Below are 144,179 nucleotides of genomic sequence, written 5' to 3'. Positions count from 1 at the left end.
TTCGGAACTGAGGCCGTTCTGCCTGTCGAGGTAACTCAACCCACCGCTCGGGTCGAGTGCTACCACCCAGAGACCAACGGCGATGGCATCAACCTGGACTTGGACCTCCTAGAGGAAAAACGACACAAGGCCCATTTGCAAAACCTGCAAAACAAGCAACGAGTATCGCGTTTCTACAACGCCAGAGTCAAGGCCCGGAACCTCCAACTGGGGGACTGGGTAATGAAGGAAGTCATTCCAGCACCAACAAAACTCCGCCCAACTTGGGAAGGTCCATACAAAATAGTAGAAGTCGTTAGCCCAGGCACCTTCTACTTAATGGACAAGGACGGCGTCACTACGACCCACCCTTGGAATACCGAACACCTTCGGTATTACTACAAATAGTCATGTCGCTACCCAGGAGCATCTTGACTTAGCTAAATTTTTGTTCAATATTTAGCTAAGGGAAGCTACCCAACGGGTACATCCCCACTTTTGTTAACACTGACCAGTCAGTTATCAATGAAACGAGGAATTATTCAAACCATTGTTACCAAGTCTAGCACTGAGGGCAGCTGGCAACGCCAACAATCGTCAGCGGACCACGTCCGCTACGTTGTGCACTTGGACCAATCTTAATTCCTTTAATATTTCATTGATTGCAAAAGAAAATCTTAAGTCAAAACTCTAGCAGTATAGACATGTCATCACACAACGTCAAAAATTCCATACTTCATATATTCAGGGCTGGGACTCCCCACCCAAAAATGTTCCTTACATTCAAAAAAAAAAAAAGAGAGAGTACATATATTTTCAGCCTCAGCGGCTACACAATCAAAACAGGGCACGTCCGGCATCTCAGGGGTTGGCCCCGGCGTCGCCTACTTCGGACTGCGGCGGTTGTACGCAGCTTGTTTGGTCAGTCCCTCGAGCGGTGGGACTTGGCGTCTCTATGGTCCCATCTGCCGGAGTATGATACCCACTGCCTGAGCTGCCACCTCCTGCTGGGGGACTGGGTACTGGCGGGGGTTTCTTCGTCGGCGCTACATTTTTTGCTTGCGGCGCCTTGGGCAGGGACGCCTTGGCCCAGTCAATGGCACCCTTCGCTTGCAGCATCTCGACGTTCGCTAGGGCGCCTGCCTTCGCCGATTCATTCATCGCGTTTTTATATTCCGCCGACTGCTTGAAATTCTCCACAGCGGCGGCGGCGGCTCGGCTTCCATCGTCCCTCAGCCGGGTCACCTCACCCTCCAGTCTCTTCACTTCCCCTTGCCTGGCGGCAGACTCCCGCTGCAGGATATCAATTTTCTTCTCCTTGGCGGCCACACGCTCTTGCAGCAAGGCCATGTCTTGCTCCAGCTTGGAGACATGATCATTTCATTCTATGTCCCGCTGGATGGCCACGTCTAGCTTGCCTCGAGCGTCCGCAGCATCACAGTCCGCTTTCATCAAGCGTCGCTCCACATCCGCCAGCCTGTCCTTGGCATCCACCAGCTCCCTCTCAAGCCTCTTAACCTCCTCCCGGAGCTGTCCCTCAATTCGGGGTTGCTTGGAGGCCGCCAAGAACATTTCGTTCAGCCCAACCGCCAGGTGCCCAAAGGCTGAGCTAAAGGGCGACTGCTCGATCGCCGTTGGCCGCGTCATCCCTGCCAGACCTCCGAACCCCAACCGCTCGCACAGGTGATAGAGAAACTCCCGCTCGCTGTCGGTCATGAACTCGGTGAAGGCGGCGAAAGAGTCCAGATCGCTCACGGGCATCTCTCTCTCGGCCGTCACAAGGGCCTTCGACGGGTCTTGTCGGCCCTTCTTCTGCCTGTGGACCTCGAGGGTCTCATCATCATCCTCCTCCCCGGCCGAGTCACACTGGCGCCGCTTCCGCAGGATCCCCCGTGTATCTCCAGCGGGCGCAGCCTTGGACCCCTTCGGCGGTTGCCTCCCCACCGCAGTAGCGGCAGCCCCCACTGGCGCCACGACTTTTTCTCTCTGTGGCCCACGTCGAGTGGCAACCACTCTTTCCTTCTGCGGCATGGTAGAGGACCCCTTTTTTCCCCCGCCCGCATTCCCATCCGCTTGCACGCTGGGCAGACCGTCGGCCCCTAGGTGGGAGTGGTGCGGCATGGGCAGCACCACCGGAACCTCGGATGCACTCACCTCCAGAGTCTCCGGGTTCACAACTGTCCTTTGGGCCTCCTCCCCTGACGTATACATCGCCTCCAAGAAGTTGTCGATCTCCGCACGATCCATGGCTTTGTCAAAGGCGTCGCGGCTCGCTTTGTTTCCTGGCGGAGTATCTGAGAACATGCAAACACCCGTCAGCCTTAACCAAGTTATCAAGAGATACAATGTGGCGGAGATCTCTTACCAATAGCGCGCGTTAGCTGCTGATCGACCAACAGCTCCCAGCCGGTGAGGAGACGGAAGTCTAGCAAATTGCGATTCTTCCAACAGCCTTTGATGCGCGCAACACGGCACTCTTCCTAACGCGTCAGGTTATAACGCAGTCCCGCTACAAAACAAGAAACAAGGCGTCAGTACAACAGTTGAAATACGTATACAGTAAACCGCCAATTATGTTCAGCGGAGATCGACGGACAACCTCGGATTGGCTGAAACTCCGACTTAATCCTAAACGTCGGTTCCCCCTCGTTCGACCCCGACTGGTACTCCCACCCTGTCATGGCCACGCAAAACGTCCCCCGCCAGTAGGACATCGAATCTCTCAAATTCTCTATCAGCTTGGGCGCTCCCTGCCGGCGGCTCAAATTTACTTGCCCCCTGCAACCTTGGCGATTAACGTACACCAGTTCGTAGAAGTGCAAAACCTCCGCCACCGTCGGCCCCTCGCACCTGGATAGCCGCCACAAGGAGTTCATCGCCAGCATCAACCGCCACATGTTGGGATAGATCTGCCCAAAGGCGACGCCGAACTCGCACACCAAGATCTGAAGGTTGGGTACAAGCGGCAATGTCACTCCTTGGCGGAATATTGCCTCGTGAACAGCGGCGAACCCCGCTGGAAGAATTGAGGCCTTCTCGTCCGCCGTCGGTTGACGAAGTCTCACCACTCCCGGCAGCCGATATATCCGTTTCATCCAGTTGACAGCAGCGGCAGTCATCCGCCCTCCCGCCTCGTCAACGGGGGTCCCATCCTGGAGAACCCACGCCGACTCTGTTTCCTCCCCCGTCACGTTTCCCCCGTCAGCGGAACCACTGGCGGCACTGTTACTTGCTAGCCGCTCCTCATCCCTATCCCGCGCAGCAGCATTCTCACCCGCCCTAGAACTCTCCGGACGCGACGTACGGCCCATGACAACTTCCCAGGGTATGGTTTGTAGCGGCTCGATGTCTAGCGGCTCTGGCAGTGAGGTTCCTGCACGGGCAGACGTACGCAACGAGTCAATAAAAACCCTATCCGCCGCACTGATTGACACATCAGACCCGGAGTTTTCACTGCTCGAGATCTCTACGACGTTGGCCATCCCAAACCCAAAAACCCAAATCAGTTAGCCCACAGAAGGATCTAACCTATCCTTACATCAGGTATAGCAAAGAACACCACGAACAGCTACCCAGAAAATACCAAAATATGAACAAACCCCCCTCAACCCAGATTCAACCATCTAGCAAAACCCTAACTGACAACTCTCTGTCAAACATCGTAACCTACCCCCAAAATCTCACCTTACACCCCCGACGAACATCAAGAAATCCGGTTCACACACCAATCCCAGAAACAACCACCAAACCCATAAATCGACAAAAACACGAAACCAAAAAAGGATAACCAGAACACTAACCTCAGTCGTGAACTCTCCGGCGTACTGATGCTCGCTATGCCCCGACGACGGAAGTTTTCGTCTCTCCGACCACGAGAACTCCACCAACGCGCGGCACTCTCTCTCTGCAATCTGGGATGGGCAGAGCTTGAAGACGACTAAGGTTCGAATGGATTTTGTGATGTCCCTTCTCGATGCGTTCCCCCCCTTTTATGTCAACATCAGAGGCTTCTGGGCCGTCCGCTAGAAAACGACATCACACCCCAGCCGTACACGTGTCCCCTGTTCGCACTAACCCTCCGGGTTAACCGAGGCGTCGCCTCGGTTACGAAATCCATCATTACTCGCATTAATGACGAGAAGACGGCCGGACTGAGGAGACGCGTCTCCGCACGCTAACCCTCTAGTTATTTGCCACGTGTCAAGGCGTATCACGGAAGCAATCACAAGTACGCCCTTCTCCAAGTGACGGTCTCCGCTGAGCGAAACCCCGCCAGCGGAACTTCTCACTTGTCCTCTCCAAGTGACGGTCTCCGCTGAGCGAAACCCCGCCAGCGGAACTTCTCACTTGTCCTCTCCAAGTGACGGTCTCCGCTGAGCGAAACCCCGCCAGCGGAACTTCTCACTTGTCCTCTCCAAGTGGCGGTCTCCGCTGAGCGAAACCCCGCCAACGGAACTTCTCACTTATCCTCTCCACGTGACTGTCTCCGCTGAGCGAAGCCCCGCCAGCGGAACTCCTCACCCATCTTCTGCAAGTGACCGTCTCTGCTGGGCGGAACCCCGCCAGCGGAACTTTTCACTAGCTGTTATTCACGGTCTCCCAACAGCGGCACTTCTCCCTTGTCATCAAACAAACGGGGCGCCTTCCGCTACACACCTCTAGCGGAAACCCCTTTTATCTGGCAAGTCGCGTACTTTATTCATCGCGGTACCGCTCAATAAAGTAACGCCAAGCACGTCCACTGGACGCTGTTTACTGTTATAAACCAGCGGGGCGACACCCGCCAGCGGCGGATCCCGAGGCCACGCCTCATTCTGACAAATGACCGCCACGCGGCGTTACAGTCAGATTGTCCCTACGGGACACGGGGACTAGTCAACAGTCTACGACGGCCCTGATCAGGTACGTTGACCCCCGTCACTCGGGTACTAAAGATTGGGTTCGCTACCCAACACCCTCTGCTCCGTGCAGCTCCCCCTCACCAAACAAATTTTGCGACCATCCGGAGGTCCATCTTAGCCGGGGAGTGGGGGACTCCCTGGGGGGCCTAGCAGGGGCCCACCCGAAAGGGTATAAAGCGTTTGCTCAGTAATATCCATGGTTGACAACGCACTGACGCTAATTATGCTTTTGCAAAGTCTAGCGGAAGAAAACGCTTCAAACCGCCGATCAACTCCCCAACCAAGATTGCCCTCCTTGACTGGGGACTTGGGGGACTTGTACCTACATGTACGTTTGCAAAACATAATTAGCTATAATCAGCCACGCTCATCGTACCGCCAGAGGTACCAACTACCGTCAAGGGAGTGACCCACGGATAGGCAGCCAGGCGGGCCACGGCCTGAGCACAAGAGTTCCCCGGGATCACCGCTGACGCGCCGCCACGCACTCTGCCAAGACGGCATCAGAAGCTACTGGAACTGGGAAACTGAAGCATATCAGTCCCACATCGAAAACAAAGAGAAGATCAGACCTCTCCTCACCTATAAAAGGTCCTATCTTCTCTCTTCATTATTACGCATTAACTACTCATTTATTATTGTGCTGCCTATATATATCAACTGACTTAGGCATCGGAGAAGTGAAGACCGCCCAACGCGGTCTCCCTCTGACGCCCTGTCTTTCATTTGGCAGCCAGCAAGAATCACCAAGTATACAGAGTAGCGGTCCGCCCACCGGACCCGCGTTAAACGAAGGTTTGGCTACCGCCAGACTTTGAGCATTAACACGCTATCTACCAATATTCTCCCCACTGAGAACCTGCCAAGAATGGCGTCGACCAAGAAGGGGTCATCATGGGGTAGGTGCACCCCGCGCTCCTCCTCCTCTGAGAATGTAATAGGTTCCCAACCCACCTTTGGGACTTTGGCGGATCTCTCGTAACGGATATGGCAGACTTCTTTTGGGTTATTAATGCGTGCATAACGCTTCCTTGCTCTGTGAGACATGCCCGTGATTGGAGCACCACCGTCGATTGTGTTAATGCGGCCCAACGTCTCTACGTTGGCGATCACGGGTGGTGGTTGGCGCACCTTGAACTGTTCCATCTTGCCTTCACGGTACAAGGTCTCAATGGCCGTTTTCAGTGCGTTGCAGCTGTTGGTATTGTGGCCGCTGTCTTCATGGTACTTGCACCATCTGCCGGTGTTTCTAGGTTTGCCCGTCTTTGGGTATTTTGCTGGGGGGGTGGCGGGATTTGATCCTTGCACTGATTGTATATTTCCTCGTATGAGGTCGTGAGGACCGTGAACACTGCATACCGTTGAGAAGACTCCGTTTGTCTGTTGCGGTTATCCTCCTGGGTTGGGCGGTTGCCCTTGTGGTATTGGTCCTTCTGCCGCTTGCTCTGGTAGTGGCCCTGTGGCCATTCCCTTTTCTTGTCAGTTGGCGGTGCGGTGGGTGCTTTATTAACGGTCTCATGATGACTGGAGATGGGCTGTGTTGTCTTTGCTGGCGTTGCCGGTGGCGGTGGGGCTTCTCCATATGTAATGAATTCCGCCTGGGCGTTTGGATGGTTGTAGTTGAGGTGATAGAGGAACGGCCCCTTGAGGAGTCCTTGCTTGAAGGCCGCCGATGCCATCGATTTGTCTAGATCGCGGCACTGAGATGCTGCCGCTCGCCACCTTGTGACGAATGCCTTTAGTGATTCATTTTCTCCCTGCTTGACGCTGAACAGCTGACTTGTGTTATGATGTCCGGCGGACAATAAGATGAATCGGGAGAGGAAGGTATGTGATAGTGCGTTGAATGAGTCAATGGATCCTGGCGGACATTCGAAGAACCAATTCATTGCCTCTCCGTCCAGTGTTTCGCTGAACAAGTGGCACAGAGTGGGGTCGTCAAATCCCTTGTTGTTGGTGGCCTTCTTGAAGGTGTCCATGTGGACGAAAGGGTTGGACGTACCGCTGTAATGCGACATCTTTGGAGTTTTTGCGTACGCAGGCCTGATAGCTTGCAGAATTGCAGCGGTGAAGGGCCCTGGTCTGGACGTGAAAAGTGGGCTTTGAGTTGGCGCCGGGGCGCCCGACTCCGCCCGTACCAACCTCTGTTCCAACTGTTGCATCCTCTCCAGAATTTGGGCTGTTGCGTCGCCGGCGGATCCGGCATATGTACTCCGCTGGGTCTGCCTACGCCTTGGTGCAGACGGATCGCCCTCAGTTCTTGCCCTAGCTTCCGAGCGGTTGGTGCGCGGTACCGACTCTGCCTCCTGCTCCAACATGAGCTGGGGGATGGGCGGTGGTCCCATCCCCAATAGTTCAGGTGGGTCCAGCGGAACCTGCATCTGTATGACTGGTCCTGGTGCCGATGTGCCAGTGTTGGGCTGACTACGCATGGTGCTGTGTGAATGCCCGCTTTGCGCTGGATTGGCGGTTCTTTCCAACGTCCTTTTCAGGTCATCACAACGTGACATCAGCGTAGCCACCTGTTTTTGGGCCTCAGTCTTCTCTCTGCGCTCCTCTTCACGCTCTCTGTTTGCCTTGTGAAGGTCTGCCAGTGCCAGCTCGTACATGGCGGCGAGGTCCTGGCCTGGTGGGCGGCTACTGCTTGGATTTGCCTCACCGCCGGGGTTGGCCGGGGTCGTGAATAGTGCGCGGTTAACACCTACCGCTGGATTGGAGGGTTGGGGGATGGCGGATTGGTCTGCCTGCTCCTCAGCGTTTCCCCCGCTACCGCTAGTCATGGTAGTTGTGATGGGATGACCTTTTGTTCAAGGGTTCCCACAGACGGCGCCAATGTTAATGCTCAAAGTCTGGCGGTAGCCAAACCTCCGTTTAACGCAGGTCCGGTGGGCGGACCGCTACTCTGTATACTTGATGATCTTCGCTGGCTGCCAAATGAAAGACAGGGCGTCAGAGGGAGACCGCGTTGGGCGGTCTTCATTTCTCCGATGCCTAAGTCAGTGGATACATATAGGCAGCACAATAATAAATGAGTAGTTAATGCGTAATTTAATGAAGAGAGAAGAGGACCTTTTATAGGTGAGGAGAGGTCCGATCTTCTCCTTGTTTTCGATGTGGGACTGAAGTACTTCAGTTCCCAGTTTCAGTAGCTTCTGATGCCGTCTTGGCATAGCACGTGGCGGCGCGTCAGCGGTGATCCCGGGGTATTCTTGTGCTCAGGCCGTAGCCCGCCTGGCTGCCTATCCGTGGGTCACTCCTTTGACGGTAGTTGGTACCTCTGGCGGTACAATGAGCGTGGCTTATTATAGCTAATTATGCCTTGCAAACGTACATGTAGGTACAACGTTCATGACAGGTTCTTGAATCTAGAAGTGCGTGCAAATGGGCCTAAACCACTATGTGGGAGTAGCTCATGCCAAAATGGATTCTGCCTCTCTTGTTCGCCCTCCCCCACCTGGCCATTTCAGTAAGGTTGCCCAAAGGATTTGAAAGAAAATTTGTGTCTAGACGACTATACTTGGGCCGCATGTCTAAACCTTGATTTACATTGTCTTATTGAATTCAGCTACTTATATATATAAAGAAAAAAAAATATATATATACAACTCTTAGGGGGCAATTTTAAGTGTTCCTACACTCGCGAAGCTTCTAAGCCGAGTCAGCGGCTCCGGAAACTTTTTCCAGCTTTGCCCTCGCAGGAAAGGCTGAGCTCAAGGGAAATGTGAGAGCCACCACCGTGACCGCCACCTTCATCGGAAGTAGTCTTCATATTGTCAAAGATGTCCTCACCATGCACGGGAAACAGTGAAAGGGTTTCAATCTCCTGGTGATCTTCTCCTCTTTGTTCCATGAAAGTTTGTTCTACATTCATGTCAAAGAAAGTAGAACTAGTTCCCCCTCCAGCTGAGATTGAACAATCCCTAACACTCTTCTCCATGTTCATAGATCCATAACCACCATAGTTCCCCATCTGTCCGTTAACAGCAATCATCACACCAGCGGAAGAAGCAGAAGCAGGTGCAGAAGATCCAAAGTTAATATACTGATCCTCATGTTTCCAATTGGTAACATTGTCATCACCAACAAGCCCTGATCTTTGCATGGGCACATGAACATCCGAAGTGGACTTCTTCTTCTGCTTCTCCCGAGCCCTTTGGTTCACGAACCAAAAATAGACGTTCTTGAACTCGATCTTGCCGTACCATTTCAGCTGGAGATAGATCCTCTCAACCTGCTCTACAGTTGGGGACCTAACTCCCTTATTGTAGAAAAGCTCCTTGAGGATTCTTATCTGATCTATAGTGGGATTCCACCTGCTCCGCTTACAAAGCATGTTAGCACTACTCCCGGCTGCTTTGTTGCTTCCTCCATCTTCAGTTGGTTGCTGGGTTTGTGTTTCCATTGGTGATGGATTGAGAGAATGCGAGAATTGAAGAGTGATGATGATGAGTAATTAAGAAAGATTGCTGTTAGAAATATTCGAATTGATGAAATGATTTTGGGATTGGAAATTTGGGTTTATAATGTGGAGGAAGATATAGGCATGCAAATATCCACCCTTGGATGGACGGTCAAAGAGGAGTCAAATCGATGTCAGTAAATCGAGATTAGTGATTCCAAATCTCGGGAAAAAAGGGACTAGCAGCATGTGAGGAGCGGTTTTTGAGGAGTTAGCTATTATTAAAGGATTAATAACATGTGGGGAAACCGAACGGTTTTCGAGGAGGTAACTGTTCTTTTCACGAGATTATTTTTCACGACTGTTGTTTTTCAACGAGTGATTAGTGCCTTAAATCTCGGAAAAGAAGGAGTTATTGACGCTAAGAGTTTTGAGTTGGGAGCCAGCAAGTGGATCCAAAAGATACATATTTTCTCAAAACCCTCGCCGCGAGGCTCTTTTTGACGCGGAGCATATTTTAAAAGTTCATATTATTTTCAATATACAACTATAGGGGCCTATATTTGGGGCCTTGCGAGACACAATTATTGGCTTCTCACGGATATTTGGATATCAGGATAAGAAAATATTATTGTATTCATAAAGTGGCTTTGCGGCCAAAAGCAGTACATTCATTACAAAGCCAAAAGTGGCTACAATACAAAACAGGAATCTTCGGATATCTTCTGAATCTTTTCTCAAGTGGAAGCAGCTATGGAATCCAATGTCGGGTTGAGCCGCGCCATTATCTCAAGGAGGAGCAGACTTCAGGGAAGGAAAAAGAGGAGTAACGGAGCCCCCGCGCCCATTTACATGGAAGCGGTAGAGGAATACAACATAGGCTTGGCCAACGCCATTATCCATGAGAAGGGGAGACTCCAGTGAAAGAAAATTGAGCCCCCAAGCCCCCTCAATTGGAAGCAGCTATGGAATCCAACGCCGGGTTGAGCCGCGCCATTATCTCCTGGAGGGGCAGAGAGTGAAGGAACCGAATATCAGCTTGAGTCTCTGCACCCCCTCTAGCCATGGTAACCACCATTAGTTGGACGTGAAGTATAGGAACAGCCATTCTGTTGTTTGAACCCATTCCTTCAAAGAGTCCATCCCTTCTCATCCCTCCAAGATTCTATCAAGAAGAGAAAGGGGGAGAAGGAGGTAAGAACCAAAGCCCCTTCCATCTGGAGGGCACAACACGGGCCGGGTCCAGAAGGAAGGAAACAGAGGAGGAAAGACGAACCTCAGAGTGGCCGTCCTCCCTTTCTCCGTTTCGCTCCGCGTGTAGGATTATGACAAAGATGATCTCGCATGATCGTGGATCCCACACTCGGAGCCCCCTCGCGTTTATAAACCAATCTGAAGCCTGGCATTGTTGTTGCAGGATTCCAGAAGGAGAAACAAGGGGTTGCCTAAGATTACGCCATAAGGCCTAACCCAGGCTTAAGATTACGCCATAAAGCCTAAAATTTAGAGGCTAAAGGTCATTTCATGAGGGGAAGATTTGTGAAGAAGGAGAAAAAGAAGCAAGGACTGAAAGGCCATTTCTTGAATATTCCAGAAAAGTTGTTGTGAGTATTCCCTTCCCTAAATACAACTATTTATAGGGACTTCAGGCAAATCCCTACCCTTGGATGAAGCTCAATTTCAAAACCGATGTCAGTAAATCGAGATTAGTGATTCCAAGAAGGTAACTGTTCTATTCACGAGATTATTTTTTCACGACCGTTGTTTTTCAACGAGTGATTAATGCCTTAAATCTCGGAAAAGAGAGCATTAATAGCATGTGAGGAGACCGAACGGTTTTCGAGGGGGCCTACAGAGATTGGCCCGCAAAGCTCAATTTCAAGCAAAGTTCCTCCACGCGGAGGTTCGCCGCAATAGCACTAGCACTAGCTTCGCGCCTGAGTGGCCCGTTCTCTGAGATGGGCCAGGTTGCGGCCCATTTCTTCAGAAGCTGCCAGAGGTTCATCGAGTTGGGCTTCTTCTGTAGCAATCGCATTTTCAACAAAGGCTAAACCGGTATGGAGGTCCTCGATCCGAAGTTTGAAGTCGGACCTTTGGATTTGTAGTTCCCGCAAGCGGTTGGTTCGCTCATTTAAAATACCGCGAGAGATGTCCATTTCTCGAGAGAGGCTATTCAAAGCTTCTCGAGTGTCGTGAGCCTGGGCGTTCGCGGCCGGCTGACGTTGGCGGGCCTCACCAAGTTCATTCAGCAGATCGTCAATGGCACTAAATTGTTGCAGGGTCAATGCCTTCTCCTGGAAAAGATACCTTAGGGCTTCCAAGACTCGCGGGAGGATGTCAATCTCCAATACCCGAGGACCCAGATGTTCGTGAAGCACCACCTTAGCCTCATCCACAGTAGAAAGAGGAGTTACCTCCAACACCCTCATCAATCTCTCGAATCTGGTAGGAGGAGGAGGCGGCGGAGGCGCCACAGGATCACGAACCACCAATGCAAAAGGGTGGACGGCTTCCTCAGTTTCTTCATCTTCAATAGGTTGGTTTGTCCCTTCAGCCGCGGGAGAATCTGGAAACTCAACTTGTGGCTCACCATGGGCAAGTGGAGCAGATTCAAGCACAGGGCCCTCGACTTCGACGATTGTCTCATTTATTCGCGAGACTTGGGGGGCACCACCACCGTCAGTATCATTTTCCATCTCTGGGGTGACTGTCCGGCCGATAGGACCCTCAGCGTTTGTAGCCACCTCCTCGGTACAAACAGAATTCTGGTTAGATTCAGAAATGTCAGAAAGCGGGGTTGGATCTAAAGGGAAATGGAAAGTATTGGCCAAACAGTGGCTTACTTCTCGAGCTGTCGGGTCAATATCTGGTACGTGGTCACCAAGAGGAAGAGGCCCCACCTCATTCACCTCTTGAACCTCTAGTGCCGCGAGAATCTCTGTCGTCATTAGTTCCTCATAAGCGGCAGAAGTCTCAGAGTGGCTTTCCAAGCTTTCATCCTCCGAGGAGTCGTCATCAGAGATCGTTATTAGAATAGTAGGACCTTGCAGATGCTCTGTAGATGTAGGAGATGGAAGAGGTGCCACGGGGTTAGTTGATGCTTGAACTAGCGAGAGAATTGGCTCTTCTGCAGCGGCTGAGGATCCAGCCTCGCTCAAGCGAGAGGGATCAGTGGTCCTCTGACGGACCTGTCAAAAGATACATAATGAAGATCCTGCCCAGATTCTAAAATTTAAATAAAATAAAACAGGGCCAGAGCTTACCAGCCGCATTGACAGAGGCTTGTCATCCTCAAAGTCTTCTTCAGCGATTTGGATGCGACCGCGTTTGCAAGTATGAGCAACAATTACCTGCACAGAAGAGGAATCACAACTCAGAAAATAGAAGGGGTCTGGAAAGCCAAATGTGCAAAGTCAGAATTAGTCTGGGGCAGTTTACCTCAACAAGGCTCACATCGTCATCATCAGAGGACTCCCCCTCAGGAGGCTCCTCGGCTACTGCCTTCTGTTTCCCGGCCTGAGTAGAGGCTGCCCTACTCCAGGTGGTACGCTAAAAATAAAACAAATGCACTTAGCAATAAGGATTGATACTCAAGCCAAGGAAAAGGAATGGTGAAGAAAGACAAAAACATATTGTTGCCCTAGGCTCGTGGATTTGTATCCCTGGACGCGATGAGCGAGAAGGGTCGCGGGGGTTGTGCTGCAGGGTTGGAGAAGCGCTCAAGAATCTTGCGGTCCTCCGGACCAGGACTACTCATGCCACGAAAGATCAGGACGAAGAGTTCGTCATGTGGCGGGTCCCAACAGTTCACGGACACTTCTTTCCACCAATCAGCATAATCATCGTCTACATCGTTGAGGGGGTACAGCGCTCTGACCCAAGGGGGAATCACTATCAAAGTAAACCGATTTTGAAAGGGGGCAGACCCAGGTGGGGCTAATCTCCGCCAAGAGGTGTAGTAATTGGCAGAATCAACCAGAGGCCAGGGTACCAACTGGGCCAACCCAAATTGGCGAGCAAAGTGGTTAGGGGCATAGAGCTCATAACGTACGCGGTCAGTGGCAAGACGAATATCCAAGCAGGAGATGGCGTGACGAAAGGCCAGGAGGGCTCTTTCGCTATGATCCCGTCCACTGGGCAGAAAGCCATCATCAAGGGGAGGAGGGAATCGCCTAGAAAGGACTATTTTTGGGTCTGGCATCTCTCCCAGCAAGTACAAGTAAATAAAACACTCGAAGTAGGGTGGAGCTCGATACCTTACGTTGCGGCAAAGCCAGTTCCCCAAAAGGGAATCAACTGGAGGTTCCTTTGGAATATCACCGCGACGGAAGAGAGAGAAATAAATCTGCAGCCAAAAGGCAAGGATCCAGAAGGGGCCACTAATGTCGATATCAAATGGGCGCATTACGGCTCTATAAAGGGAGCGATATAACGCACCCAATACAGGTTGCCCAAGGCCAACGCAAATTCCATTGTAGAGAGCAGTGGCCAGAGAATTCCAAGGCCCAGTAGGTTTGTTGGAAGAAGTGCAAAAGATAAATTTGCAAAGCCAGAATTCCAGGAATGCGATACCTCCTGTATGGTCACGCCGGGTGCAGTAATAGTCGCGCCAGGATGGGTAGGATCTGCTGTGATGCCCTCGACCAGCCATATCCATTCTCAAAGAAAATTGAATGCCATCAAACTGACCCTGCACATAGGGGTCAAAGTCAATGGGCAACCCCGCGATGGTAAGAACATCCAGCAGAGTTATGCTCATCTGCCCAAACCGGAAATCGAATGTATTGCTGGAGGTGTTCTAGAAGCAAAGAGCGGCGGCTAGCGGTGCAGGGCTAGTATTATTGGGAAGACAGAAGCATAGATCGATGGTTTGGGTGATACCCACCGAATCCCATCGGGCCAAATCTCTCGCTCGGACCTCCTGATACCAAACATTTTCCTCGGGAGCGACGGTAGGCCAGTAGCCCACTTTCCTCCTTCGTCCCCAACTGCTAAAATCACCAGGCACCTGCCGAAGAGCCGCTATGGGACGACGGATGGGAAACCCATAATAGGCCATAGCATCATCTGGCAAACGATCGCGAGGTGTGGGACCCAGACTCGCTTGACTATCACCGCCACCAAAGCCCATCAGTCGACTTCTCTCCTCTCTGGTCTGACTTCTACATCGAACACTCATGTTAGTCCGCCAGGCGAATGCGGCTTTCTCAGTGATTTCATCTGCCTGATCGATAACGAATGGTTTCTTGGATGCCATTTCTAGGTCGCAAGGAATACTTCTCCATTACACCTTGATTTATAGCTCAAATATGTTTGGAGATTAATTTATTAGCTGGGCCAGTGAGTGGCCCTAGTTGATAATTAATGAGTCATTATTCCATCTTGAGAATCGCATCTAAGGCGACAGTGAAGATACTTCTCCAATACACCTTGATTTATAGCTCAAATATGTTTGGAGATTAATTTATTAGCTGGGCCAGTGAGTGGCCCTAGTTGATAATTAATGAGTCATTATTCCATCTTGAGAATCGCATCTAAGGCGACAGTGAAGATATTCCACCTTTTCCTACCACCGCAGGGCCAGCATAGTGGCCTGATGTTTTTTAAATAAAACATGATTAAAACCGATGCGGTTTTAGATGCTAAAGTTGCAGCAAAATATGATGGTTTCACTTGGTCACACGTCATGATGACGATAGCCATGATCCAATCATCCTCTTTGGCATAAGACTCGCGAAGGATTAAATGAAAGCAAACAGTTTTCTATTTTGCATCTTATTTCGCCAAGTACTATAGGCCTTGATCTAGCCAGGAAAGCGGCTCCAACACCTACATTTGAGAAAATCAACAGAGAGCCAGCAAACAAGGCAGATACTTGTTGCTATACACATGGCGAAGCTACCACCAAGGAAGAGAAGGATCCTCATTCGCGATCAAAAGCAGTCTCCTTCGCATGGGGGGCACGCTAAAGTTTTGATTGCCTACAACCTGCCCAAGTTTCGCTAGATCCATGGGGGGCAATAAAGTTGGCAAAGGAATCGTCAGTTCATGACAAAGGCAATCCAGATTGTGGCATTCAAGTACAAGTGGCTTTGGAGCAACAACATTATAAGAGTAGTGTTGATTCAAGACCTCTTCAGTCAAGACAAAGACCTTTGACTTCGAGGTCTGGGGGGCAATGTTTGTACCCAAAATGAGCATTTTGGCCTGACAAGGCACGTCTTGGAGAAATTGAGCCAATGTCAGTGGCTCAAGCTATATATTGTCGACAAGTTAGAAATATATATTTAGAGGCTAAATAAAGCCTACTATGGAAGCATGAAAAGTCAACTATAGCACATTTTCCTACTTCGGCTAGGAGAAACCGAGCTAAACAGAAGGAGCGGCCGCCTGACCAAATGAACTCTAAATGAGCTGAAACTCTGCAGATCCATTTTAGACAGCCCAAGGATCATTTCTTATGAAGAGTGCCAGAGCTAGTTTTGAGTACAAAGCCTTCAAACAATCAATCCAATTTTCTGCAGAAGCAAAACTGGAAAACTGGACCTGTAAGAGGTCCAGCAGCATTTTCGGCCCAACCACATGTTTATAAATTCTGAAATTTTACCACAATAATCTAAATTCATGGTGGATCATTTCATATGAAGAAATCGAAGGTTTAATCTGAGTTCTTAGTGGAGATAAAAATTGAAGGATAAGGGAGCAGAAAATGACTTAAACCTAACAAATTTCATTAAGTGTTTAAGTATTCAAACCTAACATTCCATTAATGTTTAAGTGCTAAAACCTAACCCATTATGAGTTGTTTAAGGTCAAATAGTGTTGCTTGGTAGCCTATATATAGAGGCTACAACAACGACAACAACACACACCAATTCATTCATCAAAACATCTCTAAGATGATCTAAGTTCTGTCTAGAGCAACCTCTCTAAGAGCAACTCCTTTCCTTCTCTTTCTCTTATAGGTGATCACACTTTAAGTCCTAGTCTCCTCAAGAGCCGACTTTCAGTGCCACCAAACCCTCTGTCAACGTGCTTCGGTCCTAGTCTCCTCGGGAGCCGACGGTAGTGCCGCGACCACAACGGTTACAGAACCAGCCAAGCAAGGGTAACGCCCTAGCAACCCAGCCAAGGTAAAGTCACGCTTTAGCAAGTTCTCTCTACTTCCCAGTGGTTCTCGCTCTGCTCGATCTACAACATCGAGTATCGATTGTGATTTTGAAGAAGCTCAGTAAAAGTCCTCACCACGAGGCATAAAGAATCCCACGACAAGGTTGGTGCTCTCCTCGTCTACAATCGCTTGATAGAAGTCAGGTCAAGGGACACCCCCGACGACCGTACCCGAACGGTGCTGGCACGCCCGCGCAGAAAAGAGACTGTTGACCAGCTGCAACAAAATTGGAGCCAAACAAGTCCATTTCAGAAATACGGGCCCGGTTGAATCATTCATCGACAAGAAAAATAAGTGATACAAAAGCCCGCCACAAAGCTCAGCACATCTACCCGATTCAAATCAGTGGACACTCTACTAAAAATTGGGTGTTCACCAAAATATGTTTCTCGACGAGTTCAAAATACATACCCGTTGAGTAAAAATTGGTACAAAACCGAAAATCCCAAATGTTGAACCACAGTGGTTTGATCCCTTCACGGGGTATGTAGGCAGTATTGATTTAAAATCTGGATGCAACCGCGACCTTAACCGAATCCCTGATTTTCTCCAGACCAAATTCACCAAATCCTTGTGACCACAAAAGTCATCCAAGTTTCCTTATTCAAATGACCTTAAAGTCACCAAACACTTAACCAAAATTCTTTGGTGGGTCATTTACCCATCGAAGCATCCATACCTTCCCAAAAATCTGAACTACGAGTGGCTTGATCCCTTCTGGGGTACGCAGGCAGCCTAATAAACACTCTGGGTGCAGCAATAAAATCAAACAAACACACTCCTCTCCTTGGGATTTTTGTCTTCGTATTTGGAATCAAAGGGTCTTCCCTTGAACCAAGGGATTGTAATTAAGGGATGTTCTTTATCTTGAATGGGTCCGAACTTAACATAATAAAAACTCTATTTTCGTTAATGAAATAGAGTGAGATTGTGTTGAGTACATTTTATTTACTATTTTTGCTCAACATATGTCTTGTGATGGCTAATAAATTGTTGTATGGTTCTTGTATTCTGATCTGTTTTGTTTTTGAATTCTCTGAAGTCCTGTTGCTACCATAGTGGTTCTTGAAATTTGCATGTTAATGTACTAAAATGAATACAGAAGAGTACTAATGCTTATTGTAAATATGTATCCTAAATCAAAACACGTACATGATCCCATTCAGATCAATGAATCAAGCTGGAGCTATCATGAGCTTGATTATTTGTACTGCAACATCCAGACCTTACTTCAGTTGTGTTGTGATTTAGCATGTATTTTTACCAGTTGAGCATGAAATTGATATTGAGCATGTCTTTTGTGCTGTGTGTGATTTCAGTGTTTCTGGCTTTCTGCAACAGTTGCTGGGAAATAATTAAAAACGAACTGTACTATTGGCTAAATTAATGTGTCTCGATCAATCCAGTGTAAATCAGTTTTGTCTAATTAGATGAAAGTCTACCCCAAAGTCCATATGTGATGCACCTTCTTATCAATCATAAAATATCATGCTTGGATTTAGAAAGAGTGACTCTGCATCTGATAATGACATGTCGTGACAATGTCTTTTTCTTTAGTAATAAACGTATTGGAAGAGAAATTGCAGATGCCCTGTACCAACGAAACTCAGGGAGGAAATAACCGTGGCCTTGTACACTCTTTTCTGGAAAATAAAGGTGCACCAGGCCAATTTTATGAACTTGCCTTGTTATGTAATCATTGCACTTTCCTATGTCCCTTTGGAAAACCGACAGCTATAATTAATAAGAAGCGAAGAGTGAAGTAATTTTGTCATGTGTATAAATTGATTTGTCATATACATCGCTTGGAACTTACCAATTTCAGAACCATATACCACTTTCACTTAGAACTGGAAAGAAGATGCAAGAGACCCACCAAAGAATTTAGGTCTTATTCAAAGGCTCGATATTGCCATTGATATTGCTCATGCACTGGATTATCTCCACAATCGTGGTGAACAATTGTTCACCGGGATCTCAAGCCAAGCAATGCTCTCCCAAAACTAACCACAGTACTGCTTCTGCAAATCAATCAAGTTCTGTTGGGATCAGAGGATCAATTGGTTATGCTGCTCCAGGTATTTGTCCTAACGTACTATGATTCACAGTTTCCTCTCTTTCTTGTCTTACACAAGTACAAACGTACAATTGTGGTGACTAGTTTTAGTATTCATTGTAGAGTATGGTATGAGAAATGAGGTATCCACAGATGGAGATGTCTACAGTTTCGGCACTCTCTTGTTACTTGTTAGAAATGTTTACGGGGAAGAAACCAACTGATCACATGTTCCAGTGACGGGTCAAATCTTCATAATTTTGTGAAGACAGCTCTAGCACAACGTGTTACAGAGATAATAGATTCAAGATTACTTCAAGGAGATACCAAGAGACCAGATAGATGTCAGTGATGTTGCATCTGAATTGCTTTCCATTAGAGACCGTCTTCTTGCATAAGAAACATCTAAAAGTTTTCTGCTGTGTTATGGGTTGCAGTAGCTTAATGCTTCATCATCTCTTTTTTTTCTTTCTACAATTTTACTGCTTTGGAGTCATGATGTCTATATAGGCAATTTAATTTTGAAAACTGTCTTAAGGCTAGTGCTGACGGGTTTCGGTATATGTTAATCCCTGATAGATTTTGCGTGTGCCTTAATCTTTCATCTCTCTCATCCCTACATCCAAGCTAATAGGGATCTCAACTTTCCATCAGACCATTTCTTGGTCTTTCACTCTTTCAAAACATGAACTTTGTGATGATGCGGACTTCAAACATAGTCAACACTGTTAAAAGATAAACAGTATGCTTTTGCGTACAATCTGGAAAGGGATCAAGTGGCGAAAGTTGAAACAAATCTTTCTGAGATATTGCCTTTATATGATGTTTATGGAGCTAAACTTGGGCATATGCATGTTGGACGTTGTAAATGTGCCGTTTTTATATCAACTGATTTATAAAAATCATCTTAGTAACAACTTTCTAATCGTATTATGGTCTCCTACAGCTTTGACATGTAAAGAGTATCTGAGTTACTAACTAGTATACTAACCAACTATCACACAATTACTTTATCCAGATTCTTCTATTGAGAGTGAGAGGATTGGAGTCGTACGTGCGGGCAAGGCCTCTCTGGTTCTCCTCTTGTCCACAGAACTTTGAGGTCACCTCTCATCTGTCCCAAGGTTAAAAAGGTACCTGCAGAACGTAACTAGCTTATATTACTGCTGCTCATGTTATGAATAATTTAGCGCAGAAAGGTCGGAGGCACACTATGCATGTTACTGCCAGATTATCCAAGCTTAGAATCTTACCAAGTGTGAATGGAACTATGTATAACAAAGCAGGTTGGCCATGTCCATCCATGGCCATGTCCATCCATCAAGTTCAAAGCCACATAGGTGACCAGGAGACCTGCAGTGCGAATTGCCAAGCAATTATTAAAGACGAAATCAATGATGTAAATATCTGGTGGCTTGCTAACCAATTGCATATATTCGCTAGAATAGAGCACTAGACTTTCTACATAAACATAACAACTATTATATAGAGAAAAACAGGGTCACTTTGACAGTGGACAAATTGCTTTGCTCCTTAGTGGCTTTCCCCAAACTTCTATCTCTATCTTTTGTTTTCCCTCTGGTGATATACTGCACTCTACGGATGTAATGCATTTTTCCATGAAAACTTAATGTCATTATGTCCTAAAATATCTTAATTTTTCAAATAGCTCATATATGCTCCATACATTTATCTCCATTGGGCTCTGTTTACCATAAACACACAGAAATTTATAAACAAGAGTTATTAAGTCGCCCAAAATTTATTAGATGGCTCAATTAGTGCATTTTATGAATGCCAGGTGCAACATCGGCTTAGCAAAGAGAAAAAAAGTGCAACGTGTCCCAAAATTTAGCACAGTACATACCTGCACCATAAGCTGTCATTGCCCACACAAAGTAACCCGTTCGAAGAGTCTTATTTGTCAACCAATCATACCTGTAAAAGTTACTGTCACGATTTAGTATCTGTATGGACGATGTGATAACTAGTGAAGTGTAACTGTCATGATTTAGTTTCAAGTCCCATGTTTTAATCATTAATTGATCAAAGTTTTGTGAATAACACAGTAACTCCCAAAATATCTAATCAATGTTAACATGTTGTTTCATGTTCATTTTATAAATCCCAAAACATATATACAAATATCTAATCAATGGACATATTGACCAATAAAAATAACATAACAAAAAAACAAGTCTCTGAAACATTTATGAGTAAAGTTTCAGTTGTAGGGTACTTAAAAGGGATTCTCAAAGACGTGTAGTTTACAAATACAAACCTTAGTGAAAAGGCTACAACCAATCCAGGTAAGATAATATCACCAAACCCGATGATGCTGTAGCCACCCCAAGGATCAAACATCCGTGGGATTTTTAGTAGCATTGGGATACCATCCTCTCCACTTTTATCACCACGAGCCACCTATATAGGAAAGATAAATATTTCAATGTCTTCAACTTGTAAAAAAGGTATCAATACCCAAAACCAATCTTTAGGAGTGGCAGAGAAGTTCTGATTTACTCACCACTATCATGACACTCTCATGGAACCACCATTTAGAAACAAATACCCAGAAGATGTCATAAAAAAAGGCACAACCGAGAAGAACTGTTCCAACCTGATTATAGAGAGAGAGAGAGAGATTAGGGAGGTTATCTTTGTGCATTCTCAATAAGGTGTTCAGTATGAATTGCTCCACTGTCTTAATTGCTAATAATCCAACAGAATATGTAACGAATAAGAGATATCCTTCGGTCCCCAGTTCACCAAAAAAAAAACAAAAAAAAAAAACTAAATAAGTAAATAAGGAATATCTACAAATCAAAGTATAATTGACAAGATAAAAAAAAAAATAGAAAAAGTCATCATGTGTTTTTACAAAATAAGTGCACAGTAGGACTTGAGAGTATGTTGAGTTTACAGAATTACAGATTAAACCCAGGAAAAGAATATTAATAGATATGACCTTGCATTTTCTTATATAATCATCAATAGTAAGCAGCACAATAATAGATGAAAAGAAAAATGTTCACATTTTGCTCGACAAAAATCAGAAAAGGGAAAATGATTGTGAATCATCACCTTGAGATTCGGTACGCGAACAATCTGAAGAACGGTGATTATCAGTGCAATACCCTGATTATTTTTCAGCGCAAGTTAGCGTCTACCAAACATAATACAAGTTACAAATATCACTTGAATGTGAAAGATAACGTGCGGCCATCAGTATTATACATAATAGTATGAAATAAGTGCAGTCCATATAAAACAAAAGGACGAGCGTGATCTGTTTACCAGTTCCTTCTCGTCAAAAAACAGAACTCTGAAGTGCATAAGGGCAAAGTCAATCTTCAGGTACCAAATAGCAATCAGTCATAACATAGGTATTTAAACTATGACTGTTCTACCTTTGGTAATATGATAGCAATACATACATCCAAATGAATCGGAAAAAACTAAATACAGCTGAATTTTTATTATTTTTCTATTTTGCTGAGAAGATGAGAATACCAGATTATCTGCCAACCTATATTTGCACGGAAAAGCTGCGAACAAATGGTTTATGGGTGATTAGTTAAATTTTCCTACATATGATTATGGTCTTCTCTGCTTATCTTTTTTAATGCTATATCAATTAAGTGATGAAGTTTCCACCCTTCTTCTAAAACAAAGGTTTTCCAATCTCCTTATTACTCAGTAAAATCCAATAAGAATGTACAATATACCATCCACGGTAGTTGATTGCTAACTCCTGGATCCCCTGATGTATAAATACTTCTCAAAATTCTCTCGTGATACACTGACATTGTCTAATTATGAATTTAGACCTTGCATGACTTAAAAATATTATTCTCGCGAAATATTTGTAATGAAAACATTACTAGCTTGGAGTGTAAAAACAAAAAAAACAAAAAAAATATATATATATATATATATAAAAATCAGCAGAATGTAAAACAGGGAGATACAGAGGCAAAATTCACTGCATTAGGTATGGATTTAGAACATTCCAGTGAAAATTTAACCAGATCAATATCAAAATAAAAGACGAGAATTTATTTTCTTACAAGGATATCTTGGCCAATCCAAGCAAATGATACACGGCGATACACTGCCCAAACAACAGCAAATGCTATGCAGAAGGGAGCGACAGCTAGTGTCAAATATGAAACAGCTCCAAAGAAGGGCACCTTAACATATGATTCTCCAGCACGTTTAAACCGTCTGAAACTATATTTGCTTAGTTGTCAGCTTCATATTCAGGAGACTTTACAAACAAAACTTACAAGTTTTTAATAACAGATCAATTTTCATTTAAATTTCTAGAATAATGATCCTTGCTTGCATTCTTACATAAAGCTCATCAGTGGTGTTATCAAAGCTCATTAGTTCTGGAGATCTATGGCATTTAATTTGCATTGCTTCCAAAAAGCACTTCTAAGTAAAAGTGTTTCTTAAAGAAGCACTGGTACGCATTGGCAATGCGACCCAAGTAACCAGCATACACTAATAGTTTGGAAGCTAATGACAAAACTATAAGAGAATTCACAAAAACAAAAAAAACAAAAAAACAAAAACAAAAACAAAAAACAAAACAAAAAATAGAAGAAAGGATACATCCAAACAAAGAGCTAGCATAATAAGGTTATGTAATTTACACTAACGTATGAACGAATTACCTATTCTGCTTCCATAATAAAGAATGATAAAACAGATCACACTATAGAATAAATGCCAACAGGAAAAAAAAAAGTTCGTCCCAAAAAACAAGGTCTAGCAGAATCAAGTGATGAATGGATGTCTAAATGAATTACCCATCAAATCCTCCCCTGCCTCCACCAAAATAACAAATAAAAAATAAAGTGAAAGCATCACAAAAGCTAAGGACTACCATAAGGAGGAAAAAGACATTTACCATGATAGCAAGGCCACCAAGCAAGTCTGTAGGCCCTATAAAAAGAAAGAGACTGCATGGTTCAGTACTCACCTCAGAGGACTCGTTGAAAATAATATTAACTAGTACATGCTCAATTAAGAATTTATAATTATAGAGAAAAAATCTGTATAATGCAAAACAGGATACCTCTATCCCACCAATGCAAAACAAAACCACCAGAATCTCGATGAACCAGAAGGACATAAGTTTGTAAAACATAACCAAGAAGCATGAAGCAATCACAACAAAGAGAATTGCTGCCATGGTGCTAATCTCCACTAGAGGACTGGCACCTTCACCTTCCACATGTGAAGACTCGTCAGAAGCATCCTGCACACAGCAATTAAGCACCCAGCAAGAATTGAAGCCACATATACAGCACTAGAGTTACAAAATAGCTGCAAAAAGGCATAGCATAACCTTCAATAGCTTGTCATGCTCAATAGCTGCTTCTCTTGCAGTCCATGCAGACCAATAAGAAGCAAATAAGATGGTACCCACAGCCATAAGCCATAAAAATACTTCTGCAATGTCAACCAGTGGACGCAATGGAGAGTATAGCTGCACAGAAACTGAAGAAAGGGATCGCATAGACAATAGTACAAACAAAAGAAAACCCCTCTTAGAAGGTGAAATTATATGCAAATAGTTAGGTGTATATGTGAACAGAAAAGGAAAAGCATACCTATGGAATTGTTCGTTAATCCATTTTCCAAGATTTCACCAATTTTGTTGGGAAGCATAACAGCAGGTATGCCTATCTCGACATCAGGCTCGTCGTCTTCACAAACCATCTTGAAAAGTTCTATAGGACACACAGCAATACTTTTTGTAACATATACTTATTTTCACCTAATCAATTTTGACCACCATTTTTTTCTACAGTACACACAGCATACTTATTGTTACATATACTTATTTTCACTTGATCAATTTTGACAGTCATTTTTTATAAACAATAACGATTATAACAATGAAATTTTCTTTTCACTTGCTACTGTTTTCCCCCATATTAATTGTAAAAATGTATTGAACATTTTTACTCTGCAAGAGAGTTTAGAGGACTTTAGGATGGAGACTTTTCTAGACCATGAAGATAAGAAAAATTAGATGCAAATACCTGGACGGTTATTTATGATGAGGATGGCTGAAGCATTAGCAGATTCAGCCATATTTGCCTTGGTGGTAAAACTGCAATTTCCTCGGTGTACCAAAATGACCTCACGTGCAAGCTACCCAAAAGATATGCACTACACAATCAGATGAGCATATCCGATAGCTTCCAATCAGGAAGATTATCACTTCTAATTACTGTAAAACATTGTAGTGTAAATTGATGTTATAGAATGGAAAGATCATAACAAGTATACCTTATTCTTGGGTTTGGTACAACAATCAGGGGGGTCTGACAGAACCACTCTAGTATTATTGGCATGCTTCTCCTTTGATTCCAGGGTAGGTCCAAATCGAGCCCCGACACCAACATACTCGTCGGCTTCTACACCATTGATCCAAGTCGGAACCTTTACCTATGTTACCAAAAATAGGACTTCGTTCAAGATATAGGTTACAATAAGCGATAAAAACAAAAGTGCATGCCTCCACAACAATCTTAGGCTAAATTTAATTTCCAAGTAAGCCAGCTAAAGTAAAAGATATAATAAGACTCAAGTATAACAAAGTATTACCGTAATTACTTAACTGAATTGAATTTCCATTCACAGAATAAGAGAGTTAGGTTATATTTCTTTTATCAACTTTATGTTCTGTTCTCTGATCTTTCTTTGTTGAACGACAGAGAAAAGGTTTCGGTTTGTGGCTATCCTTTCTTTTTCTCCTCCCCTCTTTTTCTCCCTCTTTAATCTAACAAAAAGAAAACAGTTATAAAATGCTACCAAACGGACCTTAAGCTTTTATAATTTAATTTTTTCTTGTACTAGATTTCCATTTCCAAGGCCAACACGGCCATAAATTTATAATTTAAATTCATCCATAAATTTTTGTTCACATATTTTCTACCCTTTTCTCAAACAACCAAACAAAACAACTCCAATCGGCTACTCAAGTTCAAATTCCCAGCTAAAGTTTCATTTCCAAGTCACCACAACACCATATTCAACCACCAAACACAACCGAGTTGCAATTAAAATTGATCGACAGTAAGTCTCCAAATACAAACTCAAATTCAACCGAAACAAGCTGAAATTCAATCGAATTAAGAAAATTTAGAGTGAACTTACCAGAACGAAGTCGTTTTCACAACCAGGCCTCCAGCCGAGCTCAAACTGAGACTCGGCACCAGAACAGCAGGTCCGAGGGAAACTCCCGACCCGACCCGACCCGAAACTGAAAGGAGATTGGAGGTTAACTCCTCTGCGACCGAACCGCCGCGGACCGCCTTAGAGAACCACCACACCCTCCACAGACCTCGTCAGAGTCTCTTGAAGCCGCCGCCGAACAACAAGGTTATTGTTATACGAGATGCTTAGAAAAATCAACATATAGATTATGAAATTTGTATTGGCGTGTAATTACTGAAATGCAAATTAGAAAATACAATTATAGAATAAAATCAACATTAACTGGTGCTGCTTACTGGCCTTGGACCCAATAATTGCAACCATACACCAAAAACAGTCGTGTTGGAAAAAAAAAATGATGCATTACTAGTACAGAAGTAATAGTTTGAAGGAAGTCAACTTTTACTGCATTTTCTTTTCATAATATTGTAGTTAAGTGGATTTTATAAGGGTAATGTTTCATTTAGGTGGAGGAAAAATGTAATAAGGACCCAATTCTATCTTCACCAATGATTTGAGGCGCGCCTAAGGCTCAAAAGGCGTCTTTTGCCATCTTTCTTGCCTCAGATTCGATGGCAAGGCGTGAAGGCGTACAAAGCGTAGAAAACATGATTAGAGGTTTTTTTTTTTTCTTTTCTTTTCTCAAATGTTTTAGGACTCATCAAGACCAAGAATCCCTCCTTCCCTCTTTTCTCAAATGTTTTATGGATTTTTTTCGATCAAAGAATAGGGCCAAACGAATGACCAAGTTCCTAGCTAGCTACCTTGAATGAGAAAAATGATGGGTTGGGTGGACCTATGACTTCCTGTTATCTACATTTCTTTGCATCTCTTCAATCGTCTGCGCATCCCACTCTCGGTTCGACTGAAGAGATTCCATGTAATGTCCTTCACTCTTCAACAAATTAGGGATTTTGTTTCAGGACTCTATATTCCAACAAGTCAGGGACTTTATCATCGTAATTAGTAATTACAATCAATATTATCCTATAAGAGTCATTCTTAAAGTAAACCAGTGAAAAATCATTCCTTTCTAGGTTTCCTATATAGTATAGAACTATCACTGGTGGTTCTACATGAAGGATCAGCCTAATGCTCAAGTTCAGTCGCAATATTAGCCAAGGATGACTGCATATATATTTGTGCCAATACTAGCTGAAGCTATTAATAGAACAATTTCTAGTATTAAGTCTCTGGTATAAAGTCCACAGCAGCGCTGTAAAATCTGGTTGAATAACAAAGAACTATCTATACTAATATTGTTATATATAGGGAAATTCGTCCAAACAGTATCTGAACTTTTCCAGACTATTAATTTTCGTACTTAAACTTTGAAAAATGTCACAATGGTACCTGAAGTTTTGGCCCCGACCCAATTTCCATACCTGGAAACAGTAAAATCGTCTACGGTGTTAAATTTTGAAGGATATTTTCATCATTTTACTATTCATCTTCTCTGAAATCGACGAGCCACCACTCGTCTCCATCCTCTTCTTCTCCTCCATTGAAACTATCACCAATACCTCTCTTAGCTATCGACGGCGCGTCCCCATTGATCAACCCACAGCGCCAAATGACTTCCTTCTTCTCCAACTCCCGTCCCTAAATCTAATCCCAGCCCGGGTTCCAGCCCTAGCTCCACCATGCCTTCGCCTCTCCAATCCAAGCCCAATCTCAATCCCAAGAAATTGTTGTACGGCCAAGAGGTGGTCGGCAAGAGGATTAAGGTGTACTGGGCGAGTGATAAGGCCTGGTACGAAGGCTGTGTCAAGTTGTTCAATAAGGAGAGTGGCAAGCACTTACTCCAGTACGATGGTGACGAAGAGACTTTGGATTTGGCCACCGAGAAAATCGAATTGCTTCAACAGACCGTCCAGACCTTTAAGCGCTTGCAGCGAGGTCCTTTGCCCACTCCTGAGGCTCTGGTGGCGGAGGAGGACGAGGAAGACAGTAATGATGATGATGATGATGATGATGATTCCGGCGATGAGGATTGGGGAAAGAGTGTGGAAAGGAAGGTGGTTGAGCCAAAGGAGGAAGACGAGGTTATGGAATTGGAGGATGAGCATGATGATGAGGAAGTGCCCAAGTTCAAAGGAAGGCGCGGCGGTTCCGGTGGTAAACTGAAGTTGAGCGGTGGAGGGAATTTGGGCGCTGCCTAGGAGCAATCTGAAGTTCTGAACATCTTCTTCTCTGTTCATGACGATAAGATTTCATATTCTGTTACAAAATTTCAATCAAATTGGCAGGAATATTCGCACCCACCTCGCCGGAATCCGACCCACCTCGCAGCCGGTTAATGGGTTCTCTCCAGAACCAGTGAGACAACCACAATAGGGGAAGAAGAGCAGAGCAGCAGTCAAGGCTAAGAACCAGACCAACCCTCCGGAAGCCTCTCGGAAAACTACAACGCCGGCGTGCTGAGTCACCGCTTCGCCATCGTGGTCTCGTAGCTCTGGTAGTTCTTTCCAAAGATTAATGTATTCACAGGGTTGGAAAGGAATCGAGTTGGTGGAGGAAAAACATTGATAGCTAAGAGAGGTGTTGGTGATGGTTTCAGTGGAGGAGAAAAAGAGGATGGAAACGATCGAGTGGTGGCCCGTCGATTTCAGAGAAGATGAATAGTAAAATGACGAAAATATCCTTCAAAATTTAACACCGTAGACGATTTTACTGTTTCCAGGTATGGAAATTGGGTCGGGGCCAAAACTTCAGGTACCATTGTGACATTTTTCAAAGTTTAGGTACGAAAATTAATAGTCTGGAAAAGTTCAGACACTGTTTGGACGATTTTCCCTTATATATATGTAGAAATTTATGTATATTATTTTATGATGTAAGGCTTACTCCTTAACGAGGCTCTCCTGAAAATGCCTTGGTTACGCCTTAGCGTTTTAAAACATTGATCTTCACCACGCCAGATAATAATTTAGCTGGAGAGGTCTCTCCTTTCTTCGGGAACCTGTCTAGCCAGCATTGAAATTTTTTATACATAGCAATAACTTGCTCCTAGTTACTTAGGTCAACTAAAAAAAATCAAGAATTTTCTCATTAGGCTCCGATACACTTTACATTGCACAAAACCAAATTGAAAAATAATAGCATGGAAAAACCTTTCCTAGCATTCAAACATTTTAACATAGCCGATCGAGAACAAATTAAGAGGGTCCATTCCATCCAAATTCAATGCAATAAGTCTAGTGTCATTGTCTCTTTGCCTTGAAGCCTAAGGCTAGGCCTCATCATATGGCCCAAAGCCCGCCCGGCCCGGCCCTTCCATTAGGGTGGGCCGGCCTGACCCTTTCTAAAATAGGGTAGGGTATGGGTCATACAAATGAAGCCCGGCCCTACCCTACGGCTCGACCCGACCCTAAAAGCCGGCCCTAAAAATTAATATTATATTTTTATTATTTTCTATTACAAGATTACATGTGTATAAAAACTATAGAAGTTTTGATGAAGTAGTTGAATCGGTCTCTGTCATATTACAACTCTTAAATAGATTCTGGCTGTTTAAGGCCCAAAGCCCAAATGTCGAAGTCCAACTCAAGTAGCCACTTTAGCAAAAGCCAAACCTAGACGTCAAAAGCAAAACCTATCCCACTATCAACCTAATCGAGTCTCTCTCTCTCAGACTCAAACATAGGCCGCCTCTCTCTCACACAGTCTCTCTCAAACCCTCTGTTCCTTCGGAGTCCAGACAGCAAACCTATACTTCTCCGCCGCCAGCCACCACATCCGGCGTTTTTGGACCAACAGAGACTTGCGACTACTCCTTCAGAGTCCAGACCAGCAAACCTATCTTCTCCGCCGCAGATCGAGACTTGTTCTGGTAGGCTTGCGACGACTCGGACCGTAGATCGAGGAGCAGACGGAGTCGGCGACGCGAGCTGAGGCTGTGATGTTGACAGTGGGGAGTTCCGACGCGATCTGAGGCAGTGGAGTAGGCGACGTCGACGCATAAGGTGTGGACTTCGTTCCCAATCTTCGTTATGCATCCACCGCCGACGCAGAAGGTAAGGACCTCGTTCTCAATTTTTGTCTGTTCTGGCCTTCTGGGTTTGAATCTCTCTCTCTCTCTCTCACACACACAATCTCATAGTTCTTCCTTGATCTAGCACTCTCAGAGCGAAAACAGAGACCGGTGATCTCCTTAGAGGCTCAGAGGCCCCAGACTGTGAAGAAGCAGATTGTGAAGAAGCGCCTCAAGCAGTTCAAGAGGCTTCAGACTGACAGGAAGATATGTGTCAAGGTGGGCATCTCTGTGTCATTTGTTCGTTCATTTATATGTGTTTCGGTTTTTGAATGAATATGAATTAGATAAGACTATAATGGAAGTGTATGCATGTATGTCTGCCTCGAATGTATTAGTAGTTATTCTGCTTGGATATATTGGTGAGGATTGTGTGACCTCCGGACCGTTGTTGTGGTTTTTGTCATGAGGAATTATGTTTTAGCAAAATAGCTTGAAATGCTTATTTTTGTGGTATAGATGATCATGCCCAGTCGATTGGAGATTGAGGAAATGTATGTGACTGTGTCTTTTGGATTTGATTTGTTTTGTTTGTGTTAAAATTGTGGTTTCAGTATACATGTTTGCATTTGTTGCTGAACTGAAATATATGTCCAGAAGCAAGCTTCTCCCAGAAATAGGTCCAGTTGCATTTATATATGTTGTTGAATTGAAATATGTCCCATTTGTTCATGATTGGATTGGAGTGCTTATGGTTGTTTAATTTGTGATTTATCTAAATTAATTATATGGTTTTCCTTTGTAGGTCCTTTGCAGGTCCTATATATTAATTATATGGAGTGCTTCAGTTTTTGTAGCCTTAGTGGCTTAGTGCCTCTGCAAACCATGTTTCAATACAGTTTTTGTAACTAAGTTTACCACTTCTTGTAAATTGATGAAGTCATGATGTCATGAACACATGAGCAGTTTTTGTATCAAAGTGTCAAGCATTGCTCATTTTTTGTAGCTTCAGTGGCTTAGTGCCTCTGCGCAATTTCATTTCAATTTCAAATCCACCACTTGATTAGTAAGAATGTGAGTTAGTTTATGTGGGATTTGTAGATATTTGTAATTAACTCAGGTTCTCAAATCTCTAGTATTCAGTTTCATATGTATATATATGTACCTTTTTTTTTCCCTTCAGTTTTAGTAGTTACTAGAATTGTGTTTTATGTGAGTTAAACAAAGACCCGGCCCGACCCTATTTAGAAGGGCTGGCCCGACCCGGCTCTTTCGACCCTTGCAAAACGGGCCTTAAGGGCGGGTAAGGGCTTGCATATTGAAGCCCCGGCCTGGCCCTAAATTTTATTGACTTAGTCAAAGCCCGGCCCGGCCCTACCCTAAGCCCTAAAATTTAGGGTAGGGGTGGCCCATGATGAGGCCTACCTAAGGCAATGCCACATGCTGCTGGTATACCTCAACAAAGCTATTGGCCTCCCCTCCTTGACATTGGACTGGAATAGCCAGGAACAGATAGCATCCACATATAAACATTTTCCTCTCCTTAATTTCCCTCTTTACCCGGCAATTAAGAAATGAAGACTAGAAAAATCAACAATCCCATGTTATGGTCTGAACTTGGTCTTGCTATGTATGTAACTTTACTGTAACCACAGAGACAATAGTCGTCCTCCATCACGTCGTCAATCACGGGTTGGAATTAAGCAAGCGAATAATTAAGTCAAGTCATCTTTTGGAAGGAAGCAATAGCTCCACCGATCTACAGTGGTTGACGGGTTGTCTCTTCCTCTGAGCACTTCCTCATTTCCCTATTACATCTTCCTCTGAGCAATAGTCTGTTATGCCTGAAATGAAACTACTTAATTACCTAGTATTTCACAACCCAACAATGTTGCGGAAAGATGAATAGTAGTGCTAGCTACTACATCAGTACATGTTGTATGAATCTCATCTCCTAGATCTGAAACACATTATTCTATTTGGATCAATCAACCCCACTTGCAGCAATCTGAAATTTGACTAGAGTTCCTAACTAATCGAGTCATTGGGTTGTTGACTTTTTATTGGCACATAACTAGATCAACTCTGAGTCATCAGGCTTCTCAGAGTTCCTATTTCAACCCAACTCTGTGTTATAAATCCCCAATGCATAACTCTGTCTATGATCCACAGAGAGAGAGAGAGAGAGAGAGTATTGGAAATGCACCAGCAGTCGCCTTGAGAAGAAGACGTGATAGTTCAGATATATGGTTGTGGGTTTGATAGGTAATGTCGTGTCCTTCAGTTCGAAACGCAGCTTAAGCATTTTCTCGTAATCTCGTATCATGCAGCGTGTTGTTGGGCTATAACTTACTGGGCCTTGGCCTTGTTCCTTTCTTTAGTGAGCCTGCGCCCTGCGGGCTCCCTACTGAATTTTTTTTTTTTGGCAATGATCTCAACTAATGTTCCTCTGAGCTTTTTTTTTGTAATTTTATTTTTATTTTGTTATTATTATTATTATTATTATTTTAATATGCGAAAAGACTATGATTAAAAATGAAAGCCAATAGGGGGAACCTGTGTATACAACATCAAATGAAAGGGCATTTGATGCATTCCTCTGAACTGTATTGGTCCAAGAGAAACCATTAAAGGATCTATGGCCTACATTTGCAATCGCATCTGTTCAAAGGAACAGTTTTTCAACGAGTATTGATCCCAAAACATATAGTGATAGTGAGACAACATATGGTTTGGTTATATCTGCATATGAGTTTTATGCTTTGTGTGTGATCTATGGTCAGTTTCATATCACATGACAAGCCTATGAGAAAGATTCATCGTTTGGTATGCAGCGTATGCTTAAGTAATTAAAAATGCAGAAGTGGGTGAAATTAGTTTATTCAGCTATTGAGCAGTGTCGTTGTACAGTTTCTGGTGAATTGCGTTTTAATGGACAAATGCATCAATTAGTTCAATAGTCAAACTCTAGAATTCGTGAAGTTTGGATTACCGAAACAATATTGAACTCAGAAGGCTGAATTTGACTGAGATTGACAAAGGTGAAATCAAGACCTAGAATACTGATGGATATTTCCTTGTTGATAGTTGTTTGTTATAAGAAGTAAGGTTCTTATATATGGTTCAAGGAATTGATATTGGAAGAATGGATATTGGAAATTGGAATTGATTTGGATGCTATCAGACTACTAATTTGTCATATGGTCATTTGTGGTGAAGTTAGAATGCATTGAGTAGGAAGTGGCAAATAGTTGAAGTGACATGAACTAGGTAAAGGAAGTAATTGTGATTTATTATACAAAAAGTAATGTGAAAAGAGTATAAATGGAACTCGCTGTATGTGTTTATACAGTTACGACACTTAATTAACTCAGATTAGGGCCCCACTCGTCGTCGGATTCCCTAGATGTTTTGAAGTTGAATGCTCATTGATTAATGAATGCAAATTGTGAATACTACTTTCCACTGTAAGATTTATGACTGGAGCAATAGCACTGAAACGACATTTTGAGACAGATATTGAAGAATTTTATTACCAAGTACTCTTATTTGAATTTCAGGACTGTTTTAGGGAATCAGAAATTGAGAGAAATTTGTTGTGTATTCTCATTGATAATAGGGGTCTCTTTATATAGAGGATTACAATGCATAGAGTTTGAATCATACAAGGAAAGATAATCGTACATTGAATAGGAATCTAGATCCTTCTAAACTAACCCTATTACCACTAGGTCAAGTAACCTAGAGTTTGGGCTAAACACAGAATAGAGATTTCCTTAAACACTCCCCCTTGTGTTGCCCAAACGCGGTGCTCCTCTCGTTGCCTCGCTAAAAACCTTGCTGAGTAACAAAAACCCAGTGGGAAAAAAATAACCTCGGTCGAAGGGGAAAAAGAGCACAACACACCCTTCACGTTTCGAGGTGAACATGTAGACATCTCCCCCTGATGTCTGCGCCTCCCCCTGATGACTACGATCATGGGAGTTCAGATAATTTCCGCAAGCCAATCCTTGCCACATGTTTCTCGAACGTGGATTTCGGTAATGACTTAGTATACAAGTCTGCCACATTGTCCTCAGATCGAACCTGGTTCACTTTGATCTTGAGGAGCTTCTGTTGTTGCTGATTGTAGAAGAATTTGGGCGATATATGCTTGATGTTGTCGCCTTTGATGTAGCCTTGCTTCATTGTTCAATGCAAGCAACATTATCCTCATAAATGCTCGTTGGCTCATTTGTGGTAGACTTCAGACCACAATTGCTTCGAACATGCGTAACTATGGATCGGAGCCATATACATTCACGAACTGCTTCGTGAAGAGCGATAATCTCTGCATGATTCGAAGAGGTAGCGACTAAGGTCTGCTTTGTAGACCTCCAAGATATCGCGGTCTTTCCCATGGTGAAAACATAACCAGTTTGGGAACAACATTTGTGTGGGTCAGAGAGGTACCCAGCATCAGCAAAACCTTCCAAAACACTTATATCGTTTTGGGATGGGGAGAGGGAACGCAGTCCACCATGTGTGGCGTCCCTGACACTTGATGGGTCCGAATCCATCTTCTCTCTGTAGGGATAGAACAAGCCCATATCGATCGTACTACTTAGGTATCGAAAGATATCTTTAACACCAGTCCAATGGCGTCGTGTAGGCGCAGAGCTATATCTAGCTAGCAAGTTCACAGCGAATGAGATGTCCGGTCTTGTGCATTGTGCTAAGTACAATAATGCGCCTATTGCACTTAGGTAGGGCACTTCTGCCTCTAGCACTTCTTCATCGTCATCTTTTGGACGAAATGGATCCTTCTTTGGATCAAGACTACGGACGACCATTGGGGTGCTTGAAGGCTTAATCTTGTCAGTGTTGAAGCGCCTAAGCATCTTTTGGGTATAAGCTGATTGATGAATCAGGATACCATCTCTACGGTGCTCAAGTTCTAAACCGAGGCAAAACCGTGTTTTCCCAAGATCCTTCATCTCAAACTTGGATTTCAAGTGCTCAGCGGTTTCCCTTAACTCTTTAAGGGTGCGAATTATATTCATGTCATCGACATAAACCGCTACTATTGCAAATCCGGAACTTGTCCTCTTTATGAACACACATGGGCATAGTTCATTGTTGACATATCCCTTACCAATTAAGTAGTCACTTAGACGGTTATACCAGATCCGTCCGGATTGTTTCAATCCATATAGTGAGCGTTTCAACCTTATAGCAAACGCGCTCAGTGGTTTAGAGCTACTTGATTTGGGTAACTGAATTCCATCTGGAATCTTCATGTATATCTCTGTATCTAGATCCCCATATAGATACGCAGTAACCACATCCATAAGCTGCATGTTCAGTTTTTCGGAAACTACCAAACTGACAAGGTAGCGGAACATTATGACGTCCATTACGGGAGAATAGGTCTCCTCGTAGTCGATTCCAGGGCGTTGTGAGAAGCCTTGCGCCACAAGGCGAGCTTTGTACCTTACAATCTCGTTTCTCTCATTACACTTTCTAACGAATACCCATTTGTGACCAACTGGTTTGGTGTTGGGCGGTATTGGTACAACTTTGCCAAATACCTTTCTTTTCGCTAGAGAATCAAGTTCTGCCTGGATTGCATCTTTCCATTTTGGCCAATCAGCTCTACGTTGACATTCATCAACGGAGCGTGGTTCGATGTCATCGGTCTCAATAATCTCACGCGCCACTGAATACGCGAATACATCATCAATGATGATGGAGTTTCTTTCTCACGTCCCATGTACACTAGTGTAATTTACAAAGATCTCTACGTTCTCAGGGATAGGTTCTGACATTGAGGCGTCCCCCAATGATCGATGTCTCTTGGACATAACCATAATCCGGAACATTCTCATGGGACGAATTTTGAGTATCGATGATCAAAGGATTTGTTTGTGCCTCATTTGCTCTCTTTCTAGGGTGAGAATCCTTCGAACCAATCAGTCTACAGTGCTTCCTTGCGGGACCTGCGGCCATAGACGCCACATCATTGCCATGCTGGGCAATGACGCCATCTCCTGGTGTCACAGGAGTGGCGTGATGTCCAGTATTTGGGACATCGATCCTTGCAGGCACATTTGTAGCAGGTATGTGTGATCTCATCACTTTGGCAACATCAGAAAACGCATCAGCGCTGGAAAAATGGTCGGAGATTGGTGGCCCGAGGTGGTGGTCGGAGCTAGGCAGGGCGGTGCAGGGCTGCTGCAGGGGGCTGTGCAGAAGCTATGCGGAGGTTATGCAGGGCTCGTGCAAGGGCTGTCGGCAAGTCTCGGCAGGAGGCTTGCAGGGGCTGTCGGCAGGGGCCTGTGTAGGGCTCTCGGCAGATGTCGGCAGGACTCGGTAGGGGCACGCAGGGGCTGTCGACAGCTCTCGGCAGCTTCTCGGCAGCTACTCGACAGGGCTCGCAGGGGCAGGCACAGGGCAGGGGCCGGTCCTATTTTTCCGACGGCCGGTTCAGGGGTTTTCCGGCTGGTTCTGGTGGTTCCGCCGCCGGTTCTGGGTTCCTTGAGGCTAGGGCTTCAATATGTGGGGCGGTGGATGTTGGAATTTGAGGGCTACGAAATCAGGGTTTCAAGGTTAGGGCTTCGTGCTGATAACGTGTTTTAGGGAATCAGAAATTGAGAGAAATTTGCTGTGTATTCTCATTGATAATAGGGGCCTCTTTATATAGAGGATTACAATGCATAGAGTCTGAATCATACAAGGAAAGATAATCGTACATTGAATAGGAATCTAGATCCTTCTAAACTAACCCTATTACCACTAGGTCAAGTAACCTAGATTTTGGGCTAAACACAGAATAGAGATTTCCTTAAACAAGGACAAAATTCTTTGAAGGATGTTGGATTGTAAGATCTTTTTGGTTTTCTATATTTGAAAAGAAAAATAATTTCGGGCTATTTTTATTTGAATTTCTATTATTTGTAAAACTCTTTATGATTTTGAAAATTATTTAAATTTTGGTTTTTCAAATCTTATCTTTCGAACCCGTAGGATTAAACTAGAGGTTGTTACGGGAAATTTAATTAAAAATAGAAATTAGAGGCGGCCTACATCTGGACCTTTCATTTTAATCACCGTTTGATTTGGACCGTCGGATTTGAATAAACATAAGTTGGATCAGCTCGAGAAGTCTCAGATCACAGCCCAAACCGACCTCCCCCGACCCGTTTTGCAGCGACAGGCGATCCAACAGTTTCTTCACTTTTCGGCCATCGGTCGACATTGCACTAGCGCCGTTAGCTTCCTTTGGGTGGCGCGAAGCAGATCCCTGTCCTCCCTTCTCTGAACTAGCAGCGACGACGGCAGGACGAAGCCCGAAAGATTCTCGGGTTCTTCGGCAGATTTTCCTACTCCGACCATGACTGCAAGCGGAATTGATGGTGGTAGCTTCGTCTTGGCGTGGTGAAGAAGCCTGTAGTATTTTCTTGTCCATTCGTCAACCTGGGAGAGAGAATTAAGGATTTAAAGTTTGTGAGCTTTTCGGCCATTTACTGTGTTTTCCGGTGGCCATCTTTTCTTTTCTCTCACTATTATGAGATGCACGGGCGGGTTCTGAAGCGGACGTCTGCACTTCGCTAAAGTGCGGACGTCGACGGTTCTGTGGCGTTCAAGCGCGATGGCGGCTAGGGGCTTGCCAGACGGAGGCCGGAGGCATCCCAGACCGTTCTGGGCAATGATCGAGGTCGGAGGAGATTGAGGTTGCAGGTTCTGGGCAGCGACCTGACCTGCAACAGCAAGTTTCTGGGCAGCGCTGCAACCTCGTCGCCGGCGACTCCACCCGACTGCAGACTGGTCCGTCCGACTTTTGGCCTCCGTCCGGCAAGCGGTGCCACTACGTCGCAGCCTGAGCAGAGCTGCAGCGTCGACGTCCGCACTTTAGCGAAAGTGCGGACGTCCTCTTTGGAATGCCTCCGATGAGATGCAAATGCATTTTTTATTTGTTTATATATGTGTGTATGTGTGTGCTGGAGGGTCGGTGCTGGGGATCAATCCCTGGTGAGGCTGTGATGTTTACCTAGCCAAAATAAATAAAAAATGTTTTGCTCTTTTTTTTTTCTTTTTTTTTTTTGAGAAGAAGAAATTTTCATTGATAACAAATTAGATAGATACATCAGCTTCAAGTACATCAGAGAGGTGGCCCATCTTGTACCCAAACTTGAAATGCAGGAAACAAAAACGCGTTTCTAGCCAAAGCATGCGCTGCCTGATTACATTTCCTAAGGCAATATGTACATATAACAAAAGAAAAAAGATGAAACATGTTTTTCACCTCTTCAAGTATGATACAGATGATGACTTTGAATCTGGACATAACAGAGGACTAGCAGCATTAATTGAAGGAAATAAGTTCCAAGGAACATTTAATTCAGATATGGAGTTCCCAGACCTTGGAATTAAGGAACATTGGTGAAGCTGCAGTCAAGGCTAAAAATAGCTATCTTTATTTTCAAGTTTGAATAAGTAGTCTTTCTGTTTTTCCTAGCCTTACCCTATAAAAGGGGATTCTGCTTTCAATTGTGGACAGACTTGACTTTTATCAGAAATAAGAATTCAACTTGGAGAAGAAATTCTTCCCAATTGTTATTTAAACTCTTATCTCTCAGGTGGATTCCTAGAGTGGCGAGTTTTTGCTCTTATCTTCTTGGTGGATTCCTTGGAGTGGCGAGCTCAACCTATCAGCTGTCCTATCTTGCCGCAGTAAGTTACTTCCAGCTGCTATATTCCGGTATCAGTTCTGGTATCAGAGCAGATGGCTGGGCGTCGTGGTGGACGTGGTCGTGGTGGTCGCCGATTGCAAAATGATGAGTTTCGTGATCGAGACCTTGAGATAGAAGAATTAAAGAGTCAAGTGCAGGAACTTCAAGAACGTTTGGATCGACGTAATCTTCATGATACAGAAAATGAAAATTCCAGCGAAGATGGTGATGATGAAAATCCTTTCCACCGAGCTTCAAGTCGAAATTCCAGTGAAGAGGATTCTCCTCCTGCTCGCCCTAGAAGAACTCGCAATCGGCAACGAGATTTTGATATCAGGGTTGACGTTCCGGAGTTTGAGGGTCGTTCACAACCTGATGAGTTCATTGATTGGCTTCATACGGTGGAGAGAATATTTGATTTGAAGGAAGTTGCAGATCATCGAAAGGTGAAAATTGCTGCTGTGAAGTTGAGGAAACGTGCCTCCTCTTGGTGGGAAAAACTTAAGAATCAGAGAGCTCGAGAAGGAAGAGGCAAGATAGTGACTTGGGAGAAGATGAAAAGGGAACTTAAGAGAAAGTATTTGCCAGAAGACTATCGGTAAGATAACTTCCTCAAGTTGCACAATTTTAAACAAAAGGAGATGTCTGTAGAAGATTTTACTGGAGAATATGAGGATCTCATGATTAAATGCGATCTAGTGGAGCCGAAAGAACAGACTATAGCTCGGTATCTTGCGGGTTTGAGACCTGAGATCGGTAATGTGGTTCAATTACAGCAGTATTGGACCTTCAATGATGTCTGTAAGTTGGCTCTCAAGGTTGAAAAACAGCAGAAAGGAGCTCGTGGAGGTAGCTTTCGATACTCAGGTCGTGATGCCTCAACTAGCAAAGGAAATGATTCTTATTCCAAGGTTTCACAAGCTGCCAAACCTTTATCCAAGACCTCATCTAAGGGTGAAAACGGATCTGGTCCTAAGCAGCAGCCCAGCCCTTCGAGTACTAGCTCGCGTCGATGTTTTAAATGTCAAGGATTGGGACTTATTGCCTCAGAGTGTCCTAATCGCAGAATTGTATCTCTTGTGGAAGAAGTTGAGGAGGACTCTGAAGAAGAAGGATTTGCAGGGGACAATGAACCTATCTTTGATGAAGAAGTCACATATGGAGATCAAGGGCCAAGTTTGGTGGTTCGTCGCAGCCTAAACACTTCCCTTGCAGAGGAAGACCAATCACAGCGAAACAATCTTTTTCATACAAGGTGCACTGCTCAGGCTAAAGTCTGTGAAGTCATCATTGACGGGGGAAGCTGTGAAAATGTCGTTGCTACCACCATGGTGGAGAAATTAAGTCTCAACACCGAGAAGCATCCTCAACCTTACAAGCTTTCCTGGTTGCGTAAAGGAAATGAGGTACGAGTTGACAAAAAGTGTTTAGTTCAGTTCTCAATTGGTCCAATTTATAAAGATGAAGTTTGGTGTGATGTTGTTCTTATGGATGCGTGTCATTTATTGCTGGGAAGACCATGGCAATATGATAGAAAGGTTGTTCATGATGGGTACAAAAATACCTACACTTTTGAGAAGGATGTAGCTAAGATTATTCTTGGCCCTGTGAAGGAAATTGAGGTTGCAAAAAGGCCAGAGTCTACTAAGAAATCTGATGATGTTGTGAGTAGAAGGGGCAGGAATAACAACCTGCTTTCAAGATCAGAATTTCTTGAAGAGCTACAAGGACAAAGTGTAGTTTTTCTGCTTGTGATTTTGGAAGCACCCCGAGAGCATCCAGAACCTTCACCAGAGTTGTAAAAGATGTTTGACGAGTTTAGTGATGTTGTCACTGAAGAAATTCCTGCTGGGCTTCCCCCAATGAGAGGTATCCAACATCATATTGATTTTGTTCCAGGAGCTGTCATTCCTAACAAGGCAGCGTACCGAATGAATCCTAAGGAATTTGAGGAATTGCAAAAGCAAGTAGATGAGTTGATGTCTAAGGGCTTGATAAGGGAAAGCATGAGTCCATGTGTTGTACCAGCTTTACTTGTACCTAAGAAAGACGGATCATGGAGGATGTGTGTGGACAGTAGAGCAGTGAATAAAATCACCATCAAGTATCGATTCCCTATTCCTCGGCTTGACGATCTACTTAACCAGCTTCATGGAGCTACAGTCTTTTCTAAAATTGATTTGCCAAATGGTTATCATCAAATTCGCATGAGACCAGGAGATGAGTGGAAGACTGCTTTCAAGACTCAAGATGGTTTGTATGAATGGATGGTGATGCCTTTTGGATTGTCTAATGCCCCTAGCACGTTCATGAGGCTTATGAATCACATTTTTAAGTCTTCTATTGGTCAATTTGTGGTTGTCTATTTTGACGACATTCTCATTTACAGCAAGGATCAAAGTTCTCATCTTAGACACCTACAACAAGTGTTGCAGATGTTGCGGGAGCAAAAGCTATTTGTGAACCTAAAGAAGTGTGAGTTTCTGACCTCCCAATTAGTCTTTTTGGGATATGTTATCTCCTGCAATGGAATCACAATGGATCCAACCAAGGTCGAAGCAATTGTCAATTGGCCTATTCCTGCTACACTTCATGACATCAGAAGCTTCCATGGCTTGGCTTCTTTTTATTGACGATTCGTAAAAGGGTTCAACACCATTATAGCTCCTATAACAGAATGTTTGAAAGGGGAAGATTTCAGTGGAACATGAAAGCGCAGCAGAGTTTTGAGTTGATAAAGAAAAAAATGACAGAAGCCCCAATCTTAGTACTTCCTGATTTCAGCAAGGTTTTTGAAGTGGATTGTGATGCTTCAAATGTGGGGATTGGCACTGTCCTCAGTCAAGAGGGTAAACCTGTTGCCTTTTTCAGTGAGAAGTTGAATCATTCTCGCACCAGGTACTCTACTTATGATAAAGAATTCTATGCCATTATTCGAGCTTTAAATCATTGGAGGCATTATCTTATTTGCAAGGAGTTCATTCTTTTTTCTGATCATGAGGCTTTGAGATTCATTAATGGGCAGCATAAGTTGAATAACAGACATGCTAAATGGGTGGAATTTTTGCAAGCCTATACTTTTCATATCAAGCATAAGTCTGGGAAGTTGAATCAAGTAGCAGATGCATTGAGCAGAAGACATTCCTTTCTAAATACAATGCAAGTTAAAGTTTCAGGGTTTGAAATTCTTAAGGAGCAGTACTCAGAAGATCCATTCTTCAAGCAAATCTGGACTAAATGTTCTAAGGGTCCAGTTGGCTCTTATTTGTTACAAGAAAGCTATCTTTTCAAAGGAAATAGACTCTGCATTCCTGAGGGGTCCTTGCGGGAAAACATAATAACTGAAACTCATGCTGGAGGTTTAGCTGGGCACTTTGGGAGAGATAAAACTCTTTCACTGGTCAAGGAGCACTTTTATTGGCCTCGATTGGAGCAGGATGTTGCTCGACATGTAGAAAGATGTAGAACTTGTCATATGGCCAAATCCCAAAGTCAGAATACAGGGTTGTACACTCCTCTGCCGGTTCCCACAGCTCCTTGGGAAGATGTTAGTCTTGATTTTGTGACAGGTTTGCCCCGGACTCAGAGGAACAAAGATTCAATCATGGTGGTGGTTGATAGATTTTCAAAGATGTCCCATTTCATACCTTGTAATAAAACCAATGATGCTTCTCATATTGTTGATTTATACTTCAGAGAAGTTTTCAAACTTCATGGCATTCCAAAGACAATCACTTCTGATCGGGATTCGAAATTTGTTGGACATTTTTGGCGCACTTTATGGAGGAAGCTGGGAACCAAGCTACAATTCAGTTCTTCTCATCACCCTCAAACTGATGGGCAAACTGAAGTTGTCAACCGCAGCCTGGGCAACTTGTTGCGAAGTTTGGTGGGAAAGAACCTTCGTCAGTGGGACTTGATCTTGGCACAAGCTGAATTTGCTTACAACCGGTTTCCAAGTCAAACAACTGGTACCAGCCCCTTTTTTGTGGTCTATGGCAGAAATCCAACAAGTCCTTTGGATTTAGCTCCTCTCCCAACAACAGTTCAGTTCAGCAGTGATGCAGCAGAGCAAGCCAAGAACATTAAGCAGTTACATGACCAAGTGCGAAAGAATATACTCCAGAAGAATGCTAAGTACCAAGCTCAGGCCAACAAGCACCGGAAGTCGGCTGTTTTCAAAGAAGGGGACCTGGTATGGATTCATCTTCGCAAAGAAAGGTTCCCTAGAGGAAGGCATGGCAAGCTGAAACCTAGAGCAGATGGTCCTTTTAAAGTACTCCAACGTATCAACAACAATGCTTACAAGATTGAACTCCCAGGAAACTATGGTGTCCAAGCAACTTTCAATGTTGCAGATCTGTCGCCATACTATGAGAGTGATGTAGTATGAGAGTGATGTAGGACGAGAATGGGCCTGGTTTAGCCGGAAAGTTAGAAAAATAAAGAAGCGGCGTAGAATCAAAAAGAGTGATTGGAAAATAGGTAACTCACGCATAATGAGGTTATTAGCTGCTGGAATATTCAAGAAGATTAGGTTTTGGACTTTTCGGGTTTCTCGTGCAAAAAGTTAGATTCTGGATTGTGAATCAGATTGGAGTAAATTTTGGCCAGAATGTCCGTTTAAGACGCATGATACCTTTCCGGAATGAGAACGACGAGATCTTCAAGACTCACTTTAATGAGCCCTATCAAATTTAGGCCAAAATGTATCGTCTTAATTATCCGATTCGTGATTTAGTATTTTTAGGCTAGTCTTACATTTGATTTAGGATTCACTACTAGAATTTTGGCCTTAGACATCACGACAATTACATAGGTGAGGAATTCACATGATGTAAAAAAATGTCATTAACATCGATTTCTCAAATACCGATTTCTATGTATATTACTGACATCGATATTTACTGTTGACTGATGTCTAAACTTTGATTTAAATTTTTGCGGAAAGGCTGAGCGGCTAAGTTAAATTTTTTTTAAAGAAAACGCGGGGATGAAAAGTTGTTTCCCACACTTGGACATATTTGGACTAAAATTGACTTAAGACTGCCCTAACTATTCGACAGCCTCTATTCCTCCTCTTCGTTCTACGCCTCTGACCAAAACTCTCATCCTCTTGGTTCTTCGAATCCAACCAGAACTCGACGCCTCGTCCTCCTTCTTTTTCGAGTCAGACCAGCTCCTGTGCTCGAAGACAGTGAACAGGATCGGAGATCGAGGCCGCCGTTTCGGAGAAACTTTGAGCTTCTGAGTCATAGGTAATTCACTAATCTGTGGAATACATGTCTTTGAAGGATTTGTAAGTTCTGAATCACCGATCTGAGCTTTTGTTTCTTAATTTGCTTCCAAGGATTTGTGTTTCATCTACCGAGGCATTCTTCATTGAGCTGGGCAAAGTTCGAAGCTTTGCCTAACCATGTAACTGGAGCTTTCTGGGCATTCTTTATCTCTGGTTCGCTCTTTCTCAATTCTTGTCATTGTTTGTCACTGATTTGGGAAATTTTGGGGATTTTGTTGAGTTTTAGGTTTCGGTTTTTGCAAATTTTGGGTCTTAAACTAAACCATAAGCTTAAATTTCCAAACTTTGTTGGACCCATTTCACCAAACGTAGCATGCATGTCCTTGAGTGGTCCGCCAATGTCAAATTTTGCTTGTTTATCAACTAAAAAGCTTCACATTATCAATGTGATTTTCTTCAAGGAAGGTGCATGCTTTTGTGTTTGTGCTTCAAGGAAGGTACATGTCCTTGATTGATTGATTGTCCTGTTTGCAACGACTTCGGCGTTTACACCGACTTCAACTTTGTCATCAAGATCGATCTTGATCAAAATTCGGTAAGGTTTATGAATTATTTTATTTTTGATAAAGTTTGCATCTTTTGTTTGAGGTGAAGGACAACTAGATAGCTATTAGTTCGGTTCTCAGATTATAGGTTGTCAAGAACATGATTGCAGTACTGTTCATTCAATAACGAAATTTCGTGTTTTCTTCATTTTTTTTGACAGTTCAGAAGCATCCACAGATCTAGAGAGATAGAGTCAGACTGAGGGGAGTGTATTCAATCTAGATTTTAAATGATTTTGTGTGACTTTTTATAATCCGTGGATTCTCATGGATTCTGCAGAATCTACGGATTGTTTTAATTCCATATAGATTTGAACAGATTCTAATGTATTGTATTAGCAAGATTTGTGTGGATTTTAATAAGTGCATGGATTGTTTTGTTTTGTGCTATGTTGTAGTTATTTATTTGTTTATTATCTTGATTGCAAGCTCCTTATGTGAATCGTACTGATTACCAGCTGATTGATATATCTGAAGATGGCATTGTAAGTACTTAATACACTTATCAATATCAGAAGAAGTAGAAAACGATTATAAACAAGCATAATCTATGGCCTTTCAAACAAATATAAGCAAAATATGCATAGATAAGATTGTCAGCAGCACTTAGGAAACCTAAGCACAACATAAGATAATGTATGTGCTAAATTCACAGTGGTAGGAGACTTTTTGCAGAAGAAGCTATGTAGGCAGTAAGATCAAAGTAGTTAGAGACCACTCTGCAACAGCCACCTAAGAAATGATCCACTTGCTAGTGCCGTCATTGGCAAAATAGATACGAGATAGAAGGCTTGATGCAGGAAACGCTACGAGCATTGTCACACTGCTTAGAAGTAGAAGAATCCAATATGAGATTGGCTTGCTTTTATATTCTTCCTAAGCCACTGTCTTCAGGGCAGAAATCCAGGCACACAATGAAACTGGAGGATTTGGTGAATCCTCCTCCATTCTTCCCCCTTAATATGAATAAACGATGGTCAGAAATTATCCATAATAGACTTCGTTAAACAATTAATGTTAACATTTTGGAGAACAGTAAATCCAAACACTGATGATTTGAAGTTTGAACAATGCAAAATCATGGTTTCAAAAAAATTACACTTTTCTCTTTCTTCTGTGAAGAGGAACAATACATAATGTGATTGTATATGCAGTAAATCAGTAAGATTGAACACACAGTGATAGTTCGTGATTATATGATACCTAGGGAAATTAGGGTGGAGCAAAATATAGAAAAGGAGAACAAGAGGGAGGAAACACAGTTTCCATGTTTAGTATCAAAGTCAGCTCAAGGGTGATGAATCATTACCTATATATATGTTCGAGTATGTCTCAAATTAATGCTATGGAGGACTATAAATATAAGCACAATGATTAATGGAAAGAAATAGGCTGCAATATACACAAGGTAAATGCATGTGATATGACTCTTTCATTGTCTGCTGAAACTAGATATAGCTATAGATAGGGTGCAGCCTTAGTTGAAATAACAAGCCTGCAGTTATGAGCTACAGGAATACCACCGAGCATAATACTAACAACAAACTGATCCCTCAATAATTGGCTAAATCAGTATGTTAACTGTAAGAAGATTACAACAAAGTTTACAGACTTGGTTAGAAACACATGACAAACAACCTTTGAAAGGCACAGAGTAGTGCTAGTGCACAGTGTCTCTAATGAACATATTTTTATTGTTTTATGCTAAAATGCATATAACTTCTTCCTATATAAGTTTTAACCAGCTTAATGATCATTTATTTTGTACAACTAGTCTTCATTTGGTTTTACGTGCATCTAGTGATTTTACAATCATGTATGTGACTTTTATAGGTACCACTCCAGCCACCAATACTTTATCTTAATGACATCAGACATATTTGCCACATTTTGTTTCTTATATCAGATGACTACCAGAAATAGATTGGCATAGTAACACAGACCATAGTGATTACTATTCAAAATGTAAGGAAGAACATAAAAAACAGATAACAAAGAAGACTTACGCATGGTCCAAACTCACTTAGACTTGTTTTATGTCCTCTTCTACGGATTCAAACTTACACCAGAGAATATTAAATCTGAAGCATAAGCCACAACACATCTGCAAAACATATATATTACGATAATCAATGATACATATAGGTAGATGGTATCGTTTGTTCCTCTACATCCTAACCACCCAAAACACAACCAGCACAACACCTCCGGCCAAAACAATGCCCCTTTCCTACCACTCAAAAACTTGAATCTCTCACACATTAGGGCATTACATGAGTCTGGATAATTCAAGTTCACATTACCACCCTTAACATAGAGGATTTTGAACAGAAAGAACTCTTACAACTCATCTGAGAAAGCTAAAAAGGGAACAAATAGATCAACCTGGAGGACGTAATCAAGTTCTAGTTTTTCAAACGAAGTTGAATGCACCAGATATAAGAATTAAAAGAATAACTTATGATCAATGATAATTTTGCTTTCATTTCGTTCAATTCGCTCATACCACTTTGACATGATGAATTCGAGTTAAAAGCCCATACCTGTAATATCCAATTCCTCCATTGATAGAGAACTCTCGAGCAACTCGGTGCATGATTACCACCCAACTCGAAAACTTGAATAGAATTGAATTTTTGTTGAAGAACCCGGCTATGGCACACGGTGTTCGATAAGTAAAGATACAAGCTTGCTTGAGAATTCTTTTCACCATGAGGAAGCGCTCAGCATCAGATCACCAGAGACCAATTCCTGGAGGCCGTCAAATCGGACAGAGATTGGAGCCTTGATGTGATTACGTGTCAGGAAAATGGGAGTACCCAAATGACCAATTCCCAGTTTCAATCAATTGGAGACGCTCTACACAAGGTGGATGTCGTTGTCGGTTCATCTTCCACTCGGGTTTCATCTTCAGAGTGAGAGAGAAAAAGACGTCAAAATCTCACCTATAGAGAGTGGATTTCTAATAGGGTTTGGTATTTATACCAAGCACTTCAGAATCCTTCACAATCCAGTTACTAATACAATCCTTCAAAATCGTTGGTCTTTTGAATACCACCAGATTTAGAAGAATTTTTTAAAATCTTAATTGAATACCACCAGATTTATAAGGACTTTTTAAAATCTTGATTGAATACCACAGGATTTTAAAAGACTTTTAAAATACAAAACAATCCAATAGACTCCTGATTGAATACACCCCCCTGAGACTGCGATCTGATCCATCACCGCTGCGGAAAAATATATTATACTGTTGGAATCGAGAGAGCGAGAGAAGAGGTTAGTCAGCGTTTCGTTTGGATCAATCTTGAAAGCTTGCCTATCGAATGTATTGTTTCCCAGATTTCTGTGTTTTTTCATTTTGATTTATTGGGGGTTTTTGTTGCGGTTGGGTTTGGATTGACTTGGATTTCGATCTTTTAGTTTCTGTCTTAATTCATATCTAAATATTTGGGGCAGCATGTATCATACAAAGCCATTTAACTTTCTGGGTTGGTTTTCTTCTCCATTTTCAGTTTAAAAACGTGCAACTTCAGTGAAAACAAAAATCTGTAATGCAAAGAATGAGAGGAAGTCTGCAAAGCTTTGCACTGTAATTTGTGTTGTATTCTTTGTTTGTGTTGATAAACAAATAGAAAAGGTAATACTGCCATGAACTATTTACAGAGAATAGCATATAGCATTTCTAAATAGGGCTTCTTTTGTGCAATATGGACGTATTTCTTCCAACTGAAAACTAGAATTCAAACCAGAACAGACCCAAAAATAGAAGAGCTATCCAGATTGTTGAAGAAAGTTTGATACTTTATTCTCCCCGATGATGTTGAGATTGTAATGGGATGGTGTTTGGTGGTGGCAGCTGGATGGAATCATTGTATGTTTGGCAGTTAGTGAGTTTAATAGGTGCAATTGAACAACATTTCCAACTGAAGTTTGGTTGAATTTTTTTTGCAGACTTCATGTGTTTGTGATTTTGTTTGATGGGTTTGATTACTCTTCTATGGTTTTGGTATTCATGTGATTGTATTTAGTGTTTCAGATTTGATGCAATAAATTGTAGTTGTCATTGTTTAGTTACTGATCAATTTTAAAATTCCATTGTTGTTCTGTTTGTGCTTTCTAGATTTTATGCAAAAAGGTGTACACATCATCCTCCAGCCGCTGCTCCTTTGCGCCTTGATTGGCATTATTTTAACGTTTTCTTCTTTAGGTATGTGATTTTTAAAATGCACCTAGATTCTTCCTTTTACGAACTATCTGATCTGATTTTGTTTGCCAGTGATTCAAGTTCAATAAGCTTTTATGCTGTTTTATGTTTTAAAGCTTCTACCTAATTTTCCTACAAATGAAATGCATTTTGAACAAAGAATTAGTTTGTTTAGCAAGTGTCTTCATTTACAGTAAAGTTTTGGATTACTGGCTCACTTTGTTTTTGTGATAATTATTTTCTTTTCTATATTGTTTCAGCTTTGTTTGGTAGTTTTGTTTCTTTTTGGTACGAGCCTGAGAATTTAACTGTCATTCTTTTCTACAATCTGCAGGTCTTTGGAACGGCGTGCTGTCAAGTTCTTTAACTGTTTCGAATCCAGGTATACATTTGAGATGATGTATTTGTGCTTTCTGTGATTGGGTATGACTTTTAGTGCTAGCATTTTTGGCATTGATGTCATTCCATATGGGAAAATTGTTGGTTCTAAGTAGCTTTGGTTCTGGGTTGCACCCAGACAATTCACTTTGAAATATAGTCAGATGCCTGTTTTTGCTTATTGCTTATATGATCATTTACAATATTATATAAAGCTTCAGGTTGGGATCTATTTAACCTTTTGCAGCATCTAAGATATATCTGTAGCATTTCTAGGTGTAGAAATGCATCCATTTGTAGATTTCAGTGTAATTTGCGATTGTGTTAAAATAACAAAGCTTCCGATCTGTTCTAGCTGACTTTGCATTTGTTCTATTGAGGAAAACATTGCTTCTTGGATCTGTACAAAGATTCCTTTACATGTTGCATTGGTTTTAGTTTCTTTTAGGCAATTCTGAAATCTCTGGTTGTTGTTCTGTGCATATTGTTATGATGGACCCCTCCAGTTTCTCTCTCTCTTTTTTTTTGGTTCTTGCACAAAGCATTGTGTTATGTAAGTTTTTTTCTTTGAAACGTAGTAGGGTTTTTTTTCCCCTTATTGATTGGATTTGATTTGGTTTGGTTTTTGGTTGTACTTCTTTTCCCATTTTAATTTTCTTCAATTGTGTGGAACTATCTTTTATTGAAGGAACGCTTTTTTATGATCTGTGAGCTATAATTATCGGAGAAGTGAACTTTGAGAGGATCAATAATTAGTAGGTAATTTGATTTTGTATTAGATGCGTTATGAAAAACGTGGTTTATTCTCTTACGGTTTGTGAGTTTTTGAGTCCTTCAGGATAAACAAAAAAAGAGGAGGATAATTAGTTGTTTAGGGGATCACAATACGTGGTAGCTGAATTTGATTACTATATGCTAACATAAAATTATCTAAGTACTTCTTCCTCATTTTGCAGATTTTAGGAACAGTGTGCTGTCTGGTTCTTTAACTGTTTCAAATTCAGGTATACTTGGTATCTTTTGGAGTTATTAGTGGTTAAAATAAACTTAGCAAAACAATTTTAAATCATCTTTGTTCGGGTCAAATGAGATTAGAATTTAAGATTTGTCCAGTCAAAACCAGGCTTTACTGGTCCTGTCAAGGACTCAAGGCCAAGAGCAGTGCTCTTCGTTTTTTTTTTTTTTTTTTTTCACTTTGTAATACAGCTGCAATTTGATAGTTTTTTTCAATACAATTTTTCAGTTTTCAATCTTTATCAAAGAGATTCTATGCAAACATGGATTTTCTGTATATATAGGTTTTTTAATGTTGCTATTTATTTCTGTTGTTGTTTGTGTTGTTTCTCAAAAGTAACAATAATTTCTACTATTAGTGGAATGATATATTTATTTTTAATTTCTCATTTCACACTGTTTTGTGACTACTTAAAACCATAAAATACTAAGAAGCCTATAGTGACCATATTTTCTCAACTATATCATGTGATGATAAGATAGTATTAAGCTGAGACAAGAATATAAGATCTTGATTCATATTTTCATCATGTCTCTATTCTCCTAACTTAACAAGACAATAATATATTTCACTGATGATTATATAGATATAGGCTGGGTTTATTTGATATACGGAGACTTATAAAAGACTTAATTAGCTAGGTATTCATTGTATAGCTCTTTCAGATGAGCATAAATATTGTGTAGTTATGTTTCGAGTTTGAGATTTTGTGCATCTATGGTCAGCAAGCTCTTACTTACCAACAAGATTACTCAATCAGTAATAAACTAAAGACTTTTGCAATTCATTTATACCAATTTTCTTTTGATCTGCAGTCATATTTTCCCCACAAAGAGACATACATACATATATGAACATGTATGGGTTTAACACACACACACACACATACATACATATATGAACATGTATGGGTTTAAATTAGGGGCCGCGACCACTTACCCAATTTTAGACTAAAAATTGCCCACTTACTCCAGCAAGAGTTTTTTTAACCCCATTTACCCAATCTTACATCTATTGACATTTTAGCCCCTGTTAATTAAATTAAAACCCATCCATCTCCTATCAGTCTCTCTCTCCTTCCCAAACTCTCTCTCTCCCCCCGATCTCCACCTCCACTCTCTCTCTCTCTCTCTCTCTCTCTCTCTCTCTCTCCTCCCCATGATATCCACCTCCGGTCTGTCTCTCTCTCTCTGATCGCCGCGCCGGAGATGCAGTCCAAACCTGAAGACGACGATGAAGCTCCAGTCGGCGATCCAACGTTCTCGTCGCCGTTCGATTGATCGGCGATCCAGCCACTCCAACGTCCTCGTCGCAGTTCAATTGATCGGCGATCCCCACTCTCTCTCTCTCTCTCCCCTCCCCATGATCTCCACCTCTGGTCTGTCTCTCTCTCTCTGATCGCCACGCCAGAGATGCAGTCCAAACCTGAAGACGACGAAAAAGCTCCAATCGGCGATCCAACGTTCTCGTCGCCGTTCGATTGATCGGCGATCCAGCCACTCCAACGTCCTCGTCGCCGTTCGATTGATTGGCGATCCCGAACCTCCGCGGCCTCACCATTGTAGCTGTTATCGTTCCGGCAATCGTTGTTCCAGTCCCCGAGGATTTTCGAGGAGTTGCCCACCACCACCATCATCTCCGTCTCTCGCCCCGACACTGACGATATCAACCCCATGCTTCTCTCGTACACAATCGAGTTCAAATACAACCAAGCACAATCACCTATCTCTCTCTTACACCAGCACCGGCGAGAAATCACGATCAGCTTTAGACGTGGGTGCCCAGAGTAATTTCTGGGTGCCCAGAGCACTTTTTTTTTTTTTTTGGTATCCTGAGATTGCAATGTAACTGTGGGGTTTGTTTGATGGTCTACTGGGGGGCAGTAGACACATTATTGGCCCCCAGTAGACTTTGATACGAGGGACATGGATCACTATAGTGTGGTGTTTTGATAAGTTACCTGTTGTTTTCTGTGTATTAAAGTCAAATTATCAGTGAATCTAACAAAATGGTGCATTTTTGGTGGTCTATTGGGAGGCAGTAGAGACATTGGACTTTGTATTGGGGGGCAATAATATGATTAATGGGAGGCACTAATATGATTATTGGGAGCCAATAATATGATTATAAATTGATCAATTGTGCCTGTAGTGTATTCATTTTGGTTTTGGGAGTTCATACAATTCACTGGACGGCAATAACATGATTATTGGAGGCAATAACATGATTTTTGGGAGGCAATAATATGATTTTCGGGGGGCAATAATATGATTACTGGGGGGCAATAATATGGTTACTGGTATTAGTAGGGACCGGTCGCCGGATTCCCGTCACCGGAGTCCGAGGCCGGCCACTAGTCACCGGAGTCGGCGGCTGCCACTGGTCACCGGAGCTTAGCAAGGTGGAGGATGACTTCTCTCTCTAAGTGAGAAAGAAGGAGAGGGCAAAAAAGTCCCAAAAATAAATAAAAAGAATTTAAAAAGAATTAATTGGGTAAAGGGGAAATAATCCCTTAGAGTGTTTTGGGTAAATGAGGTTTTTAAACTCTTCGTTGTGCAAGTGGGCAATTGTTAAGCTAAAAATGGGTAAATGATCATTTCCCCTTTAAATTATTTATATTTGTTTTGCTTGGTTCTGTTTTCAGCTTCAGTTCTACATGTGTTATTGGTAGACTTACATTTTGTAGTTTCAAAGTAGTGTCTCATAAGATGATCTTTCTTTCAAGAAAAGAATAAAATGTTTTCAAACAGTTTTACATGTACTCAGTTTGCATTTGTACCACTGCCTATATCATGGAGATCAATCATTCATGAACATGATTCAGTGTTAACTTTATTTATTGTTCTAAACTAAAATTGCAAACGTATTGTTTCCTTCATACTTACTGTAAATGCTTCATTTACAACGACTTCGGTAGCTGACTATTTGCAGACTTTGCTATAGACGAGGTCCGCATTGAAGTAGCTGACTATTTGCAAACTTTGCTATAGATGCTGACTCTACCAAAGTGATTTTGAGTAAGACTAGCTAGATTTTGTAGAACCATTTTGAAGCAGAACGTTGTACAGTTGCAGGTGAACTAAACTGCATATAGTTATTGCAATGGTCTATTTTGGGCTAGCCTTGATGTAGGTTGGGGTGTTTTTGCCTATTTTTGGAACTATTAACAATTCTGCTGTTCGACAGAAATTAATGCAATGCCCCATATTCAATTAATTCAGAATGTCATGTTGTCGAATGTGGATTACAAGCATTTTAACAGCTATAATTAATTTCCAACTAGTAGTGTAAATTGAAGAAGTCTTTGTATGGCCTGAAGCAATCTCCAAGAGCCTGGTTTGGGAGATTTTCAAAGTCCATGAGAGCCTTTGGGTACAGATAGAGCAATTCTGACCATACCTTGTTTATCAAGCGCAAGAATGGTAAGATTACAGCTCTTATTGTGTATGTTGATGACATGATTGTTACAGGGGATGATCCGAAAGAGATGAATGAGTTACAAAAGTATCTGTCAAAGGAGTTTGAAATGAAGGATCTGGGGCAACTGAAGTATTTTATGGGTATTGAAGTTGCGAGGTCTAAGAAGGGAATTTCACTGTCACAGAGGAAGTATGTTCTTGACTTACTTACTGAAACGGGGATGCTGGACTGCAGTCCAATTGAGACACCCATTGAGATGAATCACAGACTTGCCATTTATCCTGATCAAATTCCAACTGATAAAGGAAGGTATCAACGTCTTGTAGGAAGGTTGATTTATCTTTCACATACTAGACCTGATATTGCTTATGTTGTGAGGTGTTGTCAGTCAGTTTATGCATTGTCCTAGTGAAGAACATATGGATGCAGTTTTTCGGATTTTGAGGTATTTGAAGATGGCGCCAGGTAAAGGATTACTGTTTGAGAAAAAGGATGAATTGGAAGTTGGGGGATACACAGATGCAGATTGGGCTGGTGATAAAACTGACAGGCGTTCTACATCTGGGTATTTCACTTTTGTAGGAGGGAACCTTGTCACTTGGCGTAGCAAGAAACAGAAAGTTGTGGCCAGATCAAGTGCAGAAGCTGAATTTCGAGGTATGGCACATGGAGTCTGTGAAATGTTATGGATTCGTAATGTCCTGAAAGATCTAGGTTACAAGCTTAAACAACCTATGGATTTGCATTGTGATAATAAAGCTGCAATTGAGATTGCACATAATCCAGTTCAGCATGATAGGACAAAGCATGTGGAGGTTGACCGTCATTTTATTAAAGAAAATCTTGACAGAAAGGTTATTCGTTTTCCATTTGTAAACTCAGAAGAGCAGTTAGCTGATGTTCTTACTAAAGGAGTGTCCAGGAAGATATTTGACAGCTCAGTTGACAAGTTGGGCATGATAGATATCTATGCACCAACTTGAGGGGGAGTGTAGAATAGCTGTAAATCTTATGTAATTATGATTCTTATTTATTTAGGTTATCATGTAATTATAGGAATGATTGTTTCCTATTAGGGTTAGACTACTCCTCTTGTCCTTGTATATATACCCCTTTGTGGGATGAATAGATTTATTATTGAAAACCCTAAATCAAAGTATTCTTTTCTACTCTGCCATCACTCTTTAAACATAACAGAGGTTGTTCACGAACAACCAAAGTTATGGATGGTCATGACCATCATAAATTTAGATGATTATATCATCACCCCTTGACGCCGACAATGAGTTCATACTGCCTACCATTGACAGAAATAACAACGGTCTTGTGACAAATCTTTCCTCCAAGACTCAATGCAAGCTCAAGAACTCAACGTCAGCTAATGCAAGCTTTCTTTTGAGAATACCGGACCCGCAAGCTTAAACAAATGACTCACATTTATTTTCCATTGAACCAAAGAAGAGAAAATGGTTCTGCATGTAGGACAACCTGGCAATTAAAGAATGAAGCCTAATGCAAACTAATTCAGCGTGGGAATTCAACACCAAGCCAAAATCTGCCAGGAAAATTAAACAATTGTGTGTCAAAGGAATGGTCTGTACAAAAGAAAAGAAAAGTCATGTATGTGGTCTTTCAAGAATGAAGATTAAATATTCCTTCCTCTTGGTGTGCTGGAGTATGATGATGCCCACAAGAGACCACATGGCCTCGTTTGGTTCACGGAAAGGAAAGTAATTCATTTGTCTTTCCCATGGGAAGGGAAATGAAATTTCCCAACAACTTTCCATTCCGATGTTTGGTAACGTAAGGAAAGTTATCAGGAAAGTTGTTAAAAAGTTGGTAAATAATGTAATAAAAAAATATGTTATGAGTAATAAATGCAAGGAAAGAAGGGGGGAAAGTGATTCCTTTGGGGTTTGGAAGGAACCACTTTCCCCCTTATTTTCCCTTCCTTCAGGAAATGATTTCCTTTCCTTTTGCATCCCAAACGCAGGAAAGGAACAAGTTTCATTTCCTGATGCTTACTTTCCACGAACCAAACGTGGCCTAAGCTTGAAAGCTAAAGCAAGAAGCATTTCGAACAAGGGAAACAACAAAACCCAAAGTGCAACAACTTTGGTTCGATGGTGTGCTTTCCAGAACAAAAAGAGAAGGGGCTATGACGTCAGATTCCTTCCACAATGGTCCTTGGTAACTAAACCAAGTTATGGGCTACAACCACTGCAAGTGGCCTAGTGGTTCTTGCCTAGTTAGGTGTGCTCCCCAACCTAGGTTCGAACCCCAAAGCTGTCAAAGTGGCCAGGCACTGTGCTGCAATGCACAGTTGGAGTATTTCATATGCGCCGAAGGGGTTTATCTTGAGCCTAAGAAGCTTTTGGGTTCCCCTTGACAAAGTCAAAAAAAAAAAAAAAAAATTATGGGCTACAAAGAACATTAATTGTAAAAGTCAATTTGATGCTGGTGCATGGGAAAAAGCATTGGGTTGATCAACAAAAAGAATGTGAGAAATATAATGAAAAAGAAATTAATGGATTAATGAAGACTTACAATCCATTAGTTTTCAATACTCCAATACGACCCTCTAAACATTACATTACATTTCAAGGATTGATGACATATGTTTCTACGAAGTGAGCATGATTTAATATGTCCAAGTGAGGATGACATTTATATTGGCATTGCCTTTTTAGCCCTTGGAAGAGGGAGTGGATTTTGGCCTTGAATAATTTGTTCACTGTTGTAAATGATAATGACTATTCATGCAATAGGTATTGCTTAATATATGCGATTGACATACTTGTAATGTGCAATTGACAGACTCGTAATGTATGCGACTGACAGACTCGTAATGTGCGAGTGATTAGTATAGCTATTATGTATTGCCTTTTGTATACATGATGTAACCCTATATAAACCTCATGGTGAGATGAATACAATACAATACAATTTTTCCAATTCTCTACAACATTCACCCAAATAATTTGTACTTGTACTTCTAGTTGAACAAATAAATTATTACAGTAATTTGTTGTCTTGAGCTAAATTTTGCTCGGTAATCAAAAGCTTGTATGGGATCATATTTATTTCTAATCGCCTTTCAAGGAATAATGAATATATCTCATTTATCTTTGCAATTTTGGCTCTAACAATTACAATTTGTGAGCTGATTTTAATTAAACATACCACTTCCACTTTCATACCACAGACCATCTCTCTATTTTCTACGTCATTTTCACTGTTTGAGGGCCAGGGAGTATTCCCTTAGAAAAGGGAAATACCTTGTCAATATGTTTGAACTAGTTCACGTACAAACTACTTCAATAGTTCCCTACTTCAAGTCATATGATAGCTAACATTGTATCAGTTTCATGCCACACAACAACTACCGGACGAGAAAGAGATAATAGCTGCAATTGGACCCTGCAATGAATATGACACCACTGGAGTAGCTGATATTTATGCGGTTCACCTTCCTTTACGTTCAACAAACTATTGTAACCACACAGAACACACTAACAACAGTTGTCTTTGGAAAACGAGAGTCGTCTCTAGTTGGAAGCAAGCGAGTTAAGTCGGTCTTCTTCTGGAAGAATGCAATGAATCAATCAACAGTGGTTCTCCATCCCTTCGAGTACTTCTTGATCACATACTCTACATCTTCCTATCCTATAAATTAAATTGTCATGCCTAACATAAAACTAGCTACCTATTTCACAACCCAACACCACCCATATTTATCTCAGTCTCTTTATTCCAAAGAAGAAATTAAAAATGGGAGGAGTTTTGGTTATGAAATTGGTTTTGATATACTCATTAGTTTTAAATTTCATGTCCATTTTCTGTTGTAGCTCCATGCAATTGAACCATCCGAGACTCGAAGGGAATGAGACGGATAGGCTGGCATTGCTAGCAATCAAAGCTCAGATACAACACGATCCGAAACGGGTCACAAGCTCATGGAATGAAACCCTTCACTTTTGCCTGTGGCACGGCGTCACCTGCAGTCGACGACATCGCCAAAGGGTGACGAAGCTGGAGCTGGGGTCTTTAGAGTTGGTGGGATCCATATCTCCATACATAGGAAATCTAAGCTTCTTAAGAGAGGTAACTCTTGAGAACAATAGCTTCACTCATCAAATCCCTCCTCAAATTGGGCATTTGCACAGACTGCAGGTATTGTTTCTACACAATAACTCATTGACTGGCACCATACCTGCCAATATATCCAATTGCTTCAAACTCATCACTCTCCGTCTTGATAGAAACAATCTAGTGGGTAAAATTCCTCCCATACTGAGTTCCTTGTCAAAGCTTCAAAATCTAATTATCCAATACAACAATTTAACTGGAGCGATCCCTCCTTCTTTGGGGAACCTTTCATCTCTAGAGAAATTTGCTATAGCTGAAAATAACTTACAAGGAAGCATCCCTAGTTCTCTATGCCAGTTGAAAAGATTAACCGGTATCTATTTCGAGTCAATTGGGTTATCTGGTATCATCCCTTCCTGCATTTACAACCTCTCTGGTATAGTTATTTTCGCCGTATCAGAAAACCAAATTCACGGAAGTCTTCCATCAAACTTGGGCAATGCTTTCCCCAACCTTCAATTCTTTTCCATTGCCGACAATCAATTTACTGGGGCCATCCCGTCCTCAATATCCAAGGCAACAAATCTTGTGTGGTTTCAATGTCCATTAAACAAACTCTCTGGACAGGTGCCAAATTTACAAAATCTTCATAACCTTAGAGTATTCAATGTCGATGGTAATAATCTTGGAAGCAGTAAAGATGGTGACTTGAGTTTTGTCTTAGACTTGATCAATGCCACACAGCTAATTGAATTGGTGTTCCCAAACAACAATTTTGGAGGCACGTTGCCCACATCAATATCCAATCTCTCAATCAATCTCCAAGTGCTTATAATTGGAGACAACCACTTACATGGAAGCATGCCAACTGGATTAGGGAATCTTGTCAACCTGCAATTACTCGGTATGGAAGGAAACTCCTTCACAGGTAGCATCCCCACAAGCACTGGCCAGCTTTCAAGGCTTGGGCTATTGTTTCTTGACAACAATAAATTATCGGGGAGCATTCCATCTTCTCTTGGAAATTTAACATTGTTAACAATTCTCCAATTGCAAGAAAATAATCTAGAGGGTAGCATCCCGTCTAGCCTAGCGAAATGCCAGTGGTTAAACAAATTGGGTCTTTCTGGAAACAATCTGAATGGCACAATACCGCCCCAAGTTATTGGCCTCTCATCCATATCAACAATTTTGGGATTGGATAGAAACCAATTCACTGGTTCCCTTCCTATGGAAATTGGAAAATTGAAGAATCTAGGTCAACTAGACATTTCTAACAACTTGTTATCAGGAGAACTTCCCAGTAGCCTTGGTAGTTGTGAGAGCTTAGAAGTCCTACACTTGCAAGGCAACTTCTTCAACGGGCCCATCCCTTCATCTATGCAGGAATTGAAAGGGATTCGAGATTTAGACATTTCTCGCAACAATTTGTCAGGAGATATTCCACAGTTTTTCGAGCGCTTTGGAAACTTAGAGAATCTGAACCTATCCTTCAATCAGTTTTGGGGAGCAGTACCAACTGGCGGTGTTTTTAAGAATGCAAGTACGACTTCAGTTGCTGGAAATGCTAGACTCTGCGGAGGTATGGCTAGTCTTCGACTTCCTCTGTGCAAGCTTAATGAGTCTAAAGGAGAAGGCTTGTCTCGTAGAATGAAACTAATGATCTCTTTAGTCTCCGGGTTCAGCCTTTTAGGACTGGTTGTGGTGCTGTCTCTTTTTCTTCTTGGTAAGAAAAGGAAAAAAACTGATTTAACCACTTTCGGGAACTCTGTTTTGCAAGTTTCATATGCTACACTCCTCAGAGCTACCGATGGTTTTTCTTTAGCTAATTTGATCGGTGTGGGTGCTTTTGGGTCTGTGTACAAAGGAATTCTTGCTGATGATAGAGTTGTTGTCGCTGTGAAGGTGCTTAACATGTTACACAAGGGAGCATCTAAGAGTTTCATGACCGAATGTGAGGCATTGAGAAATATCAGACATCGAAATTTGGTCAAGATTTTAACTGCATGTTCAAGTATTGATTTTGGCGGCAATGATTTCAAGGCTCTTGTTTATGAGTTCATGGACAACGGGAGCTTGGAAGAATGGTTGCATCCATCTATTGGAACTGGAGAGGTAACAGGAGCACCCAAAATTTTAAGTCTTATTCAGAGGCTCAACATTGCCATTGATGTTGCTAGTGCATTGGATTATCTTCACAACCATTGTGAAACACCGATCGTTCATTGTGATCTCAAGCCAAGTAATGTTCTCTTGGATGGTGACCTGACTGGACATGTTTCGGACTTTGGGTTGTCAAGGTTTCTCTCAGAACCAACCAGGAGTGTTTCTGGAAATCAATCAAGCTCCATTGGAATTAGAGGATCAGTTGGTTATGTTGCACCAGGTAATTTTCCTCATATGCTTCAGAATTTTTTGCTCACCCTGTTTTACTGTAACATGTTTCAAAAACACTGAGAGCTATTTGATTTATGCATATGTAGTGATAAATATTTATGATATTGTTTAAATTGTAGAATATGGTATGGGAAGTGAGGTATCCACATACGGGGATGTCTACAGCTTTGGCATTCTCTTGTTAGAAATGTTTACAGGGAAGCGACCCATTGATCACATGTTCAGTGACAGCTTGAATCTTCATAATTATGTGAAGACAGCTCTCCCTGAACTGGTTTCAGAGATTTCAGAATCACTAGTTCTTCAAGAAAGCACCACCAATGTCGTTGAAGCTCACAGGCGCAGCCGATTGAGTGTGAGAGCACTGAAAATTGAAGAGTGCCTGACTCTGATACTTGGTATAGGAATTGCATGTTCTGTTGAATCCCCCACAAACAGAAAGACTATCAGTGATGTTGCATCTGAATTGCAATCCATTAGGCGCAATCTTCTCAACTAGAACCTTTCAAATTATTATGTTTTGTGATGACTAATAAATTGTTGTATGGTTCTTTTATTCTGATCTGTTTTGTTTTTGAATTCTCTGGAGTCCCGTTGCTACCATAATGGTTCTTGAAATTTGCATGTTAATGTACTAAAATGAATAAAGAAGAGTACTAATACTTATTGTGTAAATTTGTATCCTAAATCGAAACACGTACATGATCTCATTCGGATCAATGAATCAAGCTGGAGCTGTCATGAGCTTGATCAGTTGTACTGCAACATCCCGACATTCGTTTGGATGTGTTGTGATTTTGTACTTTTACCAAGTGAGCATGAAATTGATATTAAGCATGTATTTTTTGCTGTGTGTGATTTCTGTGTTTCTGCTACAGTTGCTGGGAAATAATTAATGATGCAGTCGGAATGATAAACTAGGTTTACAAGCGATAAACCTAAACAAAGGGTTCTGGAATCCACCAGAGATAAAAGAGAAAATTCTCTATTTGATTGATAATAAGATGAAAGATAGGTTCTGCGGCCGTTTAAGGTTGCTTAAATAAGAGAAAAGAAACCCTAGGGCGACTAACAATGAAACCCTAAAGCCCATGGGTAAAAACGAAAACAATCCAAAATATACTAGAAAACCAAAACTATGGAAAATTAGGAAAACTGCGTTTTGAGGGCCTAAACGACCCCGAAAAAGCCCACACGTCGTGGCGTAGCGACAAGTTCTGTTCCTAGCGCGATTCCCTTTCCGGAAAGCTATGGCACGTTCCAATCAGACACCGAGCTAAGGCGTGGCTACTAGTAACTTTTCGTTTTCCTCCTTTTGCACGATCAAGCTGCTCTTCGAATTGGACTGCTATCCGTTCTGCATCAATTAAAAACTAACAATACTATTGTCTAAATTAATGTGTCTCGATCAAACAAGTGTGAATCAATTTTGTCTGACTAGGTAAAAGTCTACCCCAAAGTCCATATGTGATGCACCTTCTTATCAACCATAATAGATCATGCTTAGATTTAGAAAGGCTAAAACAGTAGTATATAAGGTACATTCAAATTTTGAAAAGGTAACCTTTTCATATAAAAGAAATCGTGTACTTAGGTTCTCTTAATCAACGTTTTTCTTAAACTGCCAAAGCATAGAACCTACTCACGCAGAAGACATTTAGGAAAAGATTAATTTTTTGGATAATTTTAGTGTTTAAAGTGAGGAAATCCAGTGCAATAGATGGCATTTCTCTAATGAACCCAAGAAAGCCAAGAATTTACAACCTGGACTTTCCATACGAGTAGTTAGTTTGTCCTTGAGATTTCCCCCAACGGAGATATTTGTATAAGCAGTATCGGTTTTTGTAGGTCTGAATTATTTTCTTCTGCTTTTTCTCCGTGTCTTCTATCAACTGATGTCCTCTCTTCTAGGTTTGAAGCTTCTTCTCCAACTATATTAGCACCTTCTTTTAATTCACTTAAGGAAGTCCCTGCACCACATGATACACAAAATAAGCCCAAATTATACCATGATGCTCAAAGCAGATAGATCTGCTTGGATATTTGATAAACCATGCATATTAAAACATGTTACAATTGCTGCACAACCCGAAGAGTAGCATCATGATAAGATAAATTCAAGAGCACCTGATTTGGCAACATTCTCATGCTGCTCTGATACGGGCTGATATATACTCTTCATCAATAAACTAGGCAAAAGAAAAAATGCATTGTCTTACCATTATTCTCAACAGTGTCTGTCACTTGATCATTACTAATCCCATCGCTTTTATGGTCCGGAATCTAGTGTAGATCCTAACCCCGCACGAAATTCTTCTTTCCAGGCATCCCTCTCCGCTAATGCTGTTACACCCTTGCCTACATGTAGTTCTCGTTCCAATGGTACAGAGCTATCTACAACAACATCCCTCAGTTCTGCACCATACACAATCTAAACACATACTCTTAACAAACATATAATGCAACATTCATCTAAATTGGAAGAAATAGACACCTGGAGACCAACCTGAAGACACCTGCAACCGGGTTTCGGTTTCGGCCGGAACCAAGGTAGTAAGAAGTGGGGTTTTCTCCCATGTCCACATAAGAATAGTTGTTGACATGAGCACTATAGTAATAAGGGAGATTTTTTTACCCTTCAATCCATTAAACCCTCCTTCCATTCTACCTACACCCATAACAAGACCAAAAATAAATTTGTATGTCTCTAAACTTAGACTTAAGCTTCTCAAAATCACAAAATATATGTATCTCTACACACAAAACTCAAATCTTCAACATTATATCCCAGAAGTGCAGAAACATACATGTTATATAAATTCTCATGCATCTCTCTGAAATCAGGTTTTGGATACCAGACAACTTTTTATCAAACAGTTTCAAGCATCTTCCTTCAAAATTATCTCGCTAATAGAATTGATCATGCGATTAAGAGTAATTGATCAAGTGTATCATAATCAGTTGGCTAGAAGGCATTAAAAGACATCAAATTGATTTGCTTGTCATATCTTAACTTCCTGGAAATTAAAACACACCATGTTAATGTAGTATGAGATGCTTGGAAAAATCAACGTCTAGATTATGAACTTTATCTTGTTTTGTAATTACTGAAATGCAAATTAGAAAATACAATTATAGAAGAAAGTCAGTATATATGACTGAAGAAAACAGAGACCTTAAAGCAGAATGAACATTGTTGTTGGCTTGTTGCCTAGTGGCCTTTTATTATTGCAACCACACACCAAAGTCAATTTTACATGAGTGGATTGTAAGTGGATTCGTTTAGCTGATAATAGGAAATGGCAATATCAAGAATAGCTAAGTTTAATATCTGTTAATTATTTGTCTCCAACTCAAAAATATTATCTCCAAAGTGCGTATCTTTTTGGATCTGCTCATGTTCATTGGATTATAGGAACATCCTGCACATAACTCACATGATGCAGTTTGACCAAAGCTCATAGAGGTTGTACCAAAATTCGCCAAAGCATTGGCAACATGACTATTTTTCCTAAATATCAGAGAAAAATGAAAGTGCATCTGAGAAAGACGGTACAAACAATTGTCTCTCAATACAGAGCTGTCATGGAAACTAAAAGAGGAGAGTTGAGAAAATCAAGAACAAGGGAGGAGTTCACTTCTAATCAAACGTGACTCCAGTCTCTACCCACTCTAGTACAATGGCCTTAATGATCGTCATCCCCTCCACCACCCGAATTTTTATTAATTTTATTTCACATTACTCACTGGCGAAGAAAATCAAAACAGATTTTAGAAAAGATTTTGGCTTCTTTTATTTCTCCACGGAAGGGTTTTAGTGTAACAGAGGATATGTAAACACAAAACAGTGTAAATTAAATTGTTTTCCCTGTGTTAGAAGGATATCGTAAGCAATGGCTCAGCAAGATGCTTTGTGTCATATCAAAACAGATAAAAACAAGCAAAAATTAAAACTGGTGCTATACCAATGCCTCGTTCAAAATTAAAGGCAACTGCAGTTAAAGATAAGTTAGATCATTTTGATGTTTTAAGCTAAAGTAAGATGAAGTGGGTTCAGTTTTAAGCATCTTCGAGAAGACCTTGCAAAATATCGATTAGATATAATATATCTTTTATCCTAAATCTAAAATACCTGATCCCCTTCGGATCAATCACTCGCAGCAAAATGAAATTCGATTGGAGTTCAATTCCTAATTAACTTAGTGACTCATCACTGGGGTGTTGGCTGTTTAGTGGCACATATATAGGGTTCATATTATCTCAACTCTGTTTTATTTTTTTATCAAATCCCCATGCATAACTCTGATTGAAGTCATGTTTTTGATACCATACAACTTTGTATCAAAGAATTTCAAGCGTCTACCTTCAAAACTATTGCTAGTAGAATTAATTTAATTATGAACAATCGATCAAGTTTATCTTGATCAATCATCAGTTAACTAGCTAGAAGGCATTTAAGGACATAAAAATTGATTACTTATCAGTTTCTAATGTCCTGGAAATGAAGAGACGACACCACATTTATGAATTAAGAGACAACATAGATTATGAACTTTGTCTGGGAGTTTAATTACTGTAATGCAAATTATAAAATACAATTATAGAAGAAAACCTATATATATGATTGAACAAAACTGAGGAAAACAGAGAAGACCAGAGACTTGGAACAAAAAAACTTGCAGGTATAACAAAAGAGTTAACTTTTACTGCATTTTTCTTTTTCCTTCATTCTTTTCTAGATGACAGTAACTGGATTTCTACATCAGGTAATGTTGTTGCCTGCAGGTAAACAATATATATGAAACAGAGGGTATATAAACACAAAACAGGTAAACAGAAAAGACCGGAGAGCTTAGATAATAATAACAGATTAATGTCGGACTTCTAAATTCTCCGGCCTTAGATAATAAAAGCCATTCTTTTTTGTTTCATTTTCCTCTCCACATTATGCAATATTACGCGTGCTAAGTATTGTCGTATTGATCCTGGTGCTTAATTATGACTGACTGCAGTTTTTATTGGAAAAAAAACTACACTACTAATTGGAAGCACGAAGCAAGTCGTCAGTGGTTGTCCTTATCATCTATTCTAAGTCTTCCTAGCTATTATAGGTTGTGTGCTACTGGTCTTGGTACTTCTTCTTCCCTTATTTGATAGAGGAAATTACAATAGAGTTAAGAATTGAAATGAGTCAGTCGCAAGAAAGCAATAATTAAGTCAACCAAAGAGTGCTCATCTTGATCATATATTCTATATGTTGATTGTTGTGACTGTAATGAACTTGTACCTGATTCATAACCAAACAAACACCCCACATATATCTCCCTCTCTTTGGTTCAAAATTAAATTAAAAAAATCCAGATGGAGGTTTTGGCTCTGCAATTGGTCTTGACACTAACAATAGTTGTCTTCGGAAAACAAGAGTCGGAAAGAAAGGGAGTTTTGGTTGGTTGTCCATCTTGCTATCCTATAAATTAGTTCCTTATTCATCAATGGAACCCACCTATTTCACAACGAACAATTTCCTATTCCATCAAGTGCATATATCTGAAATCCCTTGTTTTTTTTTTTTTTAATCTTTTAAGAACAGACAACTTTTTATCTAACAATTTCAAGGATCTTCCTTCGAAACGATCTCTCTAGAATCAAATTTGTCGTATGTGATTAACTAGAAGGCATTAAAGACATCAAATCAATTTTCTTGTCATATCTTATGAATATTATAAGACAACATGTTAATGTTGTATGAGATGCTTGGAAAAACCAACGCATTATGAAATTTGTCTTGCCGTGTAATTACGGAAATGCAAATTATAAAATACAAACATAAAAGAAAATCGATATACATGACTGAGGAAAACAGAGTAGACCAGAGACCAGCGTAGAAGTTAGAACTAAATCAACATTGGTGCTGCTTACTGGCCTTGGACATTGGTGCTTAATTATTACAACTACACAACAGAAACAGTCATGTTGGAAAAAAGATGCATTACTAGTAGAGTACGTAGTACTAGTTTGAAGGAAGTCAACTTTTAATGCATTTTTCTTTTCCTAAATGATTGTTGTTAAGTGGATTTCGTACGGTAATGTTTCGTTTAGGTGGAGGAAAATGTAATATGAACCCAATTCTATCTTCACCTACATATATACTTGCTTTTTTTTTTTGGAAATGACATATATACTTGCTTTACAATATAATAATTTAGAAAAAATACAGCTTTAGTCACTCAATTTTCACTTGATTGACACTTTGATCACTCATAAAATTTCACTTTATTCACTCAAATTTAACTCCGATTATCACTTTATTTTGCCGGTGTATTTTTCCGATAAAAAAATCATGTGACCTCTCACATGCCATTTTTTCAGGGTCATTCTCGTCCAATTTCATTTCACCGTATTGACTTGTGCACTAGTCATCTAAAGATCAATTTCTCCATTTCTTCTAATTTCATTTGGTGCAGGGTTCCCATCCCATGTATAATTGAATCTCTAACACAGTACACTGGTCTGGTAATATTCTTATTGGTTTATTGAGAAGATATTTAAAAGATACTGAGCGTGGTCACTCAGATTCACAGAAAACGCATTCTCTGAGAAATTAATTGCTCTATAGCTAGCTACAAAACGCAGCCTGCAGACTGTCGTAAATGGCAAACCCAGAAAACATATAACAAATTAACCAGCTGGGTTGTCTTTGAGATAAAGGTTGCATGCCTTTACAGGTTAGTGTGTGATTATGGTGCTGCATGCTAATTATTTTCACTGGTTGTTTCTAGCTAGGGTGAAGAGTCTTGTTTAATCTTATCATCGGATAACTAACATAGATGAATGTACTATATTGATTAACATGGCAGGTCGAAGGGAAAGGAGAAGGGATGAAAATTAGAGGGAAGCCATAGATTTTCCAGGGAATTGTGAAGGGTTAGAGGAAAATGAGGGGTAAATAGTGAAGGGACAAGAATAACCCTGAAAAAATGGCATGTGAGGTGTCATGTGACTTTTTTTATCGGAAAAATGTACCGGTGGACTAAAGTGATAGTCGGAGTTAAAGATGAGTGACTAAAGTGAAATTTTATAAATGTAAGTGACTAAAGTGTCGATCAAGCAAAAGTTGAGTGACTAAAAGTGTATTTTTTCCTAATAATTTAGCTGGAGAAGTCTCTCAGTCTTTCCTTCCTTGGGGGACCTGCTAGCTAGTATTGAGATTTTTTATGCATATAGCAATAACTTCTCGGGGAGCATTCCCAGACTCCAGTCAGCTAGGTCAATGAAGAAAATGAAGAATCTTCTCATTATCGTTACCCTTTACCAAATTGAGAAAGAATGGCCTGGAAAAACCTATCCTAGCATTTAAACCTTTTAACATAGCCGAGAACAGATTAAGAGGGTTCATTCCATCCAATGCAAGAAGTATAGTGATGGCTTTGCCTTGAAGCCCAAGGCAATGTCATTTGCTGCTGCTATACGTCAACAAAGCTATTGGCCTCCTCTCCCTGTCATTTAACAGATAAAGACATTTTCCTTATTAATTAGGCACAATCTTCTCGGCTAGAACTTTCAAATTATTAATGTTTTGTGATGGCTTTAACAAATTGTTGTACGGTTCTTGTATTCTGATCTTTTTGTTTTTGAATTGTTTCTGAAAGTCCTGTTGCTACTATAGTGGTTCTTGAAATTTGCATGTTAATGTACTAAACAGAATAAAAAAGAGTACTAATATTTAATGTGTAAATCTGTAATCCTAAATTGAATCAATGAATCAAGTTGGAGCTGCCATCAGCTTGATCAACCCGACGTTCATTGGGTGGTGTTGTGATTTTGTATTAATTTTACCTAGTGAGCATGAAATTGATATTGAGCATGTATTTTTTTTGTGCTGTGTGTGATTTTTATATTTCTGCTACAGTTGCTGAGGAAATAAATAAAAACGAACAGTGCTGTTAGTCCAATGTAATGAAAATTATTATTACTATATTGTGTTGCCTTTTGAATATGAGCATGCTTCTTGCGCTTCTTGTATTTTGATCCCTTTGAGCCCAATGTAATGAAAAGAGTAACTTAGAGTATAAATCTCTAATCCTAAATCTACGCATGATCCCATTACGATCAATGAAGAGGGGAATTAAGTTAAAGCTGTCAGTTTGATCAGTTTTACCATATCAAAGTATCAAACCTACTTGCAGCATATTACAGCATTTTGACGGAGTCATTGGGTTGTTGACTTTTTAATGGGACATAGAGTGCATATTTCCTCCCAACTCTGTTTTATAAAACCCCCATGCATAGGGCCAAAAAAAAAAAAAAAAAAAACCCTATGCATAACTCTGAAATCAGTTTGCTGATCCAGACAACTTTTTGTCGAACAATTTCAAGCATCTTCCTTCAAAATTATCTTGCTTATAGAATTAATCATGCGATTAAGATTAATTGATCAAGTTTATCAAAATCAGTTAAATAGAATGTATTAAAAGACATCAAATTGATTTGCTTGTCATATTCTAATTTCCTGCATACCATGTTAATGTGGTATGAGATGCTTGGAATCAACATCTAGATTATGAACTTTGACTTGTCTTGTAATTACTGAAATGCAAATTAGAAAACACAATTTTAGAAGAAAATCAGTATATATAATTAAACAAATCAGAGGAAAACAGAGAAGAACAGAGACCTTAGAGCAGAATCAACATGGTTGTTGCCTACTGGCTTAGTGGCCTGTATCATTGCAACCACACACCTAATTCAACTTTTTTCTTTGAAATGGACACCAAATTCAACTTTAGATGAGTGGATTGTTAGTGGATTTCGTTTAGCTGATATGAGGACAACGCAATATGAAGAAAAGCTCTCAATTTATCATGACTAGTTAATATCTGTTAATTATTTGTCTCCAACTCAAAAATATGGTACTTGCTACTTTGTATTTTACCAAGTGAGGATGAAATTTATATTGGTATTGCCTTTTTAGCCCTTGAAAGAGGGAGTTGGATTTTGGCCCTGAGTAAGTTGTTCACCCAGACAAGATTTCTTCCCCAAGTTCTACTCCAGAGTGCATATCTAGTTTTATATGCTCAACGTTTATTCAAAAATAAGGACCAGCAAACAATAAGTTCTAGAGTTGTTACTCATTCTGCATCAAATTACTCATTTACTTGGATCCAAATGTGAATTATTTTTTCTGTTGTTCTCTAGAATTCAATTCTTTTTTCTTTTGTTGAGGTAACTAGGACACAAACATTTCTGGGGCAACTTTTGCACTTGTACTTCTAGTGGAACAAATAAATTATTACAGTAAGTTGTTGTCACGAGCTAAATTTTGCTCCGTTACTGCAGGCTTGTATGAGATCACAGTTATTTCTAGTCTCTTTTTAAGGAATAATGAAATAGATCTCATTTAACATCACATTTATTGGAGGAATTATGCTTAGACAATAACTCACTCAATGGTAATCTCAAGTCATCATTCTCAATCTCGGAAACAACATGCTGGTACAGATTATGTCCTTCCTAATCAGGCTCTCTACCAAGGTCGTCTAACTCGTCTTTGGAAAACAGCACCATGCCACTACCCTTTTTTTAGGCAACCAAGGTCTCCGACATTAGATAAGAACAGTCACTATTTTTTTTTTTTTTGTTCCAATATCTTCTCCAAATTGTGCAACAATATGCACGATGACTGATATTAGTGCGGCTTAGTGGCTTACTGATCTTGGTGCTTAATTACATACCGCAAACAGTCTTTAGTATCTGCCTGGTTATCGGTGTTTGGACCCAAAATGAGCATTTTGGCCTGACAAAGCGTGTCTTAGAGAAATTGAGCCAAAGTCAGTGGCTCAAGCTATATATTGTCGACAAGTTCGAAATATACTATTTAGAGGCTAAATAAAGCCTACTGTGGAAGATTATGCGAGCTGTAATAAAAGGAAATGATGGAAGCTTGGAAATGAAAAGTCAACTTTAGCACATTTCCCTACTTCGGCTAGGAGAAACCGAGCTAAACAAGGAAGGAGGGGCGGCAGACTAACCAAATGAAATCCAAATGAGCTAAAACTTTCCAGATTAATTCTAGACATCCCAAGGATCGTTTCTTATGGAGAGTTCCAGAGCTAGATATGAGTGGAAAGCCTTCAAACAATCAGCCCAATCTTCTGCAAGAGCAAAACTGGAAAGCTGGACCTGTAAGAGGTCCAGCAGCGTTTCCGGCCCAACCATTATACCAAAAACTATGAAATTTTAACAGAATGATCTACACTCATAGTGGAACATTTCTTATGAAGAAGTCATGGTCAAAATCTGAATGATTGGTGGAGATATAGCTGCAGCAAAATTGGTGCAGTAAGTGCTTAAACCTAACATTCCATTAGTGTTTAAGTGCTTAAACCTAACATTCCATTAGTGTTTTAAGTGCTTAAACCTAACATTCCATTAGTGTTTTAAGTGCTCAAACCTAACCCATCATGATTTGTTTAAAGCCAACCACTATGGCTTGGTAGCCTATATATAGAGGCTACAACAAGTAAGAAAAAACAACACAATTCATCAAAACATCTCTAAGATGATCTAAGTTCTCTCTAGAGCAACCTCTCTAAGAGCAACTCCTTTCCTTCTCTTTCTCTTATCGGTGATCACACTCTAAGTCCTAGTCTCCTCAAGAGCCGACTTTCAGTGCCACCAAACCCTCTGTCAACGTACTTCAGTCCTAGTCTCCTCGGGAGCCGATTGTAGTACCACGACCACAAAAACAAGACAATTCATCAAAACATCTCTAAGATGATCTAAGTTCTCTCTAGAGCAACCTCTCTAAGAGCAACTCCTTTCCTTCTCTTTCTCTTATCGGTGATCACACTCTAAGTCCTAGTCTCCTCAAGAGCCGACTTTCAGTGCCACCAAACCCTCTGTCAACGTACTTCAGTCCTAGTCTCCTCGGGAGCCGATTGTAGTACCACGACCACAACAACACAATTCATCAAAACATCTCTAAGATGATCTAAGTTCTCTCTAGAGCAACCTCTCTAAGAGCAACTCCTTTCCTTCTCTTTCTCTTATCGGTGATCACACTCTAAGTCCTAGTCTCCTCAAGAGCCGACTTTCAGTGCCACCAAACCCTCTGTCAACGTACTTCAGTCCTAGTCTCCTCGGGAGCCGATTGTAGTACCACGACCACAAAAAAAGAACACAATTCAACAACAATCTCTAAGATTATCCAAGCCTCTCTAGAGCAACCCCTCTCTTTCTCTTACCGGTGATCACACTCCAGTCCTAGTCTTCTCAGAAGCCGACTGTCAGTGCCACCAAACCCTCTGTCAAAGTGCTTCGGTCCTAGTCTCCTCAGGAGCCGACTGTAGTACCGTGACCACAACGGTTACAGAACCAGCCAAGCCAGGGTAACGCCCTCGCAACCCAGCGAAGCTAAAGTCACGCTTTAGCAAGATCTCAATACTTCCCGGTGATTTCGCTCTGCTCAATCTACAATATTGAGTATCGATTGTGTGACAAGAAGAAACTGCAGTAAAGTCCTCACCACGAGGCACAAAGAATCCTGCGACGAGGTTGGTGCTCTCCTCGTCCTCAATCGCTGAAAAGAAGTCAGGTCAAGGGACACCCCCGACGACCGCACCCGAACGGTGCTGGCACGCCCACACAAGAAAAGAGACTGTTGACCAGCTGCAACAAAACTGGAGCCAAACAATCGGATCAGTCGGGTTGAATTTTTTTGTTACTAAACGAATTTGGTAGAGTTGCAAGCACTAAGCAAGTGTCGGTGGTTTTCCCATCATCTAATCAAAGTCTTCCTAGCTATAATAGGTTCTACCACTGGTCTTAGTGCTTCTTTTCTTCCCTTATGATCGATATTTTTCTTCGATTGAGGAAATTACAATATAGCTTGAGCGATGTTACAATATAGTTGAATTCGCGGTAATACAACTGATCCCCTTGGGAATTGGGATCAATCACTCGCAGCAAAAATGAAATTTGATTAGAGTTCAATTCCTAATTAACTTACTGAATCATCACAAGGGTGTTGGCTTTTTAATGGCACATAGAGTTCATATTATCCCAACTCTGTTTTATTTTTTTTATCAAATCCCATGCATAACTTAGTTTTTGATACCACACAACTTTGTATCAAACAATTTCAAGCGTCTTCCTTCAAATTAAACTATTGCTAGTAGAATTAATCTAATTATGAACAATCGATCAAGTTTATCTTGATCAATCATCAGTTAACTAGCTAGAAGGCATTAAAGGACATAAAAATTGATTTACTTGTCATTTTCATTTTCTAATGTCCTGGAAATGAAGAGACAACACCACATTTATGAATTAAGAGAAACCATAGATTATGAACTTTGTCTGGGAGTTTAATTACTGTAATGCAAATTAGAAAATACAATTACAGAAGAAAACCTATATATATGATTGAACAAAACTGAGGAAAACAGAGAAGACCAGAGACCTTAGAACAAAAAAACTTGCAGGTATAACAACAGAGTTAACTTTTACTACATTTTTCTTTTTCCTTCATTGTTTTATAGATGATTGTAAGTGGACTTCTACATCAGGTAATATTTTTGTCTGCAGGTAAACAATATATATGAAACAGAGGATATATAAACACAAAACAGGGTAACCAGAAAAGACAGGAGAGCTTAGAGAATGGTGACAGATGAAGGTCGGACTTCTAAAGTCTCCGGCCTTAGATAAGAAAAGTCATTCTTTTTTGTTTCATTTTCCTCTCCACATTATGCAATATTACGCGTGCTGCGTATTGATCTTGGTGCTTAATTACGACCGACTGCAGTCCTTATTGGAAAAAAAAAACTACACTAGTAGTTGGAAGCACGAAGCAAGTCGTCAGTGGTTGTCCCTATCATCTATTCCAAGTCTTGCTAGCCATGATAGGTTCTGCTACTGGTCTTGGTTTTTCTTCTTCCCTTATGATCGATGTTTTACTTTGATTGAGGAAATTACAATAGAGTTAAGAAAAGAAATAAGTCGGTCAGTCTTTCGCAAGAAAGCGATAATCAAGTCAACCAAATTGTGCTCATCTGGATCGTTTATTCTATATGTTGATTGTTATGACTCTAATGAACTATTACCTGATTCATAACAAACAAATACGCACATATATGTCCCTCTCTTTGGTTCCAAAAACAAAAAAAATCCAGGTGTAAGTTTTGGCTCTGAATTTGGTTTTGATAACTCAGTTTTTAATACATGGACTAACAACAGTCGTCTTTTTTTTTTAAATAAAACAACAGTCGTCTTTCGAAAACATACCACTTCCAGTTTCATATCACAGATCATCTCTCTATTTTCTATGTCATTTTCACTGCTTCGGTTCTGTATTATGCTGAAATGAAACGATAGGCTTCACTGCTAGCCATGTAAACTGAAATTGTTCTCGTACGTGGAACGACTCCATCCACTTTCGTTTGTGGCACCTAGCTACAGTTGAAGAGAATCACTATTTTCGACCTGCAGGCCCAAAAGTTGGCAGTTCCATATCTCCAAATAGGAAATCTAACCTTTTCATATAAAAGAAATTGTGTACTTAGGTTCTCTAAATCAACGTTTTTTCCTAGTCTTCCAAGTTCCAAAGCATAGAACCTACTCACCCAGAAGACATTTAGGAAAAGATTAATTTTTTTGGATAATTTTAGTGTTTAAACTTTAAAGTGAGGAAATCCAGTGCGATAGATGGCATTTCTCTAATGAACCCAGGAAAGCCAAGAATTTACTACCTGGACTTTCCATAGGAGTAGTTAATTTGTCCTCGAGGTTTCCCCCGACGGAGATATTTGTATAAGCAGGATCTATCGGTTTTTGTAGGTCTGAATTATTTTCTTCTGCTTTTTCTCCGTGTCTTCTATCAACTGATGTCCTCTCTTCTAGGTTTGAAGCTTCTTCTCCGACTATATTAGCACCTCTTTTAATTCACTTAAGGAAATCCCTGCACCATATGATACACAAAATAAGCCCAAATTATACCATGATGCTCAAAGCAGATAGATCTGCTTGGATATTTGATTAACCATGCATGTTAAGACATGTTACAATTGCTGCACATCCTGAAGAGTAGCATCGTGATAAGATAAATTCAAGAGCACCTGATTTGGCAACATTCTCATGCTGCTCTGACAAACAGCTTGATAAAGCACAACAACAATACTTACCAAAGCACTACTTTAATCAAAATACGGGCTGATATAAACTCTTCATCAATAAACTAGGCAAAAGAAAAAAATGCATTGTCTTACCATTATTCTCAACAGTGTTTGTCACTTGATCACTATTAATCCCATCGCTTTTATGGTCCGGAATCTAGTGTAGATCCTAACCCCGCACGAAATTCTTCTTTCCAGGCATCCCTCTCTGCTAATGCTGTTACACCCTTGCCTACATGTAGTTCTCGTTCCAATGGTACAGAGCTATCTACAACAACATCCCTCAGTTCTGCACCATACACAATCCAAACACATACTCTTAACAAACATATAATGCAACACTTCATCTAAATTGGAAGAAATAAACACCTGGATACCAACCTGAAGACACCTGCAACCGGGTTTCGGTTTCAGCCGGAACCAAAGGTAGTAAGAAGTGGGGTTTTCTCCCATGTCCACATAAGAATAGTTGTTGACATGAGCACTATATAAGTATATATAGTAATATGGGAGATTTGTTTACCCTTCAATCCATTAAACCCTCCTTTCATTCTACCTACACAATAACAAGACCAAAAATAAATTTATATATCTCTAAACTTAAACTTAAGCTTCTCAAAATCACAAAATATATATATCTCTACACACAAAACTCAAATCTTCAACATCATATCCCAGAAGTGCAGAAACATACACGTACGGACATACCTGATTGTGCTGCTGAGGATGATAAGACTGAGGAGGTAGCTGATGGCGAGATTGAGGGTGATAATGGTGCGCAAAATAAGGAGGAGGCGGGGGCGGAGGATAACAGCCCGGTGGGGGTGGTAGATGGTGGGCGTGAGGTATCGGAGCAAGCGATGGGGACGGCAAAAGTTTGGGTTGATGATGAGGTCGAGATTCAAACTCCTTCAGACTCTCACTGTCCAAAGTTTGTGCGGCGGATTTCGGTCGGTCATCATCCTTTTTTATCCACTTATGACATAGTCGAATGGAGTGGTGGAAATGGGATACCAGCATACAGAGACTACGTGGTGTTCTTGTCTAACCCAGGAAGGCAGAAGAATGTAAGTCTTTCTATCACACTGCAAGCATTCCAAATGGATTGGACGATTAAATACAAGAATGCAATGTTGAATTCAATCCTGAAAGGCTGAAACTGATCGACTCAAAAGGCCCTCAAGCCGGAAGCAGCATCAACCCGAAGGTGACACCGCTAAGCCCAAGAACATCAGAGAGTTCTGTACTTGCCATCGTTGCTGGTGTAGTTTCCAGCACAGTAGTATTCTCTGCCCTTGGATTCTTGATTTTCAGGCAAAGATGGAAAGTCGAATGGTCAGCAGACGCTCAAAGTTCGGGAAAGCCTACTAGTATTTACTGTCAAACTATTTTTTTCTCTTACCGCATGTGATTGCAGTAAACATAAATTTACTGACCTCAAAGTTTTCTTTGGTATTCCTAACATCAACAGAACGTGAAAGCCACGCACTGTTAAAGCCCAGTTGGACATCCACCGGGGGTGGTCAGCAGACGCTCGCCCCATAGTACACGCTAGCAACAGTTGCCTTTTGGAAAACGAGAGTCGTCTCTAGTTGGAAGCAAGCGAGTTAAGTCGGTCTTGTTTTGGAAGAATGCAATGAATCAATCAACAGTGGTTCTCCATCCCTTTGAGTACTTCTTGATCACATATTCTAAATCTTCCTATCCTATAAATTAGATTGTCATGCCTCACATAAAACTACCTATTTCACAACCCAGCACCACCCATATGTATCTCAGTCCCTTTAGTCCAAAGAAGAAATTAAAAATGGGGGGAGTTTTGGTTATGAAATTGGTTTTGACATACTCATTAGTTTTAAATTCCATGTCCATTTTCTGTTGTAGCTCCATGCAATTGAACCATCCGAGACTCGAAGGGAATGAGACGGATAGGCTGGCATTGCTAGCAATCAAAGCTCAAATACAACACGATCCGAACAGGGTCACAAGCTCATGGAATGAAACCCTTCACTTTTGCCTGTGGCACGGCGTCACCTGCAGTCAACGACATCGCCAAAGGGTGACGAAGTTGGACTTGGGCTCTCTAGCTTTGGGGGGATCCATATCTCCACGTATAGGAAATCTAAGCTTCTTAAGAGTGCTAAATCTCCGGAACAATAGCTTCACTCATCAAATCCCTCCTCAAATTGGGCATTTGCATAGACTGCAGCTATTGCGTCTAAACAATAACTCCCTTACTGGCACTATTCCTCCCAACATATCCAATTGCTTCGAACTCATCTCTCTCAACCTTGGTATAAACAATCTAGTGGGTCAAATTCCTCCCACACTCAGTTCCTTGTCAAAGCTTCAAATATTTGTTTTGCCAGCCAACAATTTAACAGGAGAGATCCCTCCTTCTTTGGGGAACCTTTCTTCTCTCGAGAATTTTTCTACAAATGACAATAACTTGGAAGGAAGCATCCCTAGTTCTCTATGCCAGTTGAAAAGATTAAAACGTATCTATTTTGAATCAAATAGGTTATCTGGTATCATCGCTTCTTGCATTTACAACCTCTCTGGTATAGTTGATTTCGATGTAGCATTTAACCAAATTAAAGGAAGTCTTCCATCAAACTTGAGCAATGCTTTTCCCAACCTTCAAATCTTTTCCGTTCCCGAAAATCAATTTACTGGGGCCATCCCTTCCTCACTATCCAAGGCATCAAATCTTGTGTCGTTTCAATGTTCGTCAAACAAACTCACTGGACAGGTGCCAAATTTACGAAATCTTCATAACCTTATAGTATTCATTGTCTATAGTAATAATCTTGGAAGCAGTAAAGATGGTGACTTGAGTTTTGTCTCAGAATTGATCAATGCCACACGACTAACTCGGTTGGGGTTCAGCTCCAACAATTTTGGAGGCACGTTGCCCACATCAATATCCAATCTCTCAATCAATCTCCAAGGCCTTGCAATGGGAGAAAACCACCTACATGGAAGCATCCCAACTGGATTAGGTAATCTTGTCAAGCTGCAATACCTCGAAATGGGAGAAAACTCCTTCACAGGTAGCATCCCCACAGACATTGGGCAGCTGTCAAGGCTTGAGCTGTTGTTTCTTAACAACAACCAATTATCAGGGAGCATTCCATCTTCTCTTGGAAATTTAACATTGTTAACAGTTCTCCAATTGCAAGAAAATAATCTAGAGGGTAGCATCCCGTCCAGCCTAGGGAAATGCCACTGGTTAATCGAATTGGGTCTTTCTGGAAACAATCTGAATGGCACGATACCTCCCCAAGTTATTGGCCTCTCATCTTTATCAACAATTTTGGGATTGGATAGAAACCAATTAACTGGTTCCCTTCCCATGGAGATTGGCAAACTGAAGAATTTAGGTGCACTGGGCGTTTTTGACAATTTGTTATCAGGAGAACTTCCCAGTAGCCTCGGCAGTTGCGAGAGCTTAGAAGAACTATACTTGCAAGGCAACTTCTTCGTGGGACCCATTCCTTCATCTATGATGGAATTGAGAGGGATTCGAGTTTTAGACCTTTCTCGCAACAATTTGTCAGGAGAAATTCCACAGTTTCTTGAGAATCTGAAGTTGGGGTACCTGAACCTCTCCTTCAACCAGTTTTGGGGAGCAGTACCAACTGGCTGTGTTTTTAAGAATGCAAGTGCGATTTCAGTTGCTGGAAATGCTAGACTCTGCGGAGGTATGGCTAGTCTTCGACTTCCTCTGTGCAAGCTTAATGAGTCTAAAGGAGAAGGCCTGTCTCGTAGAATGAAACTAATGATTTCTTTAGTCTCCGGGTTCAGCCTTTTGGGACTGGTTGTGGTGCTATCTCTTTTTCTTCTTGGTAAGAAAAGGAAAAAAACTAATTTAACCACTTTGGGGAACTCTGTTTTGCAAGTTTCATATGCTACACTCCTCAGAGCTACCGATGGTTTTTCTTCAGCTAATTTGATTGGTGTGGGTGCTTTTGGGTCTGTGTACAAAGGAATCCTTGCTGATGATAGAGTTGTTGTCGCTGTGAAGGTGCTTAACATGTTGTGTGGAAGCGTAACAAACAAGGTATTGATATGAATTCAACAGTAACAAACAAAGCAAAAACACCTAATAAACAAACCACTGAGAACACCAAGATTTATAGTGGTTCACTCAATCAGTGTGATTGAGCTACATCCACTTTCGGAGCCGGCAAGATATTCCACTATGATCAATTTGGAGAAACATACAATTAGAGTTTATGAACAACTCTCACTACCCAAATCCCCAATACACCCAAACCTATTAACTCTCTCTTTAGCCAAATAGAGAAGAAGAAGAATTCTTCCTTCTCATATACAATACATAGCAACACCAACAACTAAGCTTAAGAAGCTTCAACTATGGAATTGCAAAGTCTCCAAAAGGAGAGGAAAGACAGAGTATTCAAGGATGGCTATCAATTATGTTTCTCTCCTTACTTCAGTTGTTGCCGATGTGGGGATTCAATACAAAGAAACTAAACTACAGCAGCTCTATCTCTCTCTCGCTCCAAGAGAAAGATTAGGAACAAAGGAAAAGTTGCAAACATTTCACTTTTCACTTTTCCTTTTTCCTTTCTTCTTTTCCATGTTTTCTGCCGCAGAAAACATGCCTCCATGTTTTCTTTTGCTACCTTTTTCCTTTTGCAACTGGCCCATCAATCTCCCACTTTCTTCTTCTTTCAGCTGCTATGTCTTCAAGTGAAGACAACATCAACAATCTCCACCTTGGCTTCACTTGATACAATAATATCACAAGTAAAATATCACATACCAGTTTGCCGCTCCGACATCCCCGTAGGGAAGATCAAATGTTACGAACACCAATCAAGTTCAAGCAATGCTTGAACTTGCTCAATGGAACTGGTTTGGTCAACATATCAGCAGGATTTTCTTCAGTTCCAACTTTCAGGAGCTCTATATCACCATCCTCCACCAGTTGACGAATCTTGTGAAATTTGACATTGATATGTTTAGTGCGAGCATGAGTAACCTGGTTCTCTGCCAAATGAATAGCACTCTGACTATCACAATAGAGATCCACATAATCTTGAATTATTCCCAAGTCCTCAAGCAAACCACGAAGCCATACTGCTTCTTTTGCACCCTCTGTTACCGCCATGTATTCAGCTTCTGTAGTCGACAAAGCAATAGTAGATTGCAAGTTCGACTTCCAACTCACCGCTCCACCAGCAAGAGTAAACACATAAGCTGTAGTAGATCGGCACTTATCCAAATCACCTGCGAAATCAGAGTCCACATATCCAACAACACACTGACTCATCTTATCCTGCTTAAACACAATTCCAACATCCACAGTACCAAGAATATACCGTAGAATCCATTTCACTGCTTGCCAATGACTTTTACCTGGGTTATGCATATATCTGCTCACCATACTTAAAGCCTGTGAAATGTCAGGTCTAGTACACACCATGCAGTACATCAAGCTACCAACAGCACTAGCATAAGGAACTTTAGCCATATATTGCATATCATCATCAGTGCTAGGAGACATAGAAGATTTAAGCTTGAAATGAGAGGCAATGTAATAACCTAGTTTTTTTTAATCAAACAATTTGGTGGCAAACACCGGTTCCGTGATTTAAGGTTAGTGGACAATTGCATAATTTGAAGGCCGGTGCTTTAACATGATTATGCATGAGTGGAAGAACGAATCAATTAAGCTAAGAAACGAATTCTCTCTCTCTCACGTCCGAAACCACCCAAAACAGAGCAAAACTTCTCCAAACTCTCTCTCACTCCACCGGCCACCAATCAAGACCAGAACACTTCCTATAGCTTCGCCTCGACCTTGCGCAGCTGCAGGTGGCAGCCTTGAACCACGACACGGCCACCAGCGGCGGCGGGAAGCTCCGCCCGGTTTGAGCTCGTTTTGGTTCCAAGCTTGATATCTCAAGCTACCGGCCAACAATCCTCACCAAACTTCACCCACGAGCTCGCCTCAACGTCCTGAAGCTCCCAGAAGTGGCCTTGCACGGCGGCGCTACTCGTGGTGGCGGCTGGAAGCCAGACCCGATCAAATCGAAAAACCGAAGCTTCGATCGGTATATCTCGAGCTGTAGTGCATCGTTTTGATTGATTCTTTTTCCAGTGGGTTCCCCTTGATGTTGTTAACAACTCTCTAGAAGGCATCGAGGCCTGAAATTGAAGTTTTTACGTCGATCGGAGCCCTCGCCGGATTCTGCAAAATTCTGCAAATTTTCCGACCACCGAAGCTTTCGATCGGTATATCTCGAGCTACAGACCATATTTTTCTGTGATTCTTGAACCAATGCGTTCGTCTTGAGTTTCTTAACAACTCTCTAGAAGGAATCGAAGCCTGAAATTGAAGTTTTGACGTCGAAATCAAGCCTTGCCGGATTCTGCAAATTTCGCCGGATTCTGGAAATTTTCCGGCCACCTCGACTGTTCTAGGTAATTTCCGACCACTTCCTTTCGTTTTCAGACTTCATGCTAGTTATGAAAGTGGATCAACTCGTCATTTTGAACAAGTTTGTAGTTGACGACTTTTGCATCGGAGGTGGTTGACCGCCGCGTTGACCGCCGTTGACCGCCCACTGACCGCCGCTTGTGGCGGCGTATTCGACCATATTTTGAGTTTTTATTATCTAGGTGATGATCTACGCATCCTTACGAGCGTTTTGATATATAACATGGTCACGTTAGAAAAAGTTGATAAATAGTGGATTTACGTTTTTACGTTACTATTTACGGTTTTTTACGTTTTATCTTCGGTTTACGATCTGTGAAGATCAGACCATCGGTTTTACTTCAAATTTTAGTATGTTGATCGTATGACTGTCCCGATGACTTTGTGAGGTCACGGGCGAAGATCCGACCGTTGGATCTTCGTATAATTGAGAAATAGTTATTCGGAAGGCGATTCGTGAGAATCCGACCGTCGGATTTTCATATAATTTTGTGGAGATGTTAGTAAGGGCGATTCAGGAAGATCTGACCGTTGGATCTTCGTGATAATTTTGGAGGATGATCCTAAGGGCGATCCGTGAGGATCCGACCGTTGGATCATCATTAAATTCAGATCCGACCGTTGGATCATCGTTTAATTTGAATCCGACCGTTGGATCATCATTATATTCAGATCTGACCGTTGGATCGTCGTTTAATTACATTTATGAGTTGTTGGCTAAGTTAAGATCATTATTGGATTAGGTTATCGACGGATTGATTTGGTGGACGATTCGGATTGATGTATTTGGCTTTTTAGAAGACGCAGCTGGATTAGAGGTGAGTAAACCTCACGTGGTTCATATTACGAACCGAATAAATTTAATTACCTTATTTTGTCGTAATTGCGTGAAAATATTTATGGAATAAATATTTGTTTTAAAATCATATGGACTTGATCAACTACGGTCCATGGGTAAGTAAAATGATTTTTACTATACAAATGAATTTCTCAGTTTTATTGCATGTGAACTATAGTTGGTATTAGTGATTATCCCTGAGCGGATAATTACGTATATATATATTTACGTGATTATATGTGAATGGTGTGACATTGAAGAGTGTGGAATTGGGATGATTAAATTATTATGAATTGACATGTGACTTACCATATTTTTATGTGATGAACATGATTGATGAGTTCTTGTCAATATTCAAGATTTACATTGGAGGATGTATAGAGTTGGAGAAAGTAGGATTCTGAGGACGAGGTGTCCGAAGTTCGACGGTTAAGGATAACCGGAGTGTTTGTGTACTGAGGACGGGGATGTCCAAGGTGCGACGGTTTATTATTAACCGAAGTTGTGTACTGAGGACGGGGATGTCCAAGGTGCGACGGTTTATTATTAACCGAAGTTGTGTGCTGAGGACGGGGATGTCCAAAGCGCGACGGTTTATTATTAACCGAAGTATATGGTGCTGAGGACGGGGATGTCCAAAGCGCGACGGTTATAGTGTTAACCGAAGTATTTTTGCCGTTGCTTGACCCTAGGCCAAGGTGTCAGAGGTAACGAGGCAGTTAGAGCTCTAACGTGTTATGGGATGGGACCAAAGTGGTGATAGTGTTGTGAGATAGGACCAAAGTGGTGATATTGAATTGGTTTGACGTTTGCGTCGTGGATGTTGAGATTGTTGGTTGTGTTGTCGAGTTATAAGAATTGTAATTTAAAATCAACAGTTCTTTCTTGTTTACTCATACGAGCTTTAAAGATTTCTTTAAAGCTTACCGGGTTTTGTGTTGTTGCCAATTCCCGGTGCACTATTAAATTCAAATGGTGTAGCGGGAAATCCTACAGGTCAGGAAGATCAAGGCGGAGATCGTGCGGGTTAGAGTTTTTGTTTCAGTTTACAGCTTTGTAAATTGTGAGATGTATTATTAAGAGGTGTGAAGTGTGGTTGTTGTGAGAAAAAAATTCAGGACGTTTATTCTATTAAGTTGTATAATTCATGTTTCGGATTTTAATTGTATTTAAAATTCGGGGCGTGACAGTTTGGTATCAGAGCGTAAGGTACATATTTGGTGACGTGTCAATACCTTCCGAGTGATGGCCCGTCTGCAGCGGATCCCCATCGTGCGCTCTTCGGTATTGGCTAAGTCATTGGGTATGTGTGAGTGTTGGAAGTTGTTTAGGCCGCTAAGTCGTTTTAGGAACGTTAACACCTTCCCTGTAGTATTGACTTGGTTAATATGGACTTGTATTTGACTTATACTGTGTTTTAAGTGTTATACGTGTATTAGCCAAGCATACTATATTTCTTAGGTGTTGAATATTCGAAGGAGTAGTACTTAGAACTACAGAGTTGTCTTGTAGGTTCGTATTTGAATAAGTTCAGTTACCGCGAGTTATAATCTTTAAGGGATGGAAACCTTCGGATTTAACTCTATTGAGTTAGGGTGATTGTTTTATGGAAGTGAGGTTCTTTTGGATGTTGAGGTGTTTGGTTGAAGGCATGATGTTGGCCTATGCACGTACCTAGTGTGGATACGAGTATGAATTGATGGAATTTTTGCCTTATTAGGTTGGATATACAGATGTTTTTGATTTGATTCTTGACTCATGTGGAGTGGTGGGTAGTATTGCGGTTTGGGAGTGAATTATTGTGGTTAATTCTTCCATGTGTTTGTAAGTTGATGAGCAGGGTTTAAGTTGTGAGAAAGGAGTTTGATCTCGTGTTTGAGTGATTGAGACGAACGACTATATATTTGAGGTTGTTTTGTGTTTTAAGTTTATGTAGACGGGACACTTAAAGTTTTGAAATAGAGTTTGATTTTTAGTTGATAGATAATGGGGAGAATTAGAATCAACTCTTTGTTAATGATCTTGGACGAGAGTGTGTTTCTATGGTTATGGATTTTAGGTGAAATGGTTAAATACAATTTTGGGTATTGATGATAGTGACATGATTGGGTATCCATAGTGGTTCAAGTGAATTACTATGCGGTATGGAGTTGATTCGATGTATGAATCGTGAAATCTTAGGGTTGAATTATGGTAAGTTTGATGGAGCATGTTTTAGAGGGAATGGTTGAGATTTTATATGACTAGCACGAGTAACTCTAAGGATGTGAGTTTTCCTAGTTAACTCAGGAAGTGTTTAGCTTTATTAATCCCTAATTCTAGCGACGAAATTATTGTGTTTGGTTTGACTCAGAGGATACTAGCTTGACCTCTGTGCAACTTAATTGATTGTTTGTGATAAATCATTATGATTGATGTGTGCAGCAGAGTTGTCAATGGTTTTGAAAATAGTATTGGGTGACCAAGGTTGATCCTTGGTGTTGTTGTTGGTTTAACAAAAAGAAGAAACGACATACATGCACACCATCTTATTGATTTAATATTACAAAAAGGAAATTGGAACTACGCTATACTAAGCCTAATTGGTAGCTCCGGATGGGTTGAGGCTGAGCTCAAGAGAAACGTTAGAGCCACTGTTGTAACCGCCTGAGCCACCAGAATAGTAACCAAATGCGCTACCTTCCTCAGAAGTAGTCTTCGGGTTACCAAAGACGTCCTCGCCGTGCACGGGGAACAGAGGAAGAGTTTCAACCTCCTGGTGATCTCCTCCTCGTTGTTGCAGGGATGTTTGTCCTCCTGTTGTGCCAAAAGAGTTGTACTGGTATTAGTGTTGAAGTGTGAGGAAGAATATGAAACAAAATTTAAATCAAGAAATCCTTCATTACCAGTAGAATAGGTGGAACCAAAGTTGAGATCAATGGATCTACCATCATCAGTAGAACTAGTGGACCCAAAATTGATGTCAATGGATCCACCAGCTGGCCCAAAATTGATGTCGATGGATCCACCAGCACCAGTAGAACCAGTGGACCCAAAATTGAGATCAATGGATCCACCAGTACCAGGAGAACTAGTTCCCATGGGCACTTGAGCAGCCTGATTGCACCTCTTCATCTGCTTCTCTCGAGCCCTGACATTCTGGAACCAAAAATAAATGTTCTTGCCCTCAACCTGTCCATACTGTTGCAGCTGGAGACAGATCTCGTGAATCTGCTCTGTAGTTGGGGTCTTAACTCCCTTGTCGTAGTAAAGATCCCTGAGGATCCTTATTTGATCTGGAGTAGGAACCCACCTGGCACGGCTTCGCCAGAAATCTGTGTTGGCACTACTCCCGGCTGCTTGGTTGTTTCCTCCATCCTCGATTTGTTGCTGGGTTTGTAGCTCCATTAGTTGCAGAGTTCGTGGTTCCATGGTGATGAGTTGAGAGGAAGTGTAAATTGAAGAACGAAGTTGTTGAGTGTTTGTGGGAGATTGACCTTAGAAGGATTAAGGTCGATGAAGGGGTATTGGAGATCTGAAAGTTCAGAGGAAAGAAGAGATCGAATCTTCAAATGGAAGAAAAGATCTGAGAGAGAAGGATTGAAGATTTGAGAGTGAAAAAAACCTGGGGATTTGAGAAGAGAAAGGCTGAAGAGTTGAGAGAGAAAGGCTTGAGCTCGGAAGAAAATTTCTTTTCCTTTGGAGTGAACAGTCGCGTCTCCAGAATGCACCTATTTATAGAACAAGGTGAGCAGATCTCCACCGTTGGATGAACGATCTCAGAATTTGAATCCACGCGTTGGATTAAAGTCGCCCCGAAACCCGGAAAAGCTGTTGGCGCGTGTTGAGCGTGTAAGGGGACCGAGGGAATCTCGAGGCGCTGTGGCAGACAGCTGTAGCCGAAAGCAGATTTGACTGCCGTAAATCACGGAAGGGATAAGCCGTGACACAAGTGGGCCGTACTTGGGCCTGTCTCGGATCAAGGCATCACTGTAGCTGTGGGTGGAGGCCTGATGGGCCGAGTTTCAGAAACAGTTTTGGATACGTTGGGCTGGGTTTCTGCAACAGTCTTGGATGTTTTGGGCCGAATTGTTGAAACAGTTGAAACAGTTGGTTTAAATAAAAGGATTGGTATGAATAATAACGTGAGCAGCCGTGCTCGAGTGGTTGAGTGTAAAGTTCGTGTACAAGAGGTCTGAGGTTCGAACCTCGCCTCTCGTTTATTTTTATTATGTTCGTTTATGACATAATAAGTATAAAATTTGTACACATTTTATTAAGCACAACTTGTGCTCCAGTGGTTGGGAGCGAGGCATTGGTTTAAAGGGTCGGGAGTTCGAGACTTGCCTCCTGATATATTTTATTTATGTTCGCTTAGGACATAATAAATATAACGCGTGTGCTTCTATTAATGAAAGCAGCTCTTGCTTCAGTGGTTGGGAGAGAAGCATTGGTTTAGGGGGTCTGGAGTTCGAACCTTACCTCCTACAAATATTTTTGGATCCCGTATATGCTTGATATACGGACGCATATACGGTTTGTACGGTATGCATACGTATATATGGTCTGTACGGTATGCATACGTATATACAGTTGTACGGTATACATACATATATACGGTCTGTACGGTATGCATACGTATATACGGTATGTACAATTTCATACCGTAGTCGAGCTGAAAGTTGGTGGGCCGATTGGTAGGCCCAAATAGTAAGCCCAATTGTTCGGCCGAATGGTAGGCCCAAATGTTAAACCCAACTTGTTTCGGGCCGGTTCGAAATGTGAATGGTTCGGTTTCTTCGGCCCAATTGGCCAGCCCTAATGCTTAGCCCAAGGATTGAGCAAGCCCAAGTCATCATCACTGGGTGACATGTTTTATTGGCGTGCTTTTGAGAATGATTTGTTTTGAGTGATGCTAATTGAGAAGCGAAACGCTTTGTGGGAGTGTTTACTGTGCTTGTATGCCAGTACAGGATGACGATCTGTGTGAAAACAGCTATATGTGCAATGCCACGTGGTGATTTGAGTGTGGGTTGCTTGAGGCAATTGTTGTGTTGTAATTTTGAGAAATGATGCGGTGAAGGAATGTCATGTTGATGACTTAAGTGGGGATGAGGATTTCATTTGTGAATTCTCGTTGTGTGAGTTTACGTTTGTGATGAAAGGATTTAGTGGCCATAGGAATGTATTTTTATACAAAGGGCTGTGGTTTTGTAGATTACTACAGTTTTGGGAAAGATGGAGATTCGATGGTTAGGTTAACTGTAATCGAGAGCAATTAACTTGCGCTTAAATTTCGGGACGAAATTTCTTTAAGGAGGGTAGATTGTAATAACCTAGTTTTTTTTAATCAAACAATTTGGTGGCAAACACCGGTTCCGTGATTTAAGGTTAGTGGACAATTGCATAATTTGAAGGCCGGTGCTTTAACATGATTATGCATGAGTGGAAGAACGAATCAATTAAGCTAAGAAACGAATTCTCTCTCTCTCACGTCCGAAACCACCCAAAACAGAGCAAAACTTCTCCAAACTCTCTCTCACTCCACCGGCCACCAATCAAGACCAGAACACTTCCTATAGCTTCGCCTCGACCTTGCGCAGCTGCAGGTGGCAGCCTTGAACCACGACACGGCCACCAGCGGCGGCGGGAAGCTCCGCCCGGTTTGAGCTCGTTTTGGTTCCAAGCTTGATATCTCAAGCTACCGGCCAACAATCCTCACCAAACTTCACCCACGAGCTCGCCTCAACGTCCTGAAGCTCCCAGAAGTGGCCTTGCACGGCGGCGCTACTCGTGGTGGCGGCTGGAAGCCAGACCCGATCAAATCGAAAAACCGAAGCTTCGATCGGTATATCTCGAGCTGTAGTGCATCGTTTTGATTGATTCTTTTTCCAGTGGGTTCCCCTTGATGTTGTTAACAACTCTCTAGAAGGCATCGAGGCCTGAAATTGAAGTTTTTACGTCGATCGGAGCCCTCGCCGGATTCTGCAAAATTCTGCAAATTTTCCGACCACCGAAGCTTTCGATCGGTATATCTCGAGCTACAGACCATATTTTTCTGTGATTCTTGAACCAATGCGTTCGTCTTGAGTTTCTTAACAACTCTCTAGAAGGAATCGAAGCCTGAAATTGAAGTTTTGACGTCGAAATCAAGCCTTGCCGGATTCTGCAAATTTCGCCGGATTCTGGAAATTTTCCGGCCACCTCGACTGTTCTAGGTAATTTCCGACCACTTCCTTTCGTTTTCAGACTTCATGCTAGTTATGAAAGTGGATCAACTCGTCATTTTGAACAAGTTTGTAGTTGACGACTTTTGCATCGGAGGTGGTTGACCGCCGCGTTGACCGCCGTTGACCGCCCACTGACCGCCGCTTGTGGCGGCGTATTCGACCATATTTTGAGTTTTTATTATCTAGGTGATGATCTACGCATCCTTACGAGCGTTTTGATATATAACATGGTCACGTTAGAAAAAGTTGATAAATAGTGGATTTACGTTTTTACGTTACTATTTACGGTTTTTTACGTTTTATCTTCGGTTTACGATCTGTGAAGATCAGACCATCGGTTTTACTTCAAATTTTAGTATGTTGATCGTATGACTGTCCCGATGACTTTGTGAGGTCACGGGCGAAGATCCGACCGTTGGATCTTCGTATAATTGAGAAATAGTTATTCGGAAGGCGATTCGTGAGAATCCGACCGTCGGATTTTCATATAATTTTGTGGAGATGTTAGTAAGGGCGATTCAGGAAGATCTGACCGTTGGATCTTCGTGATAATTTTGGAGGATGATCCTAAGGGCGATCCGTGAGGATCCGACCGTTGGATCATCATTAAATTCAGATCCGACCGTTGGATCATCGTTTAATTTGAATCCGACCGTTGGATCATCATTATATTCAGATCTGACCGTTGGATCGTCGTTTAATTACATTTATGAGTTGTTGGCTAAGTTAAGATCATTATTGGATTAGGTTATCGACGGATTGATTTGGTGGACGATTCGGATTGATGTATTTGGCTTTTTAGAAGACGCAGCTGGATTAGAGGTGAGTAAACCTCACGTGGTTCATATTACGAACCGAATAAATTTAATTACCTTATTTTGTCGTAATTGCGTGAAAATATTTATGGAATAAATATTTGTTTTAAAATCATATGGACTTGATCAACTACGGTCCATGGGTAAGTAAAATGATTTTTACTATACAAATGAATTTCTCAGTTTTATTGCATGTGAACTATAGTTGGTATTAGTGATTATCCCTGAGCGGATAATTACGTATATATATATTTACGTGATTATATGTGAATGGTGTGACATTGAAGAGTGTGGAATTGGGATGATTAAATTATTATGAATTGACATGTGACTTACCATATTTTTATGTGATGAACATGATTGATGAGTTCTTGTTAATATTCAAGATTTACATTGGAGGATGTATAGAGTTGGAGAAAGTAGGATTCTGAGGACGAGGTGTCCGAAGTTCGACGGTTAAGGATAACCGGAGTGTTTGTGTACTGAGGACGGGGATGTCCAAGGTGCGACGGTTTATTATTAACCGAAGTTGTGTACTGAGGACGGGGATGTCCAAGGTGCGACGGTTTATTATTAACCGAAGTTGTGTGCTGAGGACGGGGATGTCCAAAGCGCGACGGTTTATTATTAACCGAAGTATATGGTGCTGAGGACGGGGATGTCCAAAGCGCGACGGTTATAGTGTTAACCGAAGTATTTTTGCCGTTGCTTGACCCTAGGCCAAGGTGTCAGAGGTAACGAGGCAGTTAGAGCTCTAACGTGTTATGGGATGGGACCAAAGTGGTGATAGTGTTGTGAGATAGGACCAAAGTGGTGATATTGAATTGGTTTGACGTTTGCGTCGTGGATGTTGAGATTGTTGGTTGTGTTGTCGAGTTATAAGAATTGTAATTTAAAATCAACAGTTCTTTCTTGTTTACTCATACGAGCTTTAAAGATTTCTTTAAAGCTTACCGGGTTTTGTGTTGTTGCCAATTCCCGGTGCACTATTAAATTCAAATGGTGTAGCGGGAAATCCTACAGGTCAGGAAGATCAAGGCGGAGATCGTGCGGGTTAGAGTTTTTGTTTCAGTTTACAGCTTTGTAAATTGTGAGATGTATTATTAAGAGGTGTGAAGTGTGGTTGTTGTGAGAAAAAAATTCAGGACGTTTATTCTATTAAGTTGTATAATTCATGTTTCGGATTTTAATTGTATTTAAAATTCGGGGCGTGACAGGCAAGAGGTGTACTTACAGGTTTAGATTTATCAACCATGCCAAACCGTTGTAGTACCTTCTTCAAATATTGTTTTTGTGACAAACAAACCTTGCCTTTGGATCTATCTCTTTCAATTTCCATGCCCAAAATCTTCTTAGCTTCTCCCAAGTCCTTCATTTCAAATTCACCACTCAACTGTGATTTTAATTTTTCAATTTCCACCTTGCTCTTAGATGCAATTAGCATATCATCAACATATAAGAGCAAATAAATGAAGGTCCCATCATGTAGCTTGCGAAAGTAAACACATGGATCATAAAGACTCCTAGTGTACTTCTGACCAAACATAAATTTATCAAACCGCTTGTACCACTGTCTTGGAGACTGTTTCAAACCATACAATGATTTATGCAGTTTGCAAACCAATTTTTCCTTACCAGCAACTTTGAAACCATCTGGTTGAGTCATATAGATCTCTTCTTTCAATTCACCATGTAAAAATGCAGTTTTGACATCAAGTTGTGCTAACTCAAGATCAAACTGTGCAACCAAGGCTAAAAGAATACGAATAGAAGAATGCTTCACAACAGGAGAGAATACCTCATTGTAGTCTATTCCTTCTTTTTGTGCATAGCCTTTAGCTACCAATCTAGCCTTGTACCGAGATCCTTCCTTTTTAGCAAATACCCATTTGCAGCCAATTGCTCTCTTCCCATGTGGTAACTGAACCAACTCCCAAGTCTTGTTCTTGTGAAGAGACTTCATCTCTTCATCCATTGCTTTTTCCCACTCTACACTATCCGCATGTATCACAGCTTCTTCATAGGTAGAAGGAATTTCTTCTTCAGTAATTGGAAGTGCATAAGTTACCATATCATTTAGCCAAGCTGGCTTTGGAGCATTTCTTTTTCCTTTTCTAAGTGCAATAGGTCCATGTTGCTGTGGAGACTCTTGAGCTTGAGCCTCTACTTCAATACTTGAATCTTCATTTGTTGAATCATCTGGCTCAACTGTAGGACTACCTGGATCAATTGGAGTTTCATCAACTTTTTCTTTAAACTCCACCTGCTTCAAACTCTCTATGGTCATCTCCTGTTTTTGAGAATCAGTCTGTTCACTCTGATTAACCATAACAGCCTCATCGAATGTCACATCTCTGCTTACAATAACTTTCCTCACATCTGGACACCAAAGCCTAAATCCCTTCACACCATCATTAAATCCCAAGAAAATAGCCTTCTTGGCTCTCGGATCAAGCTTGCTTTCCCTGACATGAAAATAAGCAGGACAACCAAAAATATGTAAGTAATGATAATCAGTAGCAGGTTTTCCAGACCATACCTCCATGGGCGTTTTACCCTCATTTGCAGCAGTAGGCAACCTGTTGATGAGATGGCCTGCATATGTAACTGCCTCAGCCCAAAACTCTTTGCCTAATCCAGCATTAGACAACATACATCGAACTTTCTCCAGTAAAGTACGATTCATGCGCTCTGCAACCCCATTCTGTTGTGGTGTCTCTCTAACTGTGAAGTGTCTCACAATGCCCTCATCTTGACATAACTTCAAAAATGGATCAGACTTGTATTCACCACCATTATCTGATCTGAGCCTCTTAATTTTTCGACCTGTCTGAGTCTCAATCATCTTCTTCCACTTCACAAATATATCTAAGACTTCATCTTTATGCTTCATGGTGTACACCCATACTCTTCTAGAGAAGTCATCAACAAAAGAGACATAGTAGTGTTTACCTCCCAAAGATGCAGTTTTGGTAGGTCCCCACACATCTGTGTGAACATAGTCTAGAGCACCTTTAGTCTGATGAACTGCAGTACCAAACTTCACTCTAGTCTGCTTTCCCAATACACAATGTTCACAAAATTCCAACTTGCAAGTCTTTGCACCCTTCAACAAACCTTGCTTCACTAATCCCTGCATTGCTTTCTCACCAGCATGTCCAAGACGCATATGCCATAATCTAGTAGTATCTGCATCATCTGTAGTCTCAGAAATTGCTGTTTCACTTGTCACTGTACTCCCTTGTAGAAAATACAAGTTTCTATCTCTAGTACCTTTCATCATCACAAGTGAACCTGACACAATTCTGGCAACTCCATTCTTCAATGTAACTGTGAGACCCTTTGATTCTAAAGTTCCCAAAGAGATAAGATTTTTCTTCAAGTTCGGAACATACCGAACATCTGCCAATTCTCTAACAACCCCATCATGCATTTTGAGACGAATTGTACCAATCCCTCTAGTTCTGCAAGGACTATCATCTCCATCAAAACTACTCCACCATTTAGTTCTCTTAAAGTAGAGAACCATTCCTTGTTAGGACACATGTGGTGTGTACAACCCGAATCCAAAATCCATTTCTCAGAATAATCAAGTGCAGATGAGCTTGCCAAAGCAAAATCAATCTCATCCTCTTTAACATCATCAAAGGTAGATGAACAACTCAATGCAAAACCAAAATCATCATCATCTTCAGATTTTGCAACATTCACTTCAGAACCCTTCTTGTCTCTAGTCTTCAACTTGGGACAATCTTTCTTCCAATGCCCCTTTTGGCGACAAAAGGCACACTCATCTTTTGCAGGAAATTTGCCTCTTGACTTGGAACGAGAATTACCTCTTTTTCCACCAAACTTTCTATCTCCAGATCTTCCTCTTACTACAAGTGCTTCACCTGTCACTTTCTGCAATTGCTTCTCCTTCTTTCGACACTCATTATTTATCAATGAATTACACACATCATCAAATTTCACAAATTCTTTTCCATGCAACAAAGTTGTAATCAAATGCTCATACTCGTCAGAGAGAGAATTAAGCAAACACAAAGCCTTATCCTCATCACTAATTTGCACATCTAAATTAGCCAAATCTGCAAGTATCTTATTGAAATCACTGATGTGTTCAGACATAGAAATACCTTGCCGATAATTGAATCGGAAAAGCCGCCACTTCAGGTGAAACCGGTTTTCAGCACTCTTGGTCATGTATTGGTCTTCCAATTTCTTCCACAGAGCTTTTGCCAAAGTTTCCTTCATGATAAAGAACTTCATATCCTTTGCAAGACACAATCTGATAGAACCACAAGCCCACTTATTAATCTGCTTCCACTCCTTCTCACTCATATCTTCTGGTTTGTCTTCAAGAGCTATATCCAATTCTTGTTGACACAAGACATCCATCATCTCACACTGCCACATGCCAAAATTGTTTGTTCCATCGAACTTCTCAACTTCAAATTTGGCATTGCCAATTGATGGCCTAGTAGTCGACGATGAACCCGAACTCGAATTTTTCGTCATTGAATCCAATCAATACTCAACTCCCAAATTCAGAACCGGAGCTCTGATACCAGTTTGTTGTGCGGAAGCGTAACAAACAAGGTATTGATATGAATTCAACAGTAACAAACAAAGCAAAAACACCTAATAAACAAACCACTGAGAACACCAAGATTTATAGTGGTTCACTCAATCAGTGTGATTGAGCTACATCCACTTTCGGAGCCGGCAAGATATTCCACTATGATCAATTTGGAGAAACATACAATTAGAGTTTATGAACAACTCTCACTACCCAAATCCCCAATACACCCAAACCTATTAACTCTCTCTTTAGCCAAATAGAGAAGAAGAAGAATTCTTCCTTCTCATATACAATACATAGCAACACCAACAACTAAGCTTAAGAAGCTTCAACTATGGAATTGCAAAGTCTCCAAAAGGAGAGGAAAGACAGAGTATTCAAGGATGGCTATCAATTATGTTTCTCTCCTTACTTCAGTTGTTGCCGATGTGGGGATTCAATACAAAGAAACTAAACTACAGCAGCTCTATCTCTCTCTCGCTCCAAGAGAAAGATTAGGAACAAAGGAAAAGTTGCAAACATTTCACTTTTCACTTTTCCTTTTTCCTTTCTTCTTTTCCATGTTTTCTGCCGCAGAAAACATGCCTCCATGTTTTCTTTTGCTACCTTTTTCCTTTTGCAACTGGCCCATCAATCTCCCACTTTCTTCTTCTTTCAGCTGCTATGTCTTCAAGTGAAGACAACATCAACATAACATGTTACACCGGGGAGCAGCTAAGAGTTTCATGGCTGAATGTGAGGCATTGAGAAATATCAGACATCGAAATTTGGTCAAGATCTTAACTGCATGTTCAAGTATTGATTTTGGCGGCAATGATTTCAAGGCTCTTGTTTATGAGTTCATGGACAACGGGAGCTTGGAAGAGTGGTTGCATCCATCTACTGGGACTGGAGAGTTAACAGAAGCGCCCAAAATTTTAAGTCTTATTCAGAGGCTTAACATTGCCATTGATGTTGCTAGTGCATTGGATTATCTTCACAACCAATGTGAAACACCAATCGTTCATTGTGATCTCAAGCCAAGTAATGTTCTTATGGATGGTGACCTGACTGGACATGTTTCCGACTTTGGGCTGTCAAGGTTTCTCTCAGAACCAACCACGAGTGTTTCTAGAAATCAATCAAGCTCCATTGGAATTAGAGGATCGGTTGGCTATGTTGCACCAGGTAATTTTCCTCATATGCTTCAGAATTTTGTCTTCCCCTGTTTTACTGTAACATATTTCAAAACAATGAGCAATTTGATTTAGGCACAGATGTAGTGACAAATATTTGTGGTATTGTTTAAACTGTAGAGTATGGTATGGGAAGTGAGGTATCTACATACGGGGATATCTACAGCTTTGGCATTCTCTTGTTAGAAATGTTTACGGGGAAGAGACCCACTGATCACATGTTCAGTGATAGCTTGAATCTTCATAATTATGTAAAGACAGCTCTCCCTGAATTGGTTTCAGAGATTTCAGAATCACTACTTCTTCAAGAAGGCACCACCAATGTAGCTGAAGCTCACAGGCACAGCCGATTGAGTTTGAGAGCACAGAAAATTGAAGAGTGCTTGACTCTGATACTTGGTATAGGAATTGCATGTTCTGTTGAATCCCCCACAAACAGAAAGGATATCAGTGATGCTGCATCTGAATTGCAATCCATTAGGCGCAATCTTCTCAACTAGAACCTTTCAAATTATTATATTTTGTGATGGCTAATAAATTGTTGTATGGTTCTTGTATTCTGATCTGTTTTGTTTTTGAATTCTCTGAAGTCCTGTTGCTACCATATTGGATCTTGAAATTTGCATGTTAATGTACTGAGATGAATAAAGAAGAGTACTAATGCTTATTGTAAATATGTATCCTAAATCGAAACACGTACATGATCCCATTCGGATCAATGAATCAAGCTGGAGCTGTCATGAGCTTGATCAATTGTATTGCAACATCCTGACCATCATTCAGTTGTGTTGTGATTTTGCATATATTTTTACCAATTGAGCATGAAATTGATATTGAGCATGTCTTTTGTGCTGTGTGTGATTTCAGTGTTTCTGCTACAGTTTTGGGAAATAATTAAAAACGAACAGTACTATTGTCTAAATTAATGTGTCTCAATCAATCCAGTGTAAATCAGTTTTGTCTAATTAGATGAAAGTCTACCCCAAAGTCCATATGTGATGCACCTTCTTATCAACCATAATAGATCATGCTAAGATTTAGAAAGAGTGACTCTGCAAAAGGCAATTAAGTTGAGACTTTCGATCTGGTAACGACATGCCGTGACAATGTCTTTTTCTTTAGTAATAAACGTGTATTGGAAGAGAAATTGCAGATGCCCTGTACCAACGAAACTCAGGGAAGAAATAACCGTGGGCTTATACACTTCTTTTCTGGAAAATAAAGGTGCACCATGCCAATGTTATGAACCTGCGTTGTTATGTAATCATTGCACTTTCCTATGTCCCTTTGGAAAACCAACAGCTATAATTAATAAGAAGCGAAGAGTGAAGTAATTTTGTCATGTCTATAAATTGATTTGTCATACACCTCACTTGGAACTTACCAATTTCAGAACCATATACCACTTTCACTTAGAACTGGAAAGAAGATGTAAGAGACCCACCAAAGAATTTAGGTCTTATTCAAAGGCTCGATATTGCCATTGATATTGCTCATGCACTGGATTATCTCCAAAATCGTGGTGAACAACCAATTGTTCACCGGGATCTCAAGCCAAGCAATGTTCTCCCAAAACTAACCACAGTACTGCTTCTGCAAATCAATCAAGTTCTGTTGGGATCAGAGGATAAATTGGTTATGCTGCTCCAGGTATTTACTTGTCCTAAATATGATTCACAGTTTCCTTTCTCTTGCTTTTGTCTTACACAAGTACAAACGTACAATTGTGGTGACAAGTTTTAGCATTCGTTGTAGAGTATGGTATGGGAAATGAGGTATCCACATATGGAGATGTCTACAGTTTCGGCATTCTCTTGTTAATTGTTAGAAATGTTTATGGGGAAGAAACCAACTGATCACATGTTCAGTGACGGCTCGAATCTTCATAATTTTGTGAAGACCGCTCTAGCACAACATGTTACAGAGACAACAGATTCAAGATTACTTCAAGGAGATACCGACTATACTAAAGAAAATGTAAAGCTATTGAGTTTGATATTTGAAATTGGAATTGCGTATTCTGCTGAGGTCCCAAGAGACCAGATAGATGTCAGTGACGTTGCATCTGAATTGCTTTCCATTAGAGACCGTCTTCTTGCATCAGAAACATCGGAAAGTTTTCTGCTGTGTTATGGGTTGGAGTAGCTTAATGCTTCATCATCTCTTCTTTTTCTTTCTACAATTCAACTGCTTTGGAGTCATGACGTCTAGATAGGCAATTTAATTTAGAAAACTGTCTTAAGGCTAGTGCTGATGGGTTTCGGTATATATGAATCCCGGATAGATTTTGCGTGTGCCTAAAATCTTTCACCTCTCCCATCCCTATATCCAAGCTAATAGGGATCTCAACTTTCCATCAGACCATTTCTTGGTCTTTCACTCTTTCAAAACATGAACTTTGTGATGATGCGGACTTCAAACATAGTCAACACTGTTAAAAGATAAACAGTATGCTTTTGCGTACAATCTGGAAAGGGATCAAGAGGCGAAAGTTGAAACAAATCTTTCTGAGATATTGCCTTTCTATGATGTTTATGGAGCTAAACTTGGGCATATGCATGTTGGATGTTGTAAACGTCCCGTTTTTATATCAAGTGATTTAAAATCATCTTAGTAACAACTTTCTAATCGTATTATGGTCTCCTACAGCTTTGACATGTAAAGAGTATCTGAGTTACTAACTAGTATACTAACCAACTATCACACAATTACTTTATCCAGATTCTTCTATTGAGAGTGAGAGGATTGGAGTCGTACGTGCGGGCAAGGCCTCTCTGGTTCTCCTCTTGTCCACAGAACTTTGAGGTCACCTCTCATCTGTCCCAAGGTTAAGAAGGTACCTGCAGAACGTAACTAGCTTATATTACTGCTGCTCATGTTATGAATAATTTAGCGCAGAAAGGTCAGAGGCACACTATGCATGTTACTGCCAGATTATCCAAGCTTAGAATCTTACCAAGTGTGAATGGAACTATGTATAACAAAGCAGGTTGGCCATGTCCATCCATCAAGTTCAAAGCCACATAGGTGACCAGGAGACCTGCAGTGCGAATTGCCAAGCAATTATTAAAGACGAAACCAATGATGTAAATATCTGGTGGCTTGCTAACCAATTGCATATATTCGCTAGAATAGAGCACTAGACTTTCTACATAAACATAACAACTATTATATAGAGAAAAACAGGGTCACTTTGACAGTGGACAAATTGCTTTGCTCCTTAAGTGGCTTTCCCCAAACTTCTCTCTCTATCTTTTGCAGGGAAGTTTTCCCTCTGGTGATATACTGCACTCTATGGATGCAATGCATTTTTCCATGAAAACTTTATGTCATTATGTCCTAAAATATCTTAATTTTTCAAATAGCTCATATATGCTCCACACATTATCTCCATTGAGCTCTGTTTACCATAAACACAGAGAAATTTATAAACAAGAGTTATTAAGTCGCCCAAAATTTATTAGATGCCTCAATTAGTGCATTTTATGAATGCCAGGTGCTACATTGGCTTAGCAAAGAGAAAAAAAGTGCAACGTGTCCCAAAATTTAGCACATTACATACCTGCACCATAAGCTGTCATTGCCCACACAAAGTAACCCGTTCGAAAAGTCTTATTTGTCAACCAATCATACCTGTAAAAGTTACTGTCACGATTTAGTATCTGTTTGGACGATGTGATAACTAATGAAGTGTAACTGTCATGATTTAGTTTCAAGTCCCATGTTTTAATCATTAATTGATCCAAGTTTTGTGAATAACACAGTAACTCCCAAAATATCTAATCTGTTTAAGGATATCTCTATTTGTGTTTGGCCCAAACTCTAGGTTACTTGACCTAGTGGTAATAGGATTTAATTAGAAGGATCTAGAATCCTAATCAATGTAGAATTACTTTCCTTGTATGATTGAGATTCTATGCATTGTAATCCTCTATATAAAGAGGCTCCTATTATCAATGAGAACACACAGAAAATTCCTCTCAAATTCAGTTTCTCTACAACACGTTATCAGCACGAAGCTCTGACCCTGATTCCAAAAGTCAAAACCTTAAAAAAAAAAAAAAACAAAACAAAAATTCAGCCGCGCGCGTCAACAGGTCAGCTAGCCTTGCTAGCTTTCGCCCGGATTAGCCACACCTACCTCTCGTTGCTGCCTGCAGATGCTAGCCTCGCTAGCACAGCCCTCCCGCGTCGCTGCTAGGCCGCTTGCACAAGCCTGCCGCGCAAAGCCTCACCCAGCGCATTCCACTGTGCCCAGCCAAGCGCAGCAACCCGCTGCCGTGCCTTCTGCACAGCGCCCCCGCGCCCAGACGCATGCCTTCTGCCTGTCGCCGCCACCGCACGCATCTGTTTTCTGGTTAGTCTCACCAGCAGAAAAAGAAGAAGAAGAAGACGAGGAAGAAGAGGAAAGAAAGAAGAAAGAGATGTGGGCCCCAGAAAGAAGAAAAAAAGAAGGGGAAGCCCACGTGCTGGGCAGAAGAAGAAGAGAAAAAAAAAAGAAAAAGAAAAAAAGGGGAGGCCTACGTTAGCAGAAGAAGAAGTAAAGAAAGAGAAGAAAAAAGGAGAGGGCCCCGCGGCCACTCTTTGGTCAAAAGCAGCAGAAAGAAAAAAAAATGGGAGAAAATAAATAAAAAGGCCTGCAGCGGCCCAAGTCAGAAAAAAAACAAGGAGAAGAAGGATGCGGCCCATTTTGATCAAAGGATTCCCAACCTCCGGCCCATTTTTGTCAAAAGGACTTTTCAACCACCCGCAACCAATATTTCGACCAATCTCTTGACGACTTCAAAAAGAGGTATTTTTTATTAAACGTTTCTGCTTTCTGTACTTTCAATTTCTCCTCTTTTTCTCCGGGACTTGCAACCTCCCTTCTTCTACCCCCTTTCTTCTTCATAGGGGAGACCAAATAGCCGAACTGTGGGGGTTCGTGCTCACTCCAAGCTTGGTGCTTGTTGAGATCTCCAAACTTAGAGTTTGTAGAGAATTTACGATCGACCATAAACATCATTGTTTCGATCTAATCCAACCCCTCTTGGAATCGAATTTCTTGGAAGCGACTACGCTCTGAAATTCCTAATTTCTTGGAAGCGACTACGCTCAGAAATTTTATATGTTTTCGTGGTAGCCCTTTACGCTCCGAAACTAACCCTAATTTCTTGTTCTCTTTTAGGATGAGTAACCTGAACAAATTGGACTTTGCTCCATTGGGAACAACTGGCTCTGGATATCACAGGTGGGTTCGTGATGTCCGCCAGCATCTCAAGGCCGATGGAATCCTAGATACGATTCTCGAGCCTAGCCAGGACGTGCTAACTGTTGAGCAAGCTCAAGCTTTGGAGCAGCCTTAGAGGCAAATAAGGCGAAAGCCATCATCCTGATGACTCGTCATATGGATGATTCGCTCCAGTACGAGTGTATGAATTAAGAAGACCCCATAAGGCTGTGGGTCTCACTCGAAGAAAGATTTGGCAACGTCCGTGACTCCCATGCTTCCTGACCTAGAAGTGAGATGGCATAGCCTCCGCTTCTGTGATTTCAAGTCAGTTCTTGACTACAACTCGGAAGCACTTCGCATTAAATCCTTAATGGAATTCTGTGGTAACGAGATCACAGATGCGATGTTGATTGAGAAGACTCTCTCTACTTTCCCCGTCTCTGCATTGATGGTTGCTAAGAACTATCGAATCGATGTTAATGCAAGACGAATCACAAGGTTTCATGAGCTCATTGGAGCTATGAATGTCGCTGAAAAGCATGACAACATCCTTGTGAAGAACTATAATTCGAGATCCGTGGGAACAGAGCATATTCCGGAATCCAATTATAGTCGCGCCCTAAAAAGAGGGCGCCAAGAGCGAAACCCTAATATTAGGGATACTTCTGGACGTTCTGGTCCATATAATCGCTCTACTTGGGAAGGTAACCGCCAAAATAGGCGAACACGAAACCGAAGAGGTAATCGTGGAAAGAGAGAGGGAGGCAACGCCTCTGGCCATGTTGGTGGCGCCACCAACACTAAGAGCCATCTAAATGACGCTTTCAAAGCGCCTCAATCAATGGAGTTTGAGCAAAGAGATGTATGTTCCCGATGTGGAGTGTCTGATCATTGGGCACACATTTGTAGAGCTCGTGAAGAAATTGTCACCGCCTACAAAGCATATTGTGAAGCAAGAGAAGCTCACTATGTGGAACAAGAAGATCAAGAAGATGATCTAGAGTAAAGGGTTAAAGACTACAAATTTGGCTGGGATCAATAGATCGCCAATTCTGTTTAAGTCTTTATTTTCCAAGAGATGTAGGCAATTGCCATATTATTTTTGTAGTAGATGCCTATGGTTTAGTCTTTCTTCAAAGTAGGCGTACTCAATGTAAATGTGATGTCTAGGAAGGTTTTGAGATAAGTGGTAATTAAGCGAGCTTTGCTCCACCGACATCTCCCTACTCACCTGGTCACATTTGCGTTGGAATTACCGAAAGAAGTTAGACGACTACCATTGTTTTGCATTAGCTAAGCATTTGGATTAGATTCTCCTAATGGTTAAGAGACAATGATGTACTCCGTTGGCTTATGAATAAAATTTTGAGTTCTTTTCATTATGACTCCATTTTGATTCATGAGCATGTTACCTTGTGACTACGATGGCTGGGCCATCAGTATTAATTCAAGGACATGGAATAGCCCAAGTCTCTTTGCCAAATGGCACCTTGATTAATATCACAGAAACTCTCTACGCTCCTAGGGCAACTCGCACCTAAGGATAGCCAACGGATTCCATGCGAAAACGCATATAGAGAACGGAAATGAGTTCCTTTGCAATACCTCTAATGATTGCGAACAAAGGCGCATCTTAGAGAAGTTTATGTGTCTCTCTAGTGGACTCTATGTCACTATTCGAGCTATTAAATCCAATAAAGTTATGAGAGAAGATCTCTTGGATTTAGACACATATTGGCTTTGTCTCGACAGGATAAGTCACCCTGGTCATGATATGGTGATTCGTCTACTAAAGACTTCACATGGACACCCTCGAGCGAAATGAAGCAAGAATCAAAAATTGATTCCTGGACTTAGCAAGACCGCAACAATTGCAGCATCTGGCGCTGCAGCTGTCTTGGAGCGCCATACGGCCGCCCACGTCCCTTGTGACAACGCCATATTTGGCGCTACCCATGGCCATGACGCCATGGATGTAAATCCCCATGGTTATAACGCCATGGATGCCACTTCCCATGGTCATGACACCATGATGGGTGATGTAGTCACAAACTTTGCTTCAATATGCGTTTCAAACGCTCAGGCCCAACCAAAACTCTCCTTGGTTGCTTCTAAGGCCTCTCGCTCATTTTACAAAGCCATTTCCTTAGGAAGATTAGGGCTGAGACCGTCCTATGCAAAGGATATGAAAATACTCATTATGTTCTTACATAGAATCCGTAGGGATTCTGTGGACTGATTCTACCAACTTGCGGACGTTTAAATATCTCATGATGTTGGTTGATATGCAAACACGCTGGTCACGTGTTGTGCCATTGTCCACTTATAATGCTGCTTATGAAACACTCCTAGCACACATCATATGACAACGGGCTCACTCCCCGAATCATCCTATTCAGTCAATTGGATTTGACTATGCTAGTGAGTTTACATCGAAGACTTTCGATAGTTATTGCATTTGGGACTGATGTTGGACATTATATTCCCATGAGCACACCCAAATGGTCTCGCGGAAATGACTACGATAGTAGTCCGGACATTGGTAATGCGCACCAACCGCCTTATATCCGCTTGGGGTGATGCAATATCGCATGCAGCAATGCTAATTCGTCTACGACCCACCGCCACTCAATGTACCTCTGCGTTACAGCTAGTGATTGGGTACAAATATCGTACTTATGCATATTTGAGTGTGCCATTTATGTGCCAATTGCGCCGCCACAGCGCTCTATAATGGGTCCTTACAGACGAATGAGCAACTCAGTTGGATTTGAGACTCCAACAATAGTCCGCCACTTAATGCCCTTGCATGGCGATCTCCTTACCGCTAGATTTGCGGATGTCACTTTGATGAGACAGTCTTCCCGTCGTTAGGGGGAGATAAGAACACAGATGTTCAGCAGGAACGACAGGAATTGTCGTGGCCTAACCCCACTATGTCTCATCTCGATCCCTACTAAAGTGACGAGATCACACAAATATGCTGCAAACATGCCTGCAATGATGGACGTCCCTACGAGAGGACGTAGCGCCACCCTACACAGAGGTAGGCATGGCGCCAACGCCATAGAGAGTGGCACTCTGGCGTTACAGGCCATGGCCCCAACTAGGATGCATGGGAGGCCCGTGGATTCGAAGGATACTTTGGCACATTCCAATCCTTTGATCATCGACACTCATAATCCGTCTCATGAGAATCTTCCGGGTTATGGTTATCGTTGGGGGACGCCTCAACGTTAGAACCCTATTCCTGAGAATATAGAGCTCTATGAAACTTACACTAGTGTACATGTGACGTGGGATAAAAACTCCATCATAATTGATGCTGTAGTCACGCATTTCGTTGCGCATGAGTTTGTTGAGTCCGATGATATCGAACCACGCTCCGTTGATGAATGAATGCCAACGTAGAGAGATTTGGCCTAAATGGAAATATGCGATCCAGGTTAAGATGGATTCTCTAACGAAGAGGAAGGTTTTCTGAGCTAGTGATGCCAACACCTCCTGACATAAAACCTGTTGACTAATGGGTCTTCGTTAGAAAGCGTGATAAGAAAAAGAGATGACAATCTCGCCTTATGGCGCAAGGCTTCTCACAAAACGCCCTGGAATCGACTACGATGAGACATATTCTCTCGTAATGGATGTCATTGCACTCCACTACCTTGTCAGTTTGGTAGTTTCCGAATAACTGAACATGCAGCTTACAAATGTGGTCACTACGTATCTCTATGGGGATCTAGATACGGAATATACATGAAGGTTCATGGTGAAATTCATTTACCCAAGTCAAGTGGCTCTAGACCACGGAGCGCGTTTACAAAGAGGTTGAAACGCTCACTAAAGTGACTACTTGATTGGGAAGGGATATGCCCACGCGTTTCCATAACAAGTTTCAGATTCTATCGCTGTTCATGTTGGACATGATCTTCATTAGAAGCCCTTAAAGAGTTAAGGGAAACCGCTGAACACTTGAAATCCGATTTTGAGATGAAGGATTATGGGAGAACACGATTATGTCTCGGTTTGGAACTTGAGCATCGTGTTGATAGATGCTTAGGCATTTTGACAAGGTCAAACCTTCAAGCACCCCCATGATCGTCCGTAGTCTTGATCTTGAAAATGATCCTCTTCGTTCAAAGGATGATGACGAAGATGCGCTAGGGGCAGAAATGCCCTAGTTAAGTACAATATGCGCATTATTGTACTTAACTCCATGCACAAGACCGGACATCTCATATATTGTGAACTTGTTAGCTAGATATAGCTCTGCGCCAACGCGACGCCATTGGATTGGTGTAAAAGATATCTTTCGATACTTGAGATGTACGATTGATATGGGCTTGTTCTATCCCTACAGAGAGATGATGGATTCGGACCCATCACACACCAGGAACGCCGCCAACATTGGCCTGCGTCCCCTCTCCCCATCCCAAAACGAAGTTAGCGTTTTGGAAGGTTTTGCTGATGCTGGGTACCTCTCTGACCCACACAAAGGTCATTCCCAAATTGGTTAAGTGTTCACCATGGGTAAAGACTGCGATATCTTGGAGGTCTACATAATAGACCCTAGTCGCTATATCTTCGAACAATGCAGAGACTATTGCTCTTCACGAAGAGATTCGTGAATGTATATGGATTGGATCCATAATTACGCATGTTCGAACAATTGTGGTTTGAAGTCTACCATAGATGAGCCTACGAGCATTTAGGATAATGCAGCTTGTTTTGAACAAATGAAGCAAGGCTACATCAAAGCGACAACACCAAGCTTAATCAGCAACAACAGACTCTCCTCAAGATCAAAATGAACTAGGTTCGATTTGAGGACAGTGTGGCAGACTTGCTCACTAAGTCATTGCCTAAATTCCACTTTCGAGAAACATGTTGGTAGCATCGTTTACGGAAGTTATCCGAACTCCCATGACCGTAGTCATCTGGGGGAGATGCAGACATCAGGGGGAGATGTCTACATGTATGGTCTCGAAACGTGAAGGGTGTGTTGTGCTCTTTTTCCCCTTCGACCGAGGTTATTTTTGTCCCACTGGGTTTTTGTTACTCGGCAAGGTTTTTAACGAGGCAACGAGAGAAGCACCGTGTTTGGACAACACAAGGGGGAGTGTTTAAGGATATCTCTATTTGTGTTTGGCCCAAACTCTAGGTTACTTGACCTAGTGGTAATAGGATTTAATTAGAAGGATCTAGAATCCTAATCAATGTAGAATTACTTTCCTTGTATGATTGAGATTCTATGCATTGTAATCCTCTATATAAAGAGGCTCCTATTATCAATGAGAACACACAGAAAATTCCTCTCAAATTCAGTTTCTCTACAACATAATCAATGTTAACATGTTGTTTCATGTTCATTTTATAAATCCCAAAACATATATACAAATATCTAATCAATGGACATATTGACCAATAAAAATAACATAACAAGAAAACAAGTCTCTGAAACATTTATGATCAAGGTTTCAGTTGTAGGGTACTTAAAAGGGATTCTCAAAGACATGTGGTTTACAAATACAAACCTTAGTGAAAAGGCTACAACCAATCCAGGTAAGATAATATCACCAAACCTGATGATGCTGTAGCCACCCCAAGGATCAAACATCCGTGGGATTTTTAGTAGCATTGGGATACCATCCTCTCCACTTTTATCACCACGAGCCACCTACATAGGAAAGATAAATATTTCAATGTCTTCAACTTGTAAAAAAGGTATCAATACCCAAAACCAATCTTTAGGAGTGGCAGAGAAGTTCTGATTTACTCACCACTATCATGACACTCTCATGGAACCACCATTTAGAAACAAATACCCAGAAGATGTCATAAAAAAAGGCACAACCGAGAAGAACTGTTCCAACCTGATTATAGAGAGAGAGAGAGAGAGAGAGAGAGAGAGAGAGATTAGGGAGGTTATCTTTGTGCATTCTCAATAAGGTGTTCAGTATGAATTGCTCCATTGTCTGAATTGCTAATAATCCAACAGAATATTTAACGAATATGAGATATCCTTCGGTCTCCAGTTCACCAAAAAAAAAAAATAATAAATAAATAAGTAATAAGGAATATCTACAAATCAAAGTATAATTGACAAGATAAAAAAAAAATTAGAAAAAGTCATCATGTGTTTTTAACAAAATAAGTGCACAGTAGGACTTGAGAGTATGTTGTTTACAGAATTACAGATTAAACCCAGGAAAAGAATATTAATAGATATGACCTTGCATTTTCTTATATAATCATCAATAGTAAGCAGCACAATAATAGATGAAAAGAAAAATGTTCACATTTTGCTCGACAAAAATCAGAAAAGGAAAAATGATTGTGAATCATCACCTTGAGATTTGGTACGCGAACAATCTGAAGAACGGTGATTATCAGTGCAATACCCTGATTATTTTTCAGCGCAAGTTAGTGTCTACCAAACATATTACAAGTTGAATGTGAAAGATAACGTGCGGCTATCAGTATTATCCATAATAGTATGAAATAAGTGCAGTCCATATAAAACAAAAGGACGAGCGTGATCTGTTTACCTCTCTCAAAAAACAGAACTCTGAAGTGCGTAAGGGCAAAGTCAAACTTCAGGTACCAAATAGCAATCAGTCGTATCATAGGTATTTAAACTATGACTGTTCTACCTTTGGTAATATGATAGCAATACATACATCCAAATGAATCGGAAAAAACTAAATACAGCTGAATTTTTATTATTTTTCTATTTTGCTGAGAAGATAAGAATACGAGATTATCTGCCAACCTAAATTTGAACGGAAAAGCTGAGAACAAATGGTTTATGGGTGATTAGTTAAATTTTCCTACATATGATTATGGTCTTCTCTGCTCATCTTTTTTAATGCTATATCAATTAAGTGATGAAGTTTCCACCCTTCTTCTAAAACAAAGGTTTTCCAATCTCCTTATTACTCAGTAAAATCCAATAAGAATGTACAATTACCATCCACAGTAGTTGATTGCTAACTCCTGGATCCCCTGATGTATAAATACTTCTCAAAATTCTCTTGTGATACACTGACATTGTCTAATTATGAGTTCAGACGTTGCATGACTTAAAAATATTATTCTTGTGAAATATTTGTAATGAAAAGCTTACTGGCTCGGAGTGCAAAAAAAAAAAAATATATATATATATATATATATATAAAAATCAGCTGAATGTAAAACAGGGAAATACAGAGGCAAAATTCACTGCATTAGGTATGGATTTAGAACATTCCAGTGAAAATTTAACCAGATCAATATCAAAATAAAAGATGAGAATTTATTTTCTTACAAGGATATCTTGGCCAATCCAAGCAAATGACACACGGCGATACACTGCCCAAACAACAGCAAATGCTATGCAGAAGGGAGCGACAGCTAGTGTCAAATATGAAACAGCTCCAAAGAAGGGCACCTTAACATATGATTCTCCAGCACGTTTAAACCATCTGAAACTATATTTGCTTAGTTGTCAGCTTCATATTCAGGAGATTTTACAAACAAAACTTACAAGTTTTTAATAAGAGATCAATTTTCATTTAAATTTCTAGAATAATGATGCTTGCTTGCATTCTCACATAAAGCTCATCAGTAGTGTTATCAAAGGTCATTAGTTCTGGAGATCTATGGCATTTAATTTGCATTGCTTCCAAAAAGCACTTCTAAGTAAAAGTGTTTCTTAAAGAAGCACTGGTACACATTGGCAATGCAACCTATGTAACCAGCATTCTTTGGCCCTCTTATAGTTTGGAAGCTAATGACAAAACTATAAGAGAATTCACCAAAAAAAAAAAAAAAAAACAAAACAAAACGAAACAAAAAAATAGAAGAAAGGATACATCCAAAGAAAGAGATAGCATAATAAGGTTATGTAATTTACACGAACGTATGAACGAATTACCTATCAAATTCTGCTTCCATAATAAAGAATGATAAAACAGATCACACTATAGAATAAATGCCAACAGGAAAAAAAAAAACAAAGTTCGTCCCAAAAAAACAAGGTCTAGCAGAATCAAGTGATGAATGGATGTCTAAATGAATTACCCATCAAATCCTCCCCTGCCTCCACCAAAATAACAAATAAAAAATAAAGTGAAAGCCTCACAAAGGCTAAGGGCTAACATGAGAAGGAAAAAGACATTTACCATGATAGCAAGGCCACCAAGCAAGTCTGTAGGCCCTATAAAAAGAAAGAGATTGCATGGTTCAGTATTCACCTCAGAGGACTCGTTGGAAATAATGTTAACTAGTATATGCTCAATTAAGAATTTATAATCATAGAGAAAAAAATCTGTATAATACAAAAACAGGATACCTCTATCCCACCAATGCAAAACAAAACCACCAGAATCTCGATGAACCAGAAGGACATAAGTTTGTAAAACATAACCAAGAAGCATGAAGCAATCACAACAAAGAGAATTGCTTCCATGGTGCTAATCTCCACTAGAGGACTGGCACCTTCACCTTCCACACGTGAAGACTCGTCAGAAGCATCCTGCACACAGCAATTAAGCACCCAGCAAGAATTGAAGCCACATATACAGCACTAGAGTTACAAAATAGCTGCAAAAAGGCATAGCATAACCTTCAATAGCTTGTCATGCTCAATAGCTGCTTCTCTTGCAGTCCATGCAGACCAATAAGAAGCAAATAAGATGGTACCAACAGCCATAAGCCATAAAAATACTTCTGCAATGTCAACCAGTGGACGCAATGGAGAGTATAGCTGCACAGAAACTGAAGAAAGGGATCGCATAGACAATAGTACAAACAAAAGAAAACCCCTCTTAGAAGGTGAAATTATATGCAAATAGTTAGGTGTATATGTGAACAGAAAAGGAAAAGCATACCTATGGAATTGTTCGTTAATCCATTTTCCAAGATTTCACCAATTTTGTTGGGAAGCATAACAGCAGGTATGCCTATCTCGACATCAGGCTCGTCGTCTTCACAAACCATCTTGAAAAGTTCTATAGTGTTGTAGTATATATGACTCATCATGTTGTATATATGAGTCATAGTATAAATGTCTATATCATGTATACAATAGGTACTTGAGTGTATAGATAAGGTACTTGAGTGTATAATGTAGGTATAGAGACTTGTGTGACAAGCTTTATGCCAAAGGGCAACAAGCATGGCAATTATCATCATCACAGCCACCATGTGGAGCTGCAGCTGTAAATCAAGTTGATATCAAGCTTGAGTTTATCTTTGAGCTTTCACACTTCAAATGTATTCCTATAAATACCCTCTTGTATGAGATGAATAAACACATATGAATCCTCATTCACTCAGAAACATTACTCTCTCTATCTCTCTGTTAATTTTGCTTGTCCTTAAACACGTTATCAGCACGAAATTGCTCTAGAATTAGAATCGAAAATTGACAAGAGTAGAGTTCATCATCAATCGAAGTCATTTTTCCAAACCTACAAAAAACCTCCAAACCCTAGCTCATATCAAAGCCCTTGATCCCAGAAGCTCAGAACCGGCCTCAGAACCGCCGGAACTGGCCGGAAAAGGCATGAACCGGCCGCCGAAAAAAATGAACCGCTGCCGAGCCATCTGCCGAGCTGCTGCCAAGCATCTGCCGACAACTTTCCGACAAGTTTCCGACAACTTTCCGGACACTTTTCAGGCCACTTTCCGGACTACTTTCCGGCGACTTTTCGGACACTTTTCCGACCATTTTCCGACAACTTTCCGGCCACTTTTCCGGCCACTTTTCGAACGATTTTCTCGACTTTTTCCAGCGACTTTTCAGTCACCTTTGACAACCTTTTCCGGACAAATTTTCCGGCGACACTATTTCGAGGTATTTCTTATTAAAAGTTTCTGTTTTTTAGTTTGTATTCCTTTTCTCTTCTTTTCAGGGACTTGTAATTAAAAAGCGGAATTATAGAAATTCACGCTAAACGAACTAAGAGCGTTCGTAATCTATGAACTAAGAGTGTTCATAATATTCGGACTAAGAGCGTCCGCAAGCATCAATTTATGACCATATTAAACGTGGGTTCGATTACTTAATAAGCGGAATTGTGGAGATTCACGCTAAATGAACTAAGAGCGTTCGTGATCAATGAACTAAGAGTGTTCATAATATTCGGACTAAGAGCGTCCGCAAGCATCGATTTTTGAACTAAAAGCGGAATCGTGGGGATTCACGCTAAACGAACTAAGAGCGTTCGTAATCAATAAACTAAGAGTGTTCATAATGTTCGGACTAAGAGCGTCCGCAAACATCATTGTTTTGGTCTAATCCAAATATTCTTGGAAATTGATTTCTTGGTAGCATAGCTCAGAAATCTTATTATTTTAGTTTTCGTGGAAGTTTAAACTCCGAAATTGATATATCTTCTCTTCCTATTTTTCAGGATGTCGAATGAACCTAGACTCGACTTTCCAATGCTTGACTCAACAGGCTCGGAATACCATGGCTGGGTAACCGACGTTGAGAACCATCTCACTGCGAGTGGGATCGATATTGCCCATAATCCAGGCACCTGACCAGGGCCTTGTGTTCCAACGAACACCCACAAAGCATGCTCAAGCACTTATCTTGATGCGACGCCACATGGATAAATCTCTCAGATTAGAGTACATGTCGATCAAGGATGCAAGAGACCTATGGGTAGCGCTAGAAGAGCGCTTTGGCAATATCCACAACGATGTGGATCAATTGAGCATTGGTTCAAGCAATGCCATGCAAGTACCCAACTAGCTGCAAGCTACAAGGAGTATAGGCAATTGAGAGAGCAAGAAACCAATCTTGCTGAAGATGAAGATATCAATCTTGCTGAAGATGAAGATGGTGAAGATATCACTCTCACCACTAAGGACTTAAAAGCTGCAGATAAAGAGCACGAGGATGCCGCAGACTTTGATTAGAATAGTCCTTTCTATTTTCCAAGAATGGCAAATGTGCCTTAATCAAATGACAATTGTATTAAAACTTTTTCTCATGTGGCGCATCCAATGTAGTATGATGTCTAGGAAAGTAATTGAGATCGGGGTACTTAAGCGAGCCTCGCTCCACCAACATCTCTCTACTTTCCTGGTCATATTTCATTGGAGTTACCAAACGGATTGAGTAACTACAATTTGTCTAAAGTTTGATTTTATTATGGAATAGACTTTGGAAAACTTTGATGTAATCATTGGCTATTTTCCTTATTAATAAAGTGTCGCATTATTATTCAATGTCATGGACATGTGTTAAATTCCGAACTTTATATAAAGAGCCAATAGTTTTCATGTGAAAACACATTGAGAGAATGGACAAGAGTTCCTTTGCATCACCTCTAATGACTACGGACATAAAACGAGTATTAGAGAAACTTATGTGTCGCTCTAGTGGGTTGCATGCAACCACTATTCAAGTCATTGAATCAAACCATGTCATAAGAGATGACTTATGGGATTCTGACACATATAGGCTTTGGCAAGAACGTTTGAGATATCCAGGTTGTGATATGATGCTCCGTATATTAAAGACTTCACACGGACATCCATTCTTCACAACGAAAAGAAGTACGAACCAAAGATTGGTCCAAAGAGTTACTTCTAAAAGATATCATTCGTTTTGCAAAGCTTGCTATTTAGCAAAAATAGGATTGAGACCATCCTATGCAAAGGACACTAAAGAAAATATGCCATTCTTGCAAAGAATCCAAGGTGATATTTGTGGACCTATCACTAGGCCAAAAACGTTAACACACAACACTTTTTGCACAACGAAAAAAAAAAATGTGTTGTGTGATGAAGAAAAGTGAATCACACAACATTTTTAGTAAACTTACGTTGTATAAGGTGGTTAAAATTCTGAAGTTTTTGTTTAGAAGGTCATTGCACAACGGTTATAAGAATAATCTGTTGTGTGAATCAAAAAAAAAAAATGCGGCAGATTTCCCTCATAGATGGACTCAAATTTGGCTCCAAATTCTACCCTAGATGCCACTAAATTGTACAACAGTTTAGTTACTTGTGTTGTAGGAGTATACTTGCAAATCATCATACAATGGTTTTTAATGTGCCGTTGTGCAAGTGAGTGGCAAAATTTGGAGAAGTCTCCAAAATGGCATTCATTCTTCCCCCAAATTAAACGAGCAAATTTGGCTTCAATGGTTTGTCATGCTTGCAAGTTCCTACAACATAATAACTATTTCTGTTGTGTGATTGAGAAATGCCTAGCCTCAGCGCCAAAACTGAAATTTTGATTGCACAAGCGGGAAATTTCCATCTTTGTTCCCTCAGCTTTGCTTTGTCTGAGTAATTAAAAAAAAAAAATTAATGCATGGTGCCTTATACAACTCGAGGGCACCATTACACACACTTAACCATATTAGCCATTTTTCAAGTCTGAGAGCAAAACCCCGAGCCTTTCTTCAGTTCGAGCAAAATCCCGAGCCTTCCATCTCTCACTCCCACTTTGGCCTTAGAGAGTTTCAGCTAAAAAACTTCAACACTTTGTCAAAACAGCCAATTCCTCAACTCGCTTTCTTCGAGCAGCTCTCTTCTCAACATCATCAAAAACCATCGATCTTTCTTCTTCTCTTAAAGAATCGAACCCATTATTCTTCTCGAAACCCATCTTCTTCTTAAAACCCATCTTTTGAAAACACTCGATTAGGGTTCGATATACTCAATTAGGGTTTTCAATTTGGGGATTTGAAGGAGGAGGGAGCGGGGTGGTTTCTCGGGTTTCTTCAATCATTGAAACCCTAACTCGCTCTCTCCAACTCATTCGCGACCCCTCATACTCCACCGTACTCTGAAGCTTGTCTCTGACCTGGTGTCGCGACATCCCACCTCTCTGGCCTCGCCTTCGCCTTCGCCTTCGCCTTCGCCTTCGCCTTCGCCTTCGCCTTCGCCTTCGCCTTCGCCTTCGTTCACTCCAATTCAGTGAGTGACCTTTCAGAGATAGATTCAGACTCTCCACTATTTCTATCGCCAAAGCCGAAGGTACTACAATCTTGGCAAACTCACTAATTAATCGACTTTGATTTCATTTCTAGTTTCTCAGATTTCAATTCTTGTTCTCTGAGCAGAGAAGAGAAGCAGCTTTTTTGGGCTATGGAGCCTCGCGTAGGGGGACGATTCCGAGTCAGCCGGAAGAACAGTAGTGGATCCTTTGGAGAGATCTACTTAGGTGCGTTGCTCACTTCTTCTTTTTGCTTTCTTGCTTTTCGTTATTGCTAACTCGTTTTTGCCGTTTTATGGTAGAAGAATCTGAGGGAGGGAAAGGCGATAGAGGCTGCTAGGTCGTTGGGATCAAGAGAACAGAAAGAGAGGTTGGTGCGGGTTTTGTTTCGATACGTAGTGGGTTGTTGTTTGTGTGGATTTTGAAAGGTTTAACATCGACGGAAGGTATTGTATATGGTATTCTGTAATGGATTGGTGGATCTTTTGGTTTTCGTTGGATTTTTTGTTGTGGTTGGCTTTGAATTGATAAGGGCTTTGATGGTTTAGCCTTTAGGGTATTGTTTGTTCTTGAGTTTGGGATTTCGGTTATTGATTAGAAGAGTAAGAGGTTCAGGGTGAAGTTTTGATTTTGGGTGATCTCAAAGTTTTGGCTTTCAGTTAATATATGGGTTTCGATTTTTTGAATCTTTTCTTTGTTACGGAATATTGATAGTTATTTTGTTTTGATTATGTAGGTTCTATGCGAAAAAGTACCTGGATTGTTTTTCTACCACTGTGTTCCTGTTTTTGTTCTTTGATATTGGTTCGTTGTTCTGTATTCATTCAGGTATGGAATCTTTGTATTATTACTGATGTTTGTTATTAGCATTGGTTTAAATTAATTACAATTCTAAGGAGTGAGTATATTTAGGGGATGATTTGTTATCAATGTATACAGTACGTAACCAACCATGCGTCATTTGGGATGTACTGATGATAATGATTGGATGCCATGAGAAAGTCTGCACTTGCATTTAGATTATGGTTTAGATGTGTTTATTATATGACATCTGGGTGGTAGGCAAGAAACAGATATATGAGGAAAAAATAACCACTATAATTTAGAAGTTAAGGCTTAATGTAATGTGTTTTTAATAAGATAGAAATTTAACTAAAGTTTTCTTTGGCCTTTGCTTATTTTGTCATGAACGATACCTCTAAATTGAGGAAAGTAGGAGCAATGGTTGTGTTCAGCACTTGCAGGGTTTAGTTTTTGTTTACTCATGTTCATATATTCGGTTTGGAATGAAGTATTTTTCTAACTTTCTTTGTTTTTCTGGTGGGTTTTGGGTCTTGCCGAGATGGTTATGTATGTAATAGAACTTGGTAGCTGCAAGTGTGTTTGGGTAGTATTAGAGATATACTGATTTGATAATGAGGTTTTTGTACTGGTGTTAATCTCACTGCCACCCCCCTTATCATATCCATCACAGAAAGTAGTTTCTGCGAGGGAGAAGGAGAGCCCCTTTGAGTGAGAGATCGAGAGAGAGAGAGAGATTTTCATATATTGTTGTTTTTCACCATGAATTGATAAAGCTGTGGCCTACCCTCATGTCAGCACAGTACAAGTAATCAATAATGGAATGGAACCAATTTAATACCCACGCACCAAACTATCTTTCATTCCCCCCCCCCCCCCCCCCTTCTCTGCCAAAAATTCTCAATACTTTATGCAAATTTCTCTGTGAGATTCGCTGATGATCAAAATCTCTGTCCTTAATTTTTTCATGTCATGGTGTACTAAAAGCAAGAAAAAGCCTGTTAAAAAAGCTTACAGAGAAAGCATGCATGGTGATCTGCATTTTCTTCTTGGGTTTCTGCGACTCATTTAGTGTCTTAATTATTCATTTCCTCTTTGTTTCTTTCAAGCTAGGTAGACAACTGGTGCTATAAATTAAATTTTAACACTTTCAGATTCAATCTTTTTCTGGTTGCACTTCACATTATTATATTATTCATCTTCAATCTGATTTTCAAGTTAGGTTTGGCAGTTTTATGATTGACACTATGCCAAAAAGTTAATCATACGACACACATCAGACGATAGAAGCCTAATTTTCTGTCGTCTCAATTTTTCAGACGACATAAAAATGTAACTATGTTGTCTGAATACTCACTGAAACACACTTTTTTCATTTTGAATAAGAGGGTGGCATTCAGACAACATATTAACGTTGTGTAATAACCTAGTTTTTTTTAATCAAACAATTTGGTGGCAAACACCGGTTCCGTGATTTAAGGTTAGTGGACAATTGCATAATTTGAAGGCCGGTGCTTTAACATGATTATGCATGAGTGGAAGAACGAATCAATTAAGCTAAGAAACGAATTCTCTCTCTCTCACGTCCGAAACCACCCAAAACAGAGCAAAACTTCTCCAAACTCTCTCTCACTCCACCGGCCACCAATCAAGACCAGAACACTTCCTATAGCTTCGCCTCGACCTTGCGCAGCTGCAGGTGGCAGCCTTGAACCACGACACGGCCACCAGCGGCGGCGGGAAGCTCCGCCCGGTTTGAGCTCGTTTTGGTTCCAAGCTTGATATCTCAAGCTACCGGCCAAAAATCCTCACCAAACTTCACCCACGAGCTCGCCTCAACGTCCTGAAGCTCCCAGAAGTGGCCTTGCACGGCGGCGCTACTCGTGGTGGCGGCTGGAAGCCAGACCCGATCAAATCGAAAACCGAAGCTTCGATCGGTATATCTCGAGCTGTAGTGCATCGTTTTGATTGATTCTTTTTCCAGTGGGTTCCCCTTGATGTTGTTAACAACTCTCTAGAAGGCATCGAGGCCTGAAATTGAAGTTTTTACGTCGATCGGAGCCCTCGCCGGATTCTGCAAAATTCTGCAAATTTTCCGACCACCGAAGCTTTCGATCGGTATATCTCGAGCTACAGACCATATTTTTCTGTGATTCTTGAACCAATGCGTTCGTCTTGAGTTTCTTAACAACTCTCTAGAAGGAATCGAAGCCTGAAATTGAAGTTTTGACGTCGAAATCAAGCCTTGCCGGATTCTGCAAATTTCGCCGGATTCTGGAAATTTTCCGGCCACCTCGACTGTTCTAGGTAATTTCCGACCACTTCCTTTCGTTTTCAGACTTCATGCTAGTTATGAAAGTGGATCAACTCGTCATTTTGAACAAGTTTGTAGTTGACGACTTTTGCATCGGAGGTGGTTGACCGCCGCGTTGACCGCCGTTGACCGCCCACTGACCGCCGCTTGTGGCGGCGTATTCGACCATATTTTGAGTTTTTATTATCTAGGTGATGATCTACGCATCCTTACGAGCGTTTTGATATATAACATGGTCATGTTAGAAAAAGTTGATAAATAGTGGATTTACGTTTTTACGTTACTATTTACGGTTTTTACGTTTTATCTTCGGTTTACGATCTGTGAAGATCAGACCATCGGTTTTACTTCAAATTTTAGTATGTTGATCGTATGACTGTCCCGATGACTTTGTGAGGTCACGGGCGAAGATCCGACCGTTGGATCTTCGTATAATTGAGAAATAGTTATTCGGAAGGCGATTCGTGAGAATCCGACCGTCGGATTTTCATATAATTTTGTGGAGATGTTAGTAAGGGCGATTCAGGAAGATCTGACCGTTGGATCTTCGTGATAATTTTGGAGGATGATCCTAAGGGCGATCCGTGAGGATCCGACCGTTGGATCATCATTAAATTCAGATCCGACCGTTGGATCATCGTTTAATTTGAATCCGACCGTTGGATCATCATTATATTCAGATCTGACCGTTGGATCGTCGTTTAATTACATTTTTGAGTTGTTGGCTAAGTTAAGATCATTATTGGATTAGGTTATTGACGGTTTGAGTTGGTGGACGATTGTGGATCGTATTTTGAGCTGAATTGAAGACGCAGCGGGATTATCGAGGTGAGTAAACCTCACGTGGTTCATATTACGAACCGAATAAATTTAATTACCTTATTTTGTCGTAATTGCGTGAAAATATTTATGGAATAAATATTTGTTTTAAAATCATATGGACTTGATCAATTACGGTCCATAGGTAAGTAAAATGATTTTAATTATACAAAATGAATTTCACGATTTTCTTGTGTGAACTATAGTTGGTATTAGTGATTATCCCTGAGCGGATAATTACGTATATATATATTTACGTGATTATATGTGAATGGCGTGACATTGAAGAGTGTGAAATTGAGATGATTAAATTATTATAAATTGACATGTGACTTACCATATTTATATGTGATGAACATGATTGATGAGTTCTTGTTAATATTCATGATTTACATTGGAGGATGTATAGAGTCAGAGAATGTAGGGTTCTGAGGATGAGGTGTCCGAAGTTCGACGGTTAAGGATAACCGGAGTGTTTGTGTACTGAGGACGGGGATGTCCAAGGTGCGACGGTTTATTATTAACCGAAGTTGTGTGCTGAGGACGGGGATGTCCAAAGCGCGACGGTTTATTATTAACCGAAGTATATGGTGCTGAGGACGGGGATGTCCAAAGCGCGACGGTTATAGTGTTAACCGAAGTATTTTTGCCGTTGCTTGACCCTAGGCCAAGGTGTCAGAGGTAACGAGGCAGTTAGAGCTCTAACGTGTTATGGGATGGGACCCAAGTGGTGATAGTGTTGTGAGATAGGACCAAAGTGGTGATATTGAATGGGTTTGACGTTTGCGTCGTGGATGTTGAGATTGTTGGTTGTGTTGTTGAGTTATAAGAATTGTAATTTAAAATCAACAGTTCTTTCTTGTTTACTCATACTGGCTGTAAAAAGCTTACCGGGTTTTGTGTTGTTGCAACTCCCGGTACACTATTCAAATTGTGTAGCGGGAAATCCTACAGGTCAGGAGAACCAGGACGGTGATCGGGCTGCTTAGAGTAGTGTTATGTGAATTACAGCATTATATTGTGAGGTTTGTTATGCTCATTTAGAGCTTTGCAATTTTACTTTGTAAGAGTGAATTGTAATAATTAACTCGAGGTTTTCGAGTTTTTGTGTTGAGTGGCGAGTGGTATGTTTGTTTGTGAGAAAAAAATTCAGAACGTTATTTGTATTAATTGTTTATTCATGTTTCGGATTTGAATTGGTTATTCAAAATTCGGGGCGTGACAGTTTGGTATCAGAGCGTAAGGTACATATTTGGTGACGTGTCAATACCTTCCGAGTGATGGCCCGTCTGCAGCGGATCCCCATCGTGCGCTCTTCGGTATTGGCTAAGTCATTGGGTATGTGTGAGTGTTGGAAGTTGTTTAGGCCGCTAAGTCGTTTTAGGAACGTTAACACCTTCCCTGTAGTATTGACTTGGTTAATATGGACTTGTATTTGACTTATACTGTGTTTTAAGTGTTATACGTGTATTAGCCAAGCATACTATATTTCTTAGGTGTTGAATATTCGAAGGAGTAGTACTTAGAACTACAGAGTTGTCTTGTAGGTTCGTATTTGAATAAGTTCAGTTACCGCGAGTTATAATCTTTAAGGGATGGAAACCTTCGGATTTAACTCTATTGAGTTAGGGTGATTGTTTTATGGAAGTGAGGTTCTTTTGGATGTTGAGGTGTTTGGTTGAAGGCATGATGTTGGCCTATGCACGTACCTAGTGTGGATACGAGTATGAATTGATGGAATTTTTGCCTTATTAGGTTGGATATACAGATGTTTTTGATTTGATTCTTGACTCATGTGGAGTGGTGGGTAGTATTGCGGTTTGGGAATGAATTATTGTGGTTAATTCTTCCATGTGTTTGTAAGTTGATGAGCAGGGTTTAAGTTGTGAGAAAGGAGTTTGATCTCGTGTTTGAGTGATTGAGACGAACGACTATATATTTGAGGTTGTTTTGTGTTTTAAGTTTATGTAGACGGGACACTTAAAGTTTTGAAATAGAGTTTGATTTTTAGTTGATAGATAATGGGGAGAATTAGAATCAACTCTTTGTTAATGATCTTGGACGAGAGTGTGTTTCTATGGTTATGGATTTTAGGTGAAATGGTTAAATACAATTTTGGGTATTGATGATAGTGACATGATTGGGTATCCATAGTGGTTCAAGTGAATTACTATGCGGTATGGAGTTGATTCGACGTATGAATCGTGAAATCTTAGGGTTGAATTATGGTAAGTTTGATGGAGCATGTTTTAGAGGGAATGGTTGAGATTTTATAAGACTAGCACGAGTAACTCTAAGGATGTGAGTTTTCCTAGTTAACTCAGGAAGTGTTTAGCTTTATTAATCCCTAATTCTAGCGACGAAATTATTGTGTTTGGTTTGACTCAGAGGATACTAGCTTGACCTCTGTGCAACTTAATTGATTGTTTGTGATAAATCATTATGAAAGATGTGTGCAGTAGAGTTGTTTATGGTTTTGAAAACAGTATTGGGTGACCAAGGTTCGATCCTTGGTGTTGTTGTTGGTTAAACAAACAGGAAAGAAAACATGCACACCATCTTATTGAGTTTATATTACAAAAAAAAAAGAAAAAAAAAGAAAAAAAAAAGCGAGGACTATGCTATACTAAGCCTAGTCAGCAGCTCCGGATGGGTTGAGGCTGAGCTCAAGAGAAACGTTTGAGCCACTGTGGTAACCGCCTGAGCCACCAGAATAGTAACCAAAAGCGCTACCTTCCTCGGAAGTAGCCTTCAGGTTACCAAAGACGTCCTCGCCGTGCACGGGGAACAGAGGAAGAGTTTGAACCTCCTGGTGATCTCCTCCTCGTTGTTGCAGGGATGTTTGTCCTCCTGTTGTGCCAAAAGAGTTGTACTAGTATTAGTGTTGAAGTGTGAGGAAGAATATGAAACAGAATTTAAATCAAGAAATCCTTCATTACCAGTAGAATAGGTGGAACCAAAGTTGAGATCAATGGATCTACCATCATCAGTAGAACTAGTGGACCCAAAATTGATGTCAATGGATCCACCAGCTGGCCCAAAATTGATGTCGATGGATCCACCAGCACCAGTAGAACCAGTGGACCCAAAATTGAGATCAATGGATCTACCAGTACCAAGAGAACTAGTTCTCATGGGCACTGGAGCAGCCTGATTACACCTATTCATCTGCTTCTCTCGAGCCCTGACGTTCTGGAACCAAAAGTAAATGTTCTTACCCTCAACATGCCCATACTGGTTCAGCTGGAGACAGATCTCGTGAATCTGCTCTGTAGTTGGGCACTTAAATCCCTTGACATAGTAAAGATCCTTGAGGATTCTTATTTGTTCTGGAGTAGGAATCCACCTGGTACGGCTTCGCCAGAAATCCATGTTGGCACTACTTCCAGCTGCTTGGGTGTTTCCTCCCTCCTCTGTTGGTTGCTGTTGTTGTGGTTCCATTTGTTGCGGGGTTTGGAGCTCCATTAGTTGCAGAGTTCGTGGCTCTTGGGTCATGGGGTGAGAGGATGTGGAAATCGAGGAATACATGGTTTAGTGTTTGAGGGAGATTTTGTTAGAAGGATTGGAGTTGTTGAACTGGTGATTGGAGATCTGAGATTCTCAGAGGAAAGATGAGATCGAATCTTCAAATGGAAGAAAAGATCTGAGAAAGAAGGATTGAAGATTTGGAGGAAAATATTGAAGATCTGAAAGTTCAGAGGAAAGATGGGATTGAATCAACTAGATGGGAGAGAAGATCAGAAGAGAAGGATTGAAATTGATGAAGAAAGGATTTGAGAAGAGAAAGGCTGAAGAGTTGAGAGAGAAAGACTTGAGCTCGGAAGAAAAATTTCTTTTCTTTTGGAGTGAACAGTTTTTCTCCAGAATGCACCTATTTATAGAACAAGGTGAGCAGATCTCCACCGTTGGATGAACGATCTCAGAATTTGAATCCACGCGTTGGATTAAAGTCGCCCCGAAACCCGGAAAAGCTGTTGGCGCGTGTTGAGCGTGTAAGGGGACAGGCCGAACCTCGAGACGCTGTGGCAGACAGCTTTAGCCGAAAGTGATTTGCTTTCCGTAAATCACGGAAGAGACGTGTCGTGGCACGTGGAGTGTACCGACAGTTTGTTGTTATTCTATCGCTTATGATAGAATAAATAAAAGAAGTTGCATGGATAGTAACGAGAGCAGCTGGTGCTCTAGTGGTTGAAGAGCAAGGCTCATGTACAAGAGGTCAGAGGTTCGAACCTTGCCTCTCGTTTATTTTTATTATGTTCGCTTATGACATAATAAGTAAAACATTTGTACACATTATATTAAGCACAGCTTGTGCTCCAGTGGTTGGTGGGCAAAGCCCTTGTGCAGCAGGTTAAGGTTTCGAACCTTGCCTCCCCCGTTATTTTATTTATGTCACTTATGACATAATAAATATAACACGTGAGCATATATTAATGAAGGCAGCTCTTGCTTCAGTGGTTGGGAGCAAAACCTTCGTGTTTGAGGTCGGGAGTTCGAACCTTACCTCTTACAAATATTTTTGGATCTCGTATATGCTTGATATACGGACGTATATACGGTATGTACGGTATACATACGTATATACGGTCTGTACGGTATGTATACTTATATACAGTTGTACAGTATGCATACGTATATACGGTCTGTACGGTATGCATACGAATATACAGTTGTACGGTATGCATACGTATATACGATCTGTACGGTATGCATACGTATATACGGTATGTACAATTTCATACCGTAGCCGAGCTGGAAGTTGGTGGGCCGATTGGTAGGCCCAAATAGTAAGCCCAAATAGTAAGCCCAAATGGTAGGCCCAAATGGTAAGCCCAATTGTTCGGCCCGAATGGTAGGCCCAAATGTTAAACCCAAATTGGTTCGAGCCGGTTCTAAATGTGGATGGTTCGGTTTCTTCGGCCCAATTGGCCAGCCCTAATGCTTAGCCCAAGGATTGAGCAAGCCCAAGTCATCATCACTGGGTGACATGTTTTATTGGCGTGCTTTTGAGAATGATTTGTTTTGAGTGATGCTAATTGAGAAGCGAAACGCTTTGTGGGAGTGTTTACTGTGCTTGTATGCCAGTACAGGATGACGATCTGTGTGAAAACTGCTATATGTGCAATGCCACGTGGTGATTTGAGTGTGGGTTGCTTGAGGCAATTGTTGTGTTGTAATTTTGAGAAATGATGCGGTGAAGGAATGTCATGTTGATGACTTAAGTGGGGATGAGGATTTCATTTGTGAATTCTCGTTGTGTGAGTTTACGTTTGTGATGAAAGGATTTAGTGGCCATAGGAATGTATTTTTATACAAAGGGCTGTGGTTTTGTAGATTACTACAGTTTTGGGAAAGATGGAGATTCGATGGTTAGGTTAACTGTAATCGAGAGCAATTAACTTGCGCTTAAATTTCGGGACGAAATTTCTTTAAGGAGGGTAGATTGTAATAACCTAGTTTTTTTTAATCAAACAATTTGGTGGCAAACACCGGTTCCGTGATTTAAGGTTAGTGGACAATTGCATAATTTGAAGGCCGGTGCTTTAACATGATTATGCATGAGTGGAAGAACGAATCAATTAAGCTAAGAAACGAATTCTCTCTCTCTCACGTCCGAAACCACCCAAAACAGAGCAAAACTTCTCCAAACTCTCTCTCACTCCACCGGCCACCAATCAAGACCAGAACACTTCCTATAGCTTCGCCTCGACCTTGCGCAGCTGCAGGTGGCAGCCTTGAACCACGACACGGCCACCAGCGGCGGCGGGAAGCTCCGCCCGGTTTGAGCTCGTTTTGGTTCCAAGCTTGATATCTCAAGCTACCGGCCAAAAATCCTCACCAAACTTCACCCACGAGCTCGCCTCAACGTCCTGAAGCTCCCAGAAGTGGCCTTGCACGGCGGCGCTACTCGTGGTGGCGGCTGGAAGCCAGACCCGATCAAATCGAAAACCGAAGCTTCGATCGGTATATCTCGAGCTGTAGTGCATCGTTTTGATTGATTCTTTTTCCAGTGGGTTCCCCTTGATGTTGTTAACAACTCTCTAGAAGGCATCGAGGCCTGAAATTGAAGTTTTTACGTCGATCGGAGCCCTCGCCGGATTCTGCAAAATTCTGCAAATTTTCCGACCACCGAAGCTTTCGATCGGTATATCTCGAGCTACAGACCATATTTTTCTGTGATTCTTGAACCAATGCGTTCGTCTTGAGTTTCTTAACAACTCTCTAGAAGGAATCGAAGCCTGAAATTGAAGTTTTGACGTCGAAATCAAGCCTTGCCGGATTCTGCAAATTTCGCCGGATTCTGGAAATTTTCCGGCCACCTCGACTGTTCTAGGTAATTTCCGACCACTTCCTTTCGTTTTCAGACTTCATGCTAGTTATGAAAGTGGATCAACTCGTCATTTTGAACAAGTTTGTAGTTGACGACTTTTGCATCGGAGGTGGTTGACCGCCGCGTTGACCGCCGTTGACCGCCCACTGACCGCCGCTTGTGGCGGCGTATTCGACCATATTTTGAGTTTTTATTATCTAGGTGATGATCTACGCATCCTTACGAGCGTTTTGATATATAACATGGTCATGTTAGAAAAAGTTGATAAATAGTGGATTTACGTTTTTACGTTACTATTTACGGTTTTTACGTTTTATCTTCGGTTTACGATCTGTGAAGATCAGACCATCGGTTTTACTTCAAATTTTAGTATGTTGATCGTATGACTGTCCCGATGACTTTGTGAGGTCACGGGCGAAGATCCGACCGTTGGATCTTCGTATAATTGAGAAATAGTTATTCGGAAGGCGATTCGTGAGAATCCGACCGTCGGATTTTCATATAATTTTGTGGAGATGTTAGTAAGGGCGATTCAGGAAGATCTGACCGTTGGATCTTCGTGATAATTTTGGAGGATGATCCTAAGGGCGATCCGTGAGGATCCGACCGTTGGATCATCATTAAATTCAGATCCGACCGTTGGATCATCGTTTAATTTGAATCCGACCGTTGGATCATCATTATATTCAGATCTGACCGTTGGATCGTCGTTTAATTACATTTTTGAGTTGTTGGCTAAGTTAAGATCATTATTGGATTAGGTTATTGACGGTTTGAGTTGGTGGACGATTGTGGATCGTATTTTGAGCTGAATTGAAGACGCAGCGGGATTATCGAGGTGAGTAAACCTCACGTGGTTCATATTACGAACCGAATAAATTTAATTACCTTATTTTGTCGTAATTGCGTGAAAATATTTATGGAATAAATATTTGTTTTAAAATCATATGGACTTGATCAATTACGGTCCATAGGTAAGTAAAATGATTTTAATTATACAAAATGAATTTCACGATTTTCTTGTGTGAACTATAGTTGGTATTAGTGATTATCCCTGAGCGGATAATTACGTATATATATATTTACGTGATTATATGTGAATGGCGTGACATTGAAGAGTGTGAAATTGAGATGATTAAATTATTATAAATTGACATGTGACTTACCATATTTATATGTGATGAACATGATTGATGAGTTCTTGTTAATATTCATGATTTACATTGGAGGATGTATAGAGTCAGAGAATGTAGGGTTCTGAGGATGAGGTGTCCGAAGTTCGACGGTTAAGGATAACCGGAGTGTTTGTGTACTGAGGACGGGGATGTCCAAGGTGCGACGGTTTATTATTAACCGAAGTTGTGTGCTGAGGACGGGGATGTCCAAAGCGCGACGGTTTATTATTAACCGAAGTATATGGTGCTGAGGACGGGGATGTCCAAAGCGCGACGGTTATAGTGTTAACCGAAGTATTTTTGCCGTTGCTTGACCCTAGGCCAAGGTGTCAGAGGTAACGAGGCAGTTAGAGCTCTAACGTGTTATGGGATGGGACCCAAGTGGTGATAGTGTTGTGAGATAGGACCAAAGTGGTGATATTGAATGGGTTTGACGTTTGCGTCGTGGATGTTGAGATTGTTGGTTGTGTTGTTGAGTTATAAGAATTGTAATTTAAAATCAACAGTTCTTTCTTGTTTACTCATACTGGCTGTAAAAAGCTTACCGGGTTTTGTGTTGTTGCAACTCCCGGTACACTATTCAAATTGTGTAGCGGGAAATCCTACAGGTCAGGAGAACCAGGACGGTGATCGGGCTGCTTAGAGTAGTGTTATGTGAATTACAGCATTATATTGTGAGGTTTGTTATGCTCATTTAGAGCTTTGCAATTTTACTTTGTAAGAGTGAATTGTAATAATTAACTCGAGGTTTTCGAGTTTTTGTGTTGAGTGGCGAGTGGTATGTTTGTTTGTGAGAAAAAAATTCAGAACGTTATTTGTATTAATTGTTTATTCATGTTTCGGATTTGAATTGGTTATTCAAAATTCGGGGCGTGACACGTTGTTAGATCAAGATAGAAAAATACCTATAATTTTCATTCATCTGAAGCTTAAAAGGTAGTCTTATTCAGACCACAAAATTCTGTTGTCTGAATATAAATTGTTGAAATTTTGGAATTCTCCCTCCATGCTCGTTTGACCATTTCCCTCTCAAAATAGTCAAACCCTAGTTGAGTCAAAAGACTAGTAACATTCAAACAACAGATTTAAAGAAAGTGTGTCGTTTGATTAGTTTTTTAATTTCGGTATTTTCTTTTTCCTTTGAAAGCCCCATGTCCTTAAGCTTGATATTTTGTTCATTTGGTCTAAAACTCTCAAGTCTCGAGCAGAGTTTCTCTTTGGGTCACCCACTCACCCCTTCTCCATCACTCTTCTGCTCTAGCTGTTTCTTTCCCTCATCTGATCTATGAACGAGGAACTAGTGTAGCTTTTGGGTACTCAAATCCAAAAGCCCCAATTACATTTTTTGTTCTCTTTACTCGCTAGGTCACCCGTTTGTCCAACCCTAGAATCGTAGAAAACTAGATTAGTTGCAGTAGCCATGGCCATCACTGCCATGGACCCAAAAGCCGTGAAATCGGACTTGGTCCTCATCCTCGACTACGGCTCCCATACACCCACCTCATCACTCGCTGCATCCGATCCCTCTCCGTCTTCTCCCTCACCATCTCCTGCACCAGCCCCCTCAAGGCCATCACCGACCTCAACCCCAGCGTTGTCATCCTCTCCGGCAGTCCCCACTCCGTCCACACCGATGACTCCCCCAGCTTCCCCCCCCGGGTTCACCGAGTGGGCCGAGGCCCACAGCTTCTTCGTCCTCGGAATCTGCTACGGCTTGCAGCTGATTGTGCAGAGGCTTGGCTGGGTGGTTAGGGTTGGGGAGAAGCAGGAGTATGGCAAGATGGAGATTGTGGTGGAGAGCAATTCAGGGATTTTCGGGGTCCAAGAGGGTTGGGGATAGGCAGATGGTGTGGATGAGCCATGGGGATGAGGTGGCTAAGTTGGCCCAGGGGTTCCGGGTGATGGCGCAGAGCCAGCAAGGAGTGGTGGCCGCCATTGAAAGCCCTGAAAGGAGGTTCTATGGGCTGCTGTACCACCCTGAGGTATTATTTCAATGGACTTGTTATCATGTGCTTTCAACATTTTTGTTATGTATGTTGCTGAATTGGACTTTGATGAAACCCGCAATGTTTGGAATGACTTCATATCTAGTAAATATGAATGGTTTTTGGTTCTTTCTAATTTCCCACAGAAAAAGTCATGTAGTAGAAGTCTCTGTTTCTATTTCAAAGTGTGTCACCTTTTGTGTGGTATAATGTGATGGAAAAGAATGTTAGCAGTTGCTTTAATGTTGAATGTTTGTTTCTTTTAAGTTTTCCTTGATTGAAAATTTCAATTGTTATTAGCAATTATAACTGCTTTAGTTTATGAGATTCGTAAATAGGGAATAGGGAAAGAGTGGGTTTTAGGAAGAGAAATGGGTCAGGGGAATATTTTTCTTTCGAGACAATTGTCAAGGACTGGACTCATTTTCCCCTTCTGTAAAGGTCACAAGGTAACAAATTAACTTTGTTTCTCTTTTGTCTTTGCTCTATTTAATTTGTAATTTATCAAATAGATAGTATATAATCGTGGGTCTCAAATTTATAGAAGACCTGTTTTAGGTCTTGTTCTTGAAAAGAACACAAAGACGTATGAAGGGAAAAGGGCGAGGGGTGGCGACGGAGAGAGATAGAGTAAAGAACTAAAGGAGAAATATTAAAGCTCCAGCAACACATCTGGTATATCACAATTTCAGGAATCATGGGTTCTTGTGAGTGCTTCACTGCTTCTTACATTAAGAAAAAGAAAAAAGATTAATTGTTTGTGCATGTATGATACTCATTAACTAAACAACATTTAGTAAGATCTGTAATGTCGTTGATAAGTTCTATGGTCAAGTCCCACAAACTCTTTGTTGTGCTCATTATTGATGCACTGTTTTCTTTTTTCTTAATAAATATGGCTGTTGTGTTTGATCGTTATTTATAGGAATACTAATTGAAGCATGACTTAGAAGTTATAATAATTTTGAATATCTGAACTACCATTTATTTGGCTAGTCTTATATTGAGTCTGTCTTTATTCCAATCTTTCTGCATTTTGGAATAGTAGAAGTACTAGTCTAAGTCTAAGTTTGTTACAAGGCATGAACGAATGATAATGCACATGCTTCTTTAAAATTTGAACGATATGGTAATGCATATGCTTCGTTTGTTTGAATAATTGTTGAAGAACAAGTTTATAATAATGTTGGATATCTGAACTACCATTCAATCGGCAAGAGAATTCATTGTCTGTGACACATTTTACAATTTTTCTATGTTTTGGAATAGTAATAGTACAAGTCTTGCTCTAACTCTATACTGGGCATGAAGGATGATAATGCATATGCTTCTCTAGAATTAGAAACATATATTGAAGTATTGGAGTCCTGGTTGCTGTTGTATCTGATATTTTGCTGGTTTGTTAATTATAGCTTGTGGATATCTTGTGCACCGTTCTGTGCATTCTCTTTTTCAGTGACTTGTTTGCTATAACAAAAATTAGAAACATAAACGAGGGAAAAATATTAAAGGAAATGTGTGGGGAAAATCAGCTTTCTTGCATCTAGTTCTCGGCCTGTTTACTTTTCTCATCATCATCATCAGAAGCATCAAGAGCATTGCCTAAGGACTATTCATTCCTTTGGTTATTTGCAGATAATCTCAAAAATGATAGTTTTGTAATTGCCAGAATGTGTCAACTCCTATAATGTATGTCCTTCCTCTGAGTTGGGATTTCGGGCTTCGATAAACCTAAAGACCTGTAAGTTGAGGAACTCATTACACTATTATCTTAAATTGAGTGAGTGATGCTTGTCCCATCTAGATTAGATTGATAGGAGAAGGTGGATTCCCTCTCCTGTAATCTGCAGATGAAGTGTACACCCTCTCTCTAGTCGAGTTTCCTACCAAAAGAAGTTTGCTGAGCTTGTTGTTAAACTTCCTTTCACAAGTTACTCCAGACACTGCGTTGTAGATTCAATGCCATGCATCCTTGTTAAACTTCTTTTATGTATCCCTTTCAATTATACTTGCTACCTGGTTTGACTATTACATTTTACTTTGAGATTATTTGTTATTATTTTGGAATAGCCTACTCTTGAGCTTATATCTCTAGACTTGCTATGATTGTGTTTGTTTCCTTTTCCTTTAGAAGAACCAGCCATGTTTCACATTTCTATCAACTCGACTGTAAAACTGCAAGTATGCTGCATTATCAAAAGAAGAGTGGGAAGAACAATTCGCAAGTATGCTGCATTATCAAAAGAAGAGTGGGAAGAACAATTCAAGCTATGGCCAACATCTTATCATTCACCAACCCAATAAGCTCCCATTCTTGTATAGTACGTAATGTCCTGCATTTTTTTGCAGATAGTGAGTTCAATCATTGGTGTTAAGGGGTCTTAAGTATTTTCCTTTATAGGATTAGGGTGATGAGGAGGTGAAAGATATCTCAGTAAGGATCAAAAGTCATCATTGATTCTGTTCCTAATCATAAATGACAGAACAGGTTCATTTTATAATTACTACTTACTAAAATGTTGGGTTACACTCCTACAGTTAAATGTATCTATAGCAGGATGTTTCACTACTATGTACTTGAACTGTTGCTCGACAATTTTATATACAGGAAGTTAAGCTAATAGTGACATTGTTTGTTGGTTGAATATTATTTTGGATGTCACAAGGTCCTTTCAGTGCGGCTTTCGCTTCTTTCTTCATCTACCTCATTCAACTTCAGAATTGAAGAATGAGCTGCAAGTAGAAAGAAGGCAAGCCTTTGCTTTTGTTCTTTTCTAGATATATGTTCCCAAACTATAATCAAATCTATTATGTACGAGCTACTGTATATTTGTAAAGTACTTATGGATGTCAATACTTCATTGCTTTCATGTTATCCAAAATAGTAGGCCTTTCTGTGGGCTTTAAACCCTAATTTTTTTAGGTAAATTAAAGAGAAATTAATCCCAAAGTTAACAAGAATATGTAAACCAAAACCATATCCTATATGAGGGCTAGTTCTGCAATCCTCAAATAAGCATATTTTAAATAATTATTGTTACATCATCCCTGACAATTGGTTTCTTTGTCCTCTACCATACAGTAATATTGATGGCATTATTGAATCTGGTGAAGAAGACTTGGTCAGTGCTCAGCTTCATGAAGTATGTTATTCAGTTAGTTAAGTGTCGTGAAAATATGGTACTTGTTGTACTTTCTTTGCGTTATGCTTTTTCTCTATGCCTCCTCACAGAGTTTATTTTCACGCTACACATTCACTCCATTTGTAGGAAGTCATGCTGCAGTTATAGTAGAAATTTTGACAATTATGGCTTGTTGCAGTCTTGGGCTTAGCTTGAATACTAGTAATTTTAGTTTGAAGAAACCCCTTGTAAACTCATTACCAACTGGGGCTTTGGTGGAAGGCTTCCCTATGTTTGGTTCCAAAAGCAACAACATTATTCGAAAGGGAAGGTATGGTGCTTGGACCCCAAATAGACTAAACAGTTAATTTGATTGGAAATTAATCTGTCTTTGTTTTCTTGATTTGAAATCTTATTTGTTTTTCAGTTGAACTAATAGAAGCATTTTGTTTTGTTTTGTTTTTGGGTTCTTCATTTCATGTAAAGTTTCTGGTACCCTGAATTCTAATTATATTGATTGGAGATGCCTTATTTAATTTCAGATTATTCTGTTAATCACTTGATGCTTGTTTCTTCATATGTATTGAGTAGTTTCTGGTCCAAAATCAAGTATTTACAGTCCCACATATTAGAATATAAAACATAAATTACACAGAGCTTGGTATGGTATGAAATTTTGGGCACATCAGGTTATCAAAGTATGGTTATGATGTTAATTTGCTTCTGTATATATGCGACTGCTCTCTTTGACATAAGTTGACAAGTTTTGATCAGAGACTGTGCAAAATGTAACTATATTGTCATGTGTTTTGAGCCCAAGGCCTTGATTATGGCTCAAATTCAAGGTACATAAAACACATTGAGAGCTGATAGACGATATTGGGTCTTAGTGCTCAAAACATTTGTTCTTCATTTGCATATGTAAATATCTGGTTAGATTTCACTGTCATGGAACAACAGTTGCTGCAATTAATGTTTGGTTCTCATTCAAAAATGCATCAAGCATGCCCATGTTTTGTTCTTTTGATGATATCATTAGCCTGATAATTGTTTGGGTTTTGCTTTATACCTTGTAGTTTCAGCATATGCAGTGAAAAATTCTATGCAAACTCTGAAGGCAAGTGATTGGCATCTTGAAGGAGCTAGGAGCATTTAATATATTCTACAGCCAAGCCACGGGAGGAGAAGAAAAAACAAATGCCATGCTCTAGAGTACACTGTAAATTATTTTGCTAGTCAGCTTCAATAGTTAGGTCTCATGGAACAACTAATGACTATTGTAATGATATTGGAGTTTTCAAAATGAATGAGAACATCAAAGAATGGTAAGAGCAAACTTATATGTGTCATCTGAAATACAAGGCAACAACAAACTTGAAAAACAATATGTTGTTGGAACAGCTGATAAACAATATAATAGAATCACAAATAACTATCCTCTAATATTGATTAAGACAACATAAAATTGTCGCTCAAAGGTACATAGAACCACAAATAACTATCCTCTTATATTGGTTAAGACAACAGAAAAATGTAATCTTAACTAAAAAACCACGACAAGTATCTGTTATATTTAATAGACATAGACAACATAATAGTTGGATTATTTGTTGTTTTATACACATTCAGACAACATAAAAACGAATTATAAATGTAGCTACAACAACAAATAACTGATGTTTCTTATCTTTTCAGACTGCAGTTATATGTAATTGAAACATACTTAAGACCACAATTATTTGTAGTTTATAACCATTACAGACAACAAATAAGTTCTCAGCACCTAATACTTTAGTTCATTCATACCACAGAAAGATCATGAATACTGTCTTTGAAATGGCTATTAAACAATAGAAGATAAAGATTGTTGATGTCTGTTTATATAGAAGGTAACACATTTTTGTCGGCTGAAATCTTCATAACACACACCTATACATGTGAGGAATCAATCAGACAACAGAAGACCAAAAACATGTCTGTCGTCTGATTGCACTCAGACAACAGAGTTTATTTTTCGTCTGCTTGGAGAAGAGACGGCAGCGCCTCAGACGTCAGAAAATCATGCAATCAGACGACAGATATACTCTGTCGTCTGATTAACTTTTTGGCATAGTGTGATTTCAGGGTTTCATTGTTGTTTGCTTTTATGGTATATGGTGCAGATTTGTGATTCTATACTTATTGGATTTGGTTAATTTGTGATTGAGAATTATGTAGTATATTACTGTGTACTGGTTTATTTCTGGTCTGATTCATTCAATTTTGACTTGAGATGGCTTGTTTTCAAGATTCTGTCAGTGTTTTGCTTCAAAAGGCAGCTATTTTGTCTAAAGGTTATTCACTTATTCATGCCATCTTTTGTAAGTATTCTAAATTTCCTACTATGTTATTTATTTGTTCATGTTAAAATTCACTTTTCATATTATTTATTTGCAGATTGAAGGTGGTAATGGACCCAACTCTGTATGCTTAACGATATGGTAGATTGAAGGTAGTAGTGGCCTTCAAATCTGGGTTCTTCTGTAATATATTCTACTATAAATGGATTCTAAGGGAGCTACTATTAAATTTGGATTTTAATATTTTTAAAAGATTGGGAATTCGAATAAGTGGATTTTGATTCTCTCTCATAGCTTTAATGTCCCAAAGCTGTGTAGTGCTTCTATTAGATTAAAGCTTCACACACTTTGGTGAGTTGTGCTTGGCAAGTTTGTGTCTTTATTGGTCTCTTGCTCAATTATACCATATGGGTTTTTATTTCTAGGCTTGGTTTTGGCTGATTCTTCTCAGTCTGGAACTGTGTTTCTTTTATTCAAATTGCAACTGTATGATATGGTTGTATAGCTCTGTAGATTTGATGAATGGGGTCTTGGGTCTTGTGGGGTTGACATGGAGACTGGCTTTTGGGTTATCTCTCCATTAATTTCTGATAAAAAAATTATGATATTTTCTTCTTTTTGATTCTTCTTCTTTTCTTTTGGGTAGCAGGTTGGGAAGTGAAAAGTGAAATTAGAAAGAATGAGAGTAAGAACATAGGGAAGCTTGTTACCATGTCGATCTATGTCGGGCTACTTTCATCAACTTCCACCTATGGTCTCCATGAAACTGGTAATTCCTTCTTTTCAATTTTTTCTGTTATCATGGTGATACTTTTGTAATTTGTACACTTATACATTAGTCATTAAATTCTTGTACCATTTTATTAGAGTAAGCATCTGAAAAAGGAGTGAAGCATTGGAGAAGATTATGGTAACCTAGTTGATCAAGTATTTCTTGTTTCATTCACTTGGTTATCATCATAAGCTGATATTTATATACTTCTTTTCAATCTATCCCAACTCCCCATCTACAAAGGGCGCTGAAATTTGTTCTGTTTCTAGCTGTTTAGATAAAAAGTCTGATGCAAAATTTGTAAAAAGTTATTGTTACCAAAAATGCTTTGGTACTTAGCTATACGGTGAAATGCTTGTTAAATTGACTGTGATGTTGTAGTCTGAGCTGGTTGGAGTGAAGGGCAATGCCTACAGGTCAGTTTTTGGCTCTGCGATATCCAAATGGTGTGCATAGTATTAGCTCTGTGCCTTAAACTAGTGTATCGTTTTGGAACTTTTTGTCTCTCTTTAATTAAGTGATATTTTTTTTGTAGGAACCTGATGCAATGTAACTTCTTTAATTAAGGCATAAAAAATTTGGCAGTCAACATGTACGTCTTTCTCTTTAATTAAGTCATAATTGTACGTTTATCATAATTATACTAAATGTCTATTGTTGTTCTAGTTTTGTTTTCATCTGAAGGTATCCCCTGTTTTATTAGAAAAGTGTCTTCTTGTTGTTCTGCTAGTCATGTAATTACAGGGTAAAAATTGGGCATGGGGATGCTGAAGGCGATTCCATATAACTGATTATATAGAAGGGGTACCCCATGTCCCCCAATATAAGTTTGTCTTTGTTATAGCTCTGCTTCTCTTTTTGGGTATTGCTGCTATAGGCTTGATCATTCAATTCAGTGTTAGAACATGTGCTTTCAGATTTTGTAATATTAGATGAAGACGTGTTAGAACATGCTTTCTGATTTAGTAATATTAGATGAAGCTCAGGTGCTAGTGCATGTTTGAGTTAGCTTACTAAAAGTACTCTTCTTACATGTTTTGCAGATAGCATTGGAGGGCAGTTATAAGGAAGAATTTGTTCAAGGAATTTGACAACCATCAATGAAGACTTCATAAGAGACATGTTTTGGAACAACATGTGTATCAGCTTGGCCCCTATGAATGGGCAAAGTATGTCGTGAAGGCGTATGTATAGGAGCTAAAGGAAAGCGTAAGAGGAAGTAGGTTGTTGCTGAAGGAAAGCATCATTTTTGTGCTTCTCTGCTGGTACAATATTCATGCACTGTGTGGCATGTTTTGTAACAAATAGTTTGTATTTGTATCAGCTTTTGATGTCCCAAGTAGATGGGCATGTATTTGAATGCTTTTCTTCTTTCAATGTTGGCTTGGATGATTGGGAAATCCTCCCTTTTAAAGTTTGAATGCTTTTCTTCAAATAGTATGAGTTGGATTACTCATTTCATAGATTCCAGTGTATTTTCTTTACAATTGGTCACTGTTCATTAGGTAAAATGGAGCATTATTATCAATGCACAAAATCCAGAAAAGACGATTATCACACAACAGAATTTCTAATGTTAATAATGTTGTCTGAAGTAACAATTTGGATGTTCACACAATGAATCCTTATATAATATGCAACGGTTCTAACAAACATACGTTGTCTTATTTACAATCACACAACTGTAATAACTAGAATACGTTATCTAAAACTAACACACAACAATAAAATTTTCAAAAGTGAAGTGTGAGGATAACTCATACAACAAAGAAAATAAAATGCTGTTGTCTGATTCGCCTTTCATACAACGGCTCGGAAACAACTTTCGTTGTGTGAATGATGCCAATGACATGTGCAGCATGACTGCGCGGCAACTGTGGTTGCCATCTGCCGAGAGAAAACACAACAGTTTTAACCAAATAAGTGTTGACTGTTTGTGATTCACACAACGGGTTTCCACCGTTGTGCCATTTTTCATCACACAACGCTCCGATACATAACGGAGATCGTCCAAATCACACAACGAATTTAGTCCGTCGTCTGTTAGCTTTTTTGGCCTAGTGTATTCAACCAACTTGCGGACGTTTAAATATCTCATGATGTTGGTTGACACGCAAACACACTAATCACGTGTTGTGCCATTGTCCATCTATAAAAGCTGCTTATGCTATACTCATAGCACATATAATATGACAACGGGCTCACTCCCCGGATCATCCTATTTAGTCATTTGGATTTTGACTATGCTAGTGAGTATACATCGAAGATTTTCGATGGTTATTGCAAAGGGAGTGATGTTAGACATCACATTCCCATATACACACCTAAATGGTCTCGTGGAAATAACTACGATGGTAGTTCAGACATTGGCGATGCGCACCAATCTCTTTATATCCGCTTGGGGTGATGCAATATCGCATACAACTATGCTAATTCCTCTATGACCTACCGCCACTCAATGTATCCCTGCGTTACAGCTAGTGACTGGGTACAAATATTTTGTACTTACGCACATTCGAGTGAGTCATTTATGTGCCAATGTGAGCCATTTATGTGCCAATTGCGCCGCCACAGCGCCTATGGTAGGTCCTTAAAAACAAGTGAGCAACTTAGTTGGAATTGAGACTCTAACAATCATCCGCCACTGCTTAATGCCCTTGCAAAGGCGATCTCTTTCCCGTTTGATTTACGGATGTCACTTTGATGAGACAGTCTTCCCATCGTTAGGGGGAGATACGAACACGAATGTTCAGCAGGAACGACAGGAATTGTCGTGGTCTGTCCCCACTATGTCTCATCTCGATCCCTATTAAAGTGACGAGATCGATCACACACATTTGCTGCAAAAATGCCTGTTTGGACCCAAAATGAACATTTTGGCCTGACAAGGCATGTGTTGGAGAAATTGAGCCAATGTCAGTGGCTCAAGCTATATATTGTCGACAAGTTCGAAATATATATTTAGAGGCTAAATAAAGCCTACTATGGAAGCATGGAAGCATGAAAAGTTAACTTTAGCACATTTTCCTACTTCGGCTAGGAGAAATCGAGCTAAACAGAAGGAGCGGCCGCCTGACCAAATAAACTCTAAATGAGCTGAAACTCTGCAGATCCATTCTAGACAGCCCAAGGATCATTTCTTATGAAGAGTCCCAGAGCTAGTTTTGAGTTGAAGGCCTTCAAACAATCCGTCCAATTCTCTGCAGAAGCAAAACTGGAAAACTGGACCTGTAAGAGGTCCAGCAGCATTTCCGGCCCAACCACATGGAAGAAAGCTCTGAAATTTGGTCAGCATGATCTAGATTCATAGTGGAACATTTTTTATGAAGACATCATGGCCAGAATCTGAATTTCTGATGGAGATATACATGAAGGAATAAAGGAGCCGAAAGTGCTTCCTTATCTCCCAAATTCATCATTCCTATTAGTGCTCCACCTCCATCTCCACCTCCCTTATCTCCCAAATTCATCATTCCTATTAGTGCTCCACCTACACCTCCACCTCCCTTATCTCCAATTAGTGCTCCACTTTCATTTGTTTAATGCCAAAGTAGTTGGCATGGTAGCCTATAAATAAAGGTTACATTGAAACACAAAATACACATTCACAACACAACAACATCTCTAAGATGATCTAAGTTCTCTCTAGAGCAAACCTCTCTAAGAGCAACTCCTCTCCTTCTCTTTCTCTTAGCGGTGATCACACTCCTAGTCCTAGTCTTCTCAGAAGCCGACTTTCAGTGCCACCAAACCCTCTGTCAACATACTTCAGTCCTAGTCTCCTCGAGAGCCGATTGTAGTACCACGACCAAACACCAACACCAAGACACATACACATTCACAACACAACAACATCTCTAAGATGATCTAAGTTCTCTCTAGAGCAAACCTCTCTAAGAGCAACTCCTCTCCTTCTCTTTCTCTTAGCGGTGATCACACTCCTAGTCCTAGTCTTCTCAGAAGCCGACTTTCAGTGCCACCAAACCCTCTGTCAACATACTTCAGTCCTAGTCTCCTCGAGAGCCGATTGTAGTACCACGACCAAACACCAACACCAAGACACATACACATTCACATTCAACAACAACATCTCTAAGATGATCTAAGTTCTCTTTAGAGCAAACCTCTCTAAGAGCAACTCCTCTCCTTCTCTTTCTCTTACCGGTGATCACACTCCTAGTCCTAGTCTTCTCAGAAGCCGACTTTCAGTGCCACCAAACCCTCTGTCAACGTACTTCGGTTCTAGTCTCCTCGGGAGCCGACGGTAGTGCCGCGACCACAACGGTTACAGAACCAGCCAAGCAAGGGTAACGCCCTAGCAACCTAGCCAAGCTAAAGTCACGCTTTAGCAAGTTCTCCTCATTTCCCGGTGGTTCTCGCTCTGCTCGATCTACAACATCGAGTATCGATTTGGTGATTTTCAAGAAGCTCAGCAAAAGTCCTCGCCACGAGGCACAAAGAATCCCACGACGAGGTTGGTGCTCTCCTCGTCCACAATCGCTTGAAAGAAGTCAGGTCAAGGGACACCCCCGACGACCGCACCCGAACGGTGCTGGCACGCCCGCGCAAGAAAATAGACTGTTGACCAGCTGCAACAAAATTGGAGCCAAACATTTTGGCACGCCCAGTGGGACAAGGTTAGAATTTCTTTTCTCTTGAAGACATTCAACCACCGGGCTTCAAAACAAACATTTTGGCACGCCCAGTGGGACAAGGTTAGAGTCTTTTTGCATTTGTTCGCCATCATTGAGATGCCAGGGGAAAATCTTTACCAAAAGAAATTCCTAAATTGAATAGATGGTCAATGTTGCCACCACTGGCGATACTGCCATTAATGATGAGTTTATGCCTATTCCCATCCCAGAGGGGGCAAGCATTGAGGAACAGCTCGCGATCATCATGGCCAACAGCGAGAGGCATAAAGAAAAGCGAGCCAGGGACATGGCCAGTTTGATCGCAAAAACAAAGCAGAGGTTTCGCGATTGGGACCTACAAATTGAGCAGAACGCTCGAGAAGCTGGAGAACAATTCCATAAGCCTTTCTTGAGCAGTGACAAACAGACCACTCAACATGTCGCGAACATCACAACTGAGTTCACAACCTTACGCGAAGAAGGTTCTAGCTTGGCTAATTCGCAGCAAGGCGAATTGGAACGTCAAAAACCTACTCGCGAAGAGGTCGTTTCTGAGACTAACTTGCCCATAGGTGGCAATCAACCTAAGGGTCTCACTGGTGAGTCACAGCCTTACACAGAGGCTGTGCATGGAAAAGGTCATCAACAAGATTGTTCTTCTGACAATACAATTGTCTCTGAACAAATATCTGATTTCTCTACTGATCAAGCCAAATATGTGGCTACTGATCAGATGCATGGGGGGCAAGATATGATCCATGATCATCCCTTTGATCAAGAGAAGTTGGAGACTGTTGGCGACAAAGCCGATCTTGGGACACCGTCATCTCCCAAATTACAATTGAAGATCATGCCCCGTCAACCAACAAAGATACTTGGGGGGCAAGATTACCCCTGTCACGAGCCAAATTCCTCCAAATTCTTTAACGAGAAGTGTCTTTGTTCTTTTCCTACAAACTCTCACATGAGGGATTTTTACCCTACAAATTTTGATACATCGGAGCTTGGAATGAAGCATAGATGGCCTCCCCCATGGTCTTCTAGAGGTTAGCCAAACGTGTCATTGCTAGCTCCTTGCTTTTTTTTTTGTTAATTTCCTATCAGTTTTCAGTTGTTTTTTACCTTTATTTTCATAGTTAAAAAAAAAAAAAAAAAGGGTTGAATTTGGTAAGGGTTTGTGAATCATAACTGGATAGGTGAAGTTTCTTTTGTTAATATTGGTCTAAACTCCTTATTGGTGCCTAGTTCAGGTCCCTTAAGGTTAAGGGCGGCTTTTATTAACACTTGTTAAACTGTCTTCACACTTATGACCTTTCTCATCTTAGTAAATATAGCCTATGTGAAATGGTGTCTAGAAAGGGGACAACGTTCATGACAGGTTCTTGAATCCAAAAGTGCATGCAAATGGGCCTAAACCACTATGTGGGAGTAGCTCATGCCAAAATGGATTCTGCCTCTCTTGTTCGCCCTCCCCCATCTGGCCATTTCAGTAAGGTTGCCCAAAGGATTTGAAAGAAAATTTGTGTCTAGACGACTATACTTGGGCCGCATGTCTAAACCTTGATTCACAATGTCTTATTAAAAAAAAAAAACAAAAAACAAAAAAATACAAAAAGAGTTTCAAATTTGTGCGTCGCGGAGGATGCAAAAAATTGTGTTCTTGCCTAATAGTGGCTGGAACTTGCTAATATACTTAAGAGGCCATTGGTATTGGTCTGGGCACATATACAAGAGGCATTTAATATGCCTAGTATGGTATTAGCAGTGGAGGAGGTCAAATCAATATTTTTGCCAATAATTGTGGCGAAAGCTGGGTTGCGAATTGTTGGCAGCGAAGTGGTTTTAATTACATGGCCTCGCAAAGGATGGTTCGCGAAGGAAGACTGGCGATTAATATATGTATGCTCACTATGTATAATTAAGAGGGAGAGAGGCCAATGTTCAAGTAATTTTAGTCAAGCCAATATAAGTGGCTTTGGAGCAACGACATTATAAGAGCAGTGCTGATTCAAGACCTCTTCAGTCAAGACGAAGACCTTTTGACTTCGAGGTCTGGGGGGCAATGTTTGGACCCAAAATGAACATTTTGGCCTGACAAGGCATGTGTTGGAGAAATTGAGCCAATGTCAGTGGCTCAAGCTATATATTGTCGACAAGTTCGAAATATATATTTAGAGGCTAAATAAAGCCTACTATGGAAGCATGGAAGCATGAAAAGTTAACTTTAGCACATTTTCCTACTTCGGCTAGGAGAAACCGAGCTAAACAGAAGGAGCGTCCGCCTGACCAAATAAACTCTAAATGAGCTGAAACTCTGCAGATCCATTCTAGACAGCCCAAGGATCATTTCTTATGAAGAGTCCCAGAGCTAGTTTTGAGTTGAAGGCCTTCAAAAAATCCGTCCAATTCTCTGCAGAAGCAAAACTGGAAAACTGGACCTGTAAGAGGTCCAGCAGCATTTCCGGCCCAACCACATGGAAGAAAGCTCTGAAATTTGGTCAGCATGATCTAGATTCATAGTGGAACATTTTTTATGAAGACATCATGGCCAGAATCTGAATTTCTGATGGAGATATACATGAAGGAATAAAGGAGCCGAAAGTGCTTCCTTATCTCCCAAATTCATCATTCCTATTAGTGCTCCACCTCCATCTCCACCTCCCTTATCTCCCAAATTCATCATTCCTATTAGTGCTCCACCTACACCTCCACCTCCCTTATCTCCAATTAGTGCTCCACTTTCATTTGTTTAATGCCAAAGTAGTTGGCATGGTAGCCTATAAATAAAGGTTACATTGAAACACAAAATACACATTCACAACACAACAACATCTCTAAGATGATCTAAGTTCTCTCTAGAGCAAACCTCTCTAAGAGCAACTCCTCTCCTTCTCTTTCTCTTAGCGGTGATCACACTCCTAGTCCTAGTCTTCTCAGAAGCCGACTTTCAGTGCCACCAAACCCTCTGTCAACATACTTCAGTCCTAGTCTCCTCGAGAGCCGATTGTAGTACCACGACCAAACACCAACACCAAGACACATACACATTCACAACACAACAACATCTCTAAGATGATCTAAGTTCTCTCTAGAGCAAACCTCTCTAAGAGCAACTCCTCTCCTTCTCTTTCTCTTAGCGGTGATCACACTCCTAGTCCTAGTCTTCTCAGAAGCCGACTTTCAGTGCCACCAAACCCTCTGTCAACATACTTCAGTCCTAGTCTCCTCGAGAGCCGATTGTAGTACCACGACCAAACACCAACACCAAGACACATACACATTCACATTCAACAACAACATCTCTAAGATGATCTAAGTTCTCTTTAGAGCAAACCTCTCTAAGAGCAACTCCTCTCCTTCTCTTTCTCTTACCGGTGATCACACTCCTAGTCCTAGTCTTCTCAGAAGCCGACTTTCAGTGCCACCAAACCCTCTGTCAACGTACTTCGGTTCTAGTCTCCTCGTGAGCCGACGGTAGTGCCGCGACCACAACGGTTACAGAACCAGCCAAGCAAGGGTAACGCCCTAGCAACCTAGCCAAGCTAAAGTCACGCTTTAGCAAGTTCTCCTCATTTCCCGGTGGTTCTCGCTCTGCTCGATCTACAACATCGAGTATCGATTTGGTGATTTTCAAGAAGCTCAGCAAAAGTCCTCGCCACGAGGCACAAAGAATCCCACGACGAGGTTGGTGCTCTCCTCGTCCACGACCGCACCCGAACGGTGCTGGCACGCCCACGCAAGAAAAGAGACTGTTGACCAGCTGCAACAAAATTGGAGCCAAACAATGCCTGCAAGGAAGGACTTCCCTATAAGAGGACGTAGCGCCACCCTACACAGAGGTAGGCAAGGCGCCAACGCCATAGAAAGTGGCACTGTGGCGTTACAGGCCATGGCCCCAGCTAGGATGCGTGGGAAGCCCCAGCTAGGATCCTTAGATCATCGACACTCAACATCCGTCTCATGAGTATCTTCTGGATTATGGTTATCGTTGGGGGACGCCTCAACGTCAGAACCTATTCCTAAGAATATAGAGCTCTATGAAAATTACACTAGTGTACATGAGACATGGAATAGAAACTCCATCATAATTGATGATGTAGTTGCGCATTCTGTTTCGCATGAGTTTGTTGAGACCGATGATATCGAACCACGCTCCGTTGAAGCATGAATACCAACGTAGAGAAATTTAGCCTAAATGGAAAGATGCGATCCAGATTAAACGAAGAGGAAGGTCTTTGAGCCAGTGATGCCAACACCTCCTTACATAAAACCTATTGATTAATGGGTCTTCGTTAGAAAGCGTGTTGAGAAAACGAGATGGCAATCTCGCCTTATGGCGCAAGGCTTCCTACAAAACGCCCTGGAATTGACTACGATGAGACATATTCTCACGTAATGGATGACATTACATCCACTACCCTGTCAGTTTGGTAGTTTCCAAAATAACTGAACATGCAGCTTATAAATGTGGTCACTACGTATCTCTATGGGGATCTAGATACGGAATATACATGAAAGTTCATAGTGAAACTTTATTTACCCAAATCAAGTGGCTCTAGACCACGGAGCGCGTTTGCAATAGAATTGAAACGCTCACTAAAGTGACTACTTGATTGGGAAGGGATATGCCCGTGCGTTTCCATAACAAGTTTCGGATTCTATCACGGTTTTCATGTTAGACATGATCTTCATTAGAAGCCCTTAAAGAGTTAAGGGAAACCGTTGAACACTTGAAATCCGAGTTTGAGATGAAGGATTTTTGGGGAAACACGATTAAGCCTCGGTTTTTTGAACTTGAGCACCGTGTTGATAGATGCTTAGGCATTTTGACAAGGTCAAGCCTTCAAGCACCCCATGATCATTCGTAGTCTTGATCCTGAAAAGGATCCTCTTCGTCTGAATGGATGATCGGACGAAGATGTGCTAGAGAGGCTGAAGTGCCTTACTCAAGTACAATAAAGCGCATTATTGTACTTAGCTCAATGCACAAGACTGGACATCTCACTTTGCCATAAACTTGTTAGCTAAAGGTATAGCTCTGCGCCAACGCAACGCCATTAGATTGGTGTAAAAAGATATCTTTCGATAACTTGAGATGTACGATCGATATGGGCTTATTCTATCCCTACAAAGAGATGATGGAATCAGACCCATCACACACCAGAAACGCCGCCAAAATGTTGGCCTGCGTTTTCTATCCCTACCCCAAAATGACATAAGTGTTTTTGGAAGGTTTTGCTGATATTGGGTATCTGTTGACCCATACAAAGGCCTTCCCAGACTGGTGAAGTGTTCACCATGGGTAAGACCGCGATATCTTGAAGGTCTACAGAATAGACCTTAGTCGCTATATCTTCGAACAATGCAGAGATTATTGCTCTTCACGAAGTAGTTCGTGAATGTATATGGATTGGATCCATAGTTACGCATGTTCGAACAGTTGTGGTTTGAAGTCTACCACAGATGAGCCTACAAGCATTTAAGATAATGCTACTTATTTTGAAACAAATGAAACAAGGCTGCATCAAAAGCGACAACATCAAGCATAAAATCAGCAAAAACAGACTCTCCTCAAAGATCAAACAGAGGGGGAGATGTCTACATATATGGTCTCGAAACGTGAAGAGTGTGTTGTGCTCTTTTTCCCTTTCGACCGAGGTTATTTTTGTCCCACAGGGTTTTTATTACTCGGCAAGGTTTTTAATGAGGCAACGAGAGAAGCACAACGTTTGGGAGACACAAAGGAGATGTTGAAATCAGGGGGAGTATCCAGAAGCATACCCACTTGACCATCGTGTACTCTTTTTCCTTCGTCCAGGGTTATTTTGTCCCACAGGGTTTTATTACTTGGCAAGGTTTTTACGAGGCACATCTTTAACATGGTCACCCCACTTACACTACATCCTGAAGATGTTTTGATTCAACATATATGCTTTTGCTCATATTTTCCCTTCGACCACGGGTTTTTCCCACTGGGTTTACCGGGCAAGGTTTTGTTGCAGCAACTCTATTGCATCCCTCTCGTAGACATATTACCTACTTATGATGCTGATAAGAAGACTCCACTTATCTCCGAAACTGTGATATTACTACTCCACACTCATGCGCGTTGTGCTCTTTTTCTCCTTCGACCAAGGTTGTTTTTTCCCACAGGGTTTTATTACTTGGCAAGGTTTTTAACGAGGCAACTTCGAAGCGCACAGCCTAGACAATACTATTGACATGAAATATCCAAGGGGGAGTGTTGTAGTATATATGACTCATCATGTTGTATATATGAGTCATAGTATAAATGTCTATATCATGTATACAATAGGTACTTGAGTGTATAGATAAGGTACTTGAGTGTATAATGTAGGTATAGAGACTTGTGTGACAAGCTTTATGCCAAAGGGCAACAAGCATGGCAATTATCATCATCACAGCCACCATGTGGAGCTGCAGCTGTAAATCAAGTTGATATCAAGCTTGAGTTTATCTTTGAGCTTTCACACTTCAAATGTATTCCTATAAATACCCTCTTGTATGAGATGAATAAACACATATGAATCCTCATTCACTCAGAAACATTACTCTCTCTATCTCTCTGTTAATTTTGCTTGTCCTTAAACATATAGGACACACAGCAATACTTTTTGTAACATATACTTATTTTCACCTAATCAATTTTGACCACCATTTTTTTCTACAGTACACACAGCAATACTTATTGTTACATATACTTATTTTCACTTGATCAATTTTGACAGTCATTTTTTATAATGAACAGCGATTATAACAATGAAATTTTCTTTTCTGTTGCTACTGTTTCCCCCCATATTAATTGTAAAAATGTATTGAACATTTTTACTCAGCAAGAGAATTTAGAGCACTTTAGGATGGAGACTTTTCTAGACCATGAAGATAAGAAAAATTAGATGCAAATACAGTAAAACATTGTAGTGTAAATTGATGTTATAGAATGGAAAGATCATAACAAGTATACCTTATTCTTGGGTTTGGTACAACAATCAGGGGGATCTACCAGAACCACTCTAGTATGATTGGCATGCTTTTCCTTTGATTCCAGGGTAGGTCCAAATCGAGCCCCGACACCAACATACTCGTTGGCTTCTACACCGTTGATCCAAGGCGGGACCTTTACCGACCGGAGCCGACAAGGGCTCGCAGCCCGCCATTCTTCTGGAGCCTCGCCGACGCTTGGTCTTGGGAACGTGCGTTCGCCGCCGCCGACTTGCTCTCCTCACCAGTACTTTCGGTTTTCATATTTTATCAGATTTTTATTATAATTGATTCACTTGACGGCATTAATATACATAGTCATATCTTAATTTCCCGGAAATTAAAACACACCTTGTTATTGTTATACGAGATGCTTAGAAAAATCAACATGTTATTGTTTTTCAAGAATTGGGAAACTAAAATTTTGTTATTAATCTGACAAAATAGAGTTACAGTAGAAATCAACCGAAGAAACTTGATTTCTAATGAAACTCTGTTTTGCCTATTAATTCTATTAATTTTTATGTATTACGCCTTCTATTAGATTATCTATTGTTCTCAATTTTGAACTAATATCAGTTTTCATCTTCTACAGATTCTGTTTGCTCTGCAATTTCACATCTAGGTAGTTAATTACAACAACTTCAAGATATGCTTTTGATCTGTCACAATTTCAAATTTTTCACTAT

General features: G+C 40.9%; 4 protein-coding genes, 8 long non-coding RNA genes and 1 pseudogene across 19 annotated transcripts in view; 10 read left to right on the top strand and 3 right to left on the bottom strand.

Annotated features, from left to right (window-relative positions):
* Nucleotides 1-19,367: 19,367 nt before the first annotated feature.
* LOC133715048 (signal peptide peptidase-like 4) lies at nucleotides 19,368-25,825 on the bottom strand (annotated as a pseudogene).
* Nucleotides 25,826-29,339: 3,514 nt separating this feature from the next.
* LOC133718274 (uncharacterized) lies at nucleotides 29,340-30,900 on the top strand. The gene is made up of 3 exons (XR_009850207.1): nucleotides 29,340-29,761; nucleotides 29,864-29,997; nucleotides 30,524-30,900. It is a non-coding gene; the product is annotated as an uncharacterized LOC133718274 (long non-coding RNA).
* A 26,014-nt stretch (nucleotides 30,901-56,914) lies between these two features.
* LOC133714762 (probable LRR receptor-like serine/threonine-protein kinase At3g47570) lies at nucleotides 56,915-60,620 on the top strand. Its single transcript, XM_062141016.1, has 2 exons — nucleotides 56,915-59,768; nucleotides 59,899-60,620. Exons 1-2 carry the CDS (start codon nucleotides 57,065-57,067, stop codon nucleotides 60,276-60,278), a joined length of 3,084 nt encoding a protein of 1,027 aa, XP_061997000.1. The 5' UTR covers nucleotides 56,915-57,064; the 3' UTR covers nucleotides 60,279-60,620.
* A 128-nt stretch (nucleotides 60,621-60,748) lies between these two features.
* Nucleotides 60,749-62,534, bottom strand: LOC133714764 (uncharacterized). The gene is made up of 3 exons (XR_009848810.1): nucleotides 62,286-62,534; nucleotides 61,999-62,210; nucleotides 60,749-61,749 (listed from the first exon to the last, which is right to left on the bottom strand). It is a non-coding gene; the product is annotated as an uncharacterized LOC133714764 (long non-coding RNA).
* A 12,276-nt stretch (nucleotides 62,535-74,810) lies between these two features.
* Nucleotides 74,811-78,025, top strand: LOC133716700 (probable LRR receptor-like serine/threonine-protein kinase At3g47570). The gene is made up of 3 exons (XM_062143375.1): nucleotides 74,811-75,017; nucleotides 75,265-75,320; nucleotides 75,835-78,025. Exons 1-3 carry the CDS (start codon nucleotides 74,811-74,813, stop codon nucleotides 78,023-78,025), a joined length of 2,454 nt encoding a protein of 817 aa, XP_061999359.1.
* Nucleotides 78,026-79,682: 1,657 nt separating this feature from the next.
* LOC133714765 (uncharacterized) lies at nucleotides 79,683-89,500 on the top strand. Of its 2 annotated transcripts, XR_009848811.1 has the most exons (4): nucleotides 79,683-80,406; nucleotides 81,166-81,240; nucleotides 88,217-88,291; nucleotides 89,293-89,500. It is a non-coding gene; the product is annotated as an uncharacterized LOC133714765 (long non-coding RNA). The 2 variants fall into 2 exon arrangements; XR_009848812.1 differs by lacking the exons at nucleotides 88,217-88,291; nucleotides 89,293-89,500 and adding an exon at nucleotides 82,242-83,019.
* A 4,061-nt stretch (nucleotides 89,501-93,561) lies between these two features.
* On the top strand, nucleotides 93,562-94,742 carry LOC133714763 (probable LRR receptor-like serine/threonine-protein kinase At3g47570). The gene is made up of 2 exons (XM_062141017.1): nucleotides 93,562-94,033; nucleotides 94,162-94,742. The coding sequence occupies exons 1-2, from the start codon at nucleotides 93,562-93,564 to the stop codon at nucleotides 94,539-94,541; spliced, it is 852 nt and encodes a 283-aa protein (XP_061997001.1). The 3' UTR covers nucleotides 94,542-94,742.
* Nucleotides 94,743-96,586: 1,844 nt separating this feature from the next.
* Nucleotides 96,587-108,243, bottom strand: LOC133715047 (signal peptide peptidase-like 4). Of its 2 annotated transcripts, XM_062141363.1 has the most exons (11): nucleotides 108,124-108,243; nucleotides 107,859-108,010; nucleotides 107,586-107,768; nucleotides 107,416-107,450; nucleotides 106,560-106,722; nucleotides 105,602-105,655; nucleotides 105,034-105,126; nucleotides 104,788-104,930; nucleotides 97,604-97,674; nucleotides 96,998-97,081; nucleotides 96,587-96,881 (listed from the first exon to the last, which is right to left on the bottom strand). In XM_062141363.1, the coding sequence occupies exons 1-11, from the start codon at nucleotides 108,230-108,232 to the stop codon at nucleotides 96,769-96,771; spliced, it is 1,200 nt and encodes a 399-aa protein (XP_061997347.1). In that variant the 5' UTR covers nucleotides 108,233-108,243; the 3' UTR covers nucleotides 96,587-96,768. The 2 variants fall into 2 exon arrangements, with proteins under 2 accessions (XP_061997347.1, XP_061997348.1); XM_062141364.1 differs by lacking the exon at nucleotides 105,602-105,655.
* A 3,893-nt stretch (nucleotides 108,244-112,136) lies between these two features.
* LOC133715051 (uncharacterized) lies at nucleotides 112,137-133,273 on the top strand. 5 transcript variants are annotated; one of them, XR_009848920.1, is made up of 7 exons: nucleotides 112,137-112,237; nucleotides 112,324-112,424; nucleotides 112,502-112,642; nucleotides 112,933-113,024; nucleotides 131,732-131,851; nucleotides 131,950-132,446; nucleotides 132,898-133,273. It is a non-coding gene; the product is annotated as an uncharacterized LOC133715051 (long non-coding RNA). The 5 variants fall into 5 exon arrangements; XR_009848921.1 differs by having other exon boundaries at nucleotides 112,324-112,642; nucleotides 131,950-132,270; nucleotides 132,390-132,446; XR_009848922.1 differs by having other exon boundaries at nucleotides 112,324-112,642; nucleotides 132,236-132,446.
* Nucleotides 114,475-118,617, top strand: LOC133715052 (uncharacterized). Its single transcript, XR_009848924.1, has 3 exons — nucleotides 114,475-115,304; nucleotides 116,063-116,139; nucleotides 117,070-118,617. It is a non-coding gene; the product is annotated as an uncharacterized LOC133715052 (long non-coding RNA).
* On the top strand, nucleotides 121,245-124,462 carry LOC133715053 (uncharacterized). Its single transcript, XR_009848925.1, has 3 exons — nucleotides 121,245-122,464; nucleotides 123,223-123,299; nucleotides 124,230-124,462. It is a non-coding gene; the product is annotated as an uncharacterized LOC133715053 (long non-coding RNA).
* Nucleotides 124,808-130,067, top strand: LOC133715049 (uncharacterized). 2 transcript variants are annotated; one of them, XR_009848918.1, is made up of 3 exons: nucleotides 124,808-126,296; nucleotides 127,257-127,362; nucleotides 127,753-130,067. It is a non-coding gene; the product is annotated as an uncharacterized LOC133715049 (long non-coding RNA). The 2 variants fall into 2 exon arrangements; XR_009848917.1 differs by having other exon boundaries at nucleotides 127,257-128,801; nucleotides 128,891-130,067.
* A 10,152-nt stretch (nucleotides 133,274-143,425) lies between the features above and the next one.
* LOC133715054 (uncharacterized) overlaps nucleotides 143,426-144,179 on the top strand; it is a 1,721-nt gene continuing 967 nt past the window's right edge. The window contains exons 1-2 of the long non-coding RNA XR_009848927.1: nucleotides 143,426-143,737; nucleotides 144,086-144,115. This is a non-coding gene — a long non-coding RNA (uncharacterized LOC133715054). The remainder of the gene's footprint in view (nucleotides 143,738-144,085; nucleotides 144,116-144,179) is intronic.

This window comes from Rosa rugosa, chromosome 6 (genome assembly GCF_958449725.1).
Source record: "Rosa rugosa chromosome 6, drRosRugo1.1, whole genome shotgun sequence".
Lineage (NCBI taxonomy): Eukaryota > Viridiplantae > Streptophyta > Magnoliopsida > Rosales > Rosaceae > Rosa > Rosa rugosa.
This window is presented reverse-complemented; position numbering and strand designations above follow the sequence as displayed.

Coding starts and splice junctions, on each gene's coding strand:
- LOC133714762 (XM_062141016.1), top strand. CDS start 57,065: ATGGGAGGAGTTTTGGTTATGAAATTGGTTTTGATATACTCATTAGTT. Junction 59,769..59,898: donor AGTTGGTTATGTTGCACCAG/GTAATTTTCCTC, acceptor TTTAAATTGTAG/AATATGGTATGGGAAGTGAG.
- LOC133716700 (XM_062143375.1), top strand. CDS start 74,811: ATGGGGACGGCAAAAGTTTGGGTTGATGATGAGGTCGAGATTCAAACT. Junction 75,018..75,264: donor ACCCAGGAAGGCAGAAGAAT/GTAAGTCTTTCT, acceptor CTTGATTTTCAG/GCAAAGATGGAAAGTCGAAT. Junction 75,321..75,834: donor AAGTTCGGGAAAGCCTACTA/GTATTTACTGTC, acceptor TTTCTGTTGTAG/CTCCATGCAATTGAACCATC.
- LOC133714763 (XM_062141017.1), top strand. CDS start 93,562: ATGTTACACCGGGGAGCAGCTAAGAGTTTCATGGCTGAATGTGAGGCA. Junction 94,034..94,161: donor GGTTGGCTATGTTGCACCAG/GTAATTTTCCTC, acceptor TTTAAACTGTAG/AGTATGGTATGGGAAGTGAG.
- LOC133715047 (XM_062141363.1), bottom strand. CDS start 108,232: ATGGTTTGTGAAGACGACGAGCCTGATGTCGAGATAGGCATACCTGCT. Junction 106,723..107,415: donor TTGGTGGCCTTGCTATCATG/GTAAATGTCTTT, acceptor AAGCAAATATAG/TTTCAGATGGTTTAAACGTG. Junction 97,082..97,603: donor AATGACAGCTTATGGTGCAG/GTATGTAATGTG, acceptor TTCGCACTGCAG/GTCTCCTGGTCACCTATGTG.